Source organism: Engystomops pustulosus, chromosome 7 (genome assembly GCF_040894005.1).
Source record: "Engystomops pustulosus chromosome 7, aEngPut4.maternal, whole genome shotgun sequence".
NCBI lineage: Eukaryota > Metazoa > Chordata > Amphibia > Anura > Leptodactylidae > Engystomops > Engystomops pustulosus.
The window spans coordinates 180,867,228-181,011,406 of NC_092417.1; the positions used below are offsets into that span (position 1 = coordinate 180,867,228).

At 45.7% G+C, this 144,179-nt stretch overlaps 2 protein-coding genes and 1 pseudogene across 2 annotated transcripts; 1 reads left to right on the forward strand and 2 right to left on the reverse strand.

The window, feature by feature from the left end:
• Nucleotides 1-4,092: 4,092 nt before the first annotated feature.
• On the reverse strand, nucleotides 4,093-13,903 carry LOC140070288 (vomeronasal type-2 receptor 26-like). Its single transcript, XM_072116642.1, has 6 exons — nucleotides 13,655-13,903; nucleotides 10,902-11,705; nucleotides 9,270-9,404; nucleotides 7,856-8,050; nucleotides 5,948-6,071; nucleotides 4,093-5,012 (listed from the first exon to the last, which is right to left on the reverse strand). Exons 1-6 carry the CDS (start codon nucleotides 13,901-13,903, stop codon nucleotides 4,093-4,095), a joined length of 2,427 nt encoding a protein of 808 aa, XP_071972743.1.
• A 5,669-nt stretch (nucleotides 13,904-19,572) lies between these two features.
• On the reverse strand, nucleotides 19,573-56,771 carry LOC140070289 (vomeronasal type-2 receptor 26-like). Its single transcript, XM_072116643.1, has 12 exons — nucleotides 56,627-56,771; nucleotides 44,858-45,050; nucleotides 42,632-42,724; nucleotides 41,302-41,478; nucleotides 40,039-40,330; nucleotides 38,586-39,377; nucleotides 28,789-29,010; nucleotides 28,256-28,406; nucleotides 26,701-26,840; nucleotides 24,922-25,098; nucleotides 20,916-21,039; nucleotides 19,573-20,492 (listed from the first exon to the last, which is right to left on the reverse strand). The coding sequence occupies exons 1-12, from the start codon at nucleotides 56,769-56,771 to the stop codon at nucleotides 19,573-19,575; spliced, it is 3,426 nt and encodes a 1,141-aa protein (XP_071972744.1).
• A 3,647-nt stretch (nucleotides 56,772-60,418) lies between these two features.
• LOC140070290 (vomeronasal type-2 receptor 26-like) lies at nucleotides 60,419-69,628 on the forward strand (annotated as a pseudogene).
• Nucleotides 69,629-144,179: the final 74,551 nt, after the last annotated feature.

Genomic DNA, 144,179 nt, shown 5'->3' on the forward strand with positions numbered 1-144,179 from the left:
CCTTGGAGGGAAATTCTCTTGTACATGGTGCCCAGGCAATTGATACACACAGTTAGAGATAGGCTTAGGTTACAGTTACATACATACACTATGAGAGGCACATTCTTACATGTTCCTGGTTTCTTAGTTGCCTACAAACATAGTTACAGGACTATATAGCTGACACCTGCCGTGTGTAGTGTGAAGGTGTTCTGGGGCATCAAATTGGGTCCCGCAGCATCTTCTGGCCGAAAACTTCCTGTAGCCCAGGAGTAGTTTGGAGTGGCCTGTCATCTGGTGGAGCTGTATGGTTCATGATACAGGCTTGTGGAGCGGCAATGATATATGGAGCTTAAGGTGTATTGGCCACATGTAAGTGCTTCTCAGGCCTACTTGGTGCTCCAGTGGCAGCAGAATCCCCCACTGAAGTCTGAAGGTTGAAGTTAGATATAGAATGGAGATGGTGGTGTCAATAGGACTGGTAAAGTATTCCATGATGATAGTTGGAATCTCACAGGATAAAAGAGAAAGGTATCCTTGCCCGTCCTCCTTGCCTATTCTTGGTTCTGGAGGAGTGACAGAATAGGAGCCTACCAAATATCAGAGCAGCAGTGGAGGCAGTGTCATCCTGCTGTATCTACATCATTTCCCTTTTTATTATAATTTTCAGCTGTTTAAAAAAAAAGAAACTCAACCCCCCACTAGCAATACACGGTGTTAACACCATTTTGAGGAGGATCATCACTCCCGGTGCCATCATCAGCATTTAAAGGGTTAACATGCGTAATCGGAGCCAGCAACGATCGTGGGTGTTACCTGTGAGGATGAGCCCATTTGCCGAAAATGAACAGAAGCCTGGGTTCATGGATCCAAGCATGGTGGTTTGGGTGTACTCATCCCTAGCCATGAACATGCACTTCCATAACATGTGAAAATGAAGATTCTTTTCAGTAAAAATATAGAAAAAAGTAAAATATAACATTTTTCAACACCATGGAATCCTCTTTCTATCACGTTGCATCACTATAGTCTACCCTTTGTCATTACATTAATATCATGCTATGGTTGCATCACAGACCAGGGCTAACCCCCACCACGTCATAAGAACAAAAATTCCCATCACAAAACGTGAAATATTGGAAATGAGACTTGTATCAGACAGTACACCGCAGTCTGTCCTCAATTTCTTCACCAATATGCATCTGGTATTTTCAGGAGACTGGATAAGGTGGTCCCCCTAGTAGGGTGAATGTTATGGATCTTTTTACGTGGCGTATGGCGTTTAAAAGAGGCCTGGATTCTTGAGAACACAAATATCACGTGTTATGGGAAGAAAACATTTGTTGGATTATATTGCTCAGACTCGATGCACTGCCGTCTTTTTCCAACCTTATCTTCTATGATACTATGATGGGCCGGTGCTGCTTGGTGGCCACTATAGCCATAGTTCTGTGTCAGTAGAGTTGGTTGGCCCAGGCCCGGGGTCTAAGCCTGGATACAGAGGACCCCTCTGTGCACAATGTACTGTGATCTCTGCACCCAATAGAGTAGGAACCCACTAGGTTACTCCATGAAGAAGCTTGTGCGTATACTTTGTGCCTGGTGTCCATTGTGTAATATCTGCTGGGAGACCAAAGTAAATGTAAAATATTTGTATTTGCGGTCCATGTATCTTTTTCGCTAAAATTATACTAAAATATACAATGTAGCTCCCCAATAATTAATGATAATATAATCTATGAATATATCATTATAGATCCCTGAACTTATCTGTGAATTCCGTAATCTACACAACGAGACAATACTAAATACATTATAGAAATGTTTTAGCAAAAAAAACACCTACTTATTGGGGGTCATTTACTAAGGGCCCGATTCGCTTTTTTCCGACGTGTTACCCGGATATTTCCGATTTGCGCCGATTGTACCTGAATTGCCCCGGGATTGGGGCGCACGCGATCGGATTGTGGCACATCGGCGCCCGCATGCGCGCGACGGAAATCGGGGGCCGTGGCCGAATAAAAACCCGACGTATTCGGAAAAACCACCGCGTTTAAAAACCGAAAATGTGTCGCTTGGGAAGCGCTTACCTTCACTTGGTCCGAGCTGGTGTATTCTGGCGCGTTCAGATGCTTTCAGCGCAGCAGCGCCACCTGGTGGACGGCGGAGGAACTACCTTCATAAATCCCGTCCGGACCCGAATCCAGCGCAGAGAACGCGCCGCTGGATCGCTAATGGGCCGGGTAAGTAAATCTGCCCCAATGTCTATAATGAGTGAGGAAAATATTTTATTTGCAAAGGGTGTTAGAATTTGGTGAGAACGTGATCCTATCCCTGAGATAATTCCTTGAGAATTTGATGGAATGTACACAATAGTCTGATGAAATGAATATTAGAGATTTCTGTTCAGTAGATCCATGCATAAAATGTGAATACATTGTGGGATAGGAAAATATGGGAATATGTTTATGCGTATGAAAAAAATACTTTCAGTGGGAATTTTTTTATCAGCAGACTGGTACCGCAACGGGGGCAGATTTTGCGCCACTTTATCACATTCACAATGAAAATAGTTACATTGGGAAGAAAAAAGTGCAAAACAGTTCAGACAAACCTCATAGTCAACATATTCTTTTATATAAACATTATGGGGTACATTTACTTACCTGGTCCGTTCGCGATCCAGCGGCGCGTTCTCTGCGGTGGATTCGGGTCCGGCCGGGATTCATCAAGGTAGTTCCTCCGATGTCCACCAGGTGGCGCTGCTGCGCTGAAGAGCATCGGAACGCACTCAAATACACCGGCCTATCCTGGATGAAGGTAAGTGCAAGCTCCGCAACACTTCCGGTTTTTTAAATGCGGCGGTTTTTCAGAATCCGTTGGGTTTTCATTCGGCCACGCCCCCCGATTTCCGTCGCGTGCATGCCTGCGCCGATGCGCCAAAATCCGATCGCGTGCGCCAAAACCCCGGGGCAATACAGGGAAAATCGGCGCAAAACGGAAATATTTGGGTAACACGTCGGGAAAACATGAATCGGGCCCTTAGTAAAAGACCCCCTATATATTGTATATCTATATATAGATGACTGTATTTTCTTCAACTTAAAAATTTTTTAAAAGACATTTATTAAAATTATAATGCATATCATTTTGAATTTACACAGAAGTATAATAGAAAGATTTTTTTGTAATGTCTTATTTTATTTGTATATGTTCCCCAGAATCTGTAAATTGACTACATTTAAAGATTATTATTATTATTATTATTATATCTTTTTTTTAGACCTTGAAGGGGACCTGTTACCAGGGACCTCATTTTCACTAAATACAAGTTGCAGAGGCCCATCATACCTGCAGTACAAAAATGGCTCTCTTCCTTTTATAAGCATTTGCATTACAATATAATTGTGTGCTATAACTTACCTTGAACCCTGAAAAATCCTGGGGTAGTCCAAGGGTTTGGGCTTTGGTTTCGATGCATTTCAAAACACAACACATGAATTGTCTGTGCTGTTCACTCTTCAGCTCTCAGCCCCCACCTTTGTGCTCCTGTACAGCTCCTCCCTCCTCCACTGATGTCAGCTCACTAGGCTGTAACCTTTGTGAAGGAGCAGCAGGGAGTAGCTGTACAGGAGTACAAAGGGGGGGCTGATATCTGAGGAATGAGCAGCACAGACAAGTCACATGGTGTTTTTTGAAATGCATTCAAACCAACCCCAGGAACTTAACAGAGGATTCTGTCTGGGTGCAAGATAAGTTATAACACACAATTATATTGTAATTGCAAATGCTTAAAAAAGGCATTTTTGCACTGCAGGTGAGATGGACCTCTGCAACCTGTCTTTATACAACATGAGGTCCCTGGTGACAGGTTCCCTTTAATGACACATAAAATAATAATATGTGACACTACCATTAGGGCTGTGAACCTCTCAAATTTGACCCCTTCACATGAGACCTACCCACATGTAGACATTCTGCACCTTCTACAACCTGAGCATCTTACATGCGATTCACATCTCATTGAACTTTGTATTTTTACGGCAACATTTAAAGCAACAACCTTTTTAATTTGAACAAAAATTTTACCGTTGGAACAAATATTCACCTAATTCAGGGATGTAACATTGTATTTTTATGTTCTAGTAAATGTTCTCTTGTATTTAGCTCAGGCTTGAACAGAATTATATAACATTTTGGGAGGAATATACATCCCAGCAGCCCAGCGTTAGAGGTCAGGATGGCAAATATCTCCACGGCCACCATGTATTTCCCTCTGGTGCTGAGATAAGCCGGGATCATGGCGATCCAGACACTGTAGAACACCAGCATGCTGAAGGTGATGTACTTGGCCTCATTAAAACTGTCCGGTAATGTCCTGGCTAAGAAAGCTATAATAAAACTAATCGCAGCCAGAACCCCCATATAACCCAGGACAGAGTAGAACCAAAGATCTGACCCTTCATTACACTGAACTACGACCTTCTCCTTATAAGAGTGTGTGTCCAGCTCCTGGAAGGGAGGAGAGAGGGTCACCCAACTCATACAGAGGACAACCTGGACCGAGGAGCAGATCAGGAGCACACAATTAGGGAGTCTCACTCCAGTCCATGTTCTCCACACACTTCCAGGCCTGGTGGCTTTGAAGGCGATGTAAACCATGATGGTCTTGGCCAACAATGAAGAGATGGACACTGAGAGGAATATTCCAGTAGAGATCTGACGTAACATGCAGGTTATATCCACAGGACGACCGAGGAACAAGAAGACACAGAGGAAGCTCAGCATGATGGAGACCAGGAGAACAAAGCTCAGGTTCTTGTTATTGGCTCTCACTATGGGGGTGTCTTGGTATCTTGCAAATATAGCAAATGTTACTGCAGCAGATGTCAAAAGTACAAAAGATCCTGATAGAACAATAACTGATATCATGTCCTCAGGAAACAACAGAAATTCCACCAGTTTGGAGATACATTGAGTCTTGTTCATATTGGGCCACTCGTGGTCAGGACAGGCTCTACAGGTTTCATTGTCTGCAGTAATAAAAAAGAAATAAATAGGGATGAAAGTTATTTATCATTGGTTTTCCTGGGTTTTTTTATGTAAAAAGTCTTAGACAAGTCACAGTGGGGGTCATTTACTAAGGGCCCGATTCGTGTTTTCCCGACGTGTTACCCGAATATTTCCGATTTGCGCCGATTTTCCCTGTATTGCCCCGGGATTTTGGCGCACATGATCGGATTTTGGCGCATCGGCGCCGGCATGCAAGCGGTGGAAATCTGGGGGTGTGGCCTAACGAAAACCCGACGGATTCGAAAAAACCAGCGCATTAAAAAAAAATAAATTTGTCGCGAAAATTGCACTTACCTTCACCAGGAATAGGCTGGTGAATTTCAGGGCATTCCAGTGGGCCTCCGGGAACTTCAGCGCAGCAGCGCCACCTGGTGGACGGCGGAGGAACTACCTTAGTGAATCCCAGCCGGACCCGAATCCACCGCAGATAATGCGCCGCTGGATCGCGAATGGACTGTGTAAGTAAATCTGCCCCATTGAGTTTTTTGGGACTCATGGGGCTATTTACACCTCTTAATAAATCTGAAGTAAACATAGAACTTCTACTAGTGCAATACGGTGCAAAGCCAGATTTATAAATTAGGGCTTGTGCAAAGAATCCCATAAAAAGTTTCACAGGTACTCAAGTCCCCTGCTGGTCTAAGTGCTGGGACTTTTTATGCATTTTGGGCCTTAAAAACATCCAAGACCAAACCTAGATCGTTAGAACATTTATTAAAGGGCCAAAGCTACTTTAATGAATCTCATGGACAGCAGAGCGCCAAAAATAAACATAGAACTGTCCAATGGAGCCACTGATTGATTAATGAATAATCCCGAAAATGTCCCATGTCATGAGCAGTAAACATGGTCATTAAGACCTAACAGACTTCTTAATATCAGTGGGATAATCTACCTGATTCACTGGAGATGGTTCCTTCAGAACACGGCACACAGCGGTAACAGCAAGGATGTATAGAATTTCCCTGGATCCTTTCACTTCCTGGTAGACACCTTTCCGAGCATTGAGCCTTTGGGATCTGACAGTAAGAAATATAGAAACAATTGCTGACCATCGGTTATTTTAGTATAACTTTTTACCGGACTCTAAGATACTGGAGCTGTAGAGCAACATTTCAGCCCATTTTTATAATGTGTCTCAGAAAGATTCGAACTCTGGGCCGTCCCCTCTTGGTGTCAGAGGAAGCAGCTTATATATTGTAAAACAGAGATTTTCTTTAGCCTAAAAGTCTTTTCCAATCTTTCACAGGAAATACAAGTTGTAGCTGAGGCCTATTTGGAGTTCTCCAATGACCATCTGGATGCTCTACGCCACAGCTACTCACACGTCCTCACTCCTGCTTCCGGTTCCTGGGCCGTGCTCGCGCATCCCAATCTCCTAGAGCGTGCCGGCTTCAGAAAATTTAAAGGGCCAGTGCACCATTAATTGCCAATGGCCTTAGCCAGAATCCTATATAACCCTGCCACTCCCTGCACACCCTGTCGGATCTTCCTGCTCATGCCTTTGAGAAAGCTTTTGTCTCTGCCTTGCGCTAGTGTTTACATTTCCAGCTGTGACCCCGGTTCTGCATTTGACTCTGATCCTGTTCTATCTGCTCTGACCTCCTGCTTTGTTCCTGACGTTAATCTTGTGCTGCCTGTCTTGACTTCCTGCCTGTCCCTGACCACGAGATTGTCTGGCGATTCTGCCACTGGCACGGACAAAGTCACCCTTGTGAAGCGACCTGGTGGCACCACGCCGCAGCAAGTCCAACCCGCTTTGCCGTGGACTCTGGTGAAAACTGGGTGACACTTAGACTCCAGTACCAGGTGTCGGCTTACGGCATCATCCGCGGTGGTCCAGTGGGTCCACTACACTTGGTGCCTGACAGGGAGAAGGTCAACTGGTGTATCAAATACTTATTTTATGCAATTAAATGCTAATTCATTATTTAGAAACATGGCAATGTGATTTTCTGAATTTTTTTTAGGTTCTGTCTCTCACAGGGGAAAAATGTTTAAAATAAGTAAAAAAAATTATAGACCTCTCCATTTAATGTGGGTGGGAAAAATCAGCAGAGAATAAAATACTTATCCCCCATAGTATTATCTCTAATAATAAAATCAACTTATGGCTCGCCTCATCTTTAGCTGACTGTGATGCCAAGAATTCAGAGGCAGAAAATATAAGAGTTCAATGGGGCAGATTTACTTACCCGGCCCATTCGCAATCCAGCGGCGCGTTCTCTGCACTGGATTCGGGTCCGGCCGGGATTTATGAAGGTAGTTCCTTCGCCAACCACCAGGTGGCGCTGCTGCGCAGAAAAGCATCTGAACGCGCCGGAATACACCGAGCTGGACCAAGTGAAGGTAAGCGCGTCCCAAGCGACACATTTTCGGTTTTTAAATGCGGCGGTTTTTCCGAATACGCCGGGTTTTCTTTCGGCCACGTCGTACTCATGCCGGCGCCGATTCACAATCCGATCGCGTGCGCCAAAATCCCAGGGCAATTCAGGGAAAATCGGCGCAAATCGGAAATATTCGGGTAACACATCGGGAAAACGCGAATAGGGCCCTTAGTAAATGACCCCCAATATGTTTAATGAGATATTTTTTTTAGTTAGAAAATCCCTTTAACCTTTCACTTGTTCCTCATTTTCTATTTTGTGACTCTGATCTTAACATCTGATTGACTATGACTTGGTCAATGGCCTCCATATTGGGCTTCGAAAACTTCGAAAAATCAATTTATATCAAGAGGAAGGTTTCAATAAAAATAAAAATATTTTAAAACTTGTGCCTCATTAGGGTAAAATCTGCTCACCTCATTGTTGATGGTTTTCCATGTAATGGAAGTGACATTGATTGTCCTGTTATAAAGCTTTGTAGTGTACTGGAGGAAGGACCCAACATGAACTTTATACCAGGTTTGGTTGACTATTATATTGTTATAAATGAAGTATTTGGTTTCCAGTTCTCCATGCTCATTAATGTCAGAAAGTCTCAAATTGCGGCTTATCTATAAATAAAGATTTTACAGTTTTTAAGTTTATAGTATTGAAAAATATATTGTCTATGGTAAAACATTCGCACATGACATGAGATGATATTAAGCCTTCGACTTGGAATGAGTAATTTTTCGTAGTAGCTTAATATCGCCCCAGATTCTTAGTTTTAAGTTTTTGGTGGTAACTTTTTGTCACAGGTGCTCCCACAATCCCTGTCCCGCATCACGGGCACACCCGTGCCCCTCAGCGTCCCTTCGGAGCTCCGCTCATCTTACCTCCCATGGCTCCAGTAATGTCCTCTCCTGCTCCCGCGGCTTGGCTCGCGCGTCATTGTCTCCTAGGAAGCGAGCAAGCCAGGTTGGTCAGATTTAAAGGGCCAGCACGCCGATAATTGGCGCTGGCTATAAGTTTCTGCCCCTTCCTGTGACCCGTGCCGGATCTTCAAGTCTTCCCCATGAAGAGAAAGCTCTCCTGTGATTTCTGCGTTCCTGTGATTCCTGCATTTCCTGTGTGCCTGTGTCCTGTATCCCGCCACAGCAAGTCCATCCCGCTTTGCGATGGGCTCTGGTGAAAACCGGGTGCCACTTAGTCTCTAGTCCCAGGTTGGCTAGTACCATCCCTGGACCCGCGGTGGTCCAGAGGGTTTACAGACTCCCAGCCCTGACAGTAAGATCTGGCCATGGACCCCGCCAAGGAGCCACGCGGGTTCTGGCTGAACTTTCCAGTGTTGTCGCCCGGCAGTCGCAGCAGATTGCTGCCCAAGGAGAACTTTTAGGCCAAGTCGCTTGATGTCTGAATACATCAAGGGGAACCTGCAGAAGGGTTTCATATGCAAGTCCTCCTCTCCGGCTGGTGCAGGTTTCTTCTTTGTCTCCAAGAAGGACGGCTCCTTACGTCCCTGTATCGACTATCGAGGGTTGAACAAGATCATGGTTAAAAAACCGCTACCCTCTACCGTTGATTACAGAACTCTTTGATTGCCTACGCCGTTCCAGGGTATTCTCCAAGCTGGATCTTCGGGGTGCTTATAATCTCATCCGGATCCGCAAAGGTGACGAGTGGAAGGCGGTGTTTAATACTCGTGACTGGCATTTTGAATATCTAGTAATGCCTTTTGGACTGTGTAATGCCCCTGCTGTCTTTCAGGAATTTGATAATGACATTTTCCGGGACCTTCTCTATACGTGTGTCGTGGTCTACCTGGATGACATTTTGGTATACTCTCCAGACCTTGAGTCCCACCAGACACACGTACTTCAAGTTCTTGGTCCACTTCGTGCCAATCATCTCTACGCCAAACTGGAGAAATGCCAGTTTCACCACCACCGTCTTCCATTCCTCGGGTACATAATTTCCGACAGAGGCCTTGAGATGGATCCCGCAAAACTGTCTGCTGTTCGTCAGTGGCCACGTCCAGAAGGTCTCCGAGCCATACAGAGGTTCAGGGGTTTGCAAATTCCTATAGACAGTTTTGGGCTGCTACCTTTGTCACTTCGTCTCAGCCCGTCAGGACAACTGGGCTGACCTACTACCTTGGGCTGAGTTCTCCTACAGTTCCCTGGACTCGGGGTCTACTGGCTTGGCTCCGTTCTTTCTGGTCTATGGATGTATTCCTCTCCCACCTCTACCACTGTCTAATTCCTCTGATGTCCTTGCAGTAGAGTATTTGGTGCAGGACCTCAAGTCTATTTGGGTCCAGACCCATCAGTCTCTTCTACGAGAGAACCAGGCTGATAAGAACCCAGGCTGATAAGAAACGTTGAGCTACTCCTGTCTTCTCTCCTGGTGACAAAGTATGGTTGTCCTCCAAATACATCCGGCTTAAGATACCCAGTTACAAACTTGGTCCCCGGTTTCTCGGTCCCTTTGAGGTAATCAAGCACATCAATCAAGTGGCCTACAAGCTCAGCCTCACTCCATCTATGCGCATCCTGAACTCCTTCCATGTCTCCCTCTTGAAGCCAGTCATCTTGAACCGCTTCTCCCAGCAATCCCCTCCTCCTGCTCCTGTGGCGGATTCCCCAGATGTCTACGAAGTTAAGGAGGTTCTGTACAGGAAGATCGTGAGGGCTGAGTGGTTCTTTCTTGTAGACTGGAAGGGGTTCGGGCCTGAGGAGAGATGTTGGGAGCCTGAAGAAAACATCTTGGATCGGACTCTCCTCCAGAGGTTTCTTGGGAGCAAGAAGAAGAGGGGAAAGCCGAAGGGGGGGGGGGGGGGGGTACTATCACGGGTGCTCCCGCAATCCCTGTCTCGGAACACGGGCGGACCCATGCCTCTCAGCGTCCCTCTGGAGCTCTGCTCATCTTACCATCCCTGGCTCCAGCGCCGATGTCCTCTCCTGCTCCCGTGGCTCGGCCGGTAATTGGCGGTAATGAACTATAACAACTCACATCAGGCTACAACAAGGGTGCAGTGTAATTTTTAATTAACCCTTTCATTTTTTGAGTGTATTTCCTCTCCATCTATCTGGTGGATGTTGGATTTGGAGGACTAAGTCAATGACCTGGATTTTTTTCTTTTTATAAAATAGGGTCAAATTAGAAAAGATCAGAGATCGAGCTGCGGTTGATTTTTCAAAATTGTAAATAATATTTTTAATTATTCAGTTTCAGTGGAACGTGAAATATTTTGAGCATTTTTTATAAAACTTTTTTCGACTCAATGGCATTTTGTTGGGAAGTTTATTTCTAGGTACAACCTTATAAACCTTTTCCAGAGAATCGATAGGACAAGGCACCAATCATCAAAGTATGACAAATAAGCTATAATCTTTACTTGAGAAAAACCTGCAAAGCTGCCACCTCTCATGAATGAGAAGAGCCCCAAATAGTTTGCCGTCCAGAAGCTGGTCATCAACTCACCTGGTATCGATAGACTTCCTCATTATCGGACCAGTCACTAAAGGAAAAGTTTATTGTGTTTAGGGCATTGGCCATAAGTTCTACAGCATTGTACACCGGATCATCCATGTCCTGAGACAGGTCACTCCAGATCCCTCCAATACGTTCCCGACCAGTGCAGTTGTGTAGAGGTGTCCCATAAATCTTCTCATACATTTCATCTTTTCCTCTGTCCCCTGATAGGCAGTGAAATGTTGTCATCCACAAATTCTGAAGCAATTTATCATCAGGGTATTTTAAAGGGTAAAAATCATTGTAAAAATCAGTGAATTCAGAGGTAACCAATGATGGAGGCTCAAGAGACAAACTGCAATTGAAAATTCTTGGATATTTCTTTATAAGAACTAAATTAGGGGCCCAGGAAGGCGACAAGATCAAGGTCACATCCTGGAGCCACTTGGTCAGGTAAAACTCAAATATTAGGTCATGATAAGTCCCACAAAGGATGACAACCTGGACTGAATATTTTTGAACAAACTCCAAATATCTTTGATAATCTGGAGATCTGGTCTGAGATGATGTAAGGCTGTTATGTAATATGAATGCCACACAGATGTGATGTTTGTTCAGAAAGTAGAACAATGAATGAGCTTCTTGAAGTCCACTCTCATTACTAGATGTTATGATTCCAACCCAATTCCATCCAAAGTATTTGATAAGTCCAGCTAGGAAAACATTTGTTTTATAATCATTGTAAATTGTCCGTAGAAAAGTTGGGAAATGTTGACGACTCGATAAAAAACGATCTGTGGCTCCGTAACTGATCTATGAGACAGATGACAAATAAATAAGAGCTGTATTTCTACGAACAAATCATGAACGTTTGGTTTCCAGTGCCTGGGCCTGGTCAGAAGTTCAAAGGGGTCACTGGAGAGGCATCAGTCATTGAGTGGCTGAAGACTAGAAATACTGAAGCAATGCAGAACCCTTTGAGAAGAACCGTCCTTTAACGCCATATACATAATAGTATTGAACTGCAGGAAAGACTTCCCATGGACCACAGTACTATTACATCCCTGGTATGGCACCAGCTCATAAGTGGAGATGACGCCGTATTACGCCCTTGTTACACCCTAGCACAGAGATGACTCAGATAAGCAGGATTCCACCGGGCTTCTGCCTCTTGTTCCAATTGGACACCTATTTTTGGTATCAGGGGATTGGACCATTGTAATGGCAGCCCCAGGGTCTTATCAAGGATACCAGGGCTACCCAACGTCACTGCCGGTTAGAACCAGTAGTATGTCCCGACAGTTACTATATACAACAATACTTAATATTACAGTGTATGTTCATAAAAAAAGTCAGAAGATCAATAAAAAAGTGCAAAAAATAGTTTAGTAAAAAATAAATAGATAAAAAAACTAGTCTCCAAGGCTCCAATCAGCATAAAAATCATAAAATGTTGAAAAAAACTAAATGAACAAGAAAAACACCACATACCTAGAATCACCCCGGTATCACCCAGTTTCTATATTGGAGTGGCTTTCCAAGGATTCAGCTCACATCAATGAATCTCTGGTTGTGGACAAAACGAGGAGGCAGGCAGTAAGTCTGTATGGAGCCTGAAGCTCCTCAGGCTCATTTGCATAGATTTTTTTGTAAAAATTAGGTCATAAAGAGCTCATAGATCAGCCGCCACTGACATAGGGGGCTATGCTCAGTATGAAACGTTGGAAAATCGCTTGTGGGTTGTAGTTTGCAAAATGGTGAAATCAGAAGGGGCTTCCATTGTCCTTGAACCTTAGGGGCTCCCAAATGTATCCTGGCCACATAAAACTATTTTAACCACATATGCCTCCCAAAGGCCAAATTATACTCTTTCCTGTCCCCGCCATGTTCCCATATTGAACTAAAGTCAATGTTAGCTGTTTAGTTTTTTTGGGTGGTCTGATCTATGTAAAAAATCTGAAAATTTAGAATTTTGAAAACTGAGAATTTTTGCAAATTTTTAACCAAATTTATCACCAAAATGTATCACTCAAATTTGTCAATTAAAATTAACTACATTGGGGGTAATTTACTAAGGGCCCGATTCGCGTTTTCCCGACGTGTTACCCGAATATTTCCGATTTGCGCCGATTGTACCTGAATTGCCCCGGGATTGTGGTGCACGCTATCGGATTGTGGCGCATCGGCGCCGGCATGCGCGCAACGCAAATCGGGGGGCGTGGCCGAATGAAAACCTGACGTATTCGGAAAAACCGCCGCATTTAAAAACCGAAAATGTGTAGTTTGGGAAGCGCTTACCTCCACTAGGTCCGAGCTGGTGTATTCCGGCGCGTTCAGATGCTTTTCAGCGCAGCAGCGCCACCTGGTGGACGGCGGAGGAACTACCTTCATAAATCCCGGCCGGACCCGAATCCAACGCAGAGAACGCGCCGCTGGATTGCGAATGGGCCGGGTAAGTAAATCTGCCCCATTGTGTCACTAAAAAAATATTCTCACTATCCCCTGGAGATGGTAAAGAGTTTTAAGGTTAGCAGCACATAAGGTGACACGTGAGTAGAGAGTCTACAATGATCTTTCCGTTTTCAGTATTTCTCCTGACAAAAAGAAAAGGACGGATGCAAAGGGCTGGAGTTGACCCAAAACCGTATAAGATTATAGGGTAATGTTGACTAAACCAGGAACATACTCAAGAAATCCTTTAATACAGTTCAGATAAATATTTAAACCAGAACTGATCTAGGATTGGAATCCATATCACTCACTGGATCACCGACTCGGACTCCAAAGAAACTTATTGTACTCACCACCGGATATTTATATATGGTGAGAAGCTCAGTTATCGGTAAAGTTGTCCCAGAGCTCTGGTCCCCGATAAAACCGACCAATCTCCAGTTCTTTCTGCAGGAGTAATTAGGGACGGTCTCCCCGGGGCCTGATAACATGTGCAGGACACTCTTTATCGCCTTCCTTGGTTCTGAACAAGAGTCATAAATGTGATATCCCAGGGTCATGTTAGGTAGAAATGTTGGACCTTTGTTAATTTTTTGAGCAGCGTAAAGAAAAATTTGTAGATTTCTGTAGAACTGATGGAGAGGCCTGTCAGGAGAATATTACTGTGTTAGGGTGTTCAGCCAAACATTCCAGGATAAGGTCAACTTTTTGATTTTTAATTAAAGAAAACAACCAAATCCTGTGATATTCCCTTAGTGCAGCTTCACGACCAGGAGGTCTTCACAACCGATCTCACAGGAGATCCTGACTCCACGATCAAGCATGACCAAAGGATCAGGCATGGCCCCAGGATCAGGCTTGGTCCCAGGATCAGGCATGACCCAAGGATCAAGCATGACCCCAGGATCAGGCATGGCCCCAGGATAAGGCATGACCCCAGGATCAGGCATGGCCCCAGGATCAGGCATGACCCCAGGATCAGGCATGGCCCCAGGATCAGGTATGACCCCAGGATCAGGCATGGCCCCAGGATCAGGCATGGCCCCAGGATCAGGCATGACCCCAGGATCAGGCATGGCCCCAGAATCAGGCATGGCCCCAGGATCAGGCACTGCCCCAGGATCTCACTGCCACATAACATTAACTGACTTACCTAATAATAGTAATAATAATAATAATAATAATAATAAAAGAAGAAAGATCATATTCCACACCACAGTACAGATCATAGGCTACATATACAAATAAAACAAGACATTACAGAGTAATTGCATCGTCATATCAGAGAGAAACATCATTCTAGATAAAAGGGAAACAAACACACACACTACACACATAAATATACTCATACACACACACTACACACATAAATATACTCATACACACACTTAGCACATACTCAGTACACACCTGGATTTACTCATACACACACACACCTGAATGAGCTCATACATATACTCTGTATACACTTAAATATATTCATACACACTCTCAGTAAACACCTCAATACATTCATACACACACTTAGCTCATACTCAGTACACACCTGAATTATCTTGTCAGGCTCCAGGGGTAGTGGACTCAATGGACCACCGTGAATGATGGCGTAAGCCGTCACATCGGACCGAAATCTTAGTGGTACTCAGTTATCACCAGAGCTGCTGCAAAGCAGGTTGGACTTGCTGTGGTGTGGTACCACCAGGTCTCTCCACAGGTGCAACTTTGTCCGTGGTGGCAGCCAAGGCAAGGTGCAGAATCATGAGGCAAACTTGTGGTCGGGGACAGGCAGGAGGTCAGGACGGGCAGCATGGGATCGGAGTCAGGAGTGTAGTCAGGAACGGAACCGTAGTCACAATAATCACAATAACAGTGCAGGGCATGAGACAAAGCTTTCTCTAGTGCAGAAGGCACGACAATCCGGTAGGGAAGACAGGAAGGGGCAGAGAATTTATCAGAAATGGCAGCCAGCCAGCGCCGGATCGTGGAGAGGTGAGAGCCGAGACTTGGGTTCTGGGGCACACAGAGGAGCACTGGTGCACCTGCGACCAGAGCCATGAGTTAAGGGAGCACCAGTGACACATCTTATACATATACTAAGCACACAAGTGCATGCACTCAGACATGATATTACACATGCGCGCCATCAATCATTACATCATGTGTACAGCTCTTACCTGAAACACGACAGTTGAAACATGTATGACATCCCTCGAAGTGTCTTCTTAGCCATCAAGCAGTTGACAGAGAACATCCCTCCGATGATGACGTCTCCCTCCTGCATGTACTCATAGTCCTCGTAGGTGGAGAGAATTTCCAGAGAACAAGCCGAGGAGCGATCACCAAATACTGAGATAAAGGTCGGCACAAGGAGAAGGACGAGCAGCAGAATTTTTAGGAAACAAGGTTCTGTAAAGCCAGACATTGTGTCCATGGAGAATCCTTCACGTGACAGAGTAGATGCCTCACAAGGTCTGTAGATCCTGAGGTGTGAGGAGCCTGAAACCTGACGGCTTATATAGAGATTTACTACAAAGAAACCTGATTTTAGATGCTTCTTCTTCCTCACTGCTGGGACTATTCCTAACATATCTAGAGACACTGACTGTCGGAGAGAACATTTACGTATTTGCTAAAAGAGAAGTTTAACAAATTTATAGACACCCGATTTACTAATCCTGACAAACTTAGACCGGATGCTGTGAACCTGCCTGCAGGTCCATTTTTACACTGTTAAGTTTATTTTTAACCTATTTATTGACCTCCAGCTCTCATTGACTCCAATGATCTCAGAATAGTCAGCGAGGAAGGGTAGACATAGTCCTATCACCACGATCCACTTTCCAGGTCATTCCTCCTGTCCCTTCTCTCGTCTTCAGTTCTTTTCAAGTTCACACCATCAGACTTCCACCCATTCTTCCTTCAATCATGTCGCTATAATATTACAGGTGTTAACTGTTTAAATGCCACTGGCAAAGTCATCCTAGCACTAACACTAACGTCTTCAGCACTAACATGTTGTTTTGGGGAGGGTCATCGCTTACAACTCTCTGAATCACCTTCTCACTAAAAGCGAAACATCCTCAACTTTCAGACCGTATCCTTCTATAACTTTTGGTAATCACGGTTCTCATCTCCTCCTTCTCCTGTGCTATCCATGCTATTATTCATTCTACTCTTGGCCTTCAAAGTGTCCTGGATGAGGTGGCACCTCCTCCATCTGAACTTTTTGATATGCTGGTAACTTTGCATGTGCCCCAAACTCCTTTGGCGGTGCTCTAGGTGCGCCAAACTCTGCGGGCATATTATTGCTTGAAAGTTTATGCTAGTGACCTCAATGGAGTGACCTCAATGGCTAGTGACCTCAATTGAGCTCACCTGATGGAGTTGAAAGGTCTGTGCTGGGACTGATTGCGGGTGTTAAACTATTAAATGCTTTTACACCTCAATGGTGCATGGGAGCAGCCATTTTGGGAAGATCTTCACTGCCTGTGATGTCATAGCGGAAACCATCTCCAGGCTCCTTTTCTAAGTCAACTGCACCCAACTATATACTTACACGTAACATCATCCCTACCAGTGACTGTCTCTCTGCTGTCTCTCACATCCTGTCCTTTCTCTACCTGAAATGTAATTACTGTAAGACTGAACTTCTTGTTTTTTGGGTATTAACAAAACATGTGGCAACATTTTCTGACCCCCCCATTACTTTCTCATACTTGGCTGCACGGAGCTGTGATTGGTGTAAGTTCTGCAGGATGAGCTCATGTTTTTATTGATATCACTGTGGAGGCTACAGCTGGTCCCCTACTTAAGAGCATCCAACTTACAGACGACCCCTAGTTACAGATGAACCTGTGGATGTTGGTAATTTACTGTACTTTATCCTTAGGCTACAATAAACATCTATAGCAATTATCAGTGGTGTCTGCAATGAAGCTTTATTGTTAATCCGGGTTCTTATGACAACCCAACATTTTTAAAATCCAATTGTCACAGAGACCAAAAGAATTTGGTTGGTTGTTACAATTATAAAATATACAGTTCTGACTTACTACTGCCTGTATATGACCTTTTGTTCACTTTTTATTCAAATGTTTATAGGTAGGATAACGACAACGACTTTCATGGCAAGGGAAAAATATTTTTCTATTTTGATATAGCAATCATTTTGAGGCAGGGGGATACTTGGCATATTTGTTTTGTTTAGTTGTGTTATAGGGCTAAGGGGGGTATTCTACCGTTTGCCTTGTGTTTATTTTTAAAATGTTCTAAAAATTTATGTCCGGATCAGTGGTAGTGGACCCTCTGGACCACCGAGGAAGATGACTTAAGCCGACTCCTGGGAGCGGAGTTTAAGTGGTACCTCGTTGGACTTGTTGCGGTGTGGTACTACCAGGTTGTTCCACAGGCGTGACTTTGTCCGCTGTATCGGCCAAGGCAAAGTACAGAATCGTCAGACAAACTCTTGGTTAGGGACAGGTAGGAGGCCGAGACATTAGAAATGCATGGAACAGCTTTCTCTGAGTCATTAGGCACAAATATCCGGCAGGGGACACAGGAAGGGGCAGGAATTTATCTCGGCAGGAGGGCAGCCAGCGCAGGCTCTTTAATTCTTACGCACACGCCAGTGCTGGAGCCGGGAGAGTTAACAGGCAGGCAGGCTCCAGGGGCATAGTAAGGCACATCTGGAAAATAATGTCTGTAGAATATGCCCCTATACCTCTTGATTGGGTCATTCTGTGAGTGAAAAGGGTTTCAACTGTTCTGGCATCTTCAGGGAAATAGACATAGACCCAAAATCCATTTTAACAATCCCTTCCTTCTACATCTTGTTAGGTGCCCAAACAGAAGGCTGTGCCCAAATGTATGACAGCATTGTACCTGGGATTACCTAATATCATATACGTGGGTATAGACCACTCCCAGTGCAGCAAGAAGCAGAAGGGAACATAGGTTATCCAGCTTCTGAATCTTATCCACTTTTGCAAAATATCAGAGTTGCCAGAATATGGGAATCTTTGAAAAAACTCACATCCACTCGGGTCATCACTCTATGGATAATATCGAAATTTACCATTACTACATCAATGATCTGTTATTTATCTGCTCCGTCACACAAACAGAAGCTTTTCTAGAAAACCTGAATGACAACACCTGGGGGATCAGCTTCATTGTGGATATTCATAACATTCACATTATATTTTTGGATTTCAATGTACAACAAAAACAACAAAATTATCACGTCCACGATTTTTAAATCGTTACATCTAAGAAACCTGAAGGGTTTTGTATGTAGATGAAGCTGCTCCCATCATGGTGGTTGTCTACTCTACTACACACCTCACACATGTTGATAACACAAGGGATTGGTCCTTGCATTGATCTCTGGTCTTACCATTTAAGTGCAATGGTAGAGCCCCAAAGGTCAGTGATGAGGGTCCTGGACCGCTTTGTTCAGCCAAAAGTTTTGGATTTGGGTTTGGCATTTGGAGTCGTCCAGAAAAGGTGATTGATGGCCTGCAGGATAGCCCATTATCCAGCTTTTCCCACTAACTGCTAACACCTGTGTCGGTTCTGGCACTGATCACGGGTCTTAAACCTTTAAATCATGGGGATCAATGATTCTAGGGAAAATGACTTTGACATTTAACAACCATGAACGATGTCAGCACTGATTGTGGGTGTACGTGATGTCTTTGGGACTATTGTGGTTCTGTTGGGATGTCATTGATTTACTGGCCCAAAACATCCTGCATACTTCCTACAACATGAATGGGAAATTTCAGCTGTATTCAACCCATACTGTACCGGTTTCATACGCAAAGTATATAGCCACATTCATTGCAACGGGCAATATGACCATCCATATGAATTCTGCACTGTACCATTGACGGGTAAGACATCGAGTTTTCTCCTATGGAAAGGGGAGTGGTGAGCAGTGCTCCTCCCCTTCTTCAGCATATCGTATGCTACGTTGTGTGCATGAAGCCTTATTCTTAAGCTCAAATGTGAACTTAGCCTTTGAGGACATAGGACACAATGATGGAAATTGTCAGTTACAGCGAAATAGTTTATTCACAATAAGAAAAAAAAAACAATTTCTAAGTGAAACAAATCACTGCTCTGAAATACATGAATAATATCCGATTGTTACAGGAAATAACACAAACCTACACAAAAAGTGAAATAAATCCAGAGACTGCAGAAAATCTGTTTATAGAATTCAGGATCAGTGGTGTGACATAGGATGTTTAGGCTCTAGTACATATTTTCTTGTATTTAGCTCAGGCTTGAACAGAATTATATAACATTTTGGGAGAAATATACATCCCAGCAGCCCAGCGTTACAGGTCAGGATGGCAAATATCTCCACGGCCACCATGTATTTCCCTCTGGTGCTGAGATAAGCCGGGATCATGGCGATCCAGACACTGCAGAACACCAGCATGCTGAAGGTGATGTACTTGGCCTCATTAAAACTGTCCGGTAATGTCCTGGCTAAGAAAGCTGTAATAAAACTAACCGCAGCCAGAACCCCCATATAACCCAGGACAGAGTAGAACCAAAGATCTGACCCTTCATTACACTGAACTATGACCTTCTCCTTGTAAGAGTGTGTGTCCAGCTCCTGGAAGGGAGGAGAGAGGGTCACCCAACTCATACAGAGGACAACCTGGACCGAGGAGCAGATCAGGAGCACACAATTAGGGAGTCTCACTCCAGTCCATGTTCTCCACACACTTCCAGGCCTGGTGGCTTTGAAGGCGATGTAAACCGTGATGGTCTTGGCCAACAATGAGGAGATGGACACTGAGAGGAATATTCCAGTAGAGATCTGACGTAACATGCAGGTTATATCCCCAGGACGACCGAGGAACAAGAAGACACAGAGGAAGCTCAGCATGATGGAGACCAGGAGAACAAAGCTCAGGTTCTTGTTATTGGCTCTCACTATTGGGGTGTCCTGATATATGATGAAAAGCCTCATAATTATTGCAGTCATTGAAAGAAATAACATGGATCCTGAAAGAACAATCACTGAGATCACATCATTAGAGTAAAAGAGAAATTCAACCAGTTTGGAAACACATTTTGTCTTTTTATCATTGGGCCACTCATGGTCAGGACATCTCTCGCACTTTTCATTGTCTGTAGAAAATGAAATCAAGTAATAATCCATTACATCACGATAACCATTGGGGAAGCTATGGCGGTTTACAATGGTCACAACTTCTAAGGAGTCCACAAGTTGGGGGGGGGGGGGGAGCCTCAAAGTCCCCTTTTTAGCTCTGTGACCTCCTTTGATGTTGGGCAGTCTAAGTATCTTGAATCCTCCCCTGTGCTCTCTGCACTCAGAGTTCTGATACACAGTTGTAGAACTTGCCCTCCATTGGAAGTAAACTATGAACCAAGTGTGGATGGCTACATAGAAGAATGAGCACAAAAATGCCATAAATTGATCTGTATTGAGGAAATTGCGAAATAGTAAAGGGGATTTTTCTCCACCCTCATCCCCACAGGCCACTTCCAGCTGTTACAAACTAAATAGAAGAAACAGTCGTTGCGACCTACCAGATTTGTTTGATATTTCTCCTTCAGAACATGGAATACACCCATAACAACAAAAATATATGGAATTGCTCGGGACTTTTCTACTTCCAGGTAGACAACTGTTGCTGCATTGGGCATTTGGTATCTAAGTGCAAGAAACAGAACATTTTCTTTATTATATTTGATTGTTTTTTGCCTCCTATTATTTTCTGATAAGGTTTTACTACTTTTAAGTTTGCCGGATTTGCTCGGAATTGGGAAACTTTTGGAACCTTTGTAAAATTGTAAGTTTTCCATCCATCGACTGATCTCTTATCTCTTTGTGGCCAACAACTCTCCTACCTGTATAACTTCTTCCTCTGAAGCTCAATTTCTTTGTATCCATTCTTTATAGTATCCCTTTTTATACAGGGAAGTGCCTGATTAATAACTGTAAGAAGCTAGTCTAGTATCTGCAAAGCTCCCCGGCTTTCCTGCCTACAGTTTTTACTTATATTCCTTAGTTTTGCTTGTACTTTGACTACTTACATAATTACTAGAGATGAGCGAGTATACTCGTCCGAGCTTGATGCTCGTTCGAGTATTAAGGTACTCGAAACAGCTCGTTGCTCGGACGAGTATTTCCCCTGCTCGAGATCGAGCATTTAATTAAAAAAACACAGTGAAGAACAATGAAGAATAGAATAAAAACAGTGAACACAGGATCATTTAAGTGAAAAACACAGTAAAGAACACAGTGAAGAATAGATTACAGATGTTCGGCACATCTGCTTACTTGTCGGAAGATACGCGCGGAACGGTGCGAACAAAATAGCATGTGAAGAACAATATATATGTGTGAAGAACACATTGAAGAACACGGTGAGCAGGACAGAGACACCGGGGAGCAGCACAGAGACACCGGGGAGCAGCACAGAGACATCGGGCAGTGGCACGGAGACATCGGGCAGCGACACGGAGCGGGACGGAGACATAGGGGCACGGAGACATAGGGGCACGGAGATATAGGGGCACGGAGACATCGGGGCACGGAGACATCGGGGCACGGAGACATCGGGGCACGGAGACATCAGGGCACGGAGACATAGGGGCACAGAGACATCGGTGCACGGAGACATCGGGGCACGGAGACATTGGGGCACGGTGACATCGGGCAGCGGCACGGAGACATCAGGCAGCGACACGGAGACATCGGGGCACGGAGACATCGGGGCACGGAGACATCGGGGCACGGAGACATCGGGGCACGGAGACATAGGGGCACGGAGACATCGGGGCACGGTGACATCGGGCAGCGGCACGGAGACATCGGGGAGACTTCAGTGGAAGAAGAGCAGCGGATCCCGGGACAGCGTATCTCCCGACAAGTAAGCAGATGTGCTGAACATCTGCAATCTATTCTTCACTGTGTTTTTCACTTAAATGATCTTGTGTTCACTGTTTTTATTCTATTCTTCACTGTTCTTCACATCTGCTAACTTGTCGAGAGATAATATACGCGCGGAACAGTGAAGAATAGATTGCAGATGTTTGCATACATCTGCTAACTTATCAGAAGACATTTTCAATTAATTAACACATTTTATTCCCGAACCATGGTCCCTTTGAAAAATGCTCGAGTCTCCCATTGACTTCAATGGGGCTCGTTATTCGAGACGAGCACTCGAGCATCAGGAAAAGTTCGTCTCGAATAACGAGCACCCGAGCATTTTAGTGCTCGCTCATCTCTAATAATTACATAGTTATACTGTTAAAAAGACACATGTCCTTTAAGTTCATTTAAGGAAGTGAAGGGATTGGATGAGGAAGGGATTTAGGGGAAATAATTCTATAGAGCATAGCTTCAATGTTATTTAGGGGTAAAAAGGCATCTAGACCCTTCTTGAAGCTCTCTGCTGTCCCTGCTGTGACCAGCGCCTGAGACAGGCTATTCCACAGATTTACAGTTCTCACAGTAAGAAAGTCCTGTAGCCTCTGGTGACTAAATCTTGTTTTCTCCAGACGCAGGCACCGCCCCCTTGTCTTTTGATTTGATTCAACCTGGAACAACTGAAATCATGAATCAATAAATGAATCATGCCCCCTCATAATCATGTTCCCTCGTAGTCGCCAAAAATCTAATTGTTTTAATATTTCCTCATAACCAAGATCCTTCATATCCTTTATCATTTTTGTAGCTCTCCGTTGAACCCTCTCCAGCTCCAGGGCCTCCTTTGTATGGACTGGAGAACTGGATGGGATATTCCATTTGAGGCTGAACCAATGCCTTTTACAGTCTAATATTACATCCCCATCCCCAGAGTCCAGATCTCTGATACATGACAAGGAGGCAGGGATGTGCGTACCGGGCTGCCGGAGCCAGCACTGAAACGCGGCAAGGTAAGGAAGATGGTGGGGTTCCCATGCAGCAGAGAGGGACATGGGTGCGCCTGCAACTTGGGACGTGGGTTGCAGGATCACCATGACAGTATCCCCCTTCGGCCTCCCCCTTTTCTTGGACTGGAGTAATTTTTTCAGAAGGCCACAGACCAAGATGTTAACCTCCAGCTCCTAGGATCTTTCCTCTGGCCTGAACCCCTTCCAGTCAACAAGAAGAAACCGCTTCCCTCTAACCGTCTTCATATCCAGGACTTCCTTTACTTCGAAGACATAGGTGGAATCAGCCTCAGGAGCAGGAGGAGGCACATGCCGAGAGAAGCGGTTCAGGATGACTGGCTTCAAGAAAGCCGTGGAAGGAGTTTGAGATGTGCATGGAGGGAGGAAGGTGAAGCTTATACGCCACAAGATTGATGCTCTTCAGTACTTCAAATGGACCCAGGAATCGAGGACCAACCTTATAGCGGGGAATCTTCAAACGGACGTACCTAGAAGACATCCATACTTTGTCACCTGGGGAGAAGACTGGAGGAGACCTGCACTTCTTGTCTGCATGGGTTTTGGTGCGGGCGGATGCCCAGAGTAATGACTGATATGTTTGTTCCCAGATGGATCTGAGGTTTCGGACGAATTCTTCCATGGCAGGAACTCTCAGCAAGAGGGAGAGGTGGACCAGGATGTTGTCCATTCACAATGAAAAATGGAGCTGAGCTGGCAGATTCAGAGTCCAGAGAGTTGTAGGAGAATTCCGCCCATGGCAGCAGAGTTGAAAAGTTGTCCTGTCGGGTGGAGACAAAATGGCAGAGATAGCAGCCTAGGGTCTGATTAAACCTGTCACCTTATCCATTACACAGTGGATTGTATGCAGATGTACAGCTTCACTTGTAGTTGACCGCACAGGGATCGCCAGAAACAGGAAACAAACTGGAGACCACGGTCCAAGACAATGGGGGTGGTTTACTAGGGGGCCGATTCGCATTTTCCCTACGTGTTACCCGAATATTTCCGATTTGCGCCGATTTTCCCTGTATTGCCCCGGGATTTTGACGCACGCAATCGGATTGTGGCGCATCGGCGCTGGCATGCACGCGACGGAAATCGGGGGACGTGGCCGAACGAAAACCCGAAGGATTTGGAAAAAACACGCGCAGCAGCACCACCCGGTGGACAACGGAGGAACTGCCTTGATGGATCCCAGCCGGACCCGAATCTACCGCAGAGAACACGCCGCTGGATCGCGAATGGACCGGGTAAGTAAATCTGCCCCAATGTGCAAGGGAAGTCCATGAAGCTGGAAGAAGTGCAGGAAGAACAGGCTGGCAAGGTATGTAGCTGATGGCACACCTGGAAGAGGAACAAAGTGGGACATCTTGGAAAAAATTTCAGTTACCACCCAGATGGCACTATTACCAGAAGAAGATAAAAGTTTCATAATAAAGTCCATAGCCATGTGAGTCCATTGGCAGCTTGGTATCGGCAATGGAAGAAGACCAGCAGGTTTGAGACGAGATGGCTTGTTTCATGCACAAGAAGTGCAGGAGCCCACAAAATCCTGAACATCCTTGACCAGATCTGTCCACCAGTAGAAACGGGAAATGAGGGCTACAGAGCGTTGCACTCCAGGGTTCCCAGCCACACAAGAGCAATGTACCCAATTCAGTATCCTCTTCCGAAGAGCAGGTCGGATGTAGGTCTTACCAGGAGGAAGCTTCCGCAGATCCACAGGAATCGCGAGTAGCAGGCGTTGAGGTGGAACAAGATGTTGGGGAGCAAGATCTTTCCCCACAACATCCGAGGCACGTGAGAGAGCATCTGCCTTAACATTCTTCTGTGCAGGATGGAAATGTATCAGGAAGTTGAAGCGGGAGAAGAAGGGCCTGTCTTGGATTGAGATGCTGGGCATTCTGGAGGTGCAGGAGGTTTTTGTAATCAGTATAGGTACTGACTGGATGACGAGCACCCTCCAGAAGATAACGTCATTCATCCAAAGCAAGTTTAATGGCCAGAAGCTCCTGATCACCAATAGAGTAGTTCCTCTCTGCGGTTGAAAAGTTTTTGGAGAAGAACCCACAGGTGAGAGATCAGCCTTTGGGCCGCTTCTGGGTGAGAACGGCTCCACCACCAACATATGAGGCATCAACCTTCAGCAGGAATGGTTTCAGCAGAAATGGTTTCTCAGTATCAGAGAACGGAAGCAGATGAAAAGGCAAACTTAAGCTTAGTGAAAGCCTCTTCAGCTGCCGCAGGCCAGAGCTAAGGATTGATGTTCTTCTTGGTCAGGGCCACAATAGGAGATACCAGGGAGGAGAAATTTGGAATAAACTGCTGATTGTAATTTGCAAAGCCCAGGAACCTCTGGATAGCTCAAAGTACCACTAAACAGGGCCACTGAAGAACTACGCAGGCTCCATCTTTAGTCCCTTGTCAGAGATAATGGGGGTCATTTACTAAGGGCCCGATTCGCGTTTTCCTGACGTGTTACGCAAATATTTCCAATTTGCGCCGATTTTCCCTGAATTGCCCCAGGATTTTGGCGCACGCGATCGGATTGTGGCGCATCGGCGCAGGCGTGCACGCGACGGAAACCGGGGGCGTGGCCGAAGGAAAACCCGATGGATTCGGAGAAACCGCCGCATGTAAAAAAAAAAAGTGTCGCTGGACACGCGCTTACCTGCACCCACCAATGGATCGTGAACTCCGGCGGACCTCGGCGGACTTCAGCGCAGCAGCGACACTTGGTGGACGTCGGAGGAACTGCCTTAGTGAATCGCCGGAAGACCCGAATCCACCGCAGAGAACGCACCGCTGGATCGCAGATGGACCGGGTAAGTAAATCTGCCCCAATATACCCTAGGAATGGAAGACTCTTCTGAATGAATTGGCACTTCTCGAGCTTGGCAAATAGGCGATTGGCCCTTAGGCGCATGTGAACTTGCCGCACATGGGTCAAATGGGACTCAATGTCCGTGGAAAACACCAGGATATCGTCTAGATAGATCATGACACAGGTACAAAATACAGGTTTCTGAAAATGTCGTTGACAAACTCCTGGAACACCACTGGTGCGTTATGGAGTCCAAAGGGCATAACAAGGTACTCAAAGTGCCCATCTCGAGGTTTTGGGAACACATAGGGGATACACTCGACCCCGTGGATGAAATGTATCCGGCATCAAGTCTATTGGGCAGTCATAGGGTCGGTGTGGTGGCAGAGTCTCTGCTTGCTTTTCTGAAAAGACATCAGCAAAGTCTTTGTATGAAGCTGGGACACCCCCCAGTGGCTTGGTGGACACCAAAGAGACCGAGATGGACACAGGATGAGGAACCACCAAACAGCGAGACTGGCACTTTGGTCCCCAGCGAAGAAGCTCCCCCGTCTGCCAGTTGGGTAGCACAGAAAAAGACAGTCTTTCCTTGTGCAATGAACTGACTTGCAGAAACAGAGGCTTGGTGTGGTACCGGACCAAATAAGAGAGAATTTGGCCACTGAGGTAGGAGATGACCAGCAGTTTCTCATGACGGACCACAGGGAGATGATGCTGGGAAACCATGGCAGCATCCACAAAGTTTCCTGCAAAGCCGGAATCCAAAAAGGTGAAAATCTGGAACTACCTGTCCCAGAGCTCGACAGAATGGGAATATTCAAATGTGGAGAAGCTTTGCTCTCACCTCTGGACGCTTTTCCCAAGGACCCTAGGTGTGTGCATTTACCAGACGCTGTGGACAGACTGGACAAGTCTCAAGAAAGTGCTCCAGGTTGGCATAATAGAGGCAGAGGTTCTTCTGTCTTCATCTGGAGCGCTCTTGAATAGTCAGACAAGCTCTATACACCTGCATCGGTTCCTCTGTAGCAGACACAGAAAGTGGCTGAGAAGGTATTTGGAAGACAAGAGCCCGGCAGGGCAGACGTCTGGTCCTGACTTGCAATTGTTCCATACACTGCTCCTCAGAGTACTCAGAAAACCGGATAACAATCTGAGTGGCCAGAGAGATCAAGAGCAATCTGCTGAGTGGCCAGAGCAATTTGTTGAGACTGTTGAGCCACGATGGTGGTAAGATTAGCTAGGTCTGGTAGCAGAATCTTGGCAGGATCCAAGGTCGGATCTTACAATCAGGATTAGTGGTAGTGGATCCTCTGTACCACCGCAGACAATGACGTAAACCAACACCTGGGAGAGGAGTCTAAGTGGTACCCAGTTTTCACCAGAGCCCGCTGCAATGCGGGTTGGACTTACTGCGGCGTGGTACCACCAGGTTGCTCTACAGGTGTGACTTTGTCCACTGTGGTGGCCATGGCGTAGTACAAAGTCGTGGGGCAGGAGCATGGTCAGGGACAGGCAGAATGTCAAGACAGGCAGCATAGGATCAGAGTGGGGGATATAGCGGTAGGTCAGGGAAAGCAGCACAGGAGCGAAGTCAGGAACATAATCGAGGTCACAACAGGAAATCAGTCTAAACGCACAAGGCAAGGAAAACAGATTTCTCTCAGGCATATAAGCACAAAGATCCATCAGGGGACACAGGAAGTGGCCGGGCAGCACCAAATATTGTTCGCCGGAGCCAGTTCTGGGAGACGGCGGGGGTCCCGGGCAGTGAAGAGGGGCATGGGTGCACATGCTTCCCGGGATGTGGGTTGCAGGAGCACCTGTGACACTTGCTGTCTTCAGAGGAAGCTGACTGACATTGTGCTGTTATTTAATTTTTGATCTACTAGTACTCCCAGGTGCTTCTCAATGAGAGACTGGGGTTTACTCCCCAAAGGACATATGTTGCCTGTGGAGTATTATCCACAGTAAGTATGTGCATAAGCTTACATTTATCCACATTGAACCTCATTTGCCAAGTGGATGACCAAACACTCAGTGTCCAAGTCACCTACTCCCATCCCCAGACTGTATAACACTGCATAGCTTCTACTACTCCCATCCCAATTTTCTCTGCATAAACCCAGGTTTGACACTCCCTGCTTGACCCTTCGAGTGTTACTTGTGTTAGGTAGTTGGAACATCCCATCCAGCCGGCCTTCATCATCTTTCGAGACCAGATACAGCTTCACTACTATACTTCGATTGGGAGTTTTGAGTATCACACCACCCAGGGGTTTTAGGACAGACTGAGACCCAGGTTGGCTTTCATCCTGTTCCCCAAATATCAGAATTAAAACACGACCAGGACCTACTAGAATTCCATAATTCCTTATGAAACTGCACCTCGGGGAGTCCCTGCTATTCTACCAGCCACCTGCTCAGCCAGAGGTCCTCTCCCTCAAACATTGCCAATGAGCTGATAATACAGGACCTGCAGTGATGGAATATTCTTGTATTTTCCGCAGGGACTTAGTTCTGTCTGGACACCCCCAAACAATAACCATAGAAGAGAATAACATTCTCATTAGTGTCATATCCTAGTGACCTGACATTAGTGTCCAATATAGGACAACCCATCAAGGTTTTTGCATTTGAACAAGGTCTTGGCAATCAGAGTCTGACCCACAGAATCCCATCATGGTGATGCGTTACCTTGTTGTTGATGGTTTTCCATATAATTAAGCTTTCATTAATGACATAGGATGGAAAGGTCTCCAGACTGACAATTGCAGGTGAGATGTAGCCCACAGCCCTGGAGAACAAGGTCTGATTGACTATGATGTGGTTATGAACGTGATATTCTTGTGGTATTTCTCCAGAGCTTGTGAAAACCGGCTCCCCAAACCTGGTCAAATGTTTTAAAGCGCGATAAACCTAGGGATGTAAATAACATTATATAACTATGAAGAGGATTTATACAGCAGATCTCAGAGAGTCGTGTGGTGGGGAACAACATGAACTCCTGACATGTGCCCCACATTTTATTGTTAGCCCATTGGGGAACATTTACTACGGCCGTGCATGTTGTTTTAGGCACAAACTTCTTGCAACTATATTTAAGAAGTGTCTGCACCACATTAGTGTTGCATGCCACAGTTTTGTGGCACACCCTGCCCTAGGCATCATGAGACACAAATTTCTGCACTGAAGGGGCATCCGGTGCTCAGTCGGATCGTTGGGAGTTGTTTCACACGCCCCATGCTAAAGGTGCACCAAGAAAAAGTGGTGCCCTCTGTCGGGGCAGTGCAGGGGGCCCAAGATTCATGCAGGACATAAAATCCTGAATCTGGTGACCCCCTGCACTATACACAGGGCCCTGCACATGGCACGCACACACACTGCCCATGGCACGCACACACACTGCCCATGGCACGCACACACACTGCACATGGCACGCACACACACTGCACATGGCACGCACACACACTGCACATGGCACGCACACACTGCACATAGTAAACACCGCACATAGTACACACCCTGCACATGGTACACACACTGCACATGGTACACCCATTCACATAGTAAACACCGCACATGCTACACATTGCACATAGTAGACACCCTGCACACAGGACACCCTGCACACAGGACACCCTGCACATAGTACACATACTGCACATAGTACACACACTGCACATAGTACACACACTGCACATGCTACACATTGCACATAGTACACACTACAGATAGTACACACACTGCACACAGGACACACATTGCACATAGGACACACACTGCACACAGGACACACACTGCACACAGGACACACACTGCACATGTCTTAGTAAATGTGCCCCATTATTTTTACTTTGAACCTCTAGGACCCTCCATTTACAACAATGGGGTCAGGTGCTGTAACCACTATATGATGGAGCCAGGGCCGATTCTAGCCTTTTTGCTGCCTGAGGCTGCCCCCGACCCACATTTTAAAAATGTTGGGTTGTCATAAGAACCATGAGTAACAATAACGCTTAGTTGCAGACACCTGTGATAACTGTTATAGCTGATTATTGTAGTCTAGAGCTAAAGTGCAGTGAATCACCAACACTTGTTTGTAAGTCGGGTGTTAAGTAGGGGACTGCCTGTAGTTGATAAAAAGATCTTATACAGATGAAGCGTACTGCTATACCGATAGAATATACAGTAGACACCAGATTAGTTCAGTCGCTACAAATGGAAAATACTATTCGTAGCTGATTTTATGCAGGTGGAATATACAGTACGGTATTTGGTAGAGAATTAGTTCACTTTATGCACATGGGGCTACATAGCTGCTATACAGATGGAATATACAATAGTGGATACCAGATTAGTTCAGTATATGAAGAATACCATTTGTGACTGAATTAGTTCAGTCTGTGCAGGTGAAATAAGCAGTAGCAGATGGAGGATTAGTTGTTGCAAGTAAAGTATATAGTAATTACTAGTATCCTCAGCCTATCTATACAAAGCTGAACAAACATCAATAGGTAAGCTTAGAGCTGAGGTAAAGAGCTTTGTGGGGATTTGGCCCAGTAGAGACCGTGGTAGCGGGGTGCTGGGATGCAGTTCACAACAGTGACACCAAAGTACAGTCCAAAACAGGTCTCGCCTGTGTTTATTTCAGCAGGTACAAAATAAAACAGCCTTCACATTCAGGCATCAAAAACTAAATAATATCCTACCCGTCAGGGTGCTAACTATACAGTGATTCTCTAACTCACCACTAACAAAAAACCACTTGGCTGCTCCAGGCAGAGAGGTCAAGGCTGTGTGCTCTCCAGCCTCCTTCCAGAGAGAGACAACACTCTAAAGCTCTGCTGAGCGGTTTTAAAAAAAAGGCTGATTGGGGCTGTTCCCACCACCTGTGTCCAAGGTGCTGGACAACCCAACCTCAGCACTAAGGCCTTGCATAATAGCAAAACCTAGGGGAAACATACCGCCCATCCACAGTTAACCCCTTCAGTGTCTCACATACCCTCCCCCTCTGTTTGACCCTGTGGGGGCGAACACTTTTGGCCATCAGACAGTGGGTACGAGACAGGGCATCGGCATTCCCATGCAGCTTTCCTGCTCGATGTTGTACGGTGAATTTGAAATTCTGCAGCATTAGGAACCCAAATAAACGAAAATAACGGCTCAGCCAGGCTCCAGGCAGTGCATTTAACGTCCTTTATTTATGCATGAAAGTGCAACATCCACTGTGTGGGGAAACAGCAACAGCTGACGCGTTTCGGGCAGGTTAACCGTCCTTAGTCATAGCTGACACATTGTATACTAACAAACTTTAAATACTAAAAACACTGTCTTAAGCCCCGCCCCCAACACCTTAAGCCTTAAGCATTAGGAACCACCTTGTGACCCTGGCGTTCCTCTCTTTGGCCTGACTCATCCAGGTGAGGGGAGAGTGATCGGTCACCAGTGTAAACTGTCGCCCTACCAAGTAATACCTCAGGGATTCCAGAGCCCATTTTATCGCCAAGCACTCCCTCTCAACTATACTATAGTTCTTCTCAGGAGGTGTGAGCTTGCGGCTCAGGAATGTCACGGGATGTTCCTCCCACTACTTGGGACAGGACAGCCCCTAAGCCCACGTCTGCATCAGTCTGCACAATAAAGGTCTTGGTGAAGTCAGGGGTGATCAGTACCGGTCCCTCGCACAAAACCGTCTTAAGTCACTGAAACGCCCCCTCAGCCTCTTCACTCCACTTTACCATCACCGCCCTGCTACCCTTGGTCAGGTCAGTCAGGGTTGCCGCTATGGTAGTAAAATCGGGGATAAATCGCCGATAATAGCCCACTATGCCTAGGAAAGCCCTCACTTGCTTCTTGCTCATAGGTCGTGGCCACTGCTGGATCGCCTCCACTTTATTTACTTGGGGTTTGATGACACCTCGCCCAATATGGTACCCCAGGTAACGGGCCTCTTCCAGACCCAGTGCACATTTTTGGGGGTTCGCTGTCAACCCTGCTGCCCTCAGGGAGTCTACCACTGCTTGTACCTTGGCCAGATGACTCTCCCAATCGTTACTATAAACTATGATGTCATCCAGGTAGGCCGAGGCATATCTCCGGTGAGGTTTTAGCACGAGATCCATTAACCTCTGGAACGTGGCGGGAGCCCCATGTAGCCCAAAGGGAAGTACCACGTACTGAAATAGCCCATCAGGAGTAACAAAAGCGGTCTTCTCTTTGGCCCTGTCAGTAAGGGGTACCTGCCAATACCCTTTCGTCAGGTCAAGGGTGGAGAAGAACCTAGCCTGTCCAAGTCGTCCAACCTGGGCATGGGATAAGAATCAAATTTGGACACCTCGTTCAACTTCCTAAAGTCATTGCAGAACCGTAGGGAACCATCAGGTTTGGGAATCAACACAATAGGACTCGACCAGTCACTTTTAGACTCCTCGATAACCCCCAGGTCTAACATCTGCCTGACTTCTTCGGATGTGGCTAGCCGGCGCGCTTCAGGGACCCGGTAGGGTTTTTGGTGTACCCGGATGTGGGGTTCGGTTATGATGTCATGCTTGATGACTGAAGTACGTCCCGGTAACTTAGAGAACACATCCACGTTTCGGAGCACAAACTCCTTTGCTTCCTGAATCTGGGCCCTGGAGAGGGACTCCGAGATCCGTACTTCAGGCACCTTGGCATCGGGTACACCTACCTCCGGTGTCACCTTCTTGGGGACAGACGCTTTTTCTACTCCCACGGCCATCAGGGACTCTCTTTCCCTCCATGGCTTTAGGAGGTTCACGTGGTATATCTGTTCGGGTTTCCTTCTCCCCGGCTGAGATACCTTGTAGGTTACCTCCCCCACTCTCTCCATGACCTCATATGGTCCTTGCCATTTTGCCAAGAACTTGCTCTCAACGGTGGGCACCAGAACTAGCACTCTATCGCCTGGGTTAAAGGTCCTGAGTCTGGCTGACCTATTGTAGACCCTAGATTGGGCCTCTTGTGCCCTTGTCATGTGCTCCTTTACAAGGGGCATTACCGCCGCAATGCGGTCCTGCATAAGGGAGACGTGTTCTATCACACTACGGTGGGGGGTCCTCTCCTGTTCCCAGGTCTCCTTGGCTACATCCAAAAGCCCACGTGGGGAACGGCCGTATAACAGCTCAAAGGGTGAGAAACCTGTGGAGGACTGGGGAACTTCACGTATGGCAAACATCAAATAGGGCAACAAACAATCCCAGTCCTTCCCATCTTTGCTGACCACCCTCTTTAGCATCCCCTTCAAGGTCTTGTTAAACCTCTCGACCAGGCCATCTGTCTGAGGATGATATACCGAGGTGCGGAGCTGTTTAACTTGCAGTAATTTACACATCTCCTTCATTACCCTAGACATGAAAGGGGTACCCTGGTCAGTCAAGATTTCCTTGGGGAGGCCTGTGCGTGAGAATACCTGGAACAGCTCCCTAGCAATATTTTTGGAGGAGGTGTTCCTTAATGGAATCGCCTCGGGATACCGCGTAGCGTAGTCCAGGATAACCAGGATGTATTGGTGCCCCCTTGAGGATTTGACTATGGGGCCAACCAGATCCATTGCAATCCGTTCAAATGGCACTTCTATGATTGGTAGCGGGACCAAAGGACTCCTGAAGTGGGACACCGGGGCAGTAAGTTGACACTCAGGGCAGGAGCTACAATACCGGTTTACCTCCTCCCACACCCCGGGCCAGAAAAATCTCTGCAGGATCCTCTCTCGGGTCTTCTCAGCACCTAAGTGCCCTCCCAGCACTCTAGCACCAGCCTACGGTGAGATTGGGGTACTACAAGTTGCTCAACCTCCTCACCCCGTATCTGGTCGACCCTGTACAACAGTTCCCCAACAATCACCATTCGGGGGTATATTTTGTCAGCCCCTGGTATTTGGAGTACCCCATTTATCACCTTAACATTCTCCCGTGCTTTAAATAAGGTAGGGTCCTGTAGCTGTGCAGCCCCAAAATTTTCACGGGAAATCTCAAGGTCCGGCATGTCGGCCACCTCCTCGTGGCCCTCGACCTCACCAGCTAGGACCTCTAGGGGAGAGAATTCATCACATGGGGTCACCCCTACTGCTGGTGTGGGTACATCGGCCTCAAAGGGTTCAGGGGCCAAGGCCGGACATACCTGATGTCCATTATCTGCAACAGCACCTGAGGTGGGTCTTCGTCTCCAGAGGTCCCAAAACACCGGTAAGTCTCTGCCGATAATAGCCTCATGAAACAGGGTCCCCACCACCCCCACTTCATGGGTAATAGTACCACAAGGGGTATGTAGGTTGATGACAGCAGTGGGATATTCGCGAGTGTCCCCATGTATACACAACACTCCCACTTTCCGCCCACTGTATAGTCCAGGATCAACCAAAGTTCCCCGCACCAGGGTGACCAGACTCCCTGAGTCTAGCAAGGCTTCCACTGTGTGGCCCCCGATTGTGACCATACACACTTGGGGTTCGGCATCCGTGACCAACTCGGCTGTCAGAACCGGCCGGGCAAACAGTGACACTCGCCGGGTCTGGTTGCAATCCATTGGCTCCACTGACAGTGGACAGTTGGCAGCAATATGGCCCATTTCATGGCATCGCCAGCACTGGATACGGCTATGACCTCACTGGGTTTCTGGGTATCCACGCCCCCCAATGAACCCCCTCCCAACCTGACCTGCCTCCCCTTTTCCGCAGTAGCAGTCTTGCCAGATGGCTTGGTGACCTTGTCACTGGCACTGCTTCGTGTGGGAGAGGTAAGTAGAAGATCCTCCGTAGCCCGATATCTCTCTACTAGGGACACGAGTTCCTCAGCATTTGTGGGACCGGCCTGTCCAACCCATCGCTGGAGCCGAGAGGGCAGAGAACGGGTGAACTTGTCAAGAACCACTCTCTCTACCATCTGTGCTGGGGTGCAGTCCTCTGGTTGTAGCCACTTCCGGACAAGATGGATCAGGTCATGCATTTGGGAGCGTGGGGGTAGTTTTTCTGAGTACGCCCATTGGTGGACCCGGCTGGAGCGAACTTGAACGGTGACCCCAAGACGAGCCAGAATCTCCGCCTTTAGCTGGGGGTACTCACGGGCCTCCGTTTCACTCAGGTTGTAGTAAGCCTTCTGCGACTCGCCGGTCAGGAACGGTGCCAGGACATCTGCCCACTGCTCAGCCGGTAACTCCTCTCGCTCAGCTACTCGCTCAAACACAGTGAGATACGCCTCCACATCGTCGGTCGCCGTCATCTTTTGTAAAGCCTTCTGCACTGCAGCCCGTGCGGAATGCTGGACAACCGGGTACCCTTGCAAACCAGTATGGGACCCCTCAGTAGTCATCGCTTGCGGTGCTGCCATAACGCCAGAAAACTTTTCCATCATCAGCTGGAACATGGCTCGGGACTCTTCCTGCTGTTGCTGGAGCATGGCTTGCTGCTGGCGGGACCTCTCCTCCTGCTGCTGGAGCATGGCTTGCTGCAGCTGCCGATTAGCCTGGGACTCTTCCTGCTGCTGCTGCCGATTAGCTCTGGCCTCCTCCTGCTGCTGGCGGGACCTCTCCTCCTGCTGCTGGAGCACGGCCTGCTGCTGCTGCCGATTAGCTCTGGCCTCCTCTTGCAGGTATTTAATAAAGTCCTCCATCTTGGCTTTATCCTGCAATTTGCCTGCTGCTTTCACCCAGGCCATGCAATGTTGCAGGATGTAGCAAGCCTTTCAGGTGTGTGTCTTTTGAACTGCCCGCATCCTCCACCATATGTGGGGATTTGGCCCAGTAGAGACCGTGGTACCGGGGTGCTGGGATGCAGTTCACGACAGTGACACCAAAGTACAGTCCAAAACAGGTCTCGTCTGTGTTTATTTCTGCAGGTACAAAATAAAACAGCCTTCACATTCAGGCATCAAAAACTAAATAATATCCTACCCGTCAGGGTGCTAACTATACAGTGATTCTCTAACTCACCACTAACAAAAAACCACTTGGCTGCTCCAGGCACAGAGGTCAGGGCTGTGTGCTCTCCAGCCTCCTTCCAGAGAGAGACAACACTCTGAGCTCTGCTGAGCGGTTTTAAAAAAAAGGCTGATTGGGGCTGTTCCCACCACCTGTGTCCAAGGTTGCTGGACAACCCAACCTCAGCACTAAGGCCTTGCATAATAGCAAAACCTAGGGGAAACATACCACCCATCCACAGTTAACCCCTTCAGTGTCTCACAGCTTATAAAATATTTGGGGAAGTTTTCCCTTCATGCACACACCAAGGGTTAACAACCTGATATTGGAGCACATCCAGCCCCTCTGCTTCTGGTCAGTACCTGAGCTCTGTTCTTTACTGCTCTATGGCACAGCAGGGGTTACAGCCAGCATTTCAGAGGCTTCCCCCTCACTCAGCGGCTCCTTCCGGCAAACCTGTGACACCCCACACCCGGCCTGCACGTGTGTAGCTGGATCCAGTGACTCTTCAGGTCCTGAGACTCGGCACACTCCTGGGCTCCTCCACCTGCAGTCTCCTGCTGCTCCTCCTGTCCACCGGTCTCCCTGCACAAGGTCCAGAGAGCGGGAGCTTCAATCATAGCTCCTGACTCCTGTTAGCTGAAAATGGAGGCCTGTAGGACACGGGAACATGCCAGGAAACGGGAGATGCTTTCAGCGTACGCTGTCAGGTCACAGCATACGCACCACAGCCCCCCATCCCATCTCCGCTCTGTATATTAATTGTGTCAGACGCAATTCATTTCATGGTGGGTGATTCTGGTGGCAATGGGTGCCCGAATCACCCACATTACAGACGCGCAGGGTGCCGCTCTCATCAGGGCTCGGGCATCTGCCGCCTGAAGCGAGATTTTCATCTCGCCTCATGGCAGATGCGGCCCTGGATGGAGCTATAGGTTGTGTTCTGATACTCCTTACAATGTCTATAAGAAAGCTGAATATAACTGAGAACACCAGTTCACTATCCATGGTACCAAGTGACAGGTAGGTAAATGCTGCACTCACTTTTTTTGTCTCAAAATAGAAACATTGGAAGAATTTATCATATGGTAAAAACTCTGCCCCTCTTACTGCAGCAGACTGCACTATTGGACTAATCGCTAGGCCTGGCGTAGAACTTAAAGGGGGGTGCCCACAAAGGCAAGTTAGGCCCTATCCCTAACTTGCTGATCAGTGAGGGTCGCAGTGCTGAGACCCCTGCAAATCGTGAGAATGTGGGATCCGACAGACCCCTCGCCGCTCCTCAGACTAATGGAAAAGACGGCCACGTATGACCGGTCTGCTCCATTAATCTCTATGGAGATGACGGAGATCGCTGAGTGCGGTGCTCGGCAATTTCCATCTGCTCCATAGAGATTAATGGAGCAGACCGGTCATACGCTGCCGTCTGCTCCATTAGTCTGAGGAGCGGCGAGGGGTCTATCGGAGCCCACATTCTCACGATCTGCAAGGGTCTCAGCACTGGGACCCTCACTGATCAGCAAGTTAGGCCCTATCCCGGTCCACTCTTCTGCCAGGCATGGCCCCCTTAACACCCATTTCTCATTGAGGTGGTTTAAGGGAGGAAATAATCACAATTCCTGTCTGTGCACGAGGAATTGCTATTAACATGGGGCTTGTAAAACTGCCCTGATAAATCTCCCCCATTGAATGGAGCCACCAGACCAGCTGCTTCCATTAATTAGTGTGAGTCGAACCCAAGTTCAGTAGAGTCCTGACAGTTTTCATTTGGTTTAATTACTATTTTTTTTTTTAATTCTTTATTAAAATTTTAAAAATTCCGACCAGCAAAAGAGGGGCACATTTACTAATGTGCTTGCGCCAGTTTTCTATCGGACTTTACATGTTTTCTAGTGTAAACAGCTTGTACAGGAATTTACGAAGTGTCTGCACCACATTTGTGTCACACTCAACCCTTTTGTGGTGTGGCTGCATTAGACCCGATGCAACACAAATTAGGGGGGGGGGGCGCTAGATATATCATGCAAAGTCTGTCACACTCCCTATGTTGAAGGTGCACAAAAAAAAGTTGGTGAACTCTGTCTGGCCAGTGCATGGAACCCCAGATTCATGATTTCTGGCACCCGTTCTTCCTTAATCTGGTGCACTTAGCACTATACACAGGCAAACCGAATTTAGTGCCACCACTCTTAGTAAATGTGCCCCAGTGTGTCTAGAATCACAAACTACTTGGATGAGTCTTGTCTAAAAATCACACACATCCACAGCCACCCCCACCCCAGCACTCAGGCTCTGCTCCTCGACAACATCAACATATTATACACCATTTTTCATATCTCATACCTTCCAGCACAATTCTGTTGCATAGCAATACTTGGGAAGCCAATTCTGGTACATCTAGCCATGAAGCCGCAAGTTTTACAAATTTACCAGGGTCCCCCCTCTTCTTAAACACTGCATGTCCATTTAGTAATAATTTAGGCTAAAATTTACATTACAACATAAAAAAATTGAGAGCCAGCCTCCATTTTATGCTCCTACACAAGTTTCTATCCCACCTGGAATCGATAAGAGGAGCCCGTCCTCGGCCAGTAACTTTGAGCGTAGTGTATGAGATGGAGAGTGTGGGCCAGAATGAACACTGCATTAAATACTGGATCGAAAATGTTATCATGCAAGTAACTCCGAGAATCCTTAATAGGTTCCCGTCCCGTGCAGTTACGAAGGGACATTTCATAGATCCTCTCATAGAGTTTATCTTTTTCTATTACCCCCGATGCGCAGTGATATAACGTCATCCACAAATCCTCAAGTAACTTGTCTTCCGGATAGTTTAATGGATAAAAGCCATCAATGAAATTCTTTAGTCTTACATTGTATTCCGAGTATGTATCCAGGGACAAGCTACCATTGAAGATCTCCGGATACTTCTCAATCAGAACAATATTCGCCCCCCAGGATGGAGTTAAGATCAGCGTTACATTACTGAACCATTGACCTACTGGAGGCTCAAACATGAGGTCATGGTAGGTCCCACAAAGAATTACAACCTTTACAGAAAACCTTAGAATCTTTTGATAAATTGAAGCCTCATTCTGATAACTTTTCACGCCATTTTCTAAGATGAAAGCAATACAAATCTGAAAGTAGTAAAGAAATCGAATCAATAGACTTGACTCTCTCTCTCCGCTTTCATTATGAGATGTGACGATTCCAACCCAGTTCCATCCAAAATGTTTCAAAAGTTTACATAAGTTATGAATAATGTCAAAATCGTTTGGAATTGTCCGGAAAAAATGTGGGAAATTATTTCTGAAACTTAAAGACGGGTCTGTGGCTCCATAACTGATCTATGAAATAAAAAAAGAGTGAAAGCGGTTGGATATGGAGCCATAAATAGGCGCGGAGAGGTAGAGGGTGACATGGAAAATTTATAAAAGCATCAAAAATTTATAATAAAAATATGGAGAAAACAAAAACAAAAACATTCTCATTTTATGGGGAGATTTAATTTAACGTCAGGACTAAATTACGTGTTGTGGTTGATTTATGCAGAGCAGTGATGGGCCGTTCGCGAACGAGCCAGCACAAAGAGCCGGCTCATTTGTGTGAGTGACGTGAGCTGCTCACCCCGCCCCTAAATGGTTCACCATGCCCCCTTTGACGTGGGGTGGTGTGGGGCGCCTGACTGGCCTGCGCCTCCCTATTATATATTTAATGGGGAGCCATTCAGGGGCCAGAAGAGCTGGCTCTTCTTAGTGAACAAAGCCTAGCGAGGCAGCTCACTAAGAAGAGCCGGAATTCCCATCACTAATGCAGAGATAAAGAGTAATTGCCTTAGAAATAAGAACATCATTCTGACAGGTTCCCTCCAACAAAGTCAAGCATAGTATATACTGTTTTCTCACTCACCACCCGATATCTACATGGCAGAGCGAAAGAGTCATTAAAGAAAATGAGGCTTCCATGAAATGATCCCCATTACATATATACGTATCGGTCTTGACTCACCACCGGATATTTGTAGGCGGATAACAGTCGGGATATCGGTAAAGTGGTGGTGGAGCTCTGGTCTCCGATGAATCCGGCCAGTCTCCAGGTCTCTCTGCAGGAGTAGTTAGGGACGGTCACACCGGGTCCTGATAACATCTGTAAGACATTTTTTATTGCTTTTTGTGGGTGTGAACAGGAGTCAAATATGTGATATCCAAGGGTCACATTGGGTAACAGCATTGGCTCTTTGTTTATCTGGTCAATAGCGAATAGAAAAATTTGAAGATTCCTGTAGAACTGATGCAGCGGCCTGTCAGGGGAAGGACATCAATTCTTCAATGTATATGATATATGTACACATGTTCCCTTACCTTAATATTAATTTGATCTTAGGACTGATCTGGTCCCATGACTATTTTCTCCATCCTCCACTGCCTGAAACTACAAAGTGGACAGAACCAGAAGTAGATGACTCCATCCACTTTATTGTGGCTGTTCCTGGTTTCTAAGAGCAGAGTCAGTCATTCAGCTTCAGTATAAAAAAAAATTCCCATCAATCTCCTCTAGGTAAAGTTAAACCTGTCATAAACCATCAAATATATAGTGATGGGTCGTGAGTTAGAAAACTCCCCTATAAGAAAATAATCCACTAAAAAGTCACCGGTTTATGGGTCTACATAACACAAGTCCTTTATGGAAGCCGCACTTAGACACAGTTTCCTAGGAAATTATACCAGAGCTCACACATCAAAGTTCTCGTATTAAAAAGGAGCAAAAAGTTATGTGTTTGTATCTTTTTAGCCCAGTATTTTTCAGATTTTTTTACACTACAAAAAAACTTGGGTTGCTTATCCTGGAGAGTTGAGGTACAGTCAAAAAATTTGTCACCATCTCTTAGTAGGGGGAAGGGGATGGCGATAAAGACATGAGCAGATGTATGGGGATTTCATGAGTGAGGTTCCTTCTAGTATAACATTTGGTGGAGGGTGTGGGTGCCTCCTAAAAGTCTTGGGCTACTCCCTATACCATAAACGACTACTGGTCATGGATGGAATAACATCAAAGGACAGAAGAGTAAGACATAAAGTTGCATTATCTTTGCTTTTCCTATCAGCTGTTAGGTCTTCCTGTAATTTTACAAATCCCATAAAAATTTGGTGGCTCCAACTCTCCAGATGGTTTTCAGAGCTCCGGTCAGAGAAATTTCTCTTTCTTTACACGGTTGTCGGAGCTCCGGTAAGAGTAATTACTGTCTCTAGACGGTTGTATAGTGACACTTACTTGATGCAGAACATGGACCTGATGTACGGATTTTCTGGTGTAAAGATTTGCCCTAAAATACTGTGGACAGAGAACATCCCTCCAAAGATGATGTCGCCCTCTTGCACGTATTCATAGTCCTCATAGACGGGGACCGGCTGGAGGTCACAGGCCGGTGATGGACTCCTGGTTCTGGAGCTACAGGGGGTCACATAGAGGAGCAGCAGCAGAAGTGATAACATTCTCAGGAAGCAGATACCATGGGGTGTACATCAGCGGAGGCGTCTGCCAGGGCGGGGAGCTGTCACATGGCTTATATAGAGATTAGCTACAAGGAGACCTGCTATTAGATTCTGCTTCTCCTTCACCGCTGAGACTGATCTTATTATATGTAATGTCTGGAGAAAAAGCTTCAAAAGACAATTTCTCTTTTTTCAGTTTATGGTTCTATTTTTTCTGATTGAAATGTGAATATAATGAATAGACAGTATAGGAATATACAGGGGGGGGGGGCAGTTTGTTCTGCTCATTACAGCGCACCAAGTGGTCAGACTTGGTACTGCGAGTGAAGTTTTTTTTAAAAAAAATTGTGCACATTAGAAATGGAACAGTATGATACATGTAATTCCTTAATTAACCCCTAAAAGCTTTACACCACCCCATTACTATTATCCTGGCATCCACTGGCCCTGAGATGCCATTCAGAAGCAGGTGCAATGCAATACAGGACTCTCTCTCTCGGCCAGAATTATTAGGTTGGGAATGATAGACGGATTCTGCTTTATATCGGAGCCACCTATTGTTTTATTTTTTATTTTGTGTATTATTTTTTTTTAAAAAATACCATTTTTTTTATAACTATCCAGATCTGGCATAGTCTATGGCAAATACAGGACTGCAAAGAGAAAAAAAATAAATAAAAGGTAGGTGCTCATACAGTTCTTAGGTCTAGTTTCAAAGGAAGCCTTGACCCTTTTTGGTGAATGGAGTTCCCATTCCCAATACAGGGACTAGAATGTAGCAGAAGGATTGAGAATGTACCACAATTATTATTGGGATGCATATTGGGGCTCCATTTGCCATAGTACAGGGACTTCTTCAGTCCCTGAGCTTTACTCCAAATTATGGGCCAAGCCTTACATTGGCGTCTATCGTGCCCTACAGTCCGGTTTGTAAGAGCCTGGGCCCAGACTTGATATAGTTGTCCGATGTTGATGTTAACAGACTATAGACCCTGACAAGATCCAAATCTGGGATTAAACCTATAGTTACAAGAGAACGGTGAGGAGTTTAATAGAAAATTCTGCAGGATCTAGTGACCTTCTCCACCTTAGCGTCAGACACACAATACCTTGGGAAGTGTTTGGTGTTTGAGTCTCTTCGTCTGCCAATTAGTTTGCGGATGAAATTCAGATGAGGAGGACAGAACATCCTTGGAAACATCCTGGGATTTAAGCAGATCAAATATAAAGCTTATAATATTTAAGCAGAAAAATATATAAAGCTGAGTGTATGTGTGTATGAATGTGTGTATGTATGTGTGTATGTATGTATGTTTGTATGTGTGTGAAATATCTTGATAACATTGTGGTGATGTCTCTGATTTTATACAATATTTTGTATGTGGAAATAAAAATACTTACCTTATATACTCGAGTATAAGCCTAGTTTTTCAGCACAAAAAATGTGCTGAAAAAACCCAAACTCGGCTTATACTCGAGTCAAAAAAATAAATAAATCAAAACTAGCCTTTCTGGCGGCACCCGTAGATCTTCTGTGCGATCCATCCGGTATTGTTGTGCTGCACAACGGGGAAGGGGGGGGCTATATACACTGGGGCAGGGGCTGGCAGGCTATATACACTGGGGCAGGGGCTGGCAGGCTATATACACTGGGGCAGGGGCTGGCAGGCTATATACACTGGGGCAGGGGCTGGCAAGCTATATACACTGGGGCAGGGGCTGGCAAGCTATATACACTGGGGCAGGGGCTGGTAAGCTATATACACTGGGGCAGGGGCTGGCTGGCTACATACTGGAGAGGCTGTGACCAATGCATTTCCCACCCTCGGCTTATACTCGAGTCAAAAGGTTTTCACAGTTTTTTGTGGTAAAATTAGGGGCCTCGGCTTATACTCGGGTCGGCTTATACTCGAGTATATACAGTATATTAAAACTCTGGGATGATCTGTGCTATGTGTAGGTATATATCCATGTAGATTCCCCTATATCATCAGCAACACATGTACAATATTGGTCACCAGTGTCTATAAAGGACTGGAAAAACTCAAATGATTGCAGAGGAGAGCAACCATGACTATTAGGGAAGTTGGGGGACTAGAATGAAATTACAGATTGCTAAACTTGGGATTATTCAGTTTAGAAAAAAAAGGCAACTATGGGACACGGCCCTGGATCTTCTGACTTTAGCGTCGGCTGCCATCTTGCCTGAGGCTTCACGGAGCTTGTCTATTCCTTTGGTGGACATCCTCAATAATAATGTAATTGGAATGAAGTTTACTCATGAGATCCAGAGGAAAAGTATGAATTCTTTAGATCTAATTATATCCTTTGATGAAGATGGGAGAAATCAAACTGAGGTCTACCGCAAACCGATATCAACTAATAGCCTAATTAGTAGACATAGCTTCATCCGTAATCACCTAAACAAGGTATACCATTTACACAGTAAATCCATGCCCACAGGAACTGTCCAAGGGAACAATCATTTCTGCAAAATGTGATTAAAAAAAGATTTCGGGGTAGAGGATATCCTAAAAATGAGCCAAAGCCAAAAAAATAAAAAGAGAATCTTTATTACATGACTCATAACAAGATGAGCCTGATAACAAGATCCGATGCATAGACATTGACAAATATGTGGAAAATATACAGAATATCTTTGATAGGTATTGGTCAATTCTTACAGCTGATTCGGATCTGTAAGAGAGATTAACAAATAAGTCATCAATTGCTTTTCGAAGAGGTAAAACCCCATGTGACTACCTTGCTTATAGTCATTTCTCTCCACCTAACATCAATACCACTTGGCTTTGTTGGATACTTGACACTTGAGGACGGACTGGCAAAGATTCAAGAAAATGTTTCGGCTTGCACAATAGAGGCAAAGGTTCTCCTATCTTTGTCAAAAGCGCTCTTGGGGTGTCAGATGGGCTTTATCCATCTGCATGGGTTCCACTGCAGCAGACCCGTATGGCGGCAGAGGTGGACAGGAGCAGGCGGGGCAGATGGCGGATTTTAACTTTCACTTGTTCAAGACACTGCTCCTCAAAGCACTCAGTAAACCAGATGTCAATCTGTGTGGCCAGAGAGATGAGAGTAGACGGGAGGTCACGTGCAGACAGTGCGTCTATAATATGTCCAGAAAGACCCTTTTTAAAGGTTGTGACCAGGGCGGCCTCATTCCAGGCTAGCTCAACGGCCAGAGTATGGAACTGAACCAACAGAAGAGTGCCCTAGATGCAAAGTCAGCAGGGCGGTCTCAGTCAAAGATGCCCGTGCTTGTTCCGCAAAGATAGACCAGAACTCAGCAAAGAATGTGGTGGTATTAGCCGGACCAGGTCTTTTTCTGTCCCAGAGGGAGTAGCCCATGCCAGGAGAGGAGGCTCGTGATGAAAGCCACTTTAGACTGTTCTGTGACGAACTGCGTAGGCATGAGTTCAATGTGCAGGGAGCACTGCGTGATAAATCTCCTGCACAACTTGGGATCCCCATCATATTTAGACAGCATGGAGAGTATCAGCTTGGGTTCTGCGAAAGGCAGACAAACCGGATTAGCAGAAGGCCGGATCTTACTGTCAGGCTCCAAGGATAGTGGACCCACTGGACCATCGCGGATGATTATGTAAGCCGACACCTGGAACTGGAGTCTAAGTGGTACCCAGTTTTTTCCAGAGCCCGCTGCAAAGCAGGATGGACTTGTTGCGGCGAGGTACCTCCAGGTTTTTCCACAGATGCGACTTTGTCCACGGCGGCAGCCAAGGCATAGTATAGAATCGTAAGGCAAACTCATGGTAGGGACAGGTAGGAGGTCGAGAGACAGGCTGTCTCAGGGATGTAGCGGTAGGTCACAATGGGAAATCGGGGTAGTAGCAAAGGCATAGAACACAGCTTTCTCTTAGACATAGAAGCACAAAGATCTGGCAGGGGTCACAGCAAGAGGTTAAGCATTTATAGGTTGTCAGGTGGCAAGCACCAATTAGCGGTGCGCTGGCCCTTTAAATTATAGGCGGCCGGCGCATCAATGAGGAGACCATCACTGGAGCATGGCTAGATGAGTGAGGCTGCTGGCAAGAGGGGGCACAGGGAGGCACATGATTGCAACTGCGACCTGGAACATGGGTTGCAGGAGCACCAGTGATAGCTATCTTGTCTTTGCCTCCATGTTTTGCACTTTGGCACCGAGTGGATAGTCTCCTAGTTGTCTATACACCACTTAGGGTGGGATGGGCTATAGGCAGGGACAGCTAGGAAGGGGATTAGTCCATTCCAAGAACCTGATTACAGATTTATTTATTTTTCACATGGAAACAAAAAAATTAACGAGTATAAACTGCAAAAAATGTAAAGGAAAAAAAAATAATAAAAATTTTAATTATTCAATTTCTACAGTTATTTGACCATGAATTACAATACAACATTCAGAAGTGATAACATTTATGTGTTAAGCTTATGGATTTTCCTTCTGTCAACAGCCTCTGTCTCCGCAGGGATTTCTCACCCAGAGTTGGATTCAATGATGTTCTCATCTGTAAAGTCTCTTTACGGTGACATCATCTTCCCTCCCGGATAATTACACAGCATGAAAAATAGTCATCAAGAAACTGTGTAGTCACCAGAGAAAAGACAGAGAGAAAGCTATAATTATCCACAGAGAACCGAGAGCAACGAAAACCAGGAATATAATATCACCAACATCAACATCTTTCTGACTGCCTGTCTATCTATTGTCTATCAATCTTGAATTTCAGGTTAATCCTCACACATCATGTTATGTTTTAAGTATATAAGTACATAAGTATATAAGTATATGTACAAATTAACTTAATTAAATTAACTATATCGTGTCTTAATATAAGCTCTATACAGTATTGTCCCCAAAATTATAAAAACATATGTTCCTCTAATAAAGATTGTGTACAATTGCCTGGAAATATATATATATATATATATATATATATATATATATACATATTAACCATACTATCACTCACTGGACCGGGGATCTGATATCTCTTAAGATATTTGAGTGGCCTTTACACATTGGTAGCTATAAGTTATCCTTGGAGATTCTTAGTATTTTCTGGACTTCTGTATTTTGGATTCTTTGACCCTTTGCCTCATCTTCTGAGCATCTGTTTGTCTCTGGATTCTGTATTTCATTGTCCAATTGGTTATGACTAGAGATGAGCGAACATGCTCGTCCGAGCTTGATGCTCGGTCGAGCATTAGGGTACTCGAAACTGCTCGTTGCTCGGACGAATACTTCGCCCGCTCGAGAAAATGGCAGCTCCCGCCGTTTTGCTTTTTGGCGGCCAGAAACAGAGCCAATCACAAGCCAGGAGACTCTGCACTCCACCCAGCATGACGTGGTACCCTTACACGTCGATAGCAGTGGTTGGCTGGCCAGATCAGGTGACCCTGGGATAGACTAGCCGCTGCCCGCGCTGCTCGGATCATTCTGTGTCTGGATGCCGCTAGGGAGAGAGCTGCTGCTGGTCAGGGAAAGCGTTAGGGTGTTCTATTAGCTTACTGTTAGGCAGGAGTGATTCTCAAAGAACCCAACAGCCCTTCTTAGGGCTACAATAACGTTCTACTTTTTTTATTTTAATTTGCATCTAGTACCATTTTGTGAGGAATTAGCAGGGGGACTTGCTACCGTTGTGTTTAGCTCTTAGTGGCACACATATCCATAGCAAAGACCGAAGTGGGAAAATTTAGTAGGGGTTGGATTTCAATTAGGCACTAACTCAGTGTCATCTCATCTGGCATAGTAGTGTGCTTTGATACTTGGCTAGAAAATAGCCATAGGAGAATACAAAGAGCTTACTTACGCCTACAGTAGCGTTCTATATATTTGATTTCTGGTTGATCTGCTGGTGGCTGTACTTTCTGCAGTGCATGTACTAGCCAATTCTGAGCAATTTGTAGTGAGACTTGCGACCGCTGTGTTCTGCGCTTAGTGACGCACATATCCATAGCAAAGACCGAAGTGGGAAAATTTAGTAGGGGTTGGATTTCAATTAGGCACTAACTCAGTGTCATCTCATCTGGCATAGTAGTGTGCTTTGATACTTGGCTAGAAAATAGCCATAGCAATAGGATAGCATTGTTTGGTTTTAAAAACTCAAAAAAAAACAAAAAACACAAAAAAAAACAAAAAACACAAAAAAAAACAAAAAAAAGTTAAAAAAAAAAATAAAGTTATAACTCTCATTTTAAAAATGTTTAACCCGAGGGCTAGGGGTAGAGGACGAGGGCGGGGACGTGGGCGTCCAACTACTGCAGGGGTCAGAGGCCGTGGTCCTGGGCGGGGTGAGACACCACCTGCTGATGAGGGAGCAGGGGAACGCCGCAGAGCTACACTCCCTAGGTTCATGTCTGAAGTTACTGGGACTCGTGGTAGAGCACTGTTGAGGCCAGAACAGTGCGAACAGGTGATGTCGTGGATTGCTGACAATGCTTCGAGCAATTTGTCCACCACCAGTCAGTCTTCCACGCAGTCCACCCATGTCACCGAAATCGCCACTCCTCCAGCTCCTGCACCTCAGCCTCCTCCCCCCCAGTCTGCCCCCTCCCAGGAAAATTTGGCATTTGAACCGGCATACTCTGAGGAACTGTTTTCTGGACCCTTCCCACAGTCACAAACCACTTGTCCGGTTGCTGCTGAGCAATTTTCCGATGCCCAGGTTTTCCACCAGTCACAGTCTGTGGGTGATGATGACCTTCTTGACGTAGTGGAAGTGTGTAAAGAGGTGTCCGACGATGAGGAGACACGGTTGTCAGACAGTGGGGAAGTTGTTGTCAGGGCAGGAAGTCCGAGGGGGGAGCAGACTGAGGGATCGGAGGATGATGAGGTGACAGACCCAAGCTGGGTTGAGAGGCCGGGTGAACACAGTGCTTCTGAGACGGAGGAGAGTCCTCGACCAGAACAGGTTTGAAGAGGCAGTGGTGGGGCCAGACGGAGAGGCAGGGCCAGAGCTGGTGCATCAGCGCCAAATGTGTCAACTAGTGAAGCTCCCGTGGCGAGGGCTCTTGCGGCGAGGGCTAGATCTTCAGAAGTCTGGAGGTTCTTTAAGGAAACACCGGATGACCGACGGACTGTGGTGTGCAACATTTGCCAAACCAGGCTCAGCAGGGGTTCCACCACTACTAGCTTAACTACCACCAGTATGCGCAGGCATATGAATGCTAAACACCCCACTCAGTGGCAACAAGCCCGTTCACCTCCGGCCGTGCACACCACTGCTCCTTCCCCTGTGTCAGCTGCTAGTCAGCCCCCTGCCCAGGACCCTGCCACAAAAACCCCATCGTCGCCTCCACGATCCTCCACAGCATCCACCAGCGTTCAGCTCTCCATACCCCAGACGCTGGAGCGGAAACGCAAATATAGTGCAACCCACCCGCACGCCCAAGCCCTTAATGTGCACATCTCCAGATTGCTTAGCCTTGAGATGCTGCCCTATAGGCTAGTAGAGACCGAGGCCTTTCGCAACCTCATGGCGGCGGCCGCCCCTCGGTATTCGGTCCCCAGCCGCCACTACTTTTCCCGATGTGCCGTCCCAGCCCTGCACCAGCACGTGTCAGACAACATCATCCGTGCCCTGACCAACGCCGTTTCTGACAAGGTCCACCTGACCACGGACACGTGGACGAGTGCTGCCGGGCAGGGCCACTATATATCGCTGACGGCACATTGGGTTAACTTGGTGGAGGCTGGGACCGAGTCTGACCCTGGGGCTGCTCATATACTGCCGACGCCGAGGATTGCGGGGCCTACCTCGGTCCAGGTGTTTCAGGCCTACTATGCCTCCTCCTCCTCCCACCCCTCCTCCACCTCCTCCTCCGAACTACCATCCGTGGGCACGGCGCCATCAGTCGGTAGCTCTAGGCACAGCAGCAGTGCCGTCGCTAAGCGACAGCAGGCGGTGCTCAAACTGCTGAGCCTAGGCGACAAAAGGCACACCGCCCAAGAGCTATTACAGGGCATCACGGCGCAGACTGATCTGTGGCTGGCACCGCTGAACCTCAAGCCGGGAATGGTTGTGTGTGACAACGGCCGTAACCTGGTGGCGGCTCTGCAACTCGGCAGACTGACACATGTGCCATGCCTGGCCCATGTGTTAAATCTGATAGTTCAGCGTTTCCTCAAGACATACCCCAATCTGTCTGATTTGCTCACGAAGGTGCGCCGCATCTGTGCGCATTTCAGGAAGTCCAGCCCAGATGCTGCCACTCTCAGGGCAGCGCAGCGCCGCCTCCAACTGCCCGCTCACCGACTGTTGTGCGACGTGCCCACGAGGTGGAATTCAACACTGACCATGTTATCCAGAGTTTACCAGCAGCGCAGAGCGATTGTAGACTGCCAGATGTCAACTTCCACCAGAACTGGTAGTCAGGTCAGTCAGCTTCCTCAAGTCTACAATGAGGAGTGGACGTGGATGTCTGATATCTGTCAGGTGCTGAGTAACTTTGAGGAGTCAACACAGATGGTCAGTGGCGATGCCGCCATCATCAGCCTCACCATCCCGCTGCTTGGCCTGTTGAAAAACTCTCTGGTCAGCATGAAGTCGGAAGCTTTGCGCTCGTCACAAGAGACAGGGGAAGAATATTCCCTTGTTGATAGCCAAAGCACCCTCAGGTCTGTTTCTCAGCGCATATCGGAGGAGGTGGAGGTGGAGGAGGATGAGGAGGAAGAGGAGGAGAATGTTGGCGAGACACAAGAGGGGACCATTGTTGAGTCCTTCACTGTTCAGCGTGTATGGGCAGAAGAAGAGGAGTTGGAGGAGTTGGAGGAGGAGGAAATGGACAGTCAGGCCAGTGAGGGGAGTGAATTCTTACGCGTTGGTACTCTGGCGCATATGGCAGATTTCATGCTAGGCTGCCTATCCCGTGACCCTCGCGTTCAAAGAATTTATTCCAGCACCGATTACTGGGTGTTCACTCTCCTGGACCCACGGTACAAGCAAAATCTTCCCACTCTCATCCCTGCAGAGGAAAGGAGTGTGAGAATGCATGAATACCAGCAGGCCCTGGTGCACAAGCTGAAACAGTATTTCCCTTCTGACAGCGCTAGCGGCAGAGTGCGTAGTTCTGCGGGACAAGTAGCGAGGGAGAGTAGGCGAGCAGGCAGCTTGTCCAGCACTGGCAAGGGTACACTTTACAAGGCTTTTGCCAGCTTTATGTCACCCCAGCAAGACACTGTCACCTGTCCCCAGTCTCGGCAGAGTAGGGCTGATCTTTACAGAAAGATGGTGAGGGAGTACGTAGCTGACCATACCATCGTCCTAAATGATCACACAGCTCCCTACAACTACTGGGTTTCAAAGCTGGACATGTGGCACGAACTGGCGCTGTACGCCTTGGAGGTTCTTGCCTGCCCTGCCACTAGCGTCTTGTCCGAGCGGGTTTTCAGTGCAGCTGGTGGCATCATCACCGATAAGCGTACACGCCTGTCGACTGACAGCGCTGACAGGCTGACGCTTATTAAGATGAATAAAGCATGGATTTCTCATAATTTCCAATCTCCACCAGGTGAAGGAAGCTCAACTTGAATAATTTATCCACTCCTCCTCCTCCTCATTTTCCTCCTTCTCCTCCTCTTTGTACAGTAAAGCAGAGGAAAATGGCTATTTTTTGACAGGGCCCACTGGCTCTTGCTATAGTACTTCATGCATTTAATTTTTCTGGAGGGCCACCTACCCGGTCCTCTGTTTGAAACAATTTTTGTGAGTGCCACATACAGGCACTCAATCTATTCCATTTTACTGGAGGGCCACCTACCTGCTCCTCTGGTTTGAAAAATTTTTGGGACTGCCACATACAGGCACTCAATCTATTCCATTTTACTGCAGGGCCACCTACCTGCTCCTCTGGTTTGAAACATTTTTGGGACTGCCACATACAGGCACTCAATCTATTCCATTTTACTGGAGGGCCACCTACCTGCTCCTCTGGTTTGAAAAATTTTTGGGACTGCCACATACAGGCACTCAATCTATTCCATTTTTCTGGAGGGCCACCTACCCGGTCCTCTGTTTTAAAAAATTTTTGGGACTGCCACATACAGGCACTCAATCTATTCCATTTTACTGGAGGGCCACCTACCTGCTCCTCTGGTTTGAAAAATTTTTGGGACTGCCACATACAGGCACTCAATCTATTCTATTTTACTGGAGGGCCACCTACCTGCTCCTCTGGTTTGAAAAATGTTTGGGACTGCCACATACAGGCACTATCCAAATTAAATTGTCTCCATAGCAGCCTCCACACGTTGTCTCCATTGCTACCTCCAAAAGTCGTCCATATAGCTGCCTCCATACATCGTCCCTTTATCAAACGAGGTGTGTCAGGCAGAAATTTGGGTTGTTTTCATGGATTCCACATCAAAGTTGTTAACTTTGTCGCCACCCTGCTGTGTTATCCACAAAATATACTGGCAAACTTTTACCATTTAGGGATATTATTTCAGCGCTTCTTGCGCATCTGTTTACATTCCCCTCACCCGGCATATCCTAAACTTATAAGAACGCTACTACACTTGATCTTATACAAAAGGTTCTTAGAAGTGCTGTTTGGGGAGTAGCCTAGAGACAGGGGCTTGGATTGGCGAAAGCTCGCCTGGCAGCGGAGCGCCAGCTCCATGCGCATCATGCGCTTCTTGCGCATCTGTTTACATTCCCCTCACCCGCCATATCCCAAACTTATAAGAACGCTACTACACTTAACTTGGTGCAGGCTGGGACCGAGTCTGACCCTGGGGCTGGTCATATACTGCCGACGCAGAGAATTGCGGGGCCTACCTCGGTCCAGGTCTCAAAGGCCTACTATACCTCCTCCCACCCCTCCTCCACCTCCTCCTCCTCCGAATTACCATCCGTGGGCATGGCGCCATCAGTCGGTAGCTCTAGGCACAGCAGCAGTGCCGTCGCTAAGCGACAGCAGGCGGTGCTGAAACTGCTGAGCCTAGGCGATAAAAGGCACACCGCCCAAGAGCTATTACAGGGCATTCCACATCAAAGTTGTTAACTTTGTCGCCACCCTGCTGTGTAATCCACAAAATATACTTGCAAACTTTTACCATTTAGGGATATTATTTCAGCGCTTCTTGCGCATCTGTTTACATTCCCCTCACCCGCCATATCCTAAACTTATAAGAACGCTACTATACTTGATCTTATACAAAAGGTTCTTAGAAGTGCTGTTTGGGGAGTAGCCTAGAGACAGGGGCTTGGATTGGCGAAAGCTCGCCTGGCTGCAGAGCGCCAGCTCCATCCCAAGATCCAACTAACATAGTTGCAGCACCTTTAATCTACTACTAGTTCACTGCCTCCATAATAATAATAATAATAATCTTTATTTATATAGCGTCATCATATTCTGTAGCGCTTTACAAATCATAGGAAACAAATACAAATGTAATGTAACAGAGCACAACATTTGTATGGAACAACAGGAGTGAGGTCCCTGCTCGCCAGAGCTTACGGTTTATAAGCCAGGTCCAGGGTGAATGGGACTGCAGAGAAGTCTGGTGCCTGTTGGTTGCTGGATAACAGATGGGAGGACGACACAGGACGGGTTAGTAGAAGAGTTAAAACTTCATGCAGTTAATGAGTGTTATAGGCTTGCCTAAAGAAATGGGTTTTAAGAGCACGTTTGAAACTTTGGAGGTTAGGTATTAGTCTGATAGTCCGGGGCAGAGCATTCCATAGAATTGGTGCAGCTCTAGAGAAGTCTTGGAGACGCGAGTGGGAGGTCCGCACTAGGGTAGAGGTTAATCTAAGATCACTGGCGGATCTAAGAGCACGGGTTGGGCGATAGACTGAGATAAGAGAGGAGAGGTAGGGGGGTGCAGCATTATACAGAGCTTTATGGATGAGGGTTATTATTATTTTAAACTGTATTCGAAAGGAGACTGGCAGCCAGTGCAGCGACTGGCATGAACTGTAAGCATACATGGTCCCCTTATCAAACGAGCTGTGTCAGGCAGAATTTTGGGTTGTTTTCATGGCTTCCATGTTAACTTTGTCGCCACCCTGCTGTGTAATCCACAAAATATACTGGCAAACTTTTATCATGTACCGATATTATTTGAGCGCTTCTTGCTCACCTCCTTTGGTTCCTCTCTGACACCCATTGGTTTGAAGCCTGAGTCCATTTAGGGTATGTCGCCATGCCACTCTCTAGCCTGCTGCCGCTGCCTCTGCATGCCGTCCCCTATAGTGTCAGGGTCAATTATTGGATGTTTTAGATGCTATCTAGCTTCATTCTGTCACTCTGTCATGGCCATGCTGTTGCCCATAATTTTGGCATAATGGTGCGATTAGGCAGCCTCAGAGGCATCCATGCATGCTGCCCCTGCTGTTTCCTGTCCATTTCCGTGGTGTTTCCATCCTTTTCTGAGGTTCCCAGGTGTTTGGCCAAGCTTCCCTGTGCAGAGCCTTGGTCCCCTTGAAAAATGCTCGAGTCTCCCATTGACTTCAATGGGGTTCGTTATTCGAGACGAGCACTCGAGCATCAGGAAAAGTTCGTCTCGAATAACGAGTACCCGAGCATTTTAGTGTTCGCTCATCTCTAGTTATGACCTACAGTATAATATTATTATTATTATTATTATTATTATTATTATTATTATTCCATTGTGTTTGTTTTGTCCTATTTTTCTCTCTGGGTTTTCACTTTGATGTAGAAAGGGAAACTTCACCAGTTGTCGCCTACTGCTTAGGGTAGGATAAGCCATGAGGTTGTAGTAGATTTAAGGCTCACTGTCTTGCCGGGGCATAGGAGTGATTTTGGATACATATTTTGATTGAACTGGATATATATTTGGAATCAGACCATGTAGCGCTTGAGGTAACCCAACTTTGTGACATGGCAAGTATTCTGCCAGCTAATATAGTATAGCTTATAACCCTAACCCTACCATAAACACGTGTGATGCAGGAGTGGTGTGAATTTTCTTCTAAACTGAGACTTTCAGAACCAGTTACAGACATTGGGGCAGATTTACTTACCCAGTCTAGTCGCGAACCAGCCGCGCGTTCTTCAACGATGATTCTGGTTCTGCCGGGATTCACTAATGTCGTGCGCCCGATGTCCACTAGGTGTTGCTGCTGCGCTGAAGTCCGCCAGAATTCACCTCCTCCCTCTCAGTGTATGTGAGTGCTATTTTTGCGATTTTTCCGAATCCATCGGGTTTTCCGACGGCCACGAAACCCCCCCCCCCCCCCCGATTTTTGTTGCGTGAAAGATGGCGCCAATGTGGCACAATCCGATCGCGTGAGCCTAAATCCCGGGGAAATTCGGCACAAATCAGAAAAATTCTGGAAACCCGGCAGAAAAATGCGATTCAGACATTTGGTAAATGAGCCTCATTGAGGTTAGTCATCCCAACCCCTGTGCATTAAAAAAGCTGTGGCCTTTACAGTCCGTATAGACTGGAGGTTTAGTTACAAATGCAAAGCCAAAGTAGATCTTTGTTGTTTTTCTGTTTCACTTGAAAATGTATCTACCTTATATACCCGAGTATAAGCCAACCCGAGTATAAGCTGAGACCCCTAATTTTACCACCAAAAATTGGGAAAACCTATTGACTTGAGTATAAGACAAAGGTGTAGTATATAGCCAACCAGCCCCCATGTAGTATACAGCCAACCAGCCCCCATGTAGTATACAGCCAGCCAGCCCCATGTAGTATACAGCCAGCCAGCCCCTTGTAGTACACAGCCAGCCAACCCCATGTAGTATACATCCAGTCATCCCCCTGTAGTATACAGCCTGCCCCATGTAGTATACAGCCAGCCCCCTGTAGTATACAGCCAGCCCCATGTAGTATACATCCAGCCACCCCCCTGTAGTATACAGCCAGCCCCCAGGCAAAGGTACAGAATCATATAGCATTAGAATGTTCAGTAAGCAAAGCACTGGTCAAATACACAGAATAGCAAGAACACTAGAGTAGAGATAAGACTGAATAACCATCACCCTATGAAGCAACTGGGCAAAATATAAAGAGAGTAATGGACATCGCCCCCAGCCCTGACTGGGACATCAGTCAATCACTCAAACCACAGCTGCAGACAGAACGAGATCAAACTCACACCCAGCTTTCCCAAGGAAAGATCCTGAAAAGGAGGTGTCAATAATAGGGCGCTCTGGGTGTGGTTACAAGCACAGAAGCCTGAAATCTGATCCCATTCAGAGCAAATTGCGAGTTCTGACAGTTTTTTAGCCTTTGCTTCAGTGTTTTATTGAATCTCTCAGCCAAGCCGTGTGTTGGGGGGAGGGGGTACACAGATTTAGGAATGATTTTATACAACTTGCATACAAGTTCTTTCTTTACATCTAGACTTAAAGGGCATAAAATGATTTAAAAGCTTTTTGAACACCATGGGACTCATTTACTAAGGGTCTGAATTGCCTATTTCCGTTGGGTTTCCCGACGATTACCATTTTGCGGCGAATTGCCCTGGGATTTTGGCGCAATCGATCGGATTGTGGTGCAACGGCACCGGGTTTCACGCAGCAGAAATTGGGGGGCCGTGGCCGTCGGACAACCCAACGGATTCAGAAAAAACGTGGAATTTAAAAAAGAATTTGTGTTGCAAGAACAGCGCTCTCATGCATCAGGAAGAAGAAGGTGAACTCTGGCGGACCTCAGCGCAGCTGCGGCACCTGCTGTATATCGGGCGCACAGACCTTAGTGAATCCCGGCAGACCCGAATTAGTGTCGGAGAACGCACCGCTGGATCGCGACAGGACCGGGTAAGTAAATCTGCTTCCATTTTTCTTAATGGTACCGCTTTCGGATACTGAGTGGCGTAGTCCAACTCAACAAGGACGTACTCATGTCCTCCAGCAGATCAATTGCAATTTTCTCAATTGGCCCTTCAAAATGGGAAGTGGCACCGAGGGGCTATGGAAATGTGAGATTGGGCCACTTATCTGACATGTTGGGCATGACTCACAGTACTTACTGTACCAGAGGAACAGAAAACCTTTGGTGGTTCCTCTTGGGTTTTGTTGCTATGGGCTATGTCCAGTACCACACACAAGACCTGGTCAACTTCTGGTTCCATTTATTACTGAGACATTTTCCTGAGTTGTACCCAAAGTGTGATCTCTCACTTGCTCATTCCCTAAGTTAGCCCAAGAAAGTTCTAACTCTAAGACATTTTGACCTGGCAGGGAAACCTCTTCTTCTCCAGCTAACACCTGCAAAGGAAAATGGTGATCCCCATCATCATTAGGCATGACTGATAACTTGATATTTGTTTAGTAGCTTGGGATGTGAAGTCCGGCCAGTGCCTAGTGACAGTCATAACGTATGATCTGTGATATATAGAACCTGATGTCATCTGGTTTCAATTTTAACCCTTCATGACTGGTCCACGTAAATATAAAAAGCAGCTTTCCCTGTGACAGTTTGCAGAGCTGTCATATATTGATGGTTCCCCCCATATATATATACACCCATTTCTTAGTGACATCATTTCCTGTTATACAAACTTTTTTTCTTTTTATCACAAATTCATATATTTACTATTATATCAAAAGTGGAACAAATACATTGTGTGTAATACTTTATATCTACAGTGATACTATTACATAGAACCACTGTGTTTATATACTGTGGCATCCTAGAGTAAAAAGAGGAAAGAAAAAGGCTTCATCAAGTCAGTCATGTACAGCTGCATCACTAAATCCAAAGTCCACTGCATGTCTTCATTTATCCTTGTTGTCATGACTACCAGGAAAGCGTCCTGATTTCCCAGCGATCAGTTGGTTAATGGAGTGCTGCCTGAATAACAAAGGACTCCATTAACACATCTGATCACTGAATTGAAACGTTGCACTTTTTTCTATGCCTGTGTGAATAAAGGATTAGCCTTTTTTCATCATATTGGATGCTGCGGCCTTCTCTCCTCTTTTTGTCTTGGACTATGGATCCTGCACACTAGGACCCTGGGCTGCGTGCATCAAACAAAACAGCTTTTGGTAAATAGATTGGTTGCTGTCTTTTTTCTTTTTTTTTTACACAGTTTATTCTACATTTCATTTTCCGCCCTTCTCTATTTCTTGATGACTATTTTTCATGCTTTGTAATTATTCGGGCCGGTGAGGTCACCTTAATGACACCTTACACGTGAGAACTTCCCTGAACCCATCATTAGCTGCTAACTCTGAATGGAAAATCCCAGCAGAGGAAAAAGGAGTAGAGAGAACTCCATCCATCTCACACATTTGAGACCCAACTGTTTAACTCTATGAAGGCCGGGTACTTTATAAAGTCACTTGAAATACTTAAAGTATTGTGTAAAGGGATAGAGTATTATTATATTAGTTTCCATTCCTCTCTATAATATAACAATATTTCTTTCTCCAATTGTCTGGCAGCTTTCCTTCTCTAGTTACAGTAGAAAGAGGTCTATGGAGAAGGGAGGAGGAGAGTAGAAGGAGTCTAGAAGAGACTCATCTGCTGCTGCTTTACTATCCTGAGCAGGAAAATGCTCTGCAAATATGACAGCAACAATAGAATAAGGCAATACGTCCCGATCCGCTGGCACCTCCTGCCACTCATTATCCATAAACATCTGTGTCTGAGCCTGAAGACGGACGGGCACCTCACGTCAGTGTTTGCAATTCATTTAAAAGTCCTTGGTGGTTTCTCTTGAAGCCGCTCAGCAATTCAATTGAATTGAGTGGTGTCAGGATTCTGGGTGAAGACTGTGGACCCGCTGGACCCCTGCGGGAGATGGTACTAGTCGAAACCCGGGACCAGAGTCTTCATCTGGTCTTCATCAGAGCCTGCCGCAAAGTGAGATGGTCTTGCTGAAGCGGGGTGCCACCAGGTCGTTCCACAGGTGCGACTAGGCCCTGGTAGCAGCCAAGGTAGTACGGCAGGAGATGCAAGAGACAGTCCGAACCTGAGATGACAGCAGGAGAAGAGCTTAGGGGTTATGCTGGAACTCAAGGCAGGAACACAGGGGCTGGCACACAGTTCAGATTCACAGGAATCATATGAATATTGGGTACACAGGAGGGCTTTCACTTATCAAGAATGATGCTGAAGATCTGGAGAGACAGAAAGGGAGGTGCCAGAATATAAGGCATAGCAGGATTAGCCAGCACCAATCACAAGGACGCTGGCCCTTTAAATCTGGAAGAGCCAGTGTGCACGCCCTAAAGAGCGAGGATGTGCGCACGGCCTAGTCGGATCTGGAGCAGGAGCATGGAGTGGTAAGTATAGGCCTGGGAACAAGGTAGCAGGGGACCACGACACAAAGAAAGGCATGGATGTGTCCTTGATTCGTGACATGGATCCCGGGGGCACCCGTGACAAGTGGTTTACTTACAGCCATGTCCCTACCTAAGCTTAAAATGCTGGACTCCTTGCAGATGATGGAGCAGCCTCTGTCTCATGGCTCTTTCACACTGGCATTGTTTTTCACACCTGTGGGTCAATGATTTTCACCGATGCCGCACTGAGCTGTTTTCTATGGCTGTTTTCAAAATGGAATTTAACTTAAAAATTGTGTCGCAAGGCATGCACTTACATACACTGGGAGGAGGAAGGTGAACTCAAGGGACCTGAGCGGGGAAGCGACACATGCAGGATATCGGACGCAGGATCGTAGTGACTACCCACACAGCGCATTATACACGGACAATGCACTTACATGCACCAGGAAGAAGAAAGTGAACTCCGGGGACCTGAGCGGGGAAGCGGCACATGCAGGATATCGGGCGCCCGATCTTAATGACTCCCCGCACAGCGCATTATACACGGACAATGCACTTACATGCACCAGGAAGAAGAAGGTGACCTCCGGGGACCTGAGCGGGGAAGCGACACATGCAGGATATCGGACACACAATCTTAGTGACTCCCCGCACAGCGCATTATACACGGACAATGCACTTACATGCACCAGGAAGAAGAAGGTGACCTCCGGGGACCTGAGCGGGGAAGCGACACATGCAGGATATCGGACGCACAATCTTAGTGAATTGCAGCACAGGGCATTGTTGTCGGACAATGCACTTTCGGAAACTCCTCAGGACCAGGTAAGTTAATGTGCCCTAATGAGTCCTCTAATGACCCATGTGGAGTCCATGGAGGTTGCGGATAATAATAGTAACTTGTTTTCATGTGTATTCAGAGAACTACTTCATATTTGGTAAAAATGGGTTCTTAGTTGTGTTAAGAAGTTTCTGTTTCAATAAAGTATATATGTAATTAGTGATGAGAAGACCAAAAAGGGGAATGTTCAGGTTGGCACCAAACGTAACTAGTTTGGGTCCACACAAAATAAAGCCACAGGCAAAGCCGTACATGGCCTGAAATAGCAGGTGGCACATACAAGCAACTTAACTTAGAAACCGCTGAGTAAGTTTGGGGTTTAGGGAGATAGTGGAGGTGACAGGTTCCCTTTAAGGAGTCTTACTACTTCCAGAAGGATAGTTTTAGTAACCTATATACTAACTAGCGTCTCTGCTGTGAGTTGGGTGGTCCTGACAGGAGTGATCCGGAACGGTGCAGAAAAAGTTCTTGAGTTGGTGGAAGAGGTGAAAGGTCCTTCATGAGGTTTTTCTTCTATGGGAAGTTAAGCTCCTCTAATAAATCAATTTCTAAGAACTTCCATGGATTTTAAGGTGATGAAGTCTGGGGATTTGTGGTCTGTATTGTTCCTTTTTCAATAAGTAAAAAATATATTTCCCATAAAAAGACACAAAACCTGAGAGTAAAATTAAGACAAGTTGTATTCTAGGTCTGAGATCTGTCTATAAAACGTGGCTGCCTTCGCTCGAGATGCTGTCACACTGAAGATGCTGAAGATATTTCCCATTGCTTTATTCCTGAACGCTGGGACCCCAGGATCGCTCCTTATTATTGTGGGATGTTTTACTCTATACCTGATCATCTCATCTCAAGCTTCAAGATCTTCCTTTCCACTGAAGACTCTGCTGTGTGTGTTATTTCTGTGTGTGTGACCCCGGGTATAGTCACCGGTCAGACTCCGGCTCCGGCCTGTAGGCTCCAGGTGCAGCGGGTGATCGAGGATTATGAATATGTCCAGGATGGAGACATCATGATCGGAGGGGTCGTCACCATCTATAACTTTATACTGTCTACAGTTTTTTTAACCAAGGACTCCATGAAGCCTCCAAGCAGATTGTTCTGTTTTAAGTAAGTATCATGGCATGGTATCAGGTATTGGGGCTCGATCTGCTGGAGGGGGTGTCCAAAATCTGCAGAATATGACCCTTGAGATTTTTGGAGTATAGTGAAAACCCTACAAAAACTGGAGCAATGTCTTTTCTCCAGACACCAGAGTTCTCTATCACTTATAACTTCTGGCTTTGATAATTTCATAGAAAGCAGAATAAACACTTCTATATTCACTACAATATATTTTTTGAAACATTTGCCGCACTCTTTTTTCTTTTTTTTTGGACTCATTGGTGCATTTGTTGACCAAGACACCATCCCAGCAAGGTTTTCTTGTCGTATGCCTGATTTATCTCAGAAATCCAGATGTTGATGTTGCAAAAGTCAAAACTTTTCGTGCAAACATTACAAAAAGTCACTCAAGTTAGAATGAGTTAGAATCAGCTGCTCGAGGGTTGCAACCTTTCTGAAATAATTTGCAAAAAAATACAGACACGAAAGGCAAATTTAAACTCCTCGTAGATTGATCAAACATTCCCAACCCTCCACCCCCCCCCCCAAAATTGGCCAAAATGGCCATATTAAAGAAGGTTCCTCTAGTCTTTAAAGGGTTGTCCACTTTTAGCAAATAATTGTACAAGTTTTCTGCATCAATTACTCTGCATTTTCTAGATCTCTGCTTGCTGTCCCTCTATAGAAAGCTTCTATATTTACTGCCCATTTGGGATGGACACCCAGGTGCACGAGTCATTATATCACACAGGTCTGATTACTCTCTGTGATATAATGGTTTGTGCACCCGCCTGTCCCTCACAAGACCATGGACAGACCATAAAAGCAATATATATAAAGAAGCTTTCTATAGAAGGACAGCAAGCAGAGATCTAGAAAACCGTGTGGAATCGATGCAGAAAGTATATGGCAACTTTTACATTACATGAACCATACAAATTATTTGCTGAAAAAGGACAACCCCTTTAAGCCACGTCATATATCACATGTGTGTTTGTAATTGGAGGGAATATTTTGGGGTTAGTGATTTTGCTGACAGGATTGCTGGGACCAAAGGATCAGAACGGTTTAAAGTGAGGTTCTCAGGTGTGTAGATTAAGGGAGTTGTCACATGTTTGTGCTTTGACTCCAAATAGAAACAGAATCAAAATGCATGGGCCGCTTGCATATGTGTTTCTATGGAAACGCATGTGATGGGTAACCAGCACCCGGTTTCTTGCATTTAGACATTTTCTTCTGTCATGGACGCGGCCATGTTTTCTTCTAGCAGGCGCATACTATGACGCGGCAGCTGCTGACGTCATAGTATGCGCGGCCACTAAGAAAACATGGCCGCGTCCATGACAGAAGAAAGAAGAGAGAAGAGGAGCCACGGAGAAGAATTTTTTTTAAGTTGGTATTTTTTTTTTTAATAGACTCGTGTATAAGCCGAGGGGATGTTTTTCAGCACATTTTTTGTGCTGAAAAACTCGGCTTCTACACGAGTATATACGGTAGCCCACTAAAAGGCAATCTTCATGTCCTATAGATCCACCTACCACCCGATCTAGGTTTATAGGTAGATTCGTGGTGGTAGGTTCCCTTTAAAGGGAACCTGTCATCATGGAGGTCATTTTTACTGAAGTCAGGTTCCAGTAGCCTATAGCATGTTCAAAAACACCTTTGTCAGCAATATAAATAAATCCATTGAGGAGATGACGACTTGTGTCGTTTCAAAAAACACTGGGATTCACCACATGCTCCCGGAAGGGAGCACGTAATGTAAAATAAATAGAGATGAGCGAGCACAAAAATGCTCGGGTGCTCGTTATTCGAGACGAACTTTTCCCGATGCTCGTGTGCTCGTCTCGAATAACGAGCCCCATTGAAGTCAATGGGAGACCCGAGCATTTTTTTAATAAAACTGAACAGTAAAAGAACAGTGCAAAAAAAAAATTACAGATGTTTGCAGATGTTTTACTTGTAAGAACACATTGAAATAACACTATTCTTCACATTGCAGGTGTGCGCGCGTGTCTCCCGATAGGTTCGGAGATACGCGCGCACAGCTGCAAAGTGAAGAATAGAATTAAAACATTAAAAACAGTGAATACAGGACCATTTAAGTGCAGAACACATTGAAAGAACACTATTCTTCACATTCCAGATGTTCGTGCACATCTCCTAACTTAGCGGGAGACACGCGCGAACACCTGTAAAGTGAAGAATAGTGTTATTTCAATGTGTTCCTACAAGTAAAACATCTGCAAACATCTGGAATTTTTTTTTTTTACAATAAAAATACTTTTATTCAATTTATTTTATTAATTTACTGCTCGATCTCGAGCCGGCGAGATACTCGTCCGAGTAACGAGCCGGTCCGAATATGCTAATACTCGACCGAGCAGTATACTCGGACGAGTATACTCGCTCATCTCTAAAAATAAACAATTAAATAGCACAGGAATTATTCATATTGCTGAAAAAGACATTTTTGAACAAGAAATTGGTTATTGGAACCCGTCTTCGGTAAAAATGACCTTACTGATGACCGATTCTCTTTAAAAACTGCCTGCTGAAAACTACCCTGGTAGAGACGGATGCTGAAAGCTAAACTCCAGAAAGTGGTGAGAAATGTATCCCTATCTCTTGTATCATAAATACCTGTCTCTAAGCCGGGGGGGGGGGGGGGGGGGGAAGGTAGACTTTTTCTAGAATTCCTGTTTTCTTATTTAGAGTGGAGACACTTTGCTGAATATCTCAACGCGTTTTGGGGCGTCTTGCCTCTTTCTCAATAGCTATTTGCACAAATTCCATAATGCCTGGATATTATACTCTTCAGCTTTACAATAAAACCGACCTGTGTGTCAAGAAAAAAAAAATCATGAGCAAACAATATTTTTTTGGGAAAATCAGTGTATTGCCAGTAAATCAATCTCCTTATTTTATAGGCCGTTCTTTTATTACTATGCAAATCTCGTGGCTTTCTTTTACGCTGTTGATGAAATCAATACAATTCCTTCTATTCTCCCAAACCTGACTCTGGGATATCACATCTATGACTCGTGTTCAGACCCCAGGAAGGCCATAAAGAACATATTACAAATATTATCCGGACCCGGATACCTTGTCCCTAATTATTCCTGCACCCAGAAGAAGAAGGTTGTGGGTTTTATCGGAGATCATTTCTCATCCACCACTTTACCGATAGCTCAGCTCCTGGGGATATATCCCTACACACAGGTCAGTCACATTCTCATATGTCTGGTGTTTACTTACACATAGCTCCAGCTGGATCTGCGTCTTAAAGACACAGATGCAATAGATTGTATTCCGGACAGCATGTAGTGGGCAGATGAAACACATTCAAATCTGCTTTTGTTTCTTTTCAGAAGTAGTAACTTCAGTTTAGCATTGCTCATAGAATGGTCTATTATCAGATACATTTTTTGGATCTATGAGTAAGTGTCCTGGGTTATCATGATGAATTTCGATTTCCTTTAATTGTTGTGACACAAGGCAAAGGGCTTGACAGTTACATTCTAAAGGGCATCAAGATCATCAGTGGTGATGGAAGAGTCTCTTGTAGAGGGCTGTGAGTGGAATAAATAAGCAACTTCTATTATTTGGTATGAGAACAGGGATCAAGATAAAGCAGGCAGGGTCGACTGCAGCTTTAATTGGGTCACTGGGTGACAGAGCCTTAGTGGGCCCCTTCGTGGGTCACCCTCCAGTAGCCATACTGCCCCCCTACCCAGTGTAGCCACACTGCCCCCCTCCCCCTCCAGCTACACAGGATAATCATTACTAGGGATGAATGGATCCATTCAAGTTTGTGATCAGCTCATTTTTAAACAGATTCACATTGAAAAGAAACAATACTTAATGAACCCCAACCCTGTACATTGAGTGAAATGTTATACTCCAATAATCGTTGTTTTTGCAATCATACAGATCAGTTATGGAGCTACAGACACATTGCTGAGTGATAGGAATCTGTTTCCGTCTTTTTTCCGGACCGTTCCCGATGACTATACAACGTATTCCATCATATCTGATTTTTTGAGTTGGACTTGGGTTGGAATTCTAGCCTCGGAGGATGAGGCTGGGGATACAGAGCCACGATTACTGACGGATCTTCTCTCCAGTCGTGGCATCTGTGTGGCCTTTGTTTTAAAACTCTAAACTCTCTCCAATGACCGAAGAAATGGAATCCGCGAAAGAAACATAGAACTGGTAAAAAAGTCGTCAGCCTGGGTTTTTATAACCTGTGGGACATTTTCTTTTACAATGCAATATGTTTTGAATAAATTGAGACATGTGATGTACGACAGGACCCTCATCCTGAATCCCACCTTCTCTACTCACATTGCATATATTTTAGGTCATCCAGAATCAGAAACAATACCAGACATGGGAGATTACCTCAAGAGTTTCCATCCCATGAAGAACCCTAAAGACCTGATCCTTGAAGATCTCTGGATGATATTGTTTCATTGTGCATCAGGAAAAAATGTACAATATATCTCTTAGTAAATGTGATGGAGAAGAACGGATAGATGACATTGTTTCATCGCATAGAAACATTTTCCATATGTATCAGGCTGTCCTGTCCCTGGCTTCTGCCTTACATTATATGGTCATCTCTCCAGATCATAAGGTCTATCAATATAGACAAACAATTCATCTATCCATAATATTGGAACATCGGTGGCCTTTCAGATTGCAGCTGAGGATGTGCTGATTGATGCGGTTTCATTCTGTCCTTAATAGGACATTCTGTCTTATAGGGCCATTCCTCGGAATATGAATGCCTGCAACAAAAACCCATAATGCTATAAATTAATGAATACAACAAAACTTAATGCGGCACATTTACTAAGGACCTTGCACCCAGAATTTACCTAATTCTGTCAGTATTTGCACGTTCTTTCATATGCTTGTGTATTTAAGAAATGTCCATGCCACATATGTGGTGGACGCGTATATGTATGTGCATGTATGTACCGGTGTACAGTTTGACCGTGCACCACACTCGACACTCAAAGTTGACAACAGTGTCTTGCACACCCCATGTTAAAGGTGCACCAAAAAAAGGTTGGTACACTCTGTTGGTGCAGTGCAGTGCAGGGTGCAGATTCATGAAGAACGGGCACCACAATTCACAAATCTGGGGCCTTATATACACTATACAGGCAAACTGCACATAGTACAGTAAAAGCTCCTTCCTTATGTTCTGCTTCCAGTGATATTGTAACACACTGTCCTTATCTATTACCATAGTAATGATGTGTAACTGCCATTACTGCACATTGCCTCACTGAGACACAACTGGATGCACTGCCACTAGCCGACTATGGTAAAACATAGTGATAATCACATGAACTGTGACCTACCCATGCAGGTGCTGGATATGTGAAAAGCAGCCATCTTCTGTCCTGTGTGTCATCCAATCTTCACTGTAGTGTATGTCCTCCTTCAGGTGCTCTCAGCACTTATCGCACATGTGCAGACACTAACTCTCGCACAGCCGGCCCGTGATAATTGCCGAGAGCTTGCTGCCATCACGGCTCTTGGCACCTGAAGGAGGACGGTTAAAAAGAAGGAGGCATGAATAATTAAAGATTGGAAGCCATCGACAGTTGGATGGTGACCTAGGTGTAGCACTGGAGGGCTAATTTACATATGTAAGTTAATAGTTTTTTTTAGCTAAGCTAAAGATCACCGTGCCTAACTAAAGTATGTGCCGGAATCAGTATTAAACAGCCTACAGAGTGACTTCATCATGCAAGCAGTGGTAGGTTTCCTTTAAAGGATTCTCTTTGGATATGTGTTGCTCTGTTTCCTTTCCTGTGTCTTCGCACTTCTGAACTCCTAATGCAATCTCGTAGAAAAATTTACCTTAGGAAAAAGTTTTGGTTTTGTTTCTTAGTACAGAACTTCAATCCTGCTATAGTAGATGTGAGGTATTTTGGGGAATTTTTTAGTAATAGTTTCTACTATGTAGTGTTCAATCTCTCCTTTTAATCTTCTTCTTAAAGGTCCGATTAGAAAAATTCTTAAAAGCAATGACGTGTCTGGATGAATATGGGGCAAAACATAAATGTTTCACTATAAAAGGAATCAAAGAATCCAACTACACCATTAATAACGCTATTCTAATAAACAGTCAGATGTTTGCTTTGACCACGGTGGGGAGCTACCGGCTGAGCTCCATGGGCGGCTAGGAGTCTTGGGTTGCTGCACAACACATTGTATGGAAAAATAATGTAAAGATGGTGAGTTCTTTGATCATTTGGATACTTGGTTTCATAAAATATACATGTTAGTAGAGATCCTTACCCCTACCGATAGCGCCCATACCGATTACTTGCACCAATCCGGGGTTTCAGACTTTAAATTCCACTGACAACATTAAAGGGCATATCCTAGAGAAATGTCATAATAAGAGATGAACGGACTTCGAATTCACATTGTTTCACTCGGGTTTGGGCTATCCCTTCCCTATAATACCTCTTATTGGCGGAGGCACACGCGGGTGTGAGCCCATACCCAGATAATTCACCTATGAAATTAATTATTTGAATTCAACATTTTTGGGGCAACTTAAAATTTCCAAATTATTAGTTTTCAGTTTGTTAGTTTTTTTTCCAGATCCCAAAATCCCAATGTTCTCCAAGTTGTTTACCTGGAAGCAGAAAAGTGCCGTCTCCTAGTATCCACATGTGCTGTCATGACTGTGCCCCATGTTCAGAAGGAGAAATCTCTAATGGATTAGGTAAATTCTAATTGGTTTATTCTATTTGGTTTATAGATTCGGTAAATCTGACACTTTTCAGCCACCAAATTGAATCAGAATATTTTTTGATTAGCTGTGGACAATTCCCTTAAAATGGTTGCTAATACAGGCAGTCCCCGGGTTACGTACAAGATAGGCTCCATAGGTTTGTTCTTAAGTTGAATTTGTATGTAAGTCGAAACTGTATATTTTATAATTGTAGATCTGTTCTGAAAAATTGTAATAGTAAAATTTCATTTTAATATAAAAGCCTAAAAATTCAAATCACCCCCCTTTCCCTAGAAGTGATATAAATATACATAAACAGTAAAAATCATAAAAAACATATTGGGGCACATTTACTTACCTGGTCTCTGCGCGATCCCAAGGTGCGTTGTCCGCCGGAATCCACATGTGCCGCGATTTATGAAGATCATGCGCCCAATATCCTGCATGTGTGGCTTCCCCACTCAGGTCCCCGGAGTTCACCTTATTCTTCCTGGTGCATGTAAGTTCTTGTCCGTGTATAATGCGTTGTGGCTAAGATCGTGAGTCACTAAGATCGTGGGTCCGATATCCTGCATGTGTCGCTTCCCCTCTTAGGTCCCAGAAAGTTCACTTCCTTCTTCCTGGTGCATGTAAGTGAATTGTCCGTGTATAATGCGCTTTGCGGGGAGACACTATGATCCTGTGCCCGATATCCTGCATGTGTCGCTTCCCCGCTCAGGAATTCACCATCTTCTTCCCGGTGTATGTGAGTGTATGTCGTGCGACACAATTTGAAATGATAAATCCTGCACGTAGTCCGAATCCGTCGGATCATCTGATGGACTGCCCCCAAATTTGTGTCGCGTGCACGGTGGCGCCGGTGCGCCAAAATCCGATCACGTGCAACATAAGCTCCGGTGCGATGCGGCACATATCGGAGATTGTAGGAATATCTGACCAAAGTGCGGCCGCAATCCCCCCCCAAATATTTTGTACAGGACATTTTAATTTTTTTAAGTGTATGTTATGCTGCAAACAAGCCCTCACAGAGATCTTTACGTGTAAAAATAAAAAAGTTATAGATTTTTGAAGGTGGGGAGTGAAAAATGGAAATGAAAAAACAAAAAAGGGCCAAGGGGTTAAAAAAAAAAAAAAATTGAGTTAATTGTTGAGTTGAGAAGAAGCAGACAATTAGAAGACATAGAACAAGTAAAACAATTATACAATTATAAGTAACGAGCAGCTCCCTGTACATTTTGTCTTTCAGAAAGCGAAAATTGTATGAAATGTCCAGAAGATTCGTCAAATGAAAACAGAACATTTTGTTTCTTCAAAAAGATGGAGTATTTATCTTACAATGAGGATATAATTTCAGTAGCTTTTTCCTGTTTTTCAACTTTTTTCCCTCTCCTGACTATTTTTATCTTTACAATTCTTATTTTAAATCATGACACCCCAATAGTGAGAGCCAATAACAAGAGCCTGAGCTTTGTTCTCCTGGTCTCCATCATGCTGAGCTTCCTCTGTGTCTTCTTGTTCCTCGGTCGTCCTGTGGATATAACCTGCATGTTACGTCAGATCTCTACTGGAATATTCCTCTCAGTGTCCATCTCTTCATTGTTGGCCAAGACCATCATGGTTTACATCGCCTTCAAAGCCACCAGGCCTGGAAGTGTGTGGAGAACATGGACTGGAGTGAGACTCCCTAATTGTGTCCTCCTGATCTGCTCCTCGGTCCAGGTTGTCCTCTGTATGAGTTGGGTGACCCTCTCTCCTCCCTTCCAGGAGCTGGACACACACTCTTATAAGGAGAAGGTCATAGTTCAGTGTAATGAAGGGTCAGATCTTTGGTTCTACTCTGTCCTGGGTTATATGGGGGTTCTGGCTGCGGTTAGTTTTATTACAGCTTTCTTAGCCAGGACATTACCGGACAGTTTTAATGAGGCCAAGTACATCACCTTCAGCATGCTGGTGTTCTGCAGTGTCTGGATCGCCATGATCCCGGCTTATCTCAGCACCAGAGGGAAATAAATGGTGGCCGTGGAGATATTTGCCATCCTGACCTCTAACGCTGGGCTGCTGGGATGTATATTCCTCCCAAAATGTTATATAATTCTATTCAAGCCTGAGCTAAATACAAGAAAATATATACTAGAACATAAACAAGCTATCTTATATTAGTAATCCGGGGGGGGGGGGGGATGTTGTAGGATGTTTATTTCTCCCAAAATGTTATATTATTCTGTTTAAACCTCAACTAAACACAAGAAAACATTTCTGTGATAGAAACTAAGAAATACACATAAAACAAACCTTTAGATGTTGAATTTATTATGTTAAGAAAAGTATTTTTTTTTACCCTAGTGTTATAACTAGAGATGAGCGAGCACTAAAATGCTCGGGTACTCGTTATTCGAGACGAACTTTTCCCGATGCTCGAGTGCTCGTCTCGAATAACGAGCCCCATTGAAGTCAATGGGAGACTCAAGCATTTTTCAAGGGGACCAAGGCTCTGCACAGGGAAGCTTGGCCAAACACCTGGGAACCTCAGAAAAGGATGGAAACACCACGGAAATGGACAGGAAACAGCAGGGGCAGCATGCATGGATGCCTCTGAGGCTGCTTAATCGCACCATTATGCCAAAATTATGGGCAACAGCATGGCCATGACAGAGTGACAGAATGAAGCTAGATAGCATGTAAAACATCCAATAATTGACCCTGACACTATAGGGGACGGCATGCAGAGGCAGCGGCAGCAGTGGCAGGCTAGAGAGTCTCATGGCGACATACCCTAAATGGACTCAGGCTTCAAACCAATGGGTGGCAGAGAGGAACCAAAGGAGGTGAGCAAGAAGCGCTCAAATAATATCGGTACATGATAAAAGTTTGCCAGTATATTTTGTGGATTACACAGCAGGGTGGCAACAAAGTTAACATGGAAGCCATGAAAACAACCCAAAATTCTGCCTGACACAGCTCGTTTGATAAGGGGACCATGTATGGAGGCAGTGAACTAGTAGTAGATTAAAGGTGCTGCAGTTAAAACTATGTTAGTTGGATCTTGGCATGGAGCTGGCGCTCCGCTGCCAGGTGAGCTTTCGCCAATCCAAGCCCCTGTCTCTAGGCTACTCCCCAAACAGCACTTCTAAGAACCTTTTGTATAAGATCAAGTGTAGTAGCGTTCTTATAAGTTTGGGATATGGCGGGTGAGGGGAATGTAAACAGAAGCGCAAGAAGCGCTGAAATAATATCGGTAAATGATAAAAGTTTGCCAGTATATTTTGGGGATTACACAGCAGGGTGGCGACAAAGTTAACAAGTTTGATGTGGAAGCCATGAAAACAACCCAAAATTCTGCCTGACACAGCTCGTTTGATAAGGGGACCATGTATGGAGTCAGTGAACTAGTAGTAGATTAAAGGTGCTGTAGTTAAAACTATGTTAGTTGGATCTTGGCATGGAGCTGGCGCTCCGCTGCCAGGCGAGCTTTCGCCAATCCAAGCCCCTGTCTCTAGGCTACTCCCCAAACAGCACTTCTAAGAACCTTTTGTATAAGATCAAGTGTAGTAGCTTTCTTATAAGTTTGGGATATGGCGGGTGAGGGGAATGTAAACAGATGCGCAAGAAGCGCTGAAATAATATCGGTTAATCATAAAAGTTTGCCAGTATATTTTGTGGATAACACAGCAGGGTGGCGACAAAGTTAACAACTTTGATGTGGAATGCCCTGTAATAGCTCTTGGGCGGTGTGCCTTTTATCGCCTAGGCTCAGCAGTTTGAGCACCGCCTGCTGTCGCTTAGCGACGGCACTGCTGCTGTGCCTAGAGCTACCGACTGATGGCGCCATGCCCACGGATGGTAATTCGGAGGAGGAGGAGGTGGAGGAGGGGTGGGAGGAGGAGGAGGTATAGTAGGCCTTTGAGACCTGGACCGAGGTAGGCCCCGCAATCCTCGGCGTCGGCAGTATATGACCAGCCCCAGGGTCAGACTCGGTCCCAGCCTCCACCAAGTTAAGTGTAGTAGCGTTCTTATAAGTTTGGGATATCGCGGGTGAGGGGAATGTAAACAGATGCGCAAGAAGCGCTGAAATAATATCGGTTAATCATAAAAGTTTGCCAGTATATTTTGTGGATAACACAGCAGGGTAGCGACAAAGTTAACAACTTTGATGTGGAATCCATGAAAACAACCCAAATTTCTGCCTGACACACCTCGTTTGATAAGGGGACGATGTATGGAGGCAGCTATATGGACGACTTTGGGAGGTAGCAATGGAGACAACGTGTAAAGGCTGCTATGGAGACAATTTAATTTGGATAGTGCCTGTATGTGGCAGTCCAAAAAAGTTTTCAAACCAGAGGAGCAGGTAGGTGGCCCTCCAGAAAAATGGAATAGATTGAGTGCCTGTATGTGGCAGTCCAAAAAAGTTTTCAAACCAGAGGAGCAGGTAGGTGGCCCTCCAGAAAAATGAAATAGATTGAGTGCCTGTATGTGGCAGTCCCAAAAAAGTTTTCAAACCAGAGGAGCAGGTAGGTGGCCCTCCAGAAAAATGAAATAGATTGAGTGCCTGTATGTGGCAGTCCAAAAAAGTTTTCAAACCAGAGGAGCAGGTAGGTGGCCCTCCAGAAAAATGAAATAGATTGAGTGCCTGTATGTGGCAGTCCAAAAAAGTTTTCAAACCAGAGGAGCAGGTAGGTGGCCCTCCAGAAAAATTGAATAGATTGAGTGCCTGTATGTGGCACTCCCAAAAATTGTTTAAAACAGAGGACCGGGTAGGTGGCCCTCCAGAAAAATTAAATGCATAAAGTACTATAGCTAGAGCCAGTGGGCCCTGTCAAAAAATAGCCAGTTTCCTCTGCTTTAGAGTACAAAGAGGAGGAGAAGGAGGAAAATGAGGAGGAGGAGGAGGAGTGCATTAATTATTCAGGTTGAGCTTCCTTCACCTGGTGGAGATTGGAAATTATGAGAAATCCAGGCTTTATTCATCTTAATAAGCGTCAGCCTGTCAGCGCTGTCAGTCGACAGGCGTGTACGCTTATCGGTGATGATGCCACCAGCTGCACTGAAAACCCGCTCGGACAAGACGCTAGCGGCAGGGCAGGCAAGAACCTCCAAGGCGTACAGCGCCAGTTTGTGCCACATGTCCAGCTTTGAAACCCAGTAGTTGTAGGGAGCTGTGTGATCATTTAGGACGATGGTATGGTCAGCTACGTACTCCCTCACCATCTTTCTGTAAAGATCAGCCCTACTCTGCCGAGACTGGGGACAGGTGACAGTGTCTTGCTGGGGTGACATAAAGCTGGCAAAAGCCTTGTAAAGCGTACCCTTGCCAGTGCTGGACAAGCTGCCTGCTCGCCTACTCTCCCTCGCTACTTGTCCCGCAGAACTACGCACTCTGCCGCTAGCGCTGTCAGAAGGGAAATACTGTTTCAGCTTGTGCACCAGGGCCTGCTGGTATTCATGCATTCTCACACTCCTTTCCTCTCCAGGGATGAGAGTGGAAAGATTTTGCTTGTACCGTGGGTCCAGGAGAGTGAATACCCAGTAATCGGAGCTGGAATAAATTCTTTGAACGCGAGGGTCACGGGATAGGCAGCCTAGCATGAAATCTGCCATATGCGCCAGAGTCCCAACGCGCAAGAATTCACTCCCCTCACTGGCCTGACTGCCCATTTCCTCCTCCTCCAACTCCTCCAACTCCTCTTCTTCTGCCCATACACGCTGAACAGTGAAGGTCTGAGCAATGCTCCCCTCTTGTGTCTCGCCAACATTCTCCTCCTCTTCCTCCTCATCCTCCTCCACCTCCTCCGATATGCGCTGAGAAACAGACCTGAGGGTGCTTTGGCTATCAACAAGGGAATCTTCTTCCCCCGTCTCTTGTGACGAGCGCAAAGCTTCCGACTTCATGCTGATCAGAGAGTTTTTTAACAGGCCAAGCAGCGGGATGGTGAGGCTGATGATGGCGGCATCGCCACTGACCATCTGTGTTGACTCCTCAAAGTTACTCAGCACCTGACAGATATCAGACATCCACGTCCACTCCTCATTGTAGACTTGAGGAAGCTGACTGACCTGACTACCAGTTCTGGTGGAAGTTGACATCTGGCAGTCTACAATCGCTCTGCTCTGCTGGTAAACTCTGGATAACATGGTTAATGTTGAATTCCACCTCGTGGGCACGTCGCACAACAGTCGGTGAGCGGGCAGTTGGAGGCGGCGCTGCGCTGCCCTGAGAGTGGCAGCATCTGTGCTGGACTTCCTGAAATGCGCACAGATGCGGCGCACCTTCGTGAGCAAATCAGACAGATTGGGGTATGTCTTGAGGAAACGCTGAACTATCAGATTTAACACATGGGCCAGGCATGGCACATGTGTCAGTCTGCCGAGTTGCAGAGCCGCCACCAGGTTACGGCCGTTGTCACACACAACCATGCCTGGCTTCAGGTTCAGCGGTGCCAGCCACAGATCAGTCTGCGCCGTGATGCCCTGTAATAGTTCTTGGGCGGTGTGCCTTTTATCGCCTAGGCTCAGCAGTTTGAGCACCGCCTGCTGTCGCTTAGCGACGGCACTGCTGCTGTGCCTAGAGCTAGCGACTGATGGCGCCATGCCCACGGATGGTAGTTCGGAGGAGGAGGTGGAGGAGGGGTGGGAGGAGGAGGAGGCATAGTAGGCCTTTGAGACCTGGACCGAGGTAGGCCCCGCAATCCTCGGCGTCGGCAGTATATGACCAGCCCCAGGGTCAGACTCGGTCCCAGCCTCCACCAAGTTAACCCAATGTGCCGTCAGCGATATATAGTGGCCCTGCCCGGCAGCACTCGTCCACGTGTCCGTGGTCAGGTGGACCTTGTCAGAAACGGCGTTGGTCAGGGCACGGATGATGTTGTCTGACACGTGCTGGTGCAGGGCTGGGACGGCACATCGGGAAAAGTAGTGGCGGCTGGGGACCGAATACCGAGGGGCGGCCGCCGCCATGAGGTTGCGAAAGGCCTCGGTCTCTACTAGCCTATAGGGCAGCATCTCCAGGCTAAGCAATCTGGAGATGTGGACATTAAGGGCTTGGGCGTGCGGGTGGGTTGCACTATATTTTCTTTTCCTCTCCAGCGTCTGGGGTATGGAGAGCTGAACGCTGGTGGATGCTGTGGAGGATCGTGGAGGCAACGATGGGGTTTTTGTGCCAGGGTCCTGGGCAGGGGGCTGACTATCAGCTGACACAGGGGAAGGAGCAGTGGTGTGCACGGCCGGAGGTGAACGGGCTTGGTGCCACTGATTCGGGTGTTTAGCATTCATATGCCTGCGCATACTGGTGGTAGTTAAGCTAGTAGTGGTGGAACCCCTGCTGATCCTGGTTTGGCAAAGGTTGCACACCACAGTCCGTCGGTCATCCGGTGTTTCCTTAAAGAACCTCCAGACTTCTGAAAATCTAGCCCTCGCCGCGGGAGCCCTCGCCACGGGAGCTTCACTACGTGACACATTTGGCGCTGATGCACCTGCTCTGGCCCTGCCTCTCCGTCTGGCCCCACCACTGCCTCTTCCAACCTGTTCTGCTATAGGACTCTCCTCCGTCTCAGAAGCACTGTGTTCACCCGGCCTCTCAACCCAGCTTGGGTCTGTCACCTCATCATCCTCCGATCCCTCAGTCTGCTCCCCCCTCGGACTTCCTGCCCTGACAACAACTTCACCACTGTCTGACAACCGTGTCTCCTCATCGTCGGACACCTCTTTACACACTTCTTCCACTATGTCAAGAAGGTCATCATCACCCACAGACTGCGACTGGTGGAAAACCTGGGCATCGGAAAATTGCTCAGCAGCAACCGGACAAGTGGTTTGTGACTGTGGGAAGGGTCCAGAAAACAGTTCCTCAGAGTATGCCGGTTCAAATGCCAAATTTTCCTGGGAGGGGGCAGACTGGGGGGGAGGAGGCTGAGGTGCAGGAGCTGGAGGAATGCCGATTTCGGTGACATGGGTGGACTGCGTGAAAGACTGACTGGTGGACAAATTGCTCAAAGCATTGTCGGCAATCCACGACATCACCTGTTCGCACTGTTCTGGCCTCAACAGTGCTCTACCACGAGTCCCAGTAACTTCAGACATGATGAACCTAGGGAGTGTAGCTCTGCGGCGCTCCCCTGCTCCCTCATCAGCAGATGGTGTCTCACCCCACCCAGGACCACGGCCTCTGACCCCTGCAGTAGATGGATGCCCACGTCCCCGCCCTCATCCTCGTCCTCTACCCCTAGCCCTCGGGTTAAACATTTTGAAAATGAAAGTTATATAACTTTAATTTTTTTTTTAACTTTTTTTTGTGTTTTTTTGTGTTTTTTAGTTTTTTTTTGTGTTTTTTAGTTTTTAAAACCAAACAATGCTATCCTATTGCTATGGCTATTTTCTAGCCAAGTATGAAAGCACACTGATGAGATGACGCTGAGTTATGAAAAAATAAACGTAAAATAAAAAGAAACTGGCAGACTGTGCCTAATTGAAATCCAACCCCTAATAAATTTTCCCACTTCGGTCTTTGCGATGGATATGTGCGTCACTAAGCGCAAAACACAGCGGTCGCAAGTCTCACTCCAAATTCCTCACAATTGGCTAGTATATGCACTGCAGCAAGGACAGCCACCAGCAGATCAACCAGAAATAAAATATATATAACGCTATTGTAGGCGTAAGTAAGCCGTTTGGATTCTCCTTTGGCTATTTTCTAGCCAAGTATGAAAGCACACTGATGAGATGACGCTGAGTTATGAAAAAATAAACGTAAAATAAAAAGGAAATGACAGACTGTGCCTAATTGAAATCCAACCCCTAATAAATTTTCCCACTTTGGTGTTTGAGGTGGATATGTGTGTCACTAAGAGCTAAACACAACGGTAGCAAGTCCCCCTGCAAATTCCTCACAATATGGTACTAGCTGCACTACTAGTGCCAGCAAGCCCAGCCACAAGCAAACAAAAAAAAAAAAGTATAACGTTATTGTAGCCCTAAGAAGGGCTTTTGGGTTCTTGTTGAATCACTCCTGCCTAACAGTAATCTACTAGCACCCTAACGCTGTCCCTGACCAGCAGCAGCTCTGCCGGGCAGGGCCACTATATATCGCTATCGGCACATTGGGTTAACTTGTTGGAGGCTGGGACCAAGTATGACCCTGGGGCTGGTCATATACTGCTAACGCCGAGGATTGCGGGGCCTACCTCGGTCCAGGTCTCACAGGCCTACTATGCCTCTTCCTCCTCCCACCCCTTCTCCACCTCCTCCTCCGAATTAACATCCGTGGGCATGGCGCCATCAGTCGGTAGCCTTAGGCACAGCAGCAGTGCCGTCGCTAAGCGACAGCAGGCGGTGCTCAAACTGCTGAGCCTAGACGATAAAATGCACACCGCCCAAGAGCTATTACAGGGCATCACGGCGCAGACTGATCTGTGGCTGGCACCGCTGAACCTCAAGCCGGGAATGGTTGTGTGTGACAACGGCCATAACCTGGTGGCGGCTCTGCAACTCGGCAGACTGACACATGTGCCATGCCTGGCCCATGTGTTAAATCTGATAGTTCAGCGGTTCCTCAAGACATACCCCAATCTGTCTGATTTGCTCACGAAGGTGCGCCGCATCTGTGCGCATTTCAGGAAGTCCAGCACAGATGCTGCCACTTTCAGGGCAGCGCAGCACCGTCTCCAACTGCCCGCTCGCCGACTCTTGTGTGACGTGCCCACGAGGTGGAATTCAACATTAACCATGTTATCCAGAGTTTACCAGCAGCGCCGAGCCATTGTAGACTGCCAGATGTCAACTTCCACCAGAACTGGTAGTCAGGTCAGTCAGCTTCCTCAAGTCTACAATGAGGAGTGGACGTGGATGTCTGATATCTGTCAGGTGCTGAGTAACTTTGAGGAGTCAACACAGATGGTCAGTGGCGATGCCGCCATCATCAGCCTCACCATCCCGCTGCTTGGCCTGTTGAAAAACTCTCTGGTCAGCATGAAGTCAGAAGCTTTGCGCTCGTCACAACAGACGGGGGAAGAAGATTCCCTTGTTGATAGCCAAAGCACCCTCAGGTCTGTTTCTCAGCGCATATCGGAGGAGGTGGAGGAGGATGAGGAGGAAGAGGAGGAGAATGTTTGAAAGACAGAAGAGGGAAGCATTGCTCAGTCCTTCACTGTTCAGCGTGTATAGGCAGAAGAAGAGGAGTTGGAGGAGGAGGAAATGGAAAGTCAGGCCAGTGAGGGGAGTGAATTCTTGCGCGTTGGGACTCTGGCGCATATGGCAGATTTCATGCTAGGCTGCCTATCCCGTGACCTTCACATTCAAAGAATTTATTCCAACACCGATTACTGGGTATTCACTTTCCTGGACCCACGGTACAAGCAAAATCTTTCCACTCTCATCCCTGGAGAGGAAAGGAGTATGAGAATGCATGAATACCAGCAGGCCCTGGTGCACAAGCTGAAACAGTATTTCCCTTCTGACAGTGCTAGCGGCAGAGGGCGTACTTCTGCGGGACAAGTAGCGAGTGAGAGTAGGCGAGCAGGCAGCTTGTCCAGCACTGGCAGGGGTACGCTTTACAAGGCCTTTGCCAGTTTTATGTCACCCCAGCAAGACACTGTCACCTGTCCCCAGTCTCGGCAGAGTAGGGCTGATCTTTACAGAAAGATGGTGAGGGAGTACGTAGCTGACCATACCATCATCCTAAATGATCACACAGCTCCCTACAACTACTGGGTTTCAAAGCTGGACATGTGGCACGAACTGGCGCTGTACGCCTTGGAGGTTCTTGCCTGCCCTGCCGCTAGCGTGTTGTCTGAGCGGGTTTTCAGTGCAGCTGGTGGCATCATCACCGATAAGCGTACACGCCTGTCGACTGACAGCGCTGACAGGTTGACGCTTATCGAGATGAATAAAGCCTGGATTTCTCCGGATTTCCATTCTCCACCAGGTGAATGAAGCTCAACCTGAATAATGTATGTACTCCTCCTCCTCATTTTCCTCCTTCTCCTCCTCTTTGTACACTAAAGCAGAGGAAACTGGCTATTTTTTGCCAGGGCCAACTGGCTCTAGCTATAGTACTCTATGTATTAAATTTTTCTGGAGGGCCACCTACTCGGTCCTCTTTTTTAAACAATTTTTGGGAGTGCCACATACAGGTACTCTATGTATTTAATTTTTCTGGAGGGCCACCTCCTCTGGCTTGAAAACGTTTTTGGACTGCCACATACAGGCACTATCCAAATTTATTTGTCCCCATAGCAGCCTCCACACATCGTCTTTATAGCTGCCTCCACACCTTGTCTCCATTGCTACCTCCACACATCATCTCCATAGCTGCCTCCAAAAGTCTTCCATATAGCTGCCTCCATACATGGTCCCCTTATCAAATGAGCTGTGTAAGGCAGAATTTTGGGTTGTTTTCATGGCTTCCACATCAAATTTGTTAACTTTGTCGCCACGCTGCTATGTTATACACATAATATACTGGCAAACTTTTATCATTTATCATTATTATTTCAGCGCTTTTTGTGCATCTGTTTACATTCCCCTCACCCGCCATAACCAAGCCAATAACTTATAAGAACAGTACTACACTTGATCTTATACAAAAGGTTCTTTGAAGTGCTGTTTGTAGCCCACGCCTGCTTTGAAAATTATAATTTTTTCAAAGTAAAACTTCTGGCCCCCAGGCCCATTTTTGGTGGGGAGGAGCCGAGAGACAGGGGTTGGACGGGCGAAAGCTCGCCTGGCAGCGGACCGCCAGCTCCATCCCAAGATTAGGCAGCTTCAGAGGCATCCATGCATACTGCCCCTGCTGTTTCATGTCCATTTCGCCTCCACGATCCTTTACAACATCAACCAATGTCTCCATGCACAACTTTCAACTCTCTATACCCCAGACGCTGGAGCGCGAGAGGAAATACAGCACATCATCCCCTTATCAAACAAGCTGTGTCAGGCCGAATTTTCAGGTGTTTCACCAGATACATAATGGAACTCGGCGCATCTTTCTCCGCCATGCTGGAGACCTGAAGTTGCAATCATAACAGCGCAATATGAATGCCCCATAATGTCGTTCTTAATCATGGAACCATTTCCGAAAAAATAATTAAAAATAGAACCGCTATGCTATTCCATTATTCCTAGATGAAATATTCAAACGACCCCATTTGCTTTGAAAATTAGAATTTTTTAAAAGTAAACGCTTCTTGCCCCCAGGCCCATTTTGGGTGGGGAGGAGCCGAGAAACAGGGGCTTGAACAGGTGAAAGCTCGCCTGGCAGCGGACCGCCAGCTCCATCCCAAGATTAGGCAGTCTCAGAGGCATCCATGCATGCTGCCCCTGCTGTTTCCTGTCCATTTCGCCTCCTCGATCCTCCACAGCGTCCACCAATGTCTCCATGTGCAGCTTTCAACTATCTATACCCCAGACGCTGGAGCGCGAGAGGAAATACAGCGCAACATCTCCTTATCAAACGAGCTGTGTCAGGCAGAATTTTCCGGTGTTTCACCAGATACATAATGGAACTCGGCGAATCTGTCGCCGCCATGCTTTAGACCTGAAGTTTCAATCATAGCAGCGCAATATGGATGCCCTATACTGTCGCTCTTAATCATGGAAGTCGTCTCCATGGCTGCCTCCACATGTCAAAATACTGATACATACAGTGCTACAAGTTGTCCCCGCCAAAAGGAATTTTTAAAATTGGTTTGAAGCATGAGTCCATTTGGGGTATGTCGCCATGCCACTCTCTAGCCTGCCGCTGCTGCCACTGCCTCTGCATGCCGTCTTCTATAGTGTCAGAGTAAATTTTTCACTCTGTCATCGCCATGCTGTTGTCCATAATTTTGGCATAATGTTGCGATTAATCAGCCTCAGATGAATCCATGCATGCTGCCCCTGCTGTTTCCTGTCCATTTCCATGGTGTTTCCATCATTTTCTGAGGTTTCCAGGTGTTTGGCCAAGCTTCCCTGTGCAGACCCTTGGTCCCCTTAATAAATGCTAGAGTCTCCCATTGACTTCAATGGGGCTCGTTATTCGAGACGAGCACTCGAGCATCTGGAAAAGTTTGTCTCAAATAACGCGCACCCGAGCATTTTAGTGTTCGCTCATCTCTAGTTGCAACATATACATTGGCTCTAGATATGCTTTTGGAGTGGCCCATGATTATGGCCCAATTTGTAAAGCTTGAGATTACCTCACATCAACAAGCTCCCCTATTAAACAAGCAACTAATGAAGCCCCTGTTACTTCTATAAAATGTAAAGTACATACAAAGCTTAATTCAAATAAAATACTAGGCCATGAGAAGGCAGACAAAGCAGCTAAGGAGGTGGAAAGGAAGCCAAAGAAAACAGAAGCCTCAAAATTATCAGGTTGACTAAAGTCTCTTACGTGCTCTGACTCAGCAATCCACCAGGGAAGAAAGGAAGGTCCGGTCAAAAGCTGGAGTTTGGGAAGAATCTGCAATGTAGAAGATAGGGGTCAGGATATGTCTACCAAGGTCTATGTACCCTATGATGGCTCAAACTGCTCACAGTCCAAACCACCTGTTTAAAAATGCCATATGCTCTGTAGTGAACAAACAGTGGTTTACACCAGGATTTACCACAGTTGCAGATGCATTCACTTGAGCATCTTTAACAAATACACAGAACAATCAAGGTAGTTTAGTAAAAGTCTAATAGAAACACCCACCAAAACCCCCTTAACCTGCCAAATCCCATTTATAATCCATGGGATTAATCCACGCCTTTCAGAAAATAGTTTCCTTATTCATGGCTCAGAAAAACGTATTTTCCAAAACGATTACCCGGTCTCCACACTCCCCTATGCTTATATCCACTGTCACATGCTGTGTTACAACCTGTTTTACAGTTGTCCCATAAAATGCCATGATTTTACTTCATGTTTGAAGCTGGACTTCGTTTGCATCTTTTGTCTAAATATATTTGGAGCCAAGGATTGTCCGTGCTCACTACATTCACGGAAGAAATCAACATCTTCAGCATCCAGGTGAGCTGACTACTATTTTTCCTTGATTTTTCACCAGTATGATTTGGAGTGTGGGAGAAAACCAGAGGACATGTAGGAAACCCACGCAAACACAGAGGGAACATACAAACTCTTTGCAGATGTTGACCTGGGTGGGACTTGAACCCATGCTTCCAGCACTGCAAGTTGATTCTCTCTTTTAAATGGTGTTAAATATGGTAACAAGGAAAGGAGAAACCACTTCCAGGCCCAATGCCAAAACAAATTCCAAATCAATAAATGAAGTGACAGCCCCAGAATCTATCTGTGTTTTCATTGAAAAATACTTAAACCCAGAACACAAAGAAACTTGCAGCAAAACTTTAGCAACAGATTTAAAATGTATTGCTTGAGTGGCTTCTCCCACTACTATTCAGGTACAAGAGTCTTTCTGATGATCACATGGGTCTGGTGGTGGGGAAGTGATGTTCTCTCCTGGCCTCAGCATCCACAGCCCATAATTGCAATGGTTCTTGTTTGGAGGTAGCCGGGGGAGGGAAAACAGAAGAACAATCAATATCTACTCTAGCTTTGCATTTATTCCGAAAGCTACAGTCTATTCTGACTGCCAGGACCATGGCCTTTCCTACTGAACTGGGGTCAGGATGACTAACCTGATATCCTTAACTGGTTCTTTAAAAGAAACCCCACACTTCCCCAGCATCACACCATGTTTACAGTTCTCCATATGAAATTGTGTATTGTGGATCAAAAACTTTTTCCAAAGATGACCACTCCCCCACCAAAGCAGGAAACTGAGCACTAGAGATAGACACCCTCAGTTGTTTCAACATAATTGCCTTTTTTACCCTAGGCAGTAGTTTGCAAGCCTACCTGACACCCTGCTTATAGGAGCATGGTGTACTAAGGGCGTGTGCTATTCAGGCAAAGCGGTGTGTCTCTCACCTCATGTTTGCTGGCAAGTTCCTCCACCCCCTCCCTTGGGTTGATGATTCAGGATCTCCTCTAAACTACGGGAGGGGGGAAGATCAGATGTGAGCTGAGAGACACACAGCCTTGCATGACATTACACACCCTTGGGACAACCTGATCCTTCAGGCAGGGTGACAGGTAGGTTTACAAACTTTATTTTCTGGGGATAGGAACTGCACATTTTTAGCTAAGAACAGTGTGGGCACAGGATACTACAGGAACTTGTAGGAACTTGTCATTAGGCTTATTGGTTAAAACCAGGTGAGAGGTTCCCTTAAGAAGCAAGTAATGGAATAAGGTAGAGCTCACACTAGTGCCAGATAATAGAATTAAAGAAACATATGCTCCTGTTATGTTGGGGCCAATATCATGTGGAGCTCATGTTAAGACTGTAACTTAAAACCTAACATATAGATATATATTGATGTTATATTCCTGATTTTCGTTGCTCTCTGTTCTTATTGTGGATAATGATAGATTTCTCTCTGTCTTTTCTCTGGTGACTACACAGTTTAATCTGAATTTCCCGATGACTATTTTTCACGCTGTGTATTTATCCAGGAGGGAGGATGATGTCACCGTAATGAGACTTTACAGGTGAGAACATCATTGAATCCATCATTAGCTGCTAACTCTGTAATATCCCTGAGGTGACAGATATCGTTGGCAGAAGAGAAATTCATGATCTTTACTTATTAACTTTATCAATGCCGAATGTTGCATTGTGATTCATGGTAAAATTACTGTAGAAATGTAATAATTTACTGTTTTTATTTATTTCTTTGTTACATTCCTTGTATGTTATACTGTTTTTTTGCCTTGTGAAAAATAAATGAATTTGTAATGCAGGATTTGCAAAGAAACTGTGAGCAGTGAGACCAATCCCTTCCCCAGCTATTGCCTGTCCCACCCTAAATAGTGGATAGATTGCCTTGACGATCAGCACCCTCCGTGCAGGTCACGGTAGTGCTGATAATTGTTATGGCAACCCCGAGGTCCGATTAGGACCCCATGGCTGCCACAGCAGCAGCCGGTTAGGATTGTGCTGAATGCATAGGCTGACTAAGTAATAAGCTGCAAGACATTAGTATTGCACTATATTATTACAATGAACAAGTGATCAAATGATCACTTGTTCATGTCCCAAACTGGGACAAAATAATACAGTAAAAAACAAAAAAGTGCAATTAAAAAAAATTATTAGACAAAGAATAAAAGTCCCCTGAAGTCCCATCCTATATAAAAATCAAATACAACATGAAAAAGTGAAAATCACCAATAAAAACAACAACATATTAGGTATCACCACGTCCATAACAACCCGTACAATGAAATAAAATTGTCACTGAACCCGTACGGTGAACGCTGTAAAGATTTTCACATCTTATCTCATAAAGACAGCTTAAAAATTGATCAAAAGTTGACCATAATAAAGCTCTAGAAATGTGGAATCGCAGTAATCACCATGACCCTTGGAATAAAGATAGCACTATGGGGGTCATTTACTAAGGGCCCGATTCGCGTTTTCCCGACGTGTTACCCGAATATTTCCGATTTGCGACGATTGTACCTGAATTGCCCCGGGATTGTGGCGCACACGATCGGATTGTGGCGCATCGGCGCCGGCATGCGCACGACGGAAATCGGGGGGCGTGGCCGAATGAAAACCCGACGTATTTGGAAAAACTGGCGCATTTAAAAACCGAAAAAGTGTCGCTTGGGAAGCGCTTACCTTCACTTGGTCCGAGCTGGTGTATTCCGGCGCGTTCAGATTATTTTCAGCGCAGCAGCGCCACCTGGTGGACGGTGGAGGAACTACCTTCATAAATCCCGTCCGGACCCGAATCCTGTGCAGAGAACGCGCCGCTGGATCGCGAATGGGCCGGGTAAGTAAATCTGCCCCATTATTTTTATGATGCGGTGAACATCCAGGAAAAAAATTCTAAACACCATAAACAAGAATTACTGAGTTTTTTTAACCAACACCTCCTCCGGAAATGATGTACCCTCTAAATAAGGTTTTTGGCGATTTTAATAAAAAATTGCCCTGAAATGGCTTAAACAAGAAGGGGTTAAAATTGAATACAACAAGGTGGTAATAACTAAGGAGATTACATTGAAATTAAATAAAATACATTAAAATGAATACATTAGAAAATGTAAAAACTAAACAGGGGAGTGATGGTTAAATAAATTATTATATTGTTATAAGTAATTATCCAATGATGTGGCTGTATTGTTAACTGGAGTGTGATTGGAGAGGTGCTACCACCTGACCAAGGGAGAATAAAGCCCCTGGTTAGTGAGAGCACATGGTGTGTCAGCAGTCGGTTCTTAGTCAGAGTGAAGAGAGAGACTGTGTGTGCAGCACACCTTCACACCACAGATACTAATCCTAGGAACATATCGTGCCTCAACCCTACTGCCAGACACTTGGGGCGAGTCTGGAGACTCTAGTCCAGAGGTGCAGATTCCACAATTTGGACACAGCTCCACCTCCACTATCCCAGCCTGCATCTACTATCAGGCTGGTGCACCATTCCTGCGGACCACTCTCCATGACCACTCCAGCAACAACAATCTGCTGTGTTATCGTTTGGCCATTGCCTTCTGTTTGAAGTTCAATTCAGAACTGTAAATTGATTTGCACAACGTTGCCTCTGTCTGATCTCTGGATACGGCTACTTACCACCACGGGCTTCCCCATCCATTACCCAGGGACTCATCCTACAGACACTGAAGGGTTGCCCCAGGGAGAACCAGTACATCAGCCTCTCCCTCCATATTTCATTTACACACTACCTGCTGGTGACCTGCCAGACTATAGCACAGCCCTCCGGTCCCCAAACCAAGCACCGTGACATCAGCATGCTCTAGGCCACAATAGCCAGCCAGTCTGGTATTCTGGGCCCCGGATGCCTTCAGGCCCACACAAAAAGGCTAGGCCCGGTGGGGGGTGTTGAAGTAGCTTTATTAAAGCCCATCAATTTTGCGACTATCCCAGTCAGGACCAGGGCTTAAGCATGAGATGAATCAAAATTTAGCTTTCTTTTCCTTGCCACCTGCCAATCCTCAGTCTAGTATATTCCTCAGTCTACTGTAATCTCTACCAGAAACCAGTCCCCAGTCTAGTGTAATACCTACCACCAGTGTGTCCTCAATTTAGTATAATCACTAACACCTGTTGGTCCTCTATCTAGTGTAACCACAAACACCAGTCAGTTCTCAGTCTAGTGTAAACACTACCATGAGTCCACATTGTATTGCAATCACTAGCACCAGTCAGTCATCCATCTAGTGTAATCTTTTACCACCAGTCTGTCCTCAGTCTAGTGTAATTCCTACCACCTGCCAGTCATCCGTCTAGTATAATCCCTACATCCAATCAGTCCTCAGTCTTTTGTAATCCCTACCACCAGTCAGTCCTCAGTCTATTGTAATCACTACCACCAGTCAGTTCTCTTTCTAGTGTAATCACTACCACCAGTCAGTTCTCAGTTTAGTATAATCACTACCAGCAGTCAGTCCGCAGTCTAGTGCAATCCCTACCACCAGTCAGTCCTCAGTCCATTGTAATTACTACCACCAATCAGTTCTCAGTCTAGTGTAATCACTACCACCAGTCAGTTCTCAGTCTATTGCAATCACTACCACCAGTCAGTTATCAGTTTAGTTTAATCCCTACCACCAGTCAGTCCTCAGTCTAGTAGAATCACTACCACCAGTCAGTCCTCAGTCTAGTGTAATCACTACCAGCACTCATTGCTCAGTCTAGTCTAATCACTACCAGCAGTAGTTCCTCGGTCTATTTTCTTACTGCAGCACTTCCAGTTTGTGTAGACCTGCTTGTACTATTGGAATCATTGATCACTCTTTATATGCTGTATGCTGAAGGCATAGTCAGTTTCTGCACAGTTTCACAAAATTTTCCTATGATTTGTGAACTTGTAACACGGTTCCACCATGTCTCATGGATGAATTGTCTTACAGAACATGAATGCGGGGCAAACCTTGGACAGCTAGCCTCAATTTGGTGAACAATCTGTAATGTCTCAGGAAGGGAATGTACAAACAAAATAAATCATCCTTTTTATTTTATTTGCAATAAACTTTTTATTACATAGTTGCATTAACATTTCTAAGTTTATTTGGCTGTAGAACTCATCTCTCTGCCTCCTCTCTGGAGATTTTTAGGGGAGCCACTAAGATACCCCGTTCCCATGCCTGCTTAACAGTTTGCCACATGCATGGCCTCCATGTGAAGACCTACCCTGGGAAACTTTACTCTATTACCTGCCCACTGCCCACCTTTTTCTCTTAAAATAAGATACCATATATACTCAAGTATCAGCCGACCCGAGTATAAGCCGAAGTGCCTCATTTTATCTCTAATTTTGACTTGAGTATAAACCGAGGGTAGGAAATGCATTGGTCCCAGACCGCCCCCTGTATACAGCCAGCCAGTGCATGCCCCCCAGTATGCAACCTGCAGCCTCTGCCCCAAGTATACAGCCTGCAGCCCCTGCCACCAGTATACAGCCTGCAGCCCCTGCCACCAGTATGTAGCCCCTGCCCCAAGTATACAGCCCCTCCCCCAGTATACAGCCTGCAGCCCCTGTCCCCAGTATACAGCCCCTGCTCCCAGTATACAGCCTGCAGCCCCTGCCACCAGTATGTAGCCCCTGCCCCAAGTATACAGCCCCTCCCCCAGTATACAGCCTGCAGCCCCTGTCCCCAGTATACAGCCCCTGCTCCCAGTATACAGCCTGCAGCCCCCTGTCCCTTGAAATCAGCTAGCAGCCCCCTGTCCCTAGTATACAGCCAGTAGTCTCCTGTCCCTAGTATACAGCCAGCAGCCCCCTGTCCCTAGTATACAGCCTGCAGCCCCCTCTCCCTAGTATACAGCCTGCAGCCTCCTGTCCCTAGTGTACAGCCAGCATCCCCCTGTCCCTAGTATACAGCCAGCAGCCCCCTGTCCCTAGTATGCAGCCTGCATCCCCCAGTATACAGCCCCTCACCCAGTATACAGGCCCCTGCCCAGCCTATAAGAAAAAGGAAAGTGTACTCACTTACCGACGCAATCCCCCCTCCCGGGAGATCCTCTTCTGTCCAACGATGTTCCGGATGCGGTTCCCACTCTCCATGCGGTGCCATCGCTGGAGCTGTGACGTCAGCGGCTCGAGCGACGGCACCGCACGGAGAGAGGGCGTCGGAAGGTGAGTACACTTTTTTTTTAATAGACTTGAGTATAAGCCGACATTTTTTGTGCTGAAAAACTTGCTTACACTTGCGTATATATGCGGTAATAGTAAACTACAAAATTCTCCATCTGACTGCACTTTAAATGCTCAACGTTCCAGAAGAATAACACAACCCAAATAACATGAATCACATAATATTCTGTCAGTTTTGTGGGATCAGGTTTATAAATGTCTATGGTTACATTTATTTATATCCAACCAATGTGGTGACACAACCTTGCGTGAAACCCTTAGAGTTAGAGTTCTCTCAACCCAATCATCTTATTTTCTATGCAGAATTATAATACATGTCATGTGGAGAACAATCTCTTCAGTAATGTTATAATTAGAGATGAGCGAACATGCTCGTCCGAGCTTGATGCTCGGTCGAGCATTAGCGTACTCGAAACTGCTCGTTGCTCGGACGAATACTTCGCCCGCTCGAGAAAATGGCAGCTCCCGCCGTTTTGCTTTTTGGCGGCCAGAAACAGAGCCAATCACAAGCCAGGAGACTCTGCACTCCACCCAGCATGACGTGGTACCCTTACACGTCGATAGCAGTGGTTGGCTGGCCAGATCAGGTGACCCTGGGATAGACTAGCCGCTGCCCGCGCTGCTCGGATCATTCTGTGTCTGGATGCCGCTAGGGAGAGAGCTGCTGCTGGTCAGGGAAAGCGTTAGGGTGTTCTATTAGCTTACTGTTAGGCAGGAGTGATTCTCCAAGAACCCAACAGCCCTTCTTAGGGCTACAATAACGTTATACTTTTTTTTTTTTATTTGCAGCTAGTACCATATTGTGAGGAATTTGCAGGGGGACTTGCTACCGTTGTGTTTAGCTCTTAGTGACACACATATCCACCTCAAACACCAAAGTGGGAAAATTTATTAGGGGTTTGATTTCAATTAGGCACAGTCTGCCATTTACTTTTTATTTTACGTTTATTTTTTTAATAACTCAGTGTCATCTCATCTGGCATAGTAGTGTGCTTTCATACTTGGCTAGAAAATAGCCATAGGAGAATCCAAACGGCTTACTTACGCCTACAGTAGCGTTATATATATTTGATTTCTGGTTGATCTGCTGGTGGCTGTACTTGCTGCAGTGCATCTACTAGCAAATTGTGAGCAATTTGTAGTGAGACTTGCGACCGCTGTGTTTTGCGCTTAGTGACGCACATATCCATAGCAAAGACCGAAGTGGGAAAATTTATTAGGGGTTGGATTTCAATTAGGCACAGTCTGCCATTTCCTTTTTTATTTTACGTTTATTTTGTTTAATAACTCTGCGTCATCTCATCTGGCATAGTAGTGTGCTTTCATACTTGGCTAGAAAATAGCCATAGGAGAATCCAAACGGCTTACTTACGCCTACAGTAGCGTTATATATATTTGATTTCTGGTTGATCTGCTGGTGGCTGTACTTGCTGCAGTGCATCTACTAGCAAATTGTGAGCAATTTGTAGTGAGACTTGCGACCGCTGTGTTTTGCGCTTAGTGACGCACATATCCATTGCAAAGACCGAAGTGGGAAAATTTATTAGGGGTTGGATTTCAATTAGGCACAGTCTGCCATTTCCTTTTTTATTTTACGTTTATTTTGTTTAATAACTCAGCGTCATCTCATCTGGCATAGTAGTGTGCTTTCATACTTGGCTAGAAAATAGCCATAGCAATAGGATAGCATCGTTTGGTTTTAAAAACTTAAAAACACAAAAAAAAAAAACACAAAAAAAAGTTAAAAAAAAATGAAAGTTATAACTCTCATTTTAAAAATGTTTAACTCGAGGGCTAGGGGTAGAGGACGAGGGCGGGGACGTGGGCGTCCAACTACTGCAGGGGTCAGAGGCCGTGGTCCTGGCCGGGGTGAGACACCACCTGCTTATGAGGGAGCAGGGGAACGCCGCAGAGCTACACTCCCTAGGTTCATGTCTGAAGTTACTGGGACTCGTGGTAGAGCACTGTTGAGGCCAGAACAGTGCGAACAGGTGATGTCGTGGATTGCCGACAATGCTTCAAGCAATTTGTCCACCAGTCAGTCTTCCACGCAGTCCACCCATGTCACCGAAATCGGCACTCCTCCAGCTCCTGCACCTCAGCCTCCTCCCCCCCAGTCTGCCCCCTCCCAGGAAAATTTGTAATTTGAACCGGCATACTCTGAGGAACTGTTTTCTGGACCCTTCCCACAGTCACAAACCACTTGTCCGGTTGCTGCTGAGCAATTTTCCGATGCCCAGGTTTTCCACCAGTCGCAGTCTGTGGGTGATGATGACCTTCTTGACGTAGTGGAAGAAGTGTCTAAAGAGGTGTCCGACGATGAGGAGACACGGTTGTCAGACAGTGGTGAAGTTGTTGTCAGGGCAGGAAGTCCGAGGGGGGAGCAGACTGAGGGATCGGAGGATGATGAGGTGACAGACCCATGCTGGGTTGATAGGCCGGGTGAACACAGTGCTTCTGAGACAGAGGAGAGTCCTCGACCAGAACAGGTTGGAAGAGGCAGTGGTGGGGCCAGACGGAGAGGCAGGGCCAGAGCTGGTGCATCAGCGCCAAATGTGTCAACTAGTGAAGCTCCCGTGGCGAGGGCTCCTGCGGCGAGGGCTAGATTTTCCGAAGTCTGGAGGTTCTTTAAGGAAACACCGGATGACCGACGGACTGTGGTGTGCAACATTTGCCAAACCAGGATCAGCAGGGGTTCCACCACTACTAGCTTAACTACCACCAGTATGCGCAGGCATATGAATGCTAAACACCCCACTCAGTGGCAACAAGCCCGTTCACCTCCGGCTGTGCACACCACTGCTCCTTCCCCTGTGTCAGCTGATAGTCAGCCCCCTGCCCAGGACCCTGCCACAAGAACCCCATTGTCGCCTCCACGATCCTCCACAGCATCCACCAGCGTTCAGCTCTCCATACCCCAGACGCAAATATAGTGCAACCCACCCGCACGCCCAAGCCCTTAATGTCCACATCTCCAGATTGCTTAGCCTGGAGATGCTGCCCTATAGGCTAGTAGAGACCGAGGCCTTTCGCAACCTCATGGCGGCGGCCGCCCCTCGGTATTCGGTCCCCAGCCGCCACTACTTTTCCCGATGTGCCGTCCCAGCCCTGCACCAGCACGTGTCAGACAACATCATCCGTGCCCTGACCAACGCCGTTTCTGACAAGGTCCACCTGACCACGGACACGTGGACGAGTGCTGCCGGGCAGGGCCACTATATATCGCTGACGGCACATTGGGTTAACTTGGTGGAGGCTGGGACCGAGTCTGACCCTGCGGCTGGTCATATACTGCCGACGCCGAGGATTGCGGGGCCTACCTCGGTCCAGGTGTTTCAGGCCTACTATGCCTCCTCCTCCTCCCACCCCTCCTCTACCTCCTCCTCCGAACTACCATCCGTGGCCATGGCGCCATCAGTCGGTAGCTCTAGGCACAGCAGCAGTGCCGTCGCTAAGCGACAGCAGGCGGTGCTCAAACTGCTGAGCCTAGGCGATAAAAGGCACACCGCCCAAGAGCTATTACAGGGCATTCCACATCAAACTTGTTAACTTTGTCGCCACCCTGCTGTGTAATCCACAAAATATACTTGCAAACTTTTATCATTTACCGATATTATTTCAGCGCTTCTTGCGCATCTGTTTACATTCCCCTCACCCGCCATATCCTAAACTTATAAGAACGCTACTACACTTGATCTTATACAAAAGGTTCTTAGAAGTGCTGTTTGGGGAGTAGCCTAGAGACAGGGGCTTGGATTGGCGAAAGCTCACCTGGCAGCGGAGCGCCAGCTCCATGCGCATCATGCGCTTCTTGCGCATCTGTTTACATTCCCCTCACCCGCCATATCCCAAACTTATAAGATTGCTACTACACTTGATCTTATACAAAAGGTTCTTAGAAGTGCTGTTTGGGGAGTAGCCTAGAGACAGGGGCTTGGATTGGCGAAAGCTCGCCTGGCAGCGGAGCGCCAGCTCCATGCCAAGATCCAACTAACATAGTTTTAACTGCAGCAATCTACTACTAGTTCACTGCCTCCATACATGGTCCCCTTATCAAACGAGCTGTGTCAGGCAGAATTTTGGGTTGTTTTCATGGCTTCCATGTTAACTTTTTCGCCACCCTGCTGTGTAATCCACAAAATATACTGGCAAAATTTTATCATGTACCGATATTATTTGAGCGCTTCTTGCTCACCTCCTTTGGTTCCTCTCTGCCACCCATTGGTTTGAAGCCTGAGTCCATTTAGAGTATGTCGCCATGCCACTCTCTAGCCTGCCGCTGCTGCCGCTGCCTCTGCATGCCGTCCCCTATAGTGTCAGGGTCAATTATTGGATGTTTTACATGCTATCTAGCTTCATTCTGTCACTCTGTCATGGCCATGCTGTTGCCCATAATTTTGGCATAATGGTGCGATTAAGCAGCCTCAGAGGCATCCATGCATGCTGCCCCTGCTGTTTCCTGTCCATTTCCATGGTGTTTCCATCCTTTTCTGAGGTTCCCAGGTGTTTGGCCAAGCTTCCCTGTGCAGAGCCTTGGTCCCCTTGAAAAATGCTCGAGTCTCCCATTGACTTCAATGGGGCTGGTTATTCGAGACGAGCACTCGAGCATCGGGAAAAGTTTGTCTCGAATAACGAGTACCCGAGCATTTTAGTGCTCGCTCATCTCTAGTTATAATAACTTATAAATAATTTTGTTAAATAGGAAAGTTTAGAAAATTATCTATAAATCTCATGTATCTATCTACTTGTCTCATTCATGTTAACTATCAAGCTAATTATTTAAAATATATTTTCTTGTATTTAGTTCAGGCTTAAAAATAATTATAAGGCATTTTGGGAGAAATAGACATCCCAGCAGCCCAGTGTTAGAGGTCAGGATGGCAAATATCTCCACGGCCACCATGTATTTCCCTCTGGTGCTGAGATAAGCCGGGATCATGGCGATCCAGACACTGCAGAACACCAGCATGCTGAAGGTGATGTACTTGGCCTCATTAAAACTGTCCGGTAATGTCCTGGCTAAGAAAGCTGTAATAAAACTAACCGCAGCCAGAACCCCCATATAACCCAGGACAGAGTAGAACCAAAGATCTGACCCTTCATTACACTGAACTACGACCTTCTCCTTATAAGAGTGTGTGTCAAGCTCCTGGAAGGGAGGAGAGAGGGTCACCCAACTCATACAGAGGACAACCTGGACCGAGGAGCAGATCAGGAGCACACAATTAGGGAGTCTCACTCCAGTCCATGTTCTCCACACACTTCCAGGCCTGGTGGCTTTGAAGGCGATGTAAACCATGATGGTCTTGGCCAACAATGAGGAGATGGACACTGAGAGGAATATTCCAGTAGAGATCTGACGTAACATGCAGGTTATATCCACAGGACGACCGAGGAACAAGAAGACACAGAGGAAGCTCAGCATGATGGAGACCAGGAGAACAAAGCTCAGGTTCTTGTTATTGGCTCTCACTATGGGGGTGTTATGATAAAAAACAAAAATTAAAAGAAATAAAACAGTCATAATACAGAAGAAAAGTGATAAACAAAAAAGAGCGATGGAAATGATATCCTCAGCATAAGATAAATATTCTAATTCTTTCAACACGCAGGATGTTCTGTTCTCATTGGGCCACGAATCTTCTGGACATTTCATGCAATCTTTACTATCTGCAAAAGTGAAAACAAAAATAAAAGTTGAGGATTAGCCCCATATTTTTCTATATGTATAATGCACTAGGAATTTTGTGACCCAATTAAAAAGAAAGGGGAAATACAACAGTTTTGCAGTAAAAAAAAAAGACAAAATTTCCCCTCAGAAAAGAAAGTTAAAAGTTCATAAAACATTCATTGTAAATTGTATTTTCTGAAAAGGTAATATTAAAAAATAGAACTCATTGCCTAAAAAACAATCCCTCATACATCGCTATTTGAATGTATAGATCTATAGATTTATATAAAAAAAATAATTAATTCAATGTTAAACCTTTAAGATCCAGATTTACTTCTTTTGCATTTCCATTTTTCACTACCCCGTCTTTAAAAATCCATAACTTTTTATTTTTCCATCTAAGGAGCTGTAGGAGGGCTTGTTTTCTGCCTAACACATTGGGCTCATTTACTAAGAGTCCGAATTTCGCACTTTCATCGGGCTCTCCCGAATATTTCCGATTTGCGCCAAATTGCCTAGGAATTTTGGCGCATGCGATCAGATTGTGGTGCAAAAATGAATTGTGTCACAAGATCAGCGCTCACATGCACCAGGAAGAAGAAGGTGAACTCCGGTGGACCTCAGCGCAGCATCAACACCTGCTGGATATCGGGCGCACGGACCTTAGTGAATCCCGGCAGACCCGAATCCTCGCCAGAAAACGCGCCGTGGGATCGCGAATGGACCACCGGGTAAGTAAATCTGCCCCATTGTAATTCCTAGTGATAACGACCGAATGGCAGGAATATCAAACTTACCATATATAGGTTATATTGGGGGTCATTTACAGAGGGCCCAATTCTCGTTTTCCCGACGTGTTACCAGAATATTTCCAATTTGGGATTTTGGCGCACACGATTGGATTGTGGCGCATTGGCGCTGGCATGCACGCGATGGAAATTGGGGGGCGTGGGCGAACGAAAACCCAACGGATTTGGGAACCTCAGCGCAGCAGCCACCTGGTGGACGTCGGAGGAACTGCCTTAATAAATCCCGGCCGGACCCGAATCCAGCGCAGATCCGCTGGATCACGAGTAGACCGGGTAAGTAAATCTGCCCCATTATGTCTTTATAGATTAAAAAAAAATTACTTCTGTGCAAAAAACTGTTTTTCCTTATTCTGACACAAATAACATTTTCATGCTTCGGTGTGCAGACCTGTCTATGATGTCATTTTTTTTGGGGCAGTGAAGCTGCTTTCATTACCACCATGTTGTGAAATGTACAACCTTACCCCTGAGGAAGTCGCATGGCTGCGATGTAACGCGTTGGGTGCCTCCAGCCATAAGTTTGAGACGATGGGGCTTATTTACTTAGTGTCTGAGGAACGCACTTTCGTTGAATTTTGGAAATTTTCGGGATTTGCGCCGCTGTGACAGCTATTTAGAAAGGGATCGTGTCACACACGATTGGATTTTGGCACATCGGCACCAGCTTTCATGCGACAGAAATTGGGGGTGAGCCGTCAGACGATCTGACTGATTCAGACTGAGCGTGGGATTTAACATTCAAATTGTGTTGCAAGACCAAGCCCTTACACGCACTAGGAAGAAGAAGGTGAACTCCGCCGGACCTGAGTGGGGAAGCGACACATGCAGGATATCGGGCGCACAATTTTAGTGACTCCCCGCACAGCGCATTATACACGGACAATGCACTTACATGCACCAGGAGGAAGAAGGTGAACTCCAGGGACTTGAGCGGGGAAGCGACTCATGCAGGATATCGGGTGCACGATCTTAGTGACTCCCCACACAGCACATTATACATGGACAATGCACTTACATGCACCAGGAAGAAGAAGGTGAACTCCGACGGACCTGAGCGGGGTAGCGACACATGCAGGATATCGGGGGCAGGATCTTCGTGACTCCCTGCACAGCGCATTATACACGGACAATGCACTTACATGCACCAGGAGGAAGAAGGTGAACTCCGGGGACCTGAGCGGGGAAGCGACACATGCAGGATATCGAAACTGTATACAAAGAACGTGGAAATTTGAATATATCATGCAATCAATCGTGTAGCCAACACACCCTATACAACATTAAATCAAAACCAAAAAACAAGTTGGTGTGTAAAGGCTAAATGGTATACAAATTTTATTTAGAAGAAGGTGAACTCCGGGGACCTGAGCGGGGAAGTGACACATGCAGGAAATCGGGAGCACGATCTTTGTGAATTACGGCACAGCGCATGCCGGTCGGACAATGGACTTTGGGTAAACTCTGTCGGCCGGGTAAATAAATGAGCCCCGATGTCTTTCTTCTGTTTTACGGTCTGATTTGGTATTTAGTATCTTGGGGTCGGGATCATTACTGTAGCATTAGGGAGACTTGCTTTTTACCATATACATGTATTATATTTGATTCTTCTCTGATAGGAGTTTCCCATTTAATCCTTTTATGCTTACCTTTGAGCCTGATTGTGCTCAGTACTTTGTATGACTTTCCAGGACAGACAACTTTATTGCACATATTGGGGCAGATATTTCAATCGGTCTAAAAGTCAGAATATTCTTAGTTGCCCATTGCAACCATTTGCAGCTCAGTTTTCATTTCACCAGTGCTCATGAATATTTTAAAGGGGAGCTGTGATTGTTTGCCATGGGCAACTAAGAATATTCTGACTTTCAGACAGCTTGATAAATCTGCCCCAATATGTTTTTTCTACCAGTCTCTCACTTGACCTTAATTGTGGCTGAATGTGGACCTTTGTTATCAGCTCAGGTCCTTATGCATTTTTGATGCACTTTTTAAATGTTTTTTTTAATTATATCTGATGCGTGTCATCAATTTGTCTGTATTGTTTATTGTGCATTGCGCTGGCCACTTCTGGGTTTTCTTTATAAGCCAGCTTCTCCCAGCAACCACTGCTGGATCTTAGTGCTTATTGCTTATGAGAAAGATTCCTTCTGCGTTCCTTGTTCCTGCTCCTGTCTTCCGTTGAAACCCTGGACCTGACCCTGACCTAGCATCTCTGCTGCCTGTCCTGACTATCTGCCTGTTCCTGACTCTGAGACTGCCTTGTGTTCCTGTACCCCGACCTTGGCTGCAACCATGAGTAAGTCGCACCAGTGGAACGACCTGGTGGAACCACACCTCAGCAAGACCAACCTGCTTTGTGGCAGGCTCTGGAGAAGATCGATTGCCACTTAGATTCCGGTTCCAGGTGTCAGGTTGTGTCATCGCCCGCAGTGGTCCAGGGGGTTCATTGACCCCGAGCCCTGACAATATATATATATATATATATATATATATATATATATATATATATATAATTTTTTACACATGACCTGTCATGTGTAGACAATAGATGGTCCATCAGATCTACCTGACGTATTAGATATTTCCCCTTCTGCACATGGGGCACATTGGTAACAGCACAGGTGTATATCAGAACCTGTCACTTTCCTCTCTCCAGGTAAACATCTTGGTGAGCATCGAGAGATGAGAATCTGCAGAAAGCAGACAACATTCTTTTACAAGTTCTCCATCATGATTACGGCTGCCCTATTATAAGAGACCAAGATCCCTGTATTTTCTCTTTCCACATTCCCCCTGCCATAAAATATTCCAGTAATAAACGTCCTGAGAAAGTAAGGATAGAAATCCTCCCACAACTCACTTCTTCTGCATTATTTTTCCACATTATATTTTTTGTATGAACCCAAATTGTCAAGCCGTCCATTGAGCTTATTTTGTATCCTCCAATCGTGTTCAGGATTAACCCATTCGTTACAATAACATTATTAATGATGTAGGTGACTTCTGTTTGTCCTTCGTCAGGGAAACCTTGAAGTTGTGTCCCGGATTCATTCAGCTGCATCATTGCTTGTAGATAACGGTGGACCTTCCATAAAGAAAATTAGTTAGTAAAATTATTTTTAATATAGTAGAAGTCATAAAATTATCCTCTTAATAACTTTTTGCCATTTTGCTGACATGGCCCATTTTAAAAATCTGACACATGGTTATAACATTGAAAATCTTTAACTTCCAGATGATATTGGGATTTTACTCGTGAAACATTGGGAGAATTTATTACGACTGGCAACTGCCAATTACCACTGCCGCTCCCGTATTTACTATATGGCTCTCTTAGTAAATCAGGAACAAACTTCCCCAGTTTGGATCACAGACCAGGTTTGATGTGGTTGAGTTTTCTGCTGTAGCCTAGGCTGTTTTTTTTGCAGAGACTATAGTTCACGCCCATTCATGCCCATGGCCAAGCCCTGCCTGTCACACTCCCTGCCCACACCCTGCCCTGAGATGCCCAAACTGGGGTACGGGTCCAATAATGAGGAGGAGATTTATGTGCCATTTGATTTAAAGCATATTCGCCCATCCCCCCAAAAAACAAAAATGTGTTGCAAACAGCGACTGAGCACTACCTTTCCCTTTAGATGAAGTTTCAGACTTCTAAAGTTTCAGAGAAAATGCAACTGTGACGCAAACACATAATAAATACATGTGCAAACTTAATAGACATCAATAGCTTTTCCCATGCAAATATAGACAAAAAACTGTTTCAGACACAAAAAAAAATCTTGGCCAATAAACCTTGGCAGCCGTTTCGCAACCACAGCAATGACCTAGTTTGAGCAAGGCTGTGATTGGCTAGTTTGAACATGTCACGACTGTATAAGAGGCTAGGTCACATGTCCGGGTTCCTTTACAGACAGTAGACAGGGCTAGGGAGAGGCTGCTGATTTTGATTGCAGAAAAAATCTATGTGGTGACTAGTACTGTAATGTGAGCAGTAAACAAGAAAGATACAGCATTTAAGCTACTAAAGAAAGAAGGTAGCGATGAGGCATTACAGCATTATAGAGAGGAAAATAAATCTTGTAAAAAAAACATATAAAGGCAACAAAAGTGGAACATAACTGAAACAACAAAACAACAACAAAACTGAAAGATATATTATCAAGAAAATAAAAATAATGGAGATTTTACGTTGAATTGCTAGGGATATCCAACCTGTTCTACATAAAGACACAGGACTAAAAGAAAAATTCTCAGTCCCCTCTCTACTATTTTTTCTGGCAACCACCAAATCTTTAACAACTTGTTGTCTGTAGTGCCCTGAGACCACCATCAAAAAATAGCATCTCACCTGACCATGTACCATGCCACAGTCACAGCAGGTACATAAGATCATGGGGACATTTTCCTGCAGGTCTTGTAATGTGATGTACCCCCAGTAGGAAACATCCCCCAGTAGCCGCACATTTGGAGTGGAACACACTGTAAAGGGTTTGTCAATTACTGCTTTAATGAAACATTTCAAGACACAGAGGATAAAAATGGGAGTATAAATTTATGCAAAGAGTTAACACCTTACAAAGTGGTCATAATATTAATGCAAGGTTCATGAGCCCATACCCTGTCCATTGTGATGGTAGAGCCTCCTCTCCTCTAGGTCTAGAGGATTCCCCCTGTCAGTGGTGATGGTAGAACCGCCTCTCCTCTAGGTGTAGAGGATTCCCCCTGTCAGTGGTGATGGTAGAACCGCCTCTCCTCTAGGTGAAGAGGATTTTCCCTGTCTATGGTGATGGTAGAACCGCCTCTCCTCTAGGTGTAGAGGATTCCCCCTGTCTATGGTGATGGTAGAACCTCCTCTCCTCTAGGGGTAGAGGATGCCCACTGTCTATGGTGATGGTAGAGCCTTCTCTCCTCTAGGTGTAGAGGATGCCCCCTGTTTATTGTGATGGTCGAACCTACTCTCCTCTAGGTGTAGAGGATGGCTCCTGTCTATGGTGATGATAGAACCTCCTCTCCTCTAGGTGTAGAGGATGCACCCTGTCTATGATGATGGTAGAACCTCCTCTCCTCTAGGTGTAGAGGATGCCCCTGTCTATGGTGATGGTAGTACCTCCTCTCCTCTAGGTGTAGAGGATGCCCCCAGTCTATGGTGATGGTAGAACCTCCTCTCCTCTAGGTGTAGAGGATGCCCCCTGTCCATGGTGATGATAGAACCTCCTCTCCTCTAGGTGTAGGGGATGCCCCTGTCTATGGTGATGGTAGTACCTCCTCTCCTCTAGGTGTAGAGGATGCCCCCAGTCTATGGTGATGGTAGAACCTCCTCTCCTCTAGGTGTAGAGGATGCCCCCTGTCCATGGTGATGATAGAACCTCCTCTCCTCTAGGTGTAGGGGATGCCCCTGTCTATGGTGATGGTAGTACCTCCTCTCCTCTAGGTGTAGAGGAGACCCCATGTCTATGGTGATGGTAGATCCTCCTCTCCTCTAGGTGTAAATGATGCCCCCTATCTATGGCGATGATAGAACCTCCTCTCCTCTAGGTGTAGAGGATGTCCCTGTTGATATGTCCCTGTTGATTGCGATGACAGAAACATTTCTCCTCTAGGTGTAGAGGATGTCCCCTGTCCATTGTGATGGTAGAACCTCCTCTCCTCTAGGTGTAGAGGATGTCCCTGTTGATTTTGATGACGGAAACATTTCTCCTCTAGGTGTAAAGGATAGCCGTTGTCTGTAGTGATGATAGAAACCACTACTTCTAGGTGTATTGGATGGCCCCATTCTGTAATGATGATAAAACCTCCTCTTCTCGGGGTGCAGAGGATGCACCATGTGTATGGTGAAGGTACAACCTCCTCTACCACCTCTGATCTCTGTGCGGAGCATTTAAACTCTTAAAATCCATATAGAGATGAGCGAGCACTAAAATGCTCGGGTGCTCGTTATTCGAGACGAACTTTTCCTGATGCTCGAGTGCTCGTCTCGAATAACGAGCCCCATTGAAGTCAATGGGAGACTCGAGCATTTTTCAAAGGGACCATGGTTCGGGAATAAAATGTGTTATTTAATTGAAAAAGAATGTCTTCTGATAAGTTATCAGATGTATGCAAACATCTGCAATCTATTCTTCACTGTTCCGCGCGTATATTATCTCCCGACAAGTTAGCAGATGTGAAGAACAGTGAAGAATAGAATAAAAACAGTGAACACAGGATCATTTAAGTGAAAAACACAGTGAAGAATAGATTACAGATGTTCGGCACATCTGCTTACTTGTCGGGAGAGGAGATACGCTGTCCCGGGATCCGCTCCTCTTCTTCCACTGAAGTCTCCCCGATGTCTCCCTGCTGCCCGATGTCTCCCTGGTGCCCGATGTCTGCCTGCTGCCCGATGTCTCCCTGGTGCCCGATGTCTCCCTGCTGCGCGCGATGTCTCCCTGCTGCGCGCAATGTCTCCCTGCTGCGCCCGATGTCTCCCTGCTGCGCCCGATGTGTCTCTGCTGCGCCATATGTGTCTCTGCTGCGCCAGATGTGTCTCTGCTGCGCCAGATGTCTCCCTGCTGTGCGATGTCTCCCTGCTGCCGTTCCGCGTGTATCTTCCGACAAGTAAGCAGATGTGCCGAACATCTGTAATCTATTCTTCACTGTGTTCTTCACTTAAATGATCCTGTGTTCACTGTGTTCACTGTTTTTATTCTATTCTTCATTGTTCTTCACTGTGTTTGTTTAATTAAATGCTCGATCTCGAGCAGGGGAAATACTCGTCCGAGCAACGAGCCGTTTCGAGTACCTTAATACTCGAACGAGCATCAAGCTCGGACGAGTATACTCGCTCATCTCTAAATCCATATTTACTGGATTTAAGATTCAAATCTGTTAAATACTGCAGAAGTTAAACCGCAGTAAGAGGAAGGGTTTGTGGTTTTCCCATTGCTTCTTGTACTGTCATGAGAGCTCCCAAAGCGTCTTTCACTTCAATAACATTGACATGATTTTTAAACATTTTTTAAATGTATTTTTACCTTTAATTTTTAATGTTATCTAATTTTTTTTATATTTTCCCTTCCCTGTTGCATTCTTTTTAAATCCTCTGTGCATTACTACCCTCATTTTACAGATATTTTTGGTTGTAATAATTTGGATCCCCACCGACTTCAATGGGGTTTGTGTTTGGGTTTACAGTCTGGTTTAGGTTTGTATTACAAACAAAATTTTTCCCGATGTTTGGACCAGCTTGATAAACCCAAATTTCGACAAACCAGCTCATCAGATTACCAATCATCTACCCAAGAGAGATAAGAGCATTGAGGTTATTGGTAGATTATTTCTATAGATTCACCTTGTGTGGAAGATGATGCATCTGATGGTCTGTTTGGTGGCCATGAGAGATGGACATATCATGTAAGGCAGTAGCCAGGGACTGGACAGCCTGATACATACTTAAAGTGTTGTCGTATGACATGAATTTAAAAGCTGGTACCCACGGTTCTGTTCCTTTACATTTTTTAAGGCGCGTTTGATGTGCATGTTCATACTTTTCATTTTTTAACTTTGATGCAGTTGAGCAATTAAACAATTCAATAGAAACATCTCGAAGTAGAAGGTCCTCAGGATTCTTCAAGACAGAGGAATTTATTAAGTAACTTTCCAGGTCTAAAACTTTCCCTGGGTCCAGGCTAAAAGATAAACTGAGATTAACTACCGGTATATTATCAAACTTGTTAAAGAAAGAAAATGGAGAGAAGTTTGGATTTAATATAAAGGTTCTGTCCTCTATCACATCTGTGAGTCTACTGAGAAAACTTAGTATATGATTAGAATGAGTTCCACATAATATAATGATCTTGGCAGAAGACTTCCTTATCTCTTCTCTGTAAATTTCTTGCTTTCCCTTTTCTATATATTTGAATGGATGTCCACATTGTAAGACAAAGGCCACACAGATGCCACGACTGGCGAGAAGATTGGTCAGTAATCGTGTCTCTCTATTCCCAGCGTCATCCTCCGAGGCAATAATTCCAACCCAGTTCCATCCGAGGTAGTTAAAAAAATGAGATATGACGGAATATGTTGTGAAGTCATCAGGAACGGTCCGGAAAAGAGACGGGAACAGATTTCTATCACTCAGCAATGTGTCTGTAGCTCCATAACTGATCTGTATCGTTAGAAAAGGACATTTATTATCAGTGATATGGAATAAGAACCTAATCAATGTACGAGGGCGGTTCAATAAGTACCCGTGTTAGAAATGAAGACACCATTTTTTTCAAATTTTTTTTTTATTTTTCAACATTTTTCCCCTCATTGAAAGATACACTTCTCCCAACGTTACTGCCACTTTTTTAACCTCTTTAAAAAATAGGATTTGTCGAACTCTCCAAAATATGCCTCTGTCTCGGCGATGACTTCCTCGTTTGAGCTAAACTTTTTTTCCGTGACCCATTTCTTCAGGGAACAAGAAAAAGTCGCATAGAGCCAGATCAGGTGAATACTGGGGGTGCGTTATCGTAGTGAAACAGCACCTTCATTTTTTCCAAATGCGGCCTCCAACTTATCATGTAAAATATTAATTGCTGTTCTGGTCGACACCCCTACGGCCTCTGCTACTTCACGCACTTTCTTTTGTCGATCAGCGGGTATCAAGTCATTGACTTTTTTAATGATTTCCACAGAAACCACGTCTGCCGGGCGTCCTGGTCGCTCCTCATCTACAACAGATGTTTGCCCATGTTTAAATTTGTTGAACCAATATCTAACTGTGAACAGAAGCATATAGCCACAAGTCCAGCACGAGACAGCGAAGAGGTAAAATAACTTCTTTTTATTCTTCAATGATAAAAACTTCCATAGAGGACATCACAGATGGCGTCACAGACCTAACTGTAGTCATAGATGGAGAAGTGTCCCCATAAACAGCATCCAACTTTGCTTTTATCTCCTCACATTTTTTCCCATCCAAAAACAAACAGCGAATTACTGGACGATACTGCTCTTTATCCATCTTACCGAAAATCACTAAACACGTCTTACTAAAAATGGCTGCCAAATCGAAACTATCCAATCAATCAGTCTGCAATTCGTTTTGCCGTTGTTTGATAGATGGCAGCACACGACGATTACACGGACTTCCCTCAGGAACGCCCTATGTCGTCCAACACTTATTGAACCGCTCTATATAAGGGGTTATTATTCTTCTGCATTCTGACTTTATTCATTGTTGGAAAATTACCACTGTAGATGTAAATGTTATAGGATGGGATCTGCCGCACTTCAGCAGGTTCATCAGCAAGTAATAAACTTCTTAGCTAATTCTGTGGCTGCCCATGTGCCAGAGAATAAAACTGATAATAGCAGGTGTAAATTTGCACTATAGAAAGCTAATGTAATAAAATTTGGTGATCCAAAGGAAGCTCCTCCCACTAAACCACTAAATTGCAAAATACATTAGAATTCTATTATTTTCTGTTTTTGCCTGAACTATAAGGCTTATAATAATATAATCTCTTTCTTGCTTGGGTCATGTACACTCACCGGCCACTTTATTAGGTACACCATGCTAGTAACGGGTTGGACCCCCTTTTGCCTTCAGAACTGCCTCAATTCTTCGTGGCATAGATTCAACAAGGTGCTGGAAGCATTCCTCAGAGATTTTGGTCCATATTGACATGATGGCATCACACAGTTGCCGCAGATTTGTCGGCTGCACATCCATGATGCGAATCTCCCGTTCCACCACATCCCAAAGATACTCTATTGGATTGAGATCTGGTGACTGTGGCCATTGTGACCTCATTGTCATGTTCAAGAAACCAGTCTGAGATGATTCCAGCTTTATGATATGGCGCAATATCCTGCTGAAAGTAGCCATCAGATGTTGGGTACATTGTGGTCATAAAGGGATGGACATGGTCAGCAACAATACTCAGGTAGGCTGTGGCGTTGCAACGATGCTAAATTGGTACCAAGGGGCCCAAAGAGTGCCAAGAAAATATTCCCCACACCATGACACCACCACCCCCAGCCTGAACTGTTGATACAAGGCAGGATGGATCCATGCTTTCATGTTGTTGACACAAAATTCTGACCCTACCATCCGAATGTCGCAGCAAAAATCGAGACTCATCAGACCAGGCAACGTTTTTCCAATCTTCTACTGTCCAATTTCGATGATCTTGTGCAAATTGTAGCCTCAGTTTCCTGTTCTTAGCTGAAAGAAGTGGCACCCGGTGTGGTCTTCTGCTGTTGTAGCCCATCTGCCTCAAAGTTCGCACGTACTGTGCGTTCAGAGATGCTCTTCTGCCTACCTTGGTTGTAACGGGTGGCGATTTGAGTCACTGTTGCCTTTCTATCAGCTCGAACCAGTCTGCCCATTCTCCTCTAACCTCTGGCATCAACAAGGCATTTCCGCCCACAGAACTTCCTCTCACTGGATGTTTTTTTCTTTTTCGGACCATTCTCTGTAAACCCTAGAGATGGTTGTGCGTGAAAATCCCAGTAGATCAGCAGTTTCTGAAATACTCAGACCAGCCCTTCTGGCACCAACAACCATGCCACGTTCAAAGGCCTCAAATCACCTTTCTTCCCCATACTGATGCTCGGTTTGAGCTGCAGGAGATTGTCTTGACCATGTCTACATGTCTAAATGCACTGAGTTGCCGCCATGTGATTGGCTGATTAGAAATTAAGTGTTACCGAGCAGTTGGACAGGTGTTCCTAATAAAGTGGCCGGTGAGTGTATCTGTAATCTGAAAATTGACATTGATTGCTTGGCAATAGTGTTGGCTAAAGAGAAAATTCCAAGTACTCTGGAATCAGTGGCACCTTATATAGGAACCTGGCAGCAGAAATTGACCTAACTAATCAGTACCAGTATTTTGCCCAGTACCAAGTAGCTAAACACCTTTCTGATCATGTTTCTCTCATGACCTAGTGTGATGGCAACACCTAGAAAACTGACTTAAGTGAGATGTTGTAGATGTATAAAGTCATGTAGGCGGAGTATTTAGCCCTGTAATAAAGCTTCCTATCCCCCCAGCCACTACAAGGATCTGCTGTGATTGACATCACACACTATACTGCAGGAGAGGAGGTAATTAGTGTCCCTGGGTGCAGGGATGTAAATCACAGCAAGTGGAATCTTTTTGAGCTTTTAGAGGCAGGGAAAGCTGGACTTCAGTGCTAAATTCTTTTTATGTTCCACAACTAGAGATGAGTGAGTTGGTGGAAATTCAAGTTCATCGCCTTCTAGTGTTGCAACTGAGCTCTCAATGTGCAATGTAAACTCTGCCAGTAGTATCCTCATTATAGTCCACTCCGACTTTTTGGCAACTCTTCCTCCTCATGTTCCTCGTCTGCCACCATGACTTCCTCTGTCATAGCCTAAAGAGATTTTTAAGGAGATGAAAGTTGGGGATGGTAGAGACGACAATGGCATCATCGTCTCTAACCATATGTCATATGCCACCAATATGGTGGAATATTGGAAGCTGTGCAGCACTAAGTAGATATTCCTCATACAGGTCCAGCTGATGGTAAAGTCACTTCTTCTACTCACCTGTGTGTTCTGGAGCTGGTATTTCACAATTGCCTGCTGCTGTCTTCAACTAGTTGGTACATCGCAAATAAGGTAGTGGGGGGCAGGTCAAAGTTTCTCTGCAGAGCAGATAGATGAGCAGCAGCAGTGTATGAACACCAAAAATGCAAACACATTGCACGCATTTGAAGCTGCAGCTCTCACAGATTGGTCTGGAACCTTTGCACCACCAAGTTGATAACAACTTGTGTCAATATGGCCAAACCCAAAGCTTCTACAAGGTTATGGCGGCTTTTGCACACCACCAGGACCTGAGCTTGTGGGATGGGCCAAACTTTTGCTTTCTCTCCACGATTTTAAGGATACTGAGCTAATTGGATGGTGTGGACATGTTTTTTTTATGGTAGTTCTGCTAGTGTTGGTGGTGTCACATCCTTCCTTAGTGTGGAGACAGGTAGCCTTGTGAACTGGAAGACGATGGAAAAGGTTTGGCCAGTGATAGGTGTTTCCAGATTTTTTTCAATCAGCCACGGCAGCTCGTGTTTACTCTGCAGGTGCCTGGTCATACATGAGGTGCTCAGATTGCTAAGGCCCTGGCCACTCTCTATGGACTGGTGTCACAGCATTCAAATGACACTTGTACTGTCGCCTGTATTCTGTGAGAAAAAATGCCACACTGCAGCCAACCTGTGGAGTGGCCTTTGCTTCCTGGATGCCCGCACATGGGCAGTAGAAGATGATGAGGTGGCTACTGGCTGAATGCTGCACCCTGCCCCTTTTGCTTGTTCTTCTCACTGATGTTTCTTCATGGCCACCACCAGTACCAAACTATACTGCGATAGCATCTTTAGTATCAAGGTTTATTGTTATACACTGACAACAACAAATTTATGCACCACAATTTGATGCACACTATTCACTGACAGAAGCATGTTTACAAATCAAAATATGTTTGATGACAATTTGCGATTTTTCTGAAGCTCAAACCTGTACAGAGATAAGACATTCAGGATCTTGCTTGATGATGCAGTAAATATTGCTGTGTGGTCTTTCCAAGTATTACTGTACTAAATATCTCTGCACTACAGCAGTATATTAGAAGCCTACTGCAGTACTTTAAAATGCCCTAAAAAGGGCAATTATTGAAGATTTCCTCCTGTCCCTAATAATAGGAGTCTCCTCTATAAACGTAGGTGAAACATACTGGTTAAATAGGTTGTCTTCTGCTTTAATGAAAAGATTTGGAGTTTATATGACATCTAGTAACAATAGATGACCAATCCGTTATATCTACTCATGGAATTTTGTGATGGAATTAAAACAATGGATTTTATATTCTGAGTTCTGAGTTTTATCAGACATAAGTTCAATTGGATCAAAGTTAAATTCAATGTGATTGACAAAAAAATTTCCACAAAAAATATATATACCAACATCGTAAAGATCATAAAGAATTTGACAAGATTTTACCCCCCCCCCCATGATAAAATACAAACAACAAGATTACTGAAAGAAAATCTAGCATCAATATTTTACTTACTAATGGAGATCCCATGGTAGATTCCTCATGGTTGCATTATCCCTAAGCTTGCAGAGGCTACACGGGGCCTGGAACATCCTCTGTGAGCTCCAGACCCAAAGACTATTCTATAGTCCAAGTAGCCCTGCAGACTTGCCTCCCTGCGTGTTCATGGGCCATGTGAATGGGGCTGCATGGACCATAAGATGCTGTGGCTGCTGGTGTGTTAGGGAGTCTTTGTGAAGCCAGAAGAGGAACATGAGCTTCTACCCATTCACCGCCACCGCAATCACAAGCAGCATGGGCATGCAGGGCGGTGGTTCTCCAGGACTACTTGGGGTATAGCTCGTACCTCACAAAGGCTCCTCCACACCTCTTCTGGTAATTTATATATAAATAAAATAAGGTTTTTTTGAGGACAAAGACTCCTTACTAGGGTATATAAAACACAGTTTAGGAAGGATACATCCATAATGAATCTACCACGGGGTCCACTGCAATAAGTTGATTCACAGTTATAGATTTCTTTTAAGATAAAATACATCCCAAGCAAGGAGTGAACAAAGGCTAAACAATCATTTAGGTCTTCATGAGACTGGGATCAACTAAAGATTAAAGAGGAACTGAACTTTTATAAAGTACTTCACAGTACCTGTCATTAATTGCCCTTAATGTCCTGTATGATTCTGCTGATGCTAAGAGCTAAGAGGAGCTGATAGGAGGCTGTAACTTTGGATCAGTACCGGAAAAGTCATACAATATATTGTTGTACATATTAATTTACATCAAACATGACCATATGACTGACCTGTGAGTACGGATATATCCCCAGGAGCTGAGCTATCCGTAAAGTGGTGGATGAGAAATGATCTCCGATAAAACCTACAACCTTCTTCTTCCGGGTGCAGGAATAATTAGGGACAGCATTTCCGGGTCCAGATAATATTTGTATTATGCTCCTTATCGCCTTCTTGGGGTCTGTACACGAGTCATAGATGTGATATCCCAGGGTCAGGTTTGGGAGAATCAAAGGATTTTTATTGATTTCATCAACAGCGTAAAAGAAAGCCAAGAGATTCTTATAGTAAGGAGCGTGGATACTGCAAAATAAAGAGAAGAATGTGAAAAGCCTAAAAGTAGGTAAAGAAGTGTCGGGAGGACACTTCTGCCTGTAGGACATAGACATCTGTTGGAGGTTGATGCTCTCCATGCAGTCGCACTCCTCACCTATAGGGTAATTTAGTAATAAAATGTGCAGTGTAATTTATAATATTATTTTGTGGTGGCAGCTGTAGAGTAAAGGTAAAACAGTAATGTAATGTATAATGTACCAACCCGGTCCGGAGGAGACTAATGCATGTGCAGTGCAATGACGGATGGGTATTTACCATGAGCCTCTACAGCAGTGACAAGGGTTTGGATCTCAGAGATTGCACCCACTGTTTAATCATCTGGTCTTATTTTTAAGTCATTTTTGGAATATCAGGACCAAACCAATAGAAATCAACTGGGTGGAATTTCCATATATGTCAATAAAGAAAAATTAGTTAATACATAAATCCAATGTAAAGCAATAACACAAGGAAAGGGAATCATACATCTTACCAGATCTCTGGATAAGCATGGTCCTTCTCAGCTGTGTTATATGACGTAATAAGAGAATCAGGTAGTCAGTTAGCCAAGGTGGAGGGATAGAAAGTGTGTACTATAACAAGTCCCCTAAATTGCTCCTGCCCCGACAAGTTCCCAAGACTGTCCCTGACATGTTTCTACTCAAAAGAGCATCTTCAGGGGGAGCAAGAAAAAACATTGCTTTTAGGGGGAGGTGCACAATAACAATATTGTTGGGTAAACAGAGGGCAGTGTCCATGGAGTTGATAAGGAGAGCTGGAGGGTCTATCGCCCAGTGGTCTCCGTGTCCATTCTGGTAGATTGGTGTCAGTTGTTGAAGTGTTCCTCCTGAGATACTGTAGAGGCTTCTTGTTATTTAAAAAAAAAAAAAATTCTAAACAGCTGGAGCACATTTAGAATAAAATCCAGATAATTTTATTAGGTATCCATTAAAAATATTGCACTAGACACGTGCATACAAGGTGCAGGTATACGACCTACTCGTTTCAGCTTAAAACAAATCCTTAATCATGGTCTAAGGGAAACATGTTAAAAACAAAGCTTATAGCACCATTGCACACCTGATTAATTAATTACTCACATCGTCACATCCGGTCTAAGACATCAGCAAATGTTTCATTTGTTAGAATTCATAAATAGTTATTATACAGTAAACCACAGGGTGAATACCGCTGTGACAGATGTGCCCATATTTTTCTACTAGAAGCTCGTGTTAGAGATCTGGAGGAAGATATTGCACGGCTGCGAGCAATTGACAATCTTGAGAGGAGTATGCTGCTCACTGAGCAAGCAATAAGCGGGGTAGAAGTGGAGGGTGGAGAGGAAAGCCAGCAGGGCCAGGTGGGTAGCTGGGTTACTGTAACTAGAGGGGGTAGGAAGGGGTCAAAGAAAAGGAAGGCCAACTCTGACTCTGAACATCCAAGCAAAATTGCAAAATTGTGCAATGATGTCAGGACGTCAGTGTCAGAAATGGCAGCCCTAGCGGATCCTGCTCTCCCTCACAGCCGGGGGAGCAGACCAGCTAGTAGTAGGGTGGATGGGAGTGCAGGCAAGCCAAGGCAGCTAGTGGTTGTAGGGGACTCTATAATCAGGAAGACGGATAGAATAATTTGTCGCCAAGACCGCCTCAACCGAATGGTTTGCTGTCTCCCTGGTGCCAGGGTTCGGCATGTGGTGGAAAGGGTGGATAAATTACTGGGAGGGGCTGGGGATGACCCAGCTGTCGTGGTCCATGTTGGTACCAATGACAGAATAGATGGTAGGTGGAGGAGCCTGAAGAATAATTTTAAAGAACTAGGTTCAAAGCTTAAGGAAAGGACCTCCAAGGTAGTATTCTCCGGAATCCTACCTGTGCCATGCGCTACACAGAGCAGACAGCGGGAGCTCAGGGAGTTAAATGCATGGCTCAGATCCTGGTGTAGAGCAGAGGGATTTGGGTTCCTAGAGCATTGGGCTGACTTTTCACTGGGGTACAAGCTGTTTTCTGCAGATAACTTGCACCTAAGTGGAAGGGGGGCTGCTGTGCTGGGGGAGAGGATCCTAGCAGGGGTGGCGGAGTATTTAAACTAGGATCGGGGGAGGAGGAAAAGGAAGACACTGAAGGGGTAGACAGGTCAGAGAGGGGGCAGGTTATGTTGGTGGGTGGTGAGGTGGGCGGTGTATGTGGGACCAAGGCGGTGGATAAGGAGATCCACAAGTTGCAGAACAGTGGTGAGGATATATGTGCCAGTAAAATTACTTTAAATCAGATAAATAACTGTGGAAAATTAAATTGTATGTTCACAAATGCCAGAAGTATCACAGGCAAAATGGGCGAGCTTGAGGCTCTGATATTAGAGGAACAGTTAGATGTTGTTGGTGTAGTAGAGACATGGCTTGATGCATCGCATGATTGGGGTGTTAATATTCAAGGTTTTACACTCTTTCGGAAAGACAGGGCAAATAGGAGGGGAGGTGGTGTATGTCTGTATGTCAGAAGAGACTTAAAAGCGATTGTGAATGAGTCAGTGGTCTCAGAGTGTGAGGAGGCTGAAACTTTGTGGGTTGAAATTCAAAGCCAAGAGAGCTTTGAAAAAATTGTTTTGGGTGTAATTTATAGACCCCCTAACATCTCTGAGGAAATAGAGGGTCACCTATATAAACAGATGGAGCGGGCTGCACAGGAGGGGACCGTAGTGATAATGGGAGACTTTAACTTTCCAAATATAAATTGGGGTCAGGGCTCGTCTTCATCTGTGAAGGGGAAACATTTTATGAACATTCTTCAGGATAATTTTATGGTGCAGCTGGTAGAAGATCCCACAAGAGGTGACGCATTGTTGGACCTTGTGATTTCTAACAATGAGGAGATTGTCCAAAATGTCAGTGTCAGGGAACCCCTTGGGAACAGCGATCATAATATAATTATTTTCCTCTTAAACGTTAAAAAGCAGAAACAGGTGGGAAAATCGAAAACTTTGAATTTTAAGAGGGCCAATTTCCAGAAATTCAGGGCTGCAATACAGGATATAGACTGGGATCAGATACTGTCACATGGTGATACTAATGTTAAATGGGAGAAATTCAAATCTATCCTGGGTTTTTATACTTCTAAATTTATTCCAATAGGTAACAAGTATAGACGGGCTAGATCACATCCCGCGTGGCTTACAGCTACAGTTAAAAGGGCAATTAATGAGAAAAAGATGGCATTTAAAAAATATAAATCTGATGGGTCACCAGAGGCTTTCCATACTTACAAAAAACTTACCAAAATCTGTAAAAAAGAAATCAAATCAGCCAAAATACAAAATGAAAGACAGGTGGCCAGTGATAGCAAAACAAATCCCAGTATATCAATGCAATAAAAAAATGGGTCAGAACAGGTTGGACCCCTTTATTCTGAAAATGGGGCATCGGTGACTGGAGACCAAGAGAAGGCGGAGATACTTAATAGGTTTTTTAGCTCTGCTTATACAATAGAAGAGAGAACTTCTGACTTGGGTGGTGCCAGTGCGGTTCATGCACCCTGTAATATACTAGACTGGCTAAATGTAGACATTATCCAATCTAAGCTCAATAAAATCAATGTGTACAAAGCTCCTGGACCAGATGGGTTACACCCCAGAGTTCTTAAAGAACTCAGTTCTGTTATTGCTGTACCACTGTCTAAAATCTTCAGGGATTCCGTAATGTCTGGTATGGTGCCAAGTGACTGGCGCAAGGCAAATGTGGTGCCAATATATAAAAAGGGCTCTAGAACTTCGCCAGGCAATTACAGACCTGTAAGCTTAACTTCCATTGTGGGGAAAGTATTGGAAGGGTTAGTAAAAGACTACATACTGGAGTATGTGACATCAAATAGAATAATAAGTGATAGCCAGCATGGGTTTACTAAGAATAGAAGTTGTCAAACTAACCTTATCTGCTTCTATGAAGAGGTGAGCAGATGCCTGGATGGAGGAGCAGCTGTGGATATTGTGTTCTTGGACTTTGCAAAGGCATTTGACACTGTTCCTCATAGACGCCTGATGGGTAAAATTAGGGCTATTGGTTTGGCAGAAATCATTTGCAATTGGATTGAAAACTGGCTGAAGGATCGTATCCAGAGAGTTGTGGTCATTGATTCCTACTCGGAATGGTCACCAGTTATGAGTGGTGTACCTCAGGGTTCTGTGCTTGGCCCACTACTATTTAATATATTTATTAATGATATAGAGGTAGGAATTAATAGCACTGTGTCTATTTTTGCAGATGACACCAAACTGTGTAGTGTAATACAGTCTATGGAGGATGTTCATAGGCTGCAGGGTGACTTGGACAAACTGAATGTTTGGTCATCCACTTGGCAAATGAGGTTTAATGTGGATAAATGTAAGGTTATGCACCTGGGGGCCAATAATCCAAAGGCAAAATATGTCCTTGGGGGAGTAAATCTGGGAGAGTCCCTTGTTGAGAAGGACCTGGGGGTACTAGTAGATCATAAATTGAATAACAGCATGCAATGTCAATCAGCTGCCTCTAAAGCTAGTAGGATCTTGTCGTGTATCAAAAGTGGTATGGACTCTCGTGATAGGGATGTAATATTACCCCTGTACAAGGCACTGGTTCGGCCTCACCTGGAATATGCTGTCCAGTTCTGGGCACCGGTCCATAAAAAGGATGCCCTGGAGCTGGAGAGGGTTCAACGTAGAGCCACAAAAATGATAAGGGGTATGGAGGGTCTTAGTTATGAGGAAAGATTAAAACAACTAGATTTATTTAGTCTGGAAAAGAGACGACTACGAGGGGACATGATTAATTTATTTAAATATATGAATGGTTAGAGATGAGCGAACATGCTCGTCCGAGCTTGATGCTCGGTCGAGCATTAGGGTACTCGAAACTGCTCGTTACTCGGACGAATACTTCGCCCGCTCGAGAAAATGGCAGCTCCCGCCGTTTTGCTTTTTGGCGGCCAGAAACAGAGCCAATCACAAGCCAGGAGACTCTGCACTCCACCCAGCATGACGTGGTACCCTTACACGTCGATAGCAGTGGTTGGCTGGCCAGATCAGGTGACCCTGGGATAGACTAGCCGCTGGCCGCGCTGCTCGGATCATTCTGTCTCTGGATGCCGCTAGGGAGAGAGCTGCTGCTGGTCAGGGAAAGCGTTAGGGTGTTCTATTAGCTTACTGTTAGGCAGGAGTGATTCTCAAAGAACCCAACAGCCCTTCTTAGGGCTACAATAACGTTATACTTTTTTTATTTTAATTTGCATCTATTACCATTTTGTGAGGAATTAGCAGGGGGACTTGCTACCGTTGTGTTTAGCTCTTAGTGGCACACATATCCATAGCAAAGACCGAAGTGGGAAAATTCAGTAGGGGTTGGATTTCTATTAGGCACTAACTCAGTGTCATCTCATCTGGCATAGTAGTGTGCTTCCTTTGATACTTGGCTAGAAAATAGCCATAGGAGAATACAAACAGCTTCTTGAAGCCTACAGTAGCGTTCTATATATTTGATTTCTGGTTGATCTGCTGGTGGCTGTAGTTTCTGCAGTGCATGTACTTGCCAATTCTGAGCAATTTGTAGTGAGACTTGCGACCGCTGTGTTCTGCGCTTAGTGGCGCACATATCCATAGCAAAGGCCGAAGTGGGAAAATTCAGTAGGGGTTGGATTTCTATTAGGCAATAACTCAGTGTCATCTCATCTGGCATAGTAGTGTGCTTCCTTTGATACTTGGCTAGAAAATAGCCATAGGAGAATACAAACAGCTTCTTGAAGCCTACAGTAGCGTTCTATATATTTGATTTCTGGTTGATCTGCTGGTGGCTGTAGTTTCTGCAGTGCATGTACTTGCCAATTCTGAGCAATTTGTAGTGAGACTTGCGACCGCTGTGTTCTGCGCTTAGTGGCGCACATATCCATAGCAAAGGCCGAAGTGGAAAAATTCAGTAGGGGTTGGATTTCTATTAGGCAATAACTCAGTGTCATCTCATCTGGCATAGTAGTGTGCTTCCTTTGATACTTGGCTAGAAAATAGCCATAGGAGAATACAAACAGCTTCTTGAAGCCTACAGTAGTGTTCTATATATTTGATTTCTGGTTGATCTACTGGTGGCTGTAGTTTCTGCAGTGCATGTACTTGCCAATTCTGAGCAACTTGTAGTGAGACTTGCGACCGCTGTGTTCTGCGCTTAGTGGCGCACATATCCATAGCAAAGGCCGAAGTGGGAAAATTCAGTAGGGGTTGGATTTCTATTAGGCAATAACTCAGTGTCATCTCATCTGGCATAGTAGTGTGCTTCCTTTGATACTTGGCTAGAAAATAGCCATAGGAGAATACAAACAGCTTCTTGAAGCCTACAGTAGCGTTCTATATATTTGATTTCTGGTTGATCTGCTGGTGGCTGTAGTTTCTGCAGTGCATGTACTTGCCAATTCTGAGCAATTTGTAGTGAGACTTGCGACCGCTGTGTTCTGCGCTTAGTGGCGCACATATCCATAGCAAAGGCCGAAGTGGGAAAATTCAGTAGGGGTTGGATTTCTATTAGGCAATAACTCAGTGTCATCTCATCTGGCATAGTAGTGTGCTTCCTTTGATACTTGGCTAGAAAATAGCCATAGGAGAATACAAACAGCTTCTTGAAGCCTACAGTAGCGTTCTATATATTTGATTTCTGGTTGATCTGCTGGTGGCTGTAGTTTCTGCAGTGCATGTACTTGCCAATTCTGAGCAATTTGTAGTGAGACTTGCGACCGCTGTGTTCTGCGCTTAGTGGCGCACATATCCATAGCAAAGGCCGAAGTGGCAAAATTCAGTAGGGGTTGGATTTCTATTAGGCACTAACTCAGTGTCATCTCATCTGGCATAGTAGTGTGCTTCCTTTGATACTTGGCTAGAAAATAGCCATAGCAATAGGATAGGATTGTTTGGTTTTAAAAACTCAAAAAAAAAAAAAAAAACACAAAAAAAAAAAAAAAGAAGTAAAAAAAAAAAAAAGTTATAACTCTCATTTTAAAAATGTTTAACCCGAGGGCTAGGGGTAGAGGACGAGGGCGGGGACGTGGGCGTCCAACTACTGCAGGGGTCAGAGGCCGTGGTCCTGGGCGGGGTGAGACACCACCTGCTGATGAGGGAGCAGGGGAACGCCGCAGAGCTACACTCCCTAGGTTCATGTCTGAAGTTACTGGGACTCGTGGTAGAGCACTGTTGAGGCCAGAACAGTGCGAACAGGTGATGTCGTGGATTGCTGACAATGCTTCGAGCAATTTGTCCACCACCAGTCAGTCTTCCACGCAGTCCACCCATGTCACCGAAATCCCCACTCCTCCAGCTCCTGCACCTCAGCCTCCTCCCCCCCAGTCTGCCCCCTCCCAGGAAAATTTGCCATTTGAACCGGCATACTCTGAGGAACTGTTTTCTGGACCCTTCCCACAGTCACAAACCACTTGTCCGGTTGCTGCTGAGCAATTTTCCGATGCCCAGGTTTTCCACCAGTCACAGTCTGTGGGTGATGATGACCTTCTTGACGTAGTGGAAGTGTGTAAAGAGGTGTCCGACGATGAGGAGACACGGTTGTCAGACAGTGGGGAAGTTGTTGTCAGGGCAGGAAGTCCGAGGGGGGAGCAGACTGAGGGATCGGAGGATGAAGAGGTGACAGACCCAAGCTGGGTTGAGAGGCCGGGTGAACACAGTGCTTCTGAGACGGAGGAGAGTCCTCGACCTGAACAGGTTGGAAGAGGCAGTGGTGGGGCCAGACGGAGAGGCAGGGCCAGAGCTGGTGCATCAGCGCCACTGTCAACTAGTGAAGCTCCCGTGGTGAGGGCTCTTGCGGCGAGGGCTAGATCTTCAGAAGTGTGGAGGTTCTTTAAGGAAACACCGGATGACCGACGGACTGTGGTGTGCAACATTTGCCAAACCAGGCTCAGCAGGGGTTCCACCACTACTAGCTTAACTACCACCAGTATGCGCAGGCATATGAATGCTAAGCACCCCACTCAGTGGCAACAAGCCCGTTCACCTCCGGCCGTGCACACCACTGCTCCTTCCCCTGTGTCAGCTGCTAGTCAGCCCCCTGCCCAGGACCCTGGCACAAAAACCCCATCGTCGCCTCCACGATCCTCCACAGCATCCACCAGCGTTCAGCTCTCCATACCCCAGACGCTGGAGCGGAAACGCAAATATAGTGCAACCCACCCGCACGCCCAAGCCCTTAATGTGCACATCTCCAGATTGCTTAGCCTGGAGATGCTGCCCTATAGGCTAGTAGAGACCGAGGCCTTTCGCAACCTCATGGCGGCGGCCGCCCCTCGGTATTCGGTCCCCAGCCGCCACTACTTTTCCCGATGTGCCGTCCCAGCCCTGCACCAGCACGTGTCAGACAACATCATCCGTGCCCTGACCAACGCCGTTTCTGACAAGGTCCACCTGACCACGGACACGTGGACGAGTGCTGCCGGGCAGGGCCACTATGTATCGCTGACGGCACATTGGGTTAACTTGGTGGAGGCTGGGACCGAGTCTGACCCTGGGGCTGCTCATATACTGCCGACGCCGAGGATTGCGGGGCCTACCTCGGTCCAGGTGTTTCAGGCCTACTATGCCTCCTCCTCCTCCCACCCCTCCTCCACCTCCTCCTCCGAACTACCATCCGTGGGCACGGCGCCATCAGTCGGTAGCTCTAGGCACAGCAGCAGTGCCGTCGCTAAGCGACAGCAGGCGGTGCTCAAACTGCTGAGCCTAGGCGACAAAAGGCACACCGCCCAAGAGCTATTACAGGGCATCACGGCGCAGACTGATCTGTGGCTGGCACCGCTGAACCTCAAGCCGGGAATGGTTGTGTGTGACAACGGCCGTAACCTGGTGGCGGCTCTGCAACTCGGCAGACTGACACATGTGCCATGCCTGGCCCATGTGTTAAATCTGATAGTGCAGCGTTTCCTCAAGACATACCCCAATCTGTCTGATTTGCTCACGAAGGTGCGCCGCATCTGTGCGCATTTCAGGAAGTCCAGCCCAGATGCTGCCACTCTCAGGGCAGCGCAGCGCCGCCTCCAACTGCCCGCTCACCGACTGTTGTGCGACGTGCCCACGAGGTGGAATTCAACACTGACCATGTTATCCAGAGTTTACAAGCAGCGCAGAGCGATTGTAGACTGCCAGATGTCAACTTCCACCAGAACTGGTAGTCAGGTCAGTCAGCTTCCTCAAGTCTACAATGAGGAGTGGACGTGGATGTCTGATATCTGTCAGGTGCTGAGTAACTTTGAGGAGTCAACACAGATGGTCAGTGGCGATGCCGCCATCATCAGCCTCACCATCCCGCTGCTTGGCCTGTTGAAAAACTCTCTGGTCAGCATGAAGTCGGAAGCTTTGCGCTCGTCACAAGAGACGGGGGAAGAATATTCCCTTGTTGATAGCCAAAGCACCCTGAGGTCTGTTTCTCAGCGCATATCGGAGGAGGTGGAGGTGGAGGAGGATGAGGAGGAAGAGGAGGAGAATGTTGGCGAGACACAAGAGGGGACCATTGTTGAGTCCTTCACTGTTCAGCGTGTATGGGCAGAAGAAGAGGAGTTGGAGGAGTTGGAGGAGGAGGAAATGGACAGTCAGGCCAGTGAGGGGAGTGAATTCTTACGCGTTGGTACTCTGGCGCATATGGCAGATTTCATGCTAGGCTGCCTATCCCGTGACCCTCGCGTTCAAAGAATTTATTCCAGCACCGATTACTGGGTGTTCACTCTCCTGGACCCACGGTACAAGCAAAATCTTTCCACTCTCATCCCTGCAGAGGAAAGGAGTGTGAGAATGCATGAATACCAGCAGGCCCTGGTGCACAAGCTGAAACAGTATTTCCCTTCTGACAGCGCTAGCGGCAGAGTGCGTAGTTCTGCGGGACAAGTAGCGAGGGAGAGTAGGCGAGCAGGCAGCTTGTCCAGCACTGGCAAGGGTACGCTTTACAAGGCTTTTGCCAGCTTTATGTCACCCCAGCAAGACACTGTCACCTGTCCCCAGTCTCGGCAGAGTAGGGCTGATCTTTACAGAAAGATGGTGAGGGAGTACGTAGCTGACCATACCATCGTCCTAAATGATCACACAGCTCCCTACAACTACTGGGTTTCAAAGCTGGACATGTGGCACGAACTGGCGCTGTACGCCTTGGAGGTTCTTGCCTGCCCTGCCGCTAGCGTCTTGTCCGAGCGGGTTTTCAGTGCAGCTGGTGGCATCATCACCGATAAGCGTACACGCCTGTCGACTGACAGCGCTGACAGGCTGACGCTTATTAAAATGAATAAAGGCTGGATTTCTCAGAATTTCCAATCTCCACCAGGTGAAGGAAGCTCAACCTGAATAATTGATCCACTCCTCCTCCTCCTCCTCATTTTCCTCCTTCTCCTCCTCTTTGTACAGTAAAGCAGAGGAAAATGGCTATTTTTTGACAGGGCCCACTGGCTCTTGCTATAGTACTTCATGCATTTAATTTTTCTGGAGGGCCACCTACCCGGTCCTCTGTTTGAAACAATTTTTGTGAGTGCCACATACAGGCACTCAATCTATTCCATTTTTCTGGAGGGCCACCTACCCGGTCCTCTGTTTTAAAAAATTTTTGGGACTGCCACATACAGGCACTCAATCTATTCCATTTTACTGGAGGGCCACCTACCTGCTCCTCTGGTTTGAAACATTTTTGGGACTGCCACATACAGGCACTCAATCTATTCCATTTTACTGCAGGGCCACCTACCTGCTCCTCTGGTTTGAACAATTTTTGGGACTGCCACATACAGGCACTCAATCTATTCCATTTTACTGGAGGGCCACCTACCTGCTCCTCTGGTTTGAAACATTTTTGGGACTGCCACATACAGGCACTCAATCTATTCCATTTTACTGCAGGGCCACCTACCTGCTCCTCTGGTTTGAACAATTTTTGGGACTGCCACATACAGGCACTCAATCTATTCCATTTTACTGGAGGGCCACCTACCTGCTCCTCTGGTTTGAAACATTTTTGGGACTGCCACATACAGGCACTCAATCTATTCCATTTTACTGCAGGGCCACCTACCTGCTCCTCTGGTTTGAAGAATTTTTGGGACTGCCACATACAGGCACTCAATCTATTCCATTTTACTGGAGGGCCACCTACCTGCTCCTCTGGTTTGAAGAATTTTTGGGACTGCCACATACAGGCACTCAATCTATTCCATTTTACTGGAGGGCCACCTACCTGCTCCTCTGGTTTGAAACATTTTTGGGACTGCCACATACAGGCACTCAATCTATTCCATTTTACTGGAGGGCCACCTACCTGCTCCTCTGGTTTGAAAAATGTTTGGGACTGCCACATACAGGCACTATCCAAATTAAATTGTCTCCATAGCAGCCTCCACACGTTGTCTCCATTGCTACCTCCAAAAGTCGTCCATATAGCTGCCTCCATACATCGTCCCTTTATCAAACGAGGTGTGTCAGGCAGAAATTTGGGTTGTTTTCATGGATTCCACATCAAAGTTGTTAACTTTGTCGCCACTCTGCTGTGTTATCCACAAAATATACTGGCAAACTTTTACCATTTAGGGATATTATTTCAGCGCTTCTTGCGCATCTGTTTACATTCCCCTCACCCGGCATATCCTAAACTTATAAGAACGCTACTACACTTGATCTTATACAAAAGGTTCTTAGAAGTGCTGTTTGGGGAGTAGCCTAGAGACAGGGGCTTGGATTGGCGAAAGCTCGCCTGGCAGCGGAGCGCCAGCTCCATGCGCATCATGCGCTTCTTGCGCATCTGTTTACATTCCCCTCACCCGCCATATCCCAAACTTATAAGAACGCTACTACACTTAACTTGGTGCAGGCTGGGACCGAGTCTGACCCTGGGGCTGCTCATATACTGGCGACGCAGAGAATTGCGGGGCCTACCTCGGTCCAGGTCTCAAAGGCCTACTATACCTCCTCCCACCCCTCCTCCACCTCCTCCTCCTCCGAATTACCATCCGTGGGCATGGCGCCATCAGTCGGTAGCTCTAGGCACAGCAGCAGTGCCGTCGCTAAGCGACAGCAGGTGGTGCTGAAACTGCTGAGCCTAGGCGATAAAAGGCACACCGCCCAAGAGCTATTACAGGGCATTCCACATCAAAGTTGTTAACTTTGTCGCCACCCTGCTGTGTAATCCACAAAATATACTGGCAAACTTTTACCATTTAGGGATATTATTTCAGCGCTTCTTGCGCATCTGTTTACATTCCCCTCACCCGGCATATCCTAAACTTATAAGAACGCTACTACACTTGATCTTATACAAAAGGTTCTTAGAAGTGCTGTTTGGGGAGTAGCCTAGAAACAGGGGCTTGGATTGGCGAAAGCTCGCCTGGCTGCAGAGCGCCAGCTCCATCACAAGATCCAACTAACATAGTTGCAGCACCTTTAATCTACTACTAGTTCACTGCCTCCATAATAATAATAATCTTTATTTATATAGCGTCATCATATTCTGCAGCGCTTTACAAATCATAGGAAACAAATACAAATGTAATGTAACAGAGCACAACATTTGTATGGAACAACAGGAGTGAGGTCCCTGCTCGCCAGAGCTTACGGTTTATGAAGATGATGGGGTAACAAGAGGTAAAAGAATATTTAATGGTCAAGCCATTCTTCTTAGGGAATAGAAAAAAATATAATAAATGGAATTGCTGTCGCTTGAAACACTCAGCCGTCATCTTATATACCAGGTCCAGGGTGAATGGGACTGCAGAGAAGTCTGGTGCCTGTTGGTTGCTGGATAACAGATGGGAGGACGACACAGGACGGGTTAGTAGAAGAGTTAAAACTTCATGCAGTTAATGAGTGTTATAGGCTTGCCTAAAGAAATGGGTTTTAAGAGCACGTTTGAAACTTTGGAGGTTAGGTATTAGTCTGATAGTCCGGGGCAGAGCATTCCATAGAATTGGTGCAGCTCTAGAGAAGTCTTGGAGACGCGAGTGGGAGGTCCGCACTAGGGTAGAGGTTAATCTAAGATCACTGGCGGATCTAAGAGCACGGGTTGGGCGATAGACTGAGATAAGAGAGGAGAGGTAGGGGGGTGCAGCATTATACAGAGCTTTATGGATGAGGGTTATTATTATTTTAAACTATTCGAAAGGAGACTGGCAGCAAGTGCAGCGACTGGCATGAACTGTAAGCATACATGGTCCCCTTATCAAACGAGCTGTGTCAGGCAGAATTTGGGGTTGTTTTCATGGCTTCCATGTTAACTTTGTCGCCACCCTGCTGTGTAATCCACAAAATATACTGGCAAACTTTTATCATGTAGCGATATTATTTGAGCGCTTCTTGCTCACCTCCTTTGGTTCCTCTCTGCCACCCATTGGTTTGAAGCCTGAGTCCATTTAGGGTATGTCGCCATGCCACTCTCTAGCCTGCCGCTGCTGCCGATGCCTCTGCATGCCGTCCCCTATAGTGTCAGGGTCAATTATTGGATGTTTTAGATGCTATCTAGCTTCATTCTGTCACTCTGTCATGGCCATGCTGTTGCCCATAATTTTGGCATAATGGTGCGATTAGGCAGCCTCAGAGGCATCCATGCATGCTGCCCCTGCTGTTTCCTGTCCATTTCCGTGGTGTTTCCATCCTTTTCTGAGGTTCCCAGGTGTTTGGCCAAGCTTCCCTGTGCAGAGCCTTGGTCCCCTTGAAAAATGCTCGAGTCTCCCATTGACTTCAATGGGGTTCGTTATTCGAGACGAGCACTCGAGCATCGGGAAAAGTTCGTCTCGAATAACGAGTACCCGAGCATTTTAGTGTTCGCTCATCTCTATGAATGGTCCATACAAAAAATATGGTGGTAAGTTGTTTCAGATTAGATCAAATCAAAAGACGAGGGGGCACTGTCTCCGTCTGGAGAAAACAAGGTTTAATCACCGGAGGCGACAGGGCTTTTTTACTATGAGAACTGTCACTCTGTGGAATAGCCTGCCTCAGGCGCTGGTCACAGCAGGGACAGCAGAGAGCTTTAAGAAGGGTCTAGATGCCTTTTTACACCTAAATAACATTGCTGGTTATGTTATATAGAATTGTTTCCCCTAAATCCCTTCCTCATCCAATCCCTTCCCTTCCTTGGTTGAACTTGATGGACAAGTGTCTTTTTTCAACCGTATAAACTATGAAACTATGAAACTTAATACAGGTACATGATGGAAAATTAATATATGTACGATAAGTCATTTTTAGAGTTCATTCCTTTCGGATACCTAGAATTGAACGCTAGTATCCAGAAAGCCTCTCTTCTCAGAAGGACTTTTCTCCAATAACCCCCACTGGCTGGACGATTAACTCGTTCAATGCCAACAAAACGGAAACAAGAAAGATCTTTGTTGTGCATCTCGATAAAATGTCTGGCAGCTCCTGAAGCGTTCGAGTCGCCATTTTTAATACTTGTAAGATGTTGGGCAATTCTTGTTTTTAATTTCTGTATTGTACAGCCTACATATGTGACCTGACAACATGTACATAGAATATTGTAAACCACATATTTTGTGTCACAATTAATGAACGTCTTTATCGAGTTAATTTTCTCATCATTAGTTTTAAACTGTAATGTTTTGTTAAGGGCTAGGCAGCACACATTACACCGGTTTCCACCACATTTTAAGAACTTTTTTGTTGATAACCATGTGTTGGTATGGGAGATAGAATGTTGCCTAGTGTTTTTCCCCGTTTGGCGACACTTCTGTGCCCATTTTTCATAATTTCACATAATACGGTATCCTGATTTAATACTGGAATATATTTTTTGATAATATTTTTAATATCACCTAAACAAATAGAGAACTTTTGATTCAGAATAGAGATGAGCGAACATGCTCGTCCGAGCTTGATGCTCGGTCGAGCATTAGCGTACTCGAAACTGCTCGTTGCTCGGACGAATACTTCGCCAGCTCGAGAAAATGGCAGCTCCCGCCGTTTTGCTTTTTGGCGGCCAGAAACAGAGCCAATCACAAGCCAGGAGACTCTGCACTCCACCCAGCATGACGTGGTACCCTTACACGTCGATAGCAGTGGTTGGCTGGCCAGATCAGGTGACCCTGGGATAGACTAGCCGCTGCCCGCGCTGCTCGGATCATTCTGTGTCTGGATGCCGCTAGGGAGAGAGCTGCTGCTGGTCAGGGAAAGCGTTAGGGTGTTCTATTAGCTTACTGTTAGGCAGGAGTGATTCTCCAAGAACCCAACAGCCCTTCTTAGGGCTACAATAACGTTCTACTTTTTTTTTTTTATTTGCAGCTAGTACCATATTGTGAGGAATTTGCAGGGGGACTTGCTACCGTTGTGTTTAGCTCTTAGTGACACACATATCCATCTCAAACACCAAAGTGGGAAAATTTATTAGGGGTTTGATTTCATTTAGGCACAGTCTGCCATTTACTTTTTATTTTACGTTTATTTTTTTAATAACTCAGTGTCATCTCATCTGGCATAGTAGTGTGCTTTCATACTTGGCTAGAAAATAGCCATAGGAGAATCCAAACAGCTTACTTACGCCTACAGTAGCATTATATATATTTGATTTCTGGTTGATCTGCTGGTGGCTGTACTTGCTGCAGTGCATCTACTAGCCAATTGTGAGCAATTTGTAGTGAGACTTGCGACCGGTGTGTTTTGCGCTTAGTGACGCACATATCCATTGCAAAGACCGAAGTGGGAAAATTTAGTAGGGGTTGGATTTCAATTAGGCACAGTCTGCCATTTTTCCTTTTTTATTTTACGTTTATTTTGTTTCATAACTCTGCGTCATCTCATCTGGCATAGTAGTGTGCTTTCATACTTGGCTAGAAAATAGCCATAGGAGAATCTAAACGGCTTACTTACGCCTACAGTAGCGTTATATATATTTGATTTCTGGTTGATCTGCTGGTGGCTGTACTTGCTGCAGTGCATATACTAGCCAATTGTGAGCAATTTGTAGTGAGACTTGCGACCGCTGTGTTTTGCGCTTAGTGACGCACATATCCATTGCAAAGACCGAAGTGGGAAAATTTAGTAGGGGTTGGATTTCAATTAGGCACAGTCTGCCATTTTTCCTTTTTTATTTTACGTTTATTTTGTTTCATAACTCTGCGTCATCTCATCTGGCATAGTAGTGTGCTTTCATACTTGGCTAGAAAATAGCCATAGGAGAATCTAAACGGCTTACTTACGCCTACAGTAGCGTTATATATATTTGATTTCTGGTTGATCTGCTGGTGGCTGTACTTGCTGCAGTGCATCTACTAGCAAATTGTGAGCAATTTGTAGTGAGACTTGCGACCGGTGTGTTTTGCGCTTAGTGACGCACATATCCATTGCAAAGACCGAAGTGGGAAAATTTAGTAGGGGTTGGATTTCAATTAGGCACAGTCTGCCATTTTCCTTTTTTATTTAACGTTTATTTTGTTTCATAACTCTGCGTCATCTCATCTGGCATAGTAGTGTGCTTTCATACTTGGCTAGAAAATAGCCATAGGAGAATCTAAACGGCTTACTTACGCCTACAGTAGCGTTATATATATTTGATTTCTGGTTGATCTGCTGGTGGCTGTACTTGCTGCAGTGCATCTACTAGCCAATTGTGAGCAATTTGTAGTGAGACTTGCGACCGCTGTGTATTGCGCTTAGTGACGCACATATCCATTGCAAAGACCGAAGTGGGAAAATTTAGTAGGGGTTGGATTTCAATTAGGCACAGTCTGCCATTTTTCCTTTTTTATTTTACGTTTATTTTGTTTCATAACTCTGCATCATCTCATCTGGCATAGTAGTGTGCTTTCATACTTGGCTAGAAAATAGCCATAGCAATAGGATAGCATCGTTTGGTTTTAAAAACTAAAAAACACAAAAAAAAACAAAAAACACAAAAAAAAGTTAAAAAAAAATTAAAGTTATAACTCTCATTTTCAAAATGTTTAACCCGAGGGCTAGGGGTAGAGGACGAGGGCGGGGACGTGGGCGTCCAACTACTGCAGGGGTCAGAGGCCGTGGTCCTGGGCGGGGTGAGACACCAACTGCTTATGAGGGAGCAGGGGAACGCCGCAGAGCTACACTCCCTAGGTTCATGTCTGAAGTTACTGGGACTCGTGGTAGAGCACTGTTGAGGCCAGAACAGTGCGAACAGGTGATGTCATGGATTGCCGACAATGCTTCGAGCAATTTGTCCACCAGTCAGTCTTCCACGCAGTCCACCCATGTCACCGAAATCGCCACTCCTCCAGCTCCTGCACCTCAGCCTCCTCCCCCCCAGTCTGCCCCCTCCCAGGAAAATTTGGCATTTGAACCGGCATACTCTGAGGAACTGTTTTCTGGACCCTTCCCACAGTCACAAACCACTTGTCCGGTTGCTGCTGAGCAATTTTCCGATGCCCAGGTTTTCCCCCAGTCACAGTCTGTGGGTGATGATGACCTTCTTGACGTAGTGGAAGTGTGTAAAGAGGTGTCCGACGATGAGGAGACACGGTTGTCAGACAGTGGGGAAGTTGTTGTCAGGGCAGGAAGTCCGAGGGGGGAGCAGACTGAGGGATCGGAGGATGATGAGGTGACAGACCCAAGCTGGGTTGATAGGCCGGGTGAACACAGTGCTTCTGAGACGGAGGAGAGTCCTCGACCAGAACAGGTTGGAAGAGGCAGTGGTGGGGCCAGACGGAGAGGCAGGGCCAGAGCTGGTGCATCAGCGCCAAATGTGTCAACTAGTGAAGCTCCCGTGGCGAGGGCTCTTGCGGCGAGGGCTAGATTTTCAGAAGTCTGGAGGTTCTTTAAGGAAACACCGGATGACCGACTGACTGTGGTGTGCAACATTTGCCAAACCAGGATCAGCAGGGGTTCCACCACTACTAGCTTAACTACCACCAGTATGCGCAGGCATATGAATGCTAAACACCCCACTCAGTGGCAACAAGCCCGTTCACCTCCGGCCGTGCACACCACTGCTCCTTCCCCTGTGTCATCTGCTAGTCAGCCCCCTGCCCAGGACCACGGCCCAAACACCTCCCGTGCGAAAACCCCATCTTCGCCTCCACGATCCTCCACAGCATCCACCAGCGTTCAGCTCTCCATACCCCAGACGCTGGAGCGGAAACGCAAATATAGTGCAACCCACCCGCACGCCCACGCCCTTAATGTCCACATCTCCAGATTGCTTAGCCTGGAGATGCTGCCCTATAGGCTAGTAGAGACCGAGGCCTTTCGCAACCTCATGGCGGCGGCCGCCCCTCGGTATTCGGTACCCAGCCGCCACTACTTTTCCCGGTGTGCCGTCCCAGCCCTGCACCAGCACGTGTCAGACAACATCACCCGTGCCCTGACCAACGCCGTTTCTGACAAGGTCCACCTGACCACGGACACGTGGACGAGTGCTGCCGGGCAGGGCCACTATATATTGCTGACGGCACATTGGGTTAACTTGGTGGAGGCTGGGACCGAGTCTGACCCTGGGGCTGGTCATATACTGCCGACGCCGAGGATTGCGGGGCCTACCTCGGTCCAGGTGTTTCAGGCCTACTATGCCTCCTCCTCCTCCCACCCCTCCTCCACCTCCTCCTCCGAACTACCATCCGTGGGCACGGCGCCATCAGACGGTAGCTCTAGGCACAGCAGCAGTGCCGTCGCTAAGCGACAGCAGGCGGTGCTCAAACTGCTGAGCCTAGGCGATAAAAGGCACACCGCCCAAGAGCTATTACAGGGCATCACGGCGCAGACTGATCTGTGGCTGGCACCGCTGAACCTGAAGCCAGGCATGGTTGTGAGTGACAACGGCCGTAACCTGGTGGCGGCTCTGCAACTCGGCAGACTGACACATGTGCCATGCCTGGCCCATGTGTTAAATCTGATAGTTCAGCGTTTCCTCAAGACATACCCCAATCTGTCAGATTTGCTCACGAAGGTGCGCCGCATCTGTGCGCATTTCAGGAAGCCCAGCACAGATGCTGCCACTCTCAGGGCAGCGCAGCGCCGCCTCCAACTGCCCACTCACCGACTGTTGTGCGACGTGCCCACGAGGTGGAATTCAACACTGACCATGTTATCCAGAGTTTACCAGCAGCGCCGAGCGATTGTAGACTGCCAGATGTCAACTTCCACCAGAACTGGTAGTCAGGTCAGTCAGCTTCCTCAAGTCTACAATGAGGAGTGGACGTGGATGTCTGATATCTGTCAGGTGCTGAGTAACTTTGAGGAGTCAACACAGATGGTCAGTGGCGATGCCGCCATCATCAGCCTCACCATCCCGCTGCTTGGCCTGTTGAAAAACTCTCTGATCAGCATGAAGTCGGAAGCTTTGCGCTCGTCACAAGAGACGGGGGAAGAAGATTCCCTTGTTGATAGCCAAAGCACCCTTAGGTCTGTTTCTCAGCGCATATCGGAGGAGGTGGAGGTGGAGGAGGATGAGGAGGAAGAGGAGGAGAATGTTGGCGAGACACAAGAGGGGACCATTGTTGAGTCCTTCACTGTTCAGCGTGTATGGGCAGAAGAAGAGGAGTTGGAGGAGTTGGAGGAGAAGGAAATGGACAGTCAGGCCAGTGAGGGGAGTGAATTCTTACGCGTTGGTACTCTGGCGCATATGGCAGATTTCATGCTAGGCTGCCTATCCCGTGACCCTCGCGTTCAAAGAATTTATTCCAGCACCGATTACTGGGTGTTCACTCTCCTTGACCCACGGTACAAGCAAAATCTTTCCACTCTCATCCCTGCAGAGGAAAGGAGTGTGAGAATGCATGAATACCAGCAGGCCCTGGTGCACAAGCTGAAACAGTATTTCCTTTCTGACAGCGCTAGCGGCAGAGTGCGTAGTTCTGCGGGACAAGTAGCAAGGGAGAGTAGGCGAGCAGGCAGCTTGTCCAGCACTGGCAAGGGTACGCTTTACAAGGCTTTTGCCAGCTTTATGTCACCCCAGCAAGACACTGTCACCTGTCCCCAGTCTCGGCAGAGTAGGGCTGATCTTTACAGAAAGATGGTGAGGGAGTACATAGCTGACCATACCATCGTCCTAAATGATCACACAGCTCCCTACAGCTACTGGGTTTCAAAGCTGGACATGTGGCACGAACTGGCGCTGTACACCTTGGAGGTTCTTGCCTGCCCTGCCACTAGCGTCTTGTCCGAGCGGGTTTTCAGTGCAGCTGGTGGCATCATCACCGATAAGCGTACACGCCTGTCGACTGACAGCGCTGACAGGCTGACGCTTATTAAGATGAATAAAGCCTGGATTTCTCATAATTTCCAATCTCCACCAGGTGAAGGAAGCTCAACCTGAATAATTGATCCACTCCTCCTCCTCCTCATTTTCCTCCTTCTCCTCCTCTTTGTACAGTAAAGCAGAGGAAACTGGCTATTTTTTGACAGGGCCCACTGGCTCTAGCTATAGTACTTTATGCATTTAATTTTTCTGGAGGGCCACCGACCCGGTCCTCTGTTTTAAACAATTTTTGGGAGTGCCACATACAGGCACTCAATCTATTCAATTTTTCTGGAGGGCCACCTACCTGCTCCTCTGGTTTGAAAACTTTTTGGGACTGCCACATACAGGCACTCAATCTATTCTATTTTTCTGGAGGGCCACCTACCTGCTCCTCTGGTTTGAAAACTTTTTTGGACTGCCACATACAGGCACTCAATCTATTCTATTTTTCTGGAGGGCCACCTACCTGCTCCTCTGGTTTGAAAACTTTTTTGGACTGCCACATACAGGCACTCAATCTATTCAATTTTTCTGGAGGGCCACCTACCTGCTCCTCTGGTTTGAAAAATTTTTGGGACTGCCACATACAGGCACTATCCAAATTTAATTGTCTCCATAGCAGCCTCCACACGTTGTCTCCATTGCTACCTCCAAAAGTCGTCCATATAGCTGCCTCCATACATCGTCCCTTTATCAAACGAGGTGTGTCAGGCAGAAATTTGGGTTGTTTTCATGGATTCCACATCAAAGTTGTTAACTTTGTCGCCACTTTGTCGCCACCCAGCCACAAAATATACTAATAAACTTTTATCATTTACCAATATTATTTCAGCGCTTCTTGCGCATCTGTTTACATTCCCCTCACCCGCCATATCCCAAACTTATAAGAACGCTACTACACTTGATCTTATACAAAAGGTTCTTAGAAGTGCTGTTTGGGGAGTAGCCTAGAGACAGGGGCTTGGATTGGCGAAAGCTCGCCTGGCTGCGGAGCGCCAGCTCCATCCCAAGATCCAACTAACATAGTTTTAACTGCAGCACCTTTAATCTACTACTAGTTCACTGCCTCCATAATAATAATAATAATCTTTATTTATATAGCGCCATCATATTCCGTAGCGCTTTACAAATCATAGGAAACAAATACAAATGTAATGTAACAGAGCACAACATTTGTATGGAACAACAGGAGTGAGGTCCCTGCTCGCCAGAGCTTACGGTTTATGAAGATGATGGGGTAACACGAGGTAAAATAATATTTAATGGTCAAGCCATTCTTCTTAGGGAATAGAACAAAATATAATAAATGGAATTGCTGTCGCTTGAACCACTCAGCCGTCATCTTATATACCAGGTCCAGGGTGAATGGGACTGTAGAGAAGTCTGGTGCCTGTTGGTTGCTGGATAACAGATGGGAGGACGACACAGGACGGGTTAGTAGAAGAGTTAAAACTTTATGCAGTTAATGAGTGTTATAGGCTTGCCTAAAGAAATGGGTTTTAAGAGCACGTTTGAAACTTTGGAGGTTAGGTATTAGTCTGATAGTCCAGGGCAGAGCATTCCATAGAATTGGTGCAGCTCTAGAGAAGTCTTGGAGACGCGAGTGGGAGGTCCGCACTAGGGTAGAGGTTAATCTAAGATCACTGGCGGATCTAAGAGCACGGGTTGGGCGATAGACTGAGATAAGAGAGGAGAGGTAGGGGGGTGCAGCATTATACAGAGCTTTATGGATGAGGGTTATTATTTTAAACTGTATTCGAAAGGAGACTGGCAGCCAGTGCAGCGACTGGCATGAACTGTAAGCATACATGGTCCCCTTATCAAACGAGCTGTGTCAGGCAGAATTTTGGGTTGTTTTCATGGCTTCCACAACAAACTTGTTAACTTTGTCGCCACCCTGCTGTGTAATCCACAAAAAATACTGGCAAACTTTTATCATTTACCGATATTATTTCAGCGCTTCTTGCGCATCTGTTTACATTCCCCTCACCCGCCATATCCTAAACTTATAAGAACGCTACTACACTTGATCTTATACAAAAGGTTCTTAGAAGTGCTGTTTGGGGAGTAGCCTAGAGACAGGGGCTTGGATTGGCGAAAGCTCACCTGGCAGCGGAGCGCCAGCTCCATGCCAAGATCCAACTAACATAGTTTTAACTGCAGCACCTTTAATCTACTACTAGTTCACTGCCTCCATACATGGTCCCCTTATCAAACGAGCTGTGTCAGGCAGAATTTTGGGTTGTTTTCATGGCTTCCATGTTAACTTTGTCGCCACCCTGCTGTGTAATCCACAAAATATACTGGCAAACTTATATCATGTACCGATATTATTTGAGCGCTTCTTGCTCACCTCCTTTGGTTCCTCTCTGCCACCCATTGGTTTGAAGCCTGAGTCCATTTAGGGTATGTCGCCATGACACTCTCTAGCCTGCTGCCGCTGCCTCTGCATGCCGTCCCCTATAGTGTCAGGGTCAATTATTGGATGTTTTAGATGCTATCTAGCTTCATTCTGTCACTCTGTCATGGCCATGCTGTTGCCCATAATTTTGGCATAATGGTGCGATTATGCAGCCTCAGAGGCATCCATGCATGCTGCCCCTGCTGTTTCCTGTCCATTTCCGTGGTGTTTCCATCCTTTTCTGAGGTTCCCAGGTGTTTGGCCAAGCTTCCCTGTGCAGAGCCTTGGTCCCCTTGAAAAATGCTCGAGTCTCCCATTGACTTCAATGGGGCTCGTTATTCGAGACGAGCACTCGAGCATCGGGAAAAGTTCGTCTCGAATAACGAGTACCCGAGCATTTTAGTGCTCGCTCATCTCTAATTCAGAACTAAAAAAAATTTTGTTATCAGCTATTGAATACCTTTTGAAGAATAATTTTTTCATGTTTAATAATGAATACTATATGCAAATTTGTGGTGCCCCAATCGGCTCAAAATTCTCCCCATCTTTAGCTATTCTTTTTATGGCTTGGTGGGAAGAAGCCAATATATTTTCCACTTATAATCCATTTTTACACAATATTGCTTTTTATGGTAGATATGTGGACAATATCCTGCAAAATTTTTCAAAATTTTTACTATATATCAATAACAATAATGTCAATCTTAGATTCACATCAGAGAAACCATCTTCCAATGTCACAAAAATGTCAGTACAACAATATTCTCCAAACCATTAGCGGGTAATTCTATTCTGTCGGCATCCAGTTGTCATCCCTCACACACCATCCATGCGATTCCTTTTGGTGAATTTTTGCGAGCTAATCGCATATGCTCAAATGATGAGGAGTTCCTTAGACAGTCAGATATGGTCACTACCAAATTGAACAAAAGAGGATATTCCAAATCTATGTTAGAATGTGCTAGGGAAAGAGCTAAAAGAGTGGATAGGAAAAATTTACTCAAAAGAAAAAATACACTGTCACCAAAAAACACCACTAACAATGTTCCGACCTTTAGTACTCTATACAGCCTACAGTTCAATGCTATTAAAAATATTATCAAAAAATATATTCCAGTATTAAATCAGGATATTATATTATGTGAAATTATGAAAAATGGGCACAGAAATGTCGCTAAATGGGGAAAAACACTAGGTAACTGTTATATATGAATATTAAAGTCAAAACTGAGATTTATATAATATGGACACTGACATAGCTTGCCACCAGATGGACATTGCCTGAAGCCTTGGAGTGGTGCCATAAAAGACTTGGTGATTGATCATGTGTCACCTACGTGCCCTTTTCTCAAGGAATATCCTGTGCAATCTCCACAGGAAGGGTTTATCCATTACCTTGGGGCATAGATCAAAGGCATCAATATCCTGGTGCTCAGGAGAGCTGTGTTGTGGCAGGCCCAATTCTATTAACTCTGGAGGGCAATAAATAAACATCTAGTGTGAAAAGGTGATACAAGGACGCTTTCCCAGGGGAAGCCCTATTGTGTCAGGTGGGCAATAAATACCATCCCTGGGAGGTCACCCAAGCCATTTGGGACAAAGGCCTGAGGAAAAGATACCAATTCCAAGTACGAGAGCGCCATCCTGAGGAAGGAGTAAATGACAACACCAAGAGGCCAATATCCTATTACCGGAAGCTGATTGGCGACAAGTCATCATGAAGGCCGGAAGATATCCGAGCAGGGGTGGAGTCATGAGCATCTGTGGGTGTGATTGTGATAACAGTTGAGCTATATATGTATAGTCAAGGAGTAATCTAGTGCTAACTTACTAATGATGGACTAATTATATAGTCTTGTGTCTGTTAGTCTTGTAGTCTTGAGTCAGTAGGCAGATACTGTGTGTATCTGTAAATCCCAGAATAGGACATTGAGGAGGCATTTTATCTTGTATTATTTTCTTTTTACAATTTGTCATCTTTTATACCTTTTTAATTAAACAAGCCTTTCTCCAAGTTTGGACTCTGCATTTGCAAGGAACAATTCTTAGGTAGAGCAGGTAGAAGGAAAACCCACATATTACAGTAACATTCTATCACCCAGCACAATTAATACTGAAACCCATACTAACACATGGTTATCAACAAAAGGGTTCTTTAAATGTGGTGGAAACCGGTGTAATGTGAGCTGCCTAGCCCTTAACAAAACATTACAGTTTAAAACTAATGACGAGAAAATTAACTCGATAAAGATGTTCAGCAATTGTGACACAAAATATGTGGTTTACAATATTCTATGTACATGTTGTCAGGTCACAAATGTAGGCTGTACAATACAGAAATTAAAAACAAGAATTGCCCAACATCTTACCAGTATTAAAAATGGCGACTCGAACGCTTCAGGAGCTGCCAGACATTTTATCGAGATGCACAACAAAGATCTTTCTTGTTTCCATTTTGTTGGCATTGAACGAGTTAATCGTCCAGCCAGAGGGGTAATTGGAGAAAAGTCCTTCTGAGAAGAGAGGCTTTCTGGATACTAGCGTTCAATTCTAGGTATCCGAATGGAATGAACTCTAAAAATGACTTATCGTACATATATTAATTTTCCATCATATACCTGTATTAAGTTGGTTTACTGAATAATAACTATTTATGAATTCTAACAAATGAAACATTTGCTGATGTCTTAGACCGGATGTGACGATTAATTAATCAATCCGGTGTGCAATGGTGCTATAAGCTTCGTTTTTAACATGTTTCCCTTAGACCATGATTAAGGATTTGTTTTAAGCTGAAACGAGTAGGTCGTATACCTGCACCTTGTATGCACGTGTCTAGTGCAATATTTTTAATGGATACCTAATAAGCACTACCTTGAAAGGATCCACTCCGTAGACAAGCCAAAGGGTATGTGAATCTTTTTCTCACTTCTTGTTATTTTAACCCCTGCTTTTAAACTAACATGTAATACTCCGGGAAATCTCATTCAACAGCCAAGATCATTGAAAGAAAGGACTGATTTGCATAATTTACCCTTTAGATACAATGGTTTATAGGCTCCATCTCATTCACCTGATTGAATGTCTCAGAAATCCATGATGTGTTGTCACGTCTACGTTTAGACCCCCACTCAGACGTTGTATTACTCTGACAAAGTTTGAGTTCAATACATGAGCAGTGAAATTTTATTTTATTTAACTATAATTAATATGTTCTGCATTTCAGGATAAATCCTACAAAATCCAAAAGTGTTTTTTAATTATATGTAAAATAGGAATATTGAAAAATATACCGTAACCCTCAAGAGAAACAAATACTTACCATACAGGTAGGTGATAGTGAAGATTTCTTAGTATTTGTGTAAAACAAAGAAATAAAGTTTAAAAAAATTCAAAAGAAATCTTATTTCTTTGCATGACACTAAAAAATGAAGACATGCAAAGGTAAATTACTGCTATGTCACAGTACATTATATGGGACACTGAATAATATCTTAGAGTAAATAATGCTTTTCCCAAGCTCTTGTATAACTATATGGAAGAAAAAAAAATTGCAAATATAAAAATGAAGGCAAAATTTTGTACTTAATTTTGTACTTAATACTAAGCTCTGTAGAGGAATGATTACAGAACAGGATAGTATTATGCCATGAAAGGGTTTAGAGTACCAAGTGATTATTTTGCATCATCAAAACCAAAAGCAAATGTATGTGTTGTAGGGGTTTAGCTTTGTTAGAGGCAGGAAAATGGGGTCTAACAGTAACATAGGGGCACATTTACTTACCCGTCTGGAGGAGTTCCCGAAAGTACATTGTCTGACGACAATGCACTGTGCCGCGATTCACTAACATTGTGCGCCCGATATCCTGCATGTGTCTCTTCCCCGCACAGGTCCCTGGAGTTCACCTTCTTCTTCCTGGTGCATGTAAGTGCATTGTCCGTGTATAATGCGCTGTGCGGGGAGTCACTAAGATCCTGCCCCCGATATCCTGCATGTGTTGCTTCCCCGCTCAGGTCCCCAGAGTTCACCTTCTTCTTCCTGGTGCATGTAAGTGCATTGTCCGTGTATAATGCGCTGTGCGGGGAGTCACTAAGATCCTGCGCCCGATATCCTGCATGTGTCGCTTCCCCACTCAGGTCCCCAGAGTTCACCTTTTTCTTCCTGGTGCATGTAAGTGCATTGTCCGTTTATAATGCGTTGTGCGGGGAGTCGCTTAGATCGTGCGGCCGATATCCTGCATGTGTCGCTTCCCCGCTCAGGTCCCAGGAGTTCACCTTCTACTTCCTGTGCATGTAAGTGCATTGCCCGTGTATAATGCCGGATGGACTGTGAACATAAATTTAACAACCAGAGTCGGGAAGCTGCTAACAAGGAACATAAAGTCACAGGAATCAACTGAAAAGACATTGAGGCAGAATTACTTACCCGGTCCTGTCGCAATTCCGCAGTGCATTGTCCGACGAGGATTCGGGTCCGGCACGATTCATGTAACTCGTGTGCCCGAGTTCCTGCATCGTTTGCTTCTGCATCGTTTGCTTTGCTTCACCTTCTTCTTCCCGGTGCTTGTTAGTGCTTGATCTTGCGACACATTTCTAATTTTTAAATCGCGTGTGTTTTCCGAACCCGTTGGGTTGTCCAACGGCACGCCCCCCCGTTTGCTGTCATGTGCAAGCCGGCGCCGATGCGGCAAAATCCTATCGCATGCGGCAAAATTCCGGGGCAATATGTCGTAAAACAGAAATCGTCTGGAAAACTGACGTTAATTGGTCCTACGGACCCTTAGTAAATGAGCCCCACTGAGGCTCATGGAAGGGAAATAGTTTTTCTACTTATTATAAAAATCATTGTTCAGATCACATGTAAGATATTTTCTACAAATGTGGGCCCCTGTAATTTGTGCAGTGAACCAATATTTTAACATAACATAGCAGGGTCAGGGTCCACACTTGTACTTTTACCATTCATGGTCCGTTATCATAAAGAATGTGGGGGTTCAGCCCTGGAGATTGGTGGTGAAACCCATAGTAACCTGGATCCTGGAATTTTGATATAGGAAATGTCTTCCCTGTGAACATATGAGTTTCCTCTGAAAAATAACATTTCTACAAAGAAAGTGGAATCTGCATGAACCTGTTATTTGTCTGTAATTATGGAAAACTGAAGAATCTGAAGCCGCTCCTGGTTCACACTCTGAAGTTCTAGTAAAGCAATGATATAGTACATACCATCCCCGACCTGAAGATCCAGCCCTGGCCCCTGATGTCATGTCCTGACACTTACTTATCACAAAGTAAAAAGCTCCCGAAGCCATTAAAAAGTAATCCAAGGTCAAAAACATGAAGGTTGACAGAGACAACTCCTCCGATCATAACATCTTCATCCTGAACGTATTCATAATCTTCCCAAAATTCATCAATTTTTAGTCTACAGGCTGGAGCTGGAGTCTGCCCGGTGAAGTTACAAGGTGACAGACACAGGAGTAACACACACAGCAGAGTTTTCAGTGAAGATGATTCCGCTGAAGCTGAAGATGAGAATAGAAAGGAAAGAGTAAAACATCCTAGAATAACAAGGAGTAACCCCGGAGCAGCTGCATTGAGTAATGTGGTGACTGACAGTAACTTCTGTAGCATCTTAGTGTCAATGCAGCCGGAGCTGAATCTCCCCACCTTTTATAGGGATTGCGGAGAACTGTACCACACTGCGCTCTAAATTTATTCTCAGATCTCATCTGTGATGTCTGGAAATGTTCTTCACTCATCAGAAATAGAGGTTACAATTAAAACAAGAATAAGAAAAACTAAATTGTCGAATGATTTCATTAACACTTGCAGAGATGGAGTCATATCCTCCAAGTACATTTCCTGATCTCTCGCATAAAGGGGTTTACAGTCTTCTAGAAATTCTATAGAATTTGATGTTTGGGGTAAAATTCCAAATGGCTTTCAAAACTGTCACAGGTGTCCCCGCGACCCACATCTTGGGTCATTGGTACATCTGTGCCTCGCTCCGTGCCTCGTTTGACCTCCTGCTTTGTTCCTGACGTTGATCCTGTGCTGCTTGTCCCTGACCATGATTCTGCCTCACAACTTTGTACCAAGCCTGGGCCACCACCGCCGGCAAAGTCGCGTCTGTGAAAAAACCTGGTGATACCTTGCCGCTGCAAGTCCATCCCACTTTTGGGAACCAGTTGCCACTTAGACTCCGCTCCCAGGTGTTGGCTTACACCATCACTCGCGGTGGTACAGAGGATCCATTACCTCAGATCCTGACAAAAACTATTATGTGAGGTGGGACTCGACCCACAGAAGCTTGGGAAAAAGTGATGTTTGCTGGTTCCTTCACTGGTTTTGCACCATTAAAGAGTCCTAATTTGTCTGACAACTCAATTGTAATCAATTATGTCGATGATTTTCACAAAATGATTAGGAGTCTGAGTAGATTTTAATGAAAGAAGAATCCAGTAAACATTGATCGATTCCGCAATGATCATGCCATCTTCTGTCCATCTATCTATCTTTGTGTGTGGGTGGTAGTTATTTATTTTAAGTCTACATTCATAGGATTATTTCCCAGTCCTGAATTTTCTTTTGACTTAAAGATGATTATATTATTGGAATATCTGAGCCAGCGTCGTCTTCTGTCCATGGAATGCAGCTTAGAAGGCATTGATTTTTTTCCGTGTTCTTGTGTGTGTGAACTGTTCCTAAAGTTGCTGCTGAGTTACACTTATTGCACCACATCCAGTTCCTTGCAGTTTGGCTCTGTCCAGGAACTGTTTACTAGCTTTGATGAATAGACCTCTGCTCTGCTCAATTCTACTCAACTCACCACCTATTTAGTCTTCATGCACAGTTAGCCTGGCAGTGGCTATATATGTATTCTCTGTTGTAGATTCTACATTTAGTAGCTAGCTTCAGTTCTAGATTCAGCTCTACATTATTCTGTTATCTGTGACCTTCCCTTTCACATCTTCAATGCACTCTCTATTGTGACTTGGAATGCTCCGGATTCTTTCGTGTTATTTGTTTGTGAGTCTTGTTTTGTGTTTGCACTGTGCCTTAGGGAGGAACCGTCTTTGTGGTTGTCTTGTATCATCCTAGGACACGTGAGGGAGGTTGTGGATCCTCTGAACCATTGTGGACGATAACACAAGCCACTACCTGGGAAAGGAGTGTAAGTGGCACCCGGTTTTCACCAGACCCACCGCAAAGTAGGTTGGACTTGCTGCCGAGTGGTACCACCAGGTCGTTCCACAGGTGTGACTGGTCCGCAGGCAAGGCAATCTCATAGTTGGGGACAGGAAGGAGATCAGGATGGGCACCACAGGATCAGAGTCAGAGTCATAGCGACAGGTCAGGGCAGGCGGCAAAGGAGCGAAGTCAGAAACAGAACCAGGGTCACAACGGAAATTCTCAGAAAGCCATCAAAACAGCTTTCTCAAAGGCTCATGGCACAAAGATCTGGCAGGGTGTGATGGGAGAGCCAGGTTTAAATAGCCTTATGGGAAAATGGCCAGCGCCAATTAATGGTGCACTGGCCCCTTAAATCTTCTGAGGCTGAGGCTCTGTGCGCGCGTACCTGGGTCCTAGGGCGCACGGAGCGAGACCAGGACGCGGGAGGGGGATCAGGTATGTGGCGCTGGCGCTGGGAGTGAGGGGCATGCGTGGGCCCGCGACCCGTATCAACCCTGACAGTAACCCCCCCCCCTTGGCCTCCCCCTCTTCTTGGGCTGGAGGAATCTCTGGAGGAGATCATAGGCCAGGATATTGTCCAAAGGCTCCCATGACCTCTCTTCCGGCCTGAACCCGTTCCAGTCGACCAAGAAGAACCGCTTCCCCTTACCGTCTTTATGTCAAGGACGTCCTTTACCTCATATGTGTCAGTGGAGTCAGCCACAGGGGTGGGAAGAGGTACTTGCCGAGAGAAGTGGTTTAGGATGACAGGCTTGAGCAGGGAGACATGGAAGGAGTTCGGGATGGGCATGGTGGGAAGAAGGCGCAACTTGTCGGATACTGGATTGATAGAGTCAGGACCTCAAAGGGACCCAAAAATCTAGGACCAAGCTTGTACCCGTGTATCTTCAGCTGGATGTACCTGGAGGGTCACCAGACCTTGTCCCCAGAAGAGAAGATGGGAGGAGGCCTGCGTCTCTTGTCGGCCTAGATTTTGGTGCGGGCGGATGCCCGAAGTAGGGATTGATAAGTCTGTTTCCTGACGGAACTGAGGTCCTGCACAAATGATTCTATCCCAGGAACATCCGAGGGAACTGAAAGAGGAAACGGTGGGCGTGGAATTCTTCTGTAGACAACAAAGAATGGGGCTGCACCAGCAGATTCCGAGTCCAAAGAGTTGTAGGAGAACTTTGGCCATGGCAATAAAGTGGACCAGTTGTCCTGTTGGGCAGAAACGAAATGACGAAGGTAGCAGCCCTCTCCACTTGTCCATTGGACTGAGGGTGGTAAGCTGAAGAGAAATCCAACTTTACCTGCAGTTGGCTGCAGTGAGAATGCCAGAAGCGGGAAACAAACTGAACTCCACCCTCAGAGACAATGTGCAGCGGAAGACCATGTAGCCGGAAGATATGTTGGAAGAAGAGGCTGGGAAAATGTGGAGCAGACGGTAGACCTGGAGGAGGGACAAAATCAGACATCTTCGAAAAGCGGTGTGTCACCACCCAGATGACGGTATTGCCCGAAGGAGGATGGAAGGTCTGTGACAAAATCCATAGCCATGTTTGACGACTGGCGACTGGGTATCGGCAAACGGAGACCAGCTGGTTTTAGACAAGAAGGCTTATTACGGAAACAGGAGGAGCAGGATCCCACAAAGTCCCGAACATCTTTGACCAAGTCAGGCCACCAGTAGTAGCGGGAAATGAGGACACGGAGCATTGCACCCCAGGGTGCCCAGCTAGGCATGAAGAATGTCCCCATAACAAATTCCTCTTCTGCAGAGCAGGTTGGACATACGTCTTGCCAGGGGGAAGCTGCCGAAGATCCACTGGAGCAGCAGCAACCAACTGTTCCGGAGAGATGATATGCTGAGAAACCAGCTCTTCTCCAACGACATCTGAGGCACGGGAAAGGGCATCCACCTTGATATTTTTCTCCACAGGTCAGAAGTGGATCATCAGGTTGAAGCGGGAGAAGAAAAGTGACCAACGGCCTTGCCTGGGATTAAGACAGTAAGCTGTCTGCAGGTACGAGAGGTTCTTATGATCTGTGTATACACAGACTGGATGGCGAGCTTCCTCCAAAAGATATCGCCATTCTTCCCTGGAAAGTTTAATAGCAAAACAGAAAAAGATACTCTGGGACCACCGAGTTGAATCTGAGTTTTTGCAGAGAAGAGTCGCATACCGCACCAGGTGTGGATAAAACCATGAAACTTTAATTCCAAAACTTTATAAAATCACATAAAGGATATAGGTGAAACATAGCGAAGCATCCTGATTGACAAAGAGTAAGTATGCTGACAAATGGCCTACGCGTTTCAGGCGTGCAAGCCGCCCTTACTCATGGCTGGTTTCTGAACAAATGAATATATAGTCTCATTCACCCGCCGCTCCATCGTGCTGATCATATGCACGTGGTGGAGGAGGCGAAATTCAGACCCTAAAAACATGTAATTAAACCTTTACACAAAGTACAGAAAGTTACCGACAAATATGTTAATCATTCGTATAACATATATACCAATATTGGCATTAATAAAAGAGTGGTCACTCACTTGAATAGAACATTTCACGGAGACTATTCCGGAAGTGCGTCACGGAGACACAAGCAGGAAGTACTTCTCCAATGTCACCAAGGCGACATAAAGCCAAGGTTATGAGAGATCTGGTTCCGTTCCACGGATCCCGGGGGGAGGGGGTCAGTAATGGAACATTAATTCCATTCTGAAATTCATGCCTATCGGGAATCTGGTATTAAGGGCAAAAATCCAGTATGCTTCCCTATCAAGTAACATTTTATATCTATCTCCTCCTTGTTGGGGAAGGTGGACTTGTTCTATGGCAAATGTTTCCAAAGAAGCGACTCCTCCGTGGTGACACTCAACAAAATGTTGTGCCGCTCCAGAGGGGGATCTCTTCCTATCTGTTTGTTGAGAGGCATTTAGTTTATGCCAATTATGTGTGTCTCTGAGTTGTTCCAAAATTCTTTGTTTAAATTTTCACCACATGATCAGAGTTACAGTTTAAAAATTCTTGTATATAATGCGACTGTGTGTTTTCAGAGTTAGAAAAAGTTTTGGTGGGCGTAGCGAAGGAACAAGTTTTACATGGGTGAGAGCCACATCTAAAGAAACCCTTGTGGTGTAACCACGTCCGTTTGTGTCTGTTGCTTGTGCCAAAGTAGCTTGGAGAAATTTTATTACCAATTGTGGGTGATTTTTTGGCTATGATTTTAACGCCATTGGTTAATAATCATGATAGTTTTACATCACTCTGTAAAATGGGTAAATATTTACGAAAGATATTTTTGATATCTGAAAATTGATTAGAATATTGTAAAGTCAGACATGGGATGTCTGTACTGCTTTTTAATGGCTTTCGATCTTTCTTGCGTTTAAGCATGTCTGTTCGATTTCTACCAAAAATGGCAGCTTCTGCCCTATTTAGCATCCAGTAGGGATATTTTCTGTCCCTGTTTTTAATTTCAGAAACCTCTCGTATGTAATCCGCAGAATGGCTGCAATTCCTGCATGCCCTATTCCTGTCCCCTATAGGAATGGCTTTAATGACATGTGTGGGGTGCACACTATGCGCATGCAGAATGGTGTTTCCTGCAGTTTTTTTTACGGTAAGTGCATGTGGATATAGTTCCAGATTCATCTACATTTAGTTTAAGGTCAAGAAATTCCATGTATACTTTGTTTGTGGAAAAAGTGAATTTCAGATTATATGGGTTATTGTTGATAAAGTCCACAAACACTGGCACGGCAGACACATCCCCGACCAACACCAATAGTAGATCGTCGATGTATCTGCTGTACCAGTGCACGGCATCACAAAAAGGATTATTGGTCGAGAAGATCTATTCTTCTTCCCACATCGCCATTACTAAGTTTGCTAATGAGGGGGAAAACTTTGCCCCCATCTTTACCCCCTGAATTTGTAAATAGTAAATATCGTTAAACATAAAAAAATTATGTGTTAAGAGGTAACACGTCACCTCCTTAAGAAACAGCTGTAAATTGTCTTCATAACCCTAAGAAGGCCTGTTGGGTTCTCTAGCCTACACTGACAGCACACAACTGGATTTTGTGCTGTGCCTAATGACTTTGAGTTATAAAAAAAAAGAAAAGTAAAAAAAAAAGAAAAAGCAGACTGTGCCTAATCAATCAAACCCCTAATAAATTGTCCCACTTAGGTGTTTGGGATGGATATGTGTGTCACTAAGAGCTAAACAGAACGTTCACAAGACCCCCTGTAAATTCGCCACAATATGGTACTAGCTGCACTACTAGTGCCAGCAAGGCAAGCCACAAGCAAATCAACAAAAAATAAAATATATAACGCTATTGTAGCGCTAAGAAGGCCTGTTGGGTTCTCTAGTCTACACTGACAGCACACAACTGGATTTTGTGCTGTGCCTAATGACTTTGAGTTATAAAAAAAAAAGAAAAGTAAAAAAAAAAAGAAAAAGCAGACTGTGCCTCATTCAAACCCCTAATAAATTGTCCCACTTAGGTGTTTGAGATGGATATGTGTGTCACTAAGAGCTAAATGGAACGTTTGCAAGTCTCCTTGCAAATTCGTCACTATATGGTACTAGCTGCACTAGTAGTGCCAGCAAGCCCAGCCACAAGACAACAAAAAAAAATATATATATATAATGCTATTCTAGCCCTTACAAGGGCTGTTGGGTTCTTGTAGACTCACTCCTGCCTAACAATAAGCTAATATAACACCCTAACGCTATCCCTGCAGCAGCAGCAGCTCTCTCCCTAGCGGCATCCAGACAGAGAATGATGTGAGCAGCGCGGGTAGGGGCTAGTCTATTCCAGGGTCACCTGATCAGGCCAGCCAGCCACTGATATCGACGTGTAAGGGTACCACGTCATGCTGGGTGTACTGCAGAGTCTCCTGGCTGGTGATTGGCTCTGTTTCTGTCCGCCAAAAATCAAAACGGCGGGAGATGCCATTTTCTCGAGCTGGCGAAGTATTCATCCGTGCAACGAGCAGTTATGAGTACGCTAATGCTCGAACAAGCATCAAGCTCGGACGAGTGTGTTCGCTCATCTCTAATGACTACGCTATAATTATATTTTAGTGATATACCTTTTAGTGAAAAAGAGATAGTGGCCCTATTTTATTAAAGCTTATGCACCAATTTTTTTTATTACTTTGCACAATTTTTTCAGAGCAAACTGCTTGCACACGTATGTATGAAGTGTCTGTGACACACCGGTGTGGAGGCTGCACTATACCCAAAGCGATACTAAATTTTGCACATAGAGGGATGTTCTGCTGCAGAGTAGGACCATGCATCACATTTATCATGTAGTGTCCAACTGCATTGTGTTGCATGCTCTATGTTAAAGGTGCACCAAAATAAAATTGGTGTTTTCTTCTGGAGCAGTGCAGAGGGCTGCAGAAGCATCAGTTCTATACTGGGTATGCAGTGGTCACACAGTATGAGGTAGTAAAAGCACAAACACTCCCTACTCATATGTTAAAATAGAAGGCAGAGCTTAAGGCGCTTATTGAATTTCTCACGGGGTCAGAAGGTAAGCGTTGCAACATATACATTGGCTCTAGATATGCTTTTGGAGTGGCCCATGACTATGGCCCAATTTAGAAAGCTAGATATTACCTCACATCAACAAGCTCTCCTATTAAACAAGCAACTAATGAAGCCCCTGTTACTTCTATAAAATGTAAGAGCACATACAAAGCTTAATTCAAATAAAATACTAGGCCATTACAAGGCAGACAAAGCAGCTAAAGAGGTGGAAAGGAAGCCAAGGAAAATAGAAACCTCAAGATTATCAGAATAGTTTATGGTGAGTACCGAGCGTAACCAGGTTCACTTAAGTATCTTACATGCTCTGACTTGGCAATACACCAGGGAAGAAAGGAAGATCCGGTCAAAAGCTGGAGTTTGGGAAGAAGGTAGAAGATAGGGGTGAGCATATGTCTACCAAGGTCCTTGTACCCTCTGATGGCTCAAACTGCTCACGGTCCAAACCACATGTTTAAAAATGCCATTTGCTCTGTAGTGAACAAACAGTGGTTTTCACCAGAATTTACCCCAGTTGCAACTGCACTCACTTGAGCATCTTTAACAAATACACTGTATACACAAT

Excerpts from the sequence above, each read along its gene's own strand:
- LOC140070288 (XM_072116642.1), bottom strand. The coding sequence starts at position 13,903 with ATGACCCTGGGATATCACATTTATGACTCTTGTTCAGAACCAAGGAAG. Across the intron at positions 9,405-10,901 it reads AGGAAGTCTATCGATACCAG|GCCTCTGTCGGAAATTATGT; the intron begins GTGAGTTGATGA and ends ATCCATCTCAAG. Across the intron at positions 5,013-5,947 it reads AACCATCTCCAGTGAATCAG|ACAATGAAACCTGTAGAGCC; the intron begins GTAGATTATCCC and ends TTATTACTGCAG.
- LOC140070289 (XM_072116643.1), bottom strand. The coding sequence starts at position 56,771 with ATGCCTAATGATGATGGGGATCACCATTTTCCTTTGCAGGTGTTAGCT. Across the intron at positions 29,011-38,585 it reads GCTCCTCTTATCGATTCCAG|GTTTATCGCGCTTTAAAACA; the intron begins GTGGGATAGAAA and ends TTACATCCCTAG. Across the intron at positions 21,040-24,921 it reads GGAAGAGGATACTGAATTGG|ATACCAAATGCCCAATGCAG; the intron begins GTACATTGCTCT and ends TCTTGCACTTAG.